The sequence below is a fragment of the Coenobita brevimanus genome, chromosome 82 (assembly GCF_032717465.1).
Source record: "Coenobita brevimanus isolate Jiangsu-jjx chromosome 82, ASM3271746v2, whole genome shotgun sequence".
Taxonomy (NCBI): domain Eukaryota; kingdom Metazoa; phylum Arthropoda; class Malacostraca; order Decapoda; family Coenobitidae; genus Coenobita; species Coenobita brevimanus.
The window spans coordinates 16020517-16142412 of record NC_137035.1 but is presented as its reverse complement, the minus strand read 5'-3'; the positions used below and the strand labels follow the sequence as shown (position 1 = coordinate 16142412).

At 42.7% G+C, this 121896-nt stretch overlaps 2 protein-coding genes across 2 annotated transcripts in view; one reads left to right on the top strand and one right to left on the bottom strand.

The window, feature by feature from the left end:
* The first annotated feature begins 361 nt into the window (after positions 1 to 361).
* LOC145409650 (uncharacterized) lies at positions 362 to 66476 on the top strand. Its single transcript, XM_080280002.1, has 12 exons — positions 362 to 468; positions 9304 to 9418; positions 17318 to 17453; positions 19672 to 19865; positions 20519 to 20614; positions 22541 to 22692; positions 29270 to 29468; positions 29888 to 30088; positions 36025 to 36281; positions 60581 to 60846; positions 63095 to 63227; positions 66425 to 66476. Exons 1-12 carry the CDS (start codon positions 362 to 364, stop codon positions 66474 to 66476), a joined length of 1908 nt encoding a protein of 635 aa, XP_080136128.1.
* A 10470-nt stretch (positions 66477 to 76946) lies between these two features.
* Positions 76947 to 121896, bottom strand: part of LOC145409630 (recombining binding protein suppressor of hairless-like) — a 140295-nt gene continuing 95345 nt past the window's right edge. Inside the window, exons 9-15 of the mRNA XM_080279982.1 lie at positions 113495 to 113632; positions 110990 to 111243; positions 107884 to 108039; positions 106535 to 106720; positions 105269 to 105597; positions 80311 to 80335; positions 76947 to 77114 (exon numbers count right to left, since the gene is read on the bottom strand). Coding sequence (XP_080136108.1) covers positions 76947 to 77114; positions 80311 to 80335; positions 105269 to 105597; positions 106535 to 106720; positions 107884 to 108039; positions 110990 to 111243; positions 113495 to 113632 — 1256 coding nt within the window. The remainder of the gene's footprint in view (positions 77115 to 80310; positions 80336 to 105268; positions 105598 to 106534; positions 106721 to 107883; positions 108040 to 110989; positions 111244 to 113494; positions 113633 to 121896) is intronic.

The window sequence follows — 121896 nt, the reverse complement described above, 5'->3', positions numbered from 1 at the left end:
CGCTGCGGCTACTATAAGAGGGTGTATGTAGGTGAGGTGGAGGGAGGGAGAGGGAGAGGTAGACTGAGGATGAGGTGGAAGGATGGAGTTGAGAGGTATATGAGGGAGGGGGGGGTGAGTTGCGGGAAGGGTAGTCAAATGGTGAGTGACAGAGTGACTTGGAGGCGTGTTGTCTGCGGCCACCCTTTGTGGGATTAGGGCGTCGGGCTATAGATAGATAGATAGAAATGTGCCAATTTGGCAAATCTGATTCAGTACTTCGTTGCACCACTATATGTTGCTTATTTTTTCCAGGAGATACTGACTTTGTTTGCTGTACATTTTGGAAGACTTCTGGTACTGTGGTCTCTGAAAGTACAGTATGTGCACATCAGCATTATCCAGCATCCACAACTGGGCTACCACCTTGACACGCCATCACAAGATTCATGCACATGATCAGCCCCTAACTCCTCATCACTTCACTGCGTAAGTATTGTACAGGTAGTCCTCATTAATTTAATTCCTTGATTCCAGTAACTGGCAGTACATGGGGGTACCCATCATCTCACTTGATGAAATGCTACACACCTTTCAGATGGCTCAGCCTTGGTCAAATGGATGCCCATCACCCAGGAAATCAGTTACTACAGATGGTGGTAACCTATCCCTGGTGTAGGAGTGAGAGAATATGTCCCTTTCCCCATCACTTGTGGCCTGAGGGCATACAAGGAAGGGAGGATTGGAGTTCCCCCTTGGGAGGGAGTAAAGAATACTTCCCCATACCCTGTCGTAAGAGGCGACTACAAGAGGCCATTTTGTCTCCAGGCCTTCTCTCGTAACTTGTCTCTTCTGCTCTTCTATCCTGCCTGTTCTTGATATTTCTGTGTTTCTTCCAGCCTTTATTTTCCTTTTATTCCTATAGTGCCAAATAGCCATACTATGGCTTGGTGCTAATTCTTCATTATTCCATTATTCCTTCCCTAGGAAAAAAAAAAAAATGTGTGTGGGGGGGTGGAGATTGGAGTTCCCTCACCCTCTATTCTTTATCCCTGACAAATGTTTAGGAAGCAGCAGATCTGGGTTCTGTACAGTTTGTGCTTAGAGCCCAGGAAACATAGGTGTGTGTTTTGTGGACTGTGAGAAGAATGAATGAGAATATAAAGACAGTCGAAGTACTGAATGTGTTCAAGACTGAAAGGTATGCTGTGATGTGTGTGAAACAGACTTAGGGAGTGGAGTGGGAGAGTGTGATGTGTTTACAGTCAGGTGTGAGTACACAGGGAGGGAGTTGTTTTGTTGATGACTAATGAATGGCAGGGAGAAATAACTCCATCCATCCATCCATCATCCAATCCTATGTTGCCCCATAAGGAGTGAAGGAACCCGGGGCTAAGCAAGTTGGTCCTAACATTTAAGATGAGAGTGACCAGCCTCACTCATCCCTGAGTGGAATTACGTGAGCAATAAACCCCAACCATCCCTTGGATATAAACCTACACAGGCTCAATCTGACTGGAGTGCCTTAATTAACCACTAAACCACCATGCGCCATAATTTGGTTATATGGTTACCATCCAGTGTAATAAATGGTTTCCTGGTGTACAGGGAACCATTTGGCTTGTCACTCAGTGTAGAGTCACCCATAGACAGAAAGAGGAGGAAAGAATGAGGGAAAGAAAGACAGAAGGGGGAGTGTAAAGTCACCTGTAGGCAGAAGAAAGAGGAAAGGGTGAAGGAAAGAAAGACAGAAGTGGAAGGATGGAAGAGAGGAAAGTGCAGACACCCAAAGCAGCACTACTTTGAGAGTAAAAATAAGAATATATCAACTTGATATGTATGCATGCCAAATTCAATTGTAAAATAGTGAATGTGGTGCTAATTCTTGCTTGTGCACCTTCTTATGACAGAGGTGAAGAAGAGAAAGACACGTTTGGGGACTATGTCCAGCAGGGGTGGAGTATTGAGACAGATGCCATGAAGTACAGAATGTTTGATGGGAGACCTGAATGGGAAGTTGAGGCTGGTCTTGTAGATGATGCAATGGGTCATTATGGAGTGGCAAGGGAGAATGATAAAGGATAATGACTGAAGGACATGAGACAGAAAAAGAGGTTATGCATTAGTAAGTCATGTATTAATCACAAAGAGGTACATAAATATGTTTAAGACTGGAGAGAGTGTTAAAAGGATCCTGACTGATTATACTGTACAGTAGCACTTGTAGAGAGAAAGATGTTTGTAAGTACTGCAGATACTAGGATGACAGAGGATGATGCACTTGATCCAGAGGTTCATTGATATGATGTGTGGTGTTGCAAGGGTAGCAGGCAAAGAAATGTACATCTAGAAGGCATGTAGAAGTTGAAAGAAAGAGCAGTGGAGGAAAAAGAAAGAAGTGGTAAGTTGGATACAAGAAAGAGGTTCATCTGAGTGAAGATGGGAATATCTAAGATGTAAGATGTACACGAAGAATGACCTTGAAAGAAAAATAAATGGATACTGCAGAATATAGAAAACCTTTTCAGAAAGTGGTGGAAAAAAATAAATGAGGGTAGGAAAAAGTATGAAAGTGGAAGAATACTAGCAAATGGATGTGAGGTAAGGAGCAAATTGAAAGAATATTTGAAAGGCTGATGGATGACTGGGAGAGATGAGAGCAGAGCAGTAGTGAACGTGATTGGTTTTTGTGGTGTATAGAGAAGGAATGTGGTGCTAGAACATGTAAAAGTTGGAAAGTGAAGAATGCTGTAAAGAGGCTGCTGCATACCATCAACGTATGGGTACATCACAACTTTTTTTCACGCTGAGACCCAACGACGTACCAATATGTTCTGCAATTGCGAGGTCTGTCATTTGCACATTTTTCAATTTTCATGGGTGATTTTTGGTAGCCATATGTTGGAGACCTACCTCTCGCCAGGCGGTGACATTGCCTGACCCTGCGTGCCCCCCACCCTCCCCTGCATGCCATTGTTTTGGCAACTCACCTGTTAGCAGTGACCTGGCCAGTAAAGACATGTCATGCCATGGTCTCTCTAACAACAAAATTCAAGGCGAGAGTGATTCCCCAATCGATGATAATGTGGAGGACAAAGATTACGTGGAGCCAGTGGCAGAAACAAGCAGAAGTGATGAGGAGGCAATGTTGCTGAGGAAGGTGCAGTAAGTTGATGTGTTCTGTGAGTGAAACATCACTTATGTTGCCTATATTGTGTGAAAACCAATATATTCTTGTACTACATATAAATTCGTACCAAATGAACAAATATCTACATATTCTGAGTGGTTTGCAATAGTTACCGCAACCATAGAAAACGTGACAGCAGAAGCGCGAGTGCAGAGAAGGCGGTATCAGGTGTTTGAAAGGACACCTGTATAACTCACTTATGAGCTCAGGTGAGCACCTTTTTCGGTATTTTCTAATGTTTCTCATAAAAAGTGGAAGTTTGAGGGGAAAAAAAAAAAATCTGCCGGAATTTGGGGTGGTCACTGGTGAAAAATTGGCCGGGAGGCGACAGGTTAAAGAATGGGAAGGGATCAGATGTTGATGAGGTGCATGCACAGATGATTAAGTGTAGGGGAGAGAGTGGAATGAAAGGTTTATTGGAAATATGTAAGAAAAGTTTGATGAGTGGAACTAAGTGGAAAAAGGCTGTGATTATGATTTTATACGGGAACAATGGTGATCAAATTAATTTCAAAAATTATTTTGGTATAAGTCAGATGAGAGCTGCATGAAAGGTATAGGGAAGAATAATCACAGAGAAGATAAGGAATATATCAGAATGCCTGTTGAGTGATGGACAATGTGGTTTTAGATGAGTTAGGGGATGTGTGGATCATATTACACTCTCTGTCTATCTATCTATTGCCAGACACCATAATCCTGCAAAGGGTGGCCATTTGACACTGAGTTAGTTGTTTTACAGGGAGGGGCACCAACCCTCCACCAACCCACTTGTTGACATGTAGGAAGCACGTATGGTTTGGTTATATGGTTACCACCCAGTGTTGTAGATGGTTTCTTGGCTTACAGGAAACCACATTACAGTACACTCAATCCTCGTAAATCGCGGTAATTTGGGTCTGGACCAGTGCCGCGATTTACAAATTCCGTGGTTTATAAATATTAAATCTTATGTGAAAAATGAATTTGGTTCTGGACTTTGGCCAACCACCCCCCACAGCATCCTACCTTCACCTAACTAGGCACCATCAAACACAAACATACAAATTTAGGGATATTCAATGCATGTATTTAATAGAAATAAGCAATGTTAAGGGATCTCACCTTAATCCTATGACGAAATTGCTTAAGTGAATGGAGTGGGGTGGTGTTGGGAAGAACTTAGAACCTCTCAGCACTTGTTCTTCCCAAACTCTTTCGCCAGCTTTGAAAACTTCTCTCCCCTCTCAACACAACGAATTAGCTCCAAACGTTGACTGTACAACAACTGTGGCAGCTTCTTGACGCCATACTGCTTAGAGCGCTTCATTGGAGGGTCGACTGGGAGGGGCCATGGCAGGTAGGAGGCAGGGGGAAGTTGCACAAAAAAGGCAGTTAGCTCTCGTACTCCACAGGGACGGTCTGTAGTGTGCAGACTGGCGGGACAAGAACAACAACAACATGGGGGCATTAGTATGCACATAAGCAACCAGGGACGCGCGGTGATTGGTTGTTGGGTCGTGATTTTCAATTTGAATGCCGCAGTTTACGATTCTCCTCGGAAAAGGCCCACTTCGGTGCCTAGGTCCGCGATTTTTGTGACTTAACAGTGAATTAAGGGTGCCGGCAGTCTGACAGCCACCTAGCCATGATTTACGAATCCATGATTAATAAACACGCGATTTATGAGGACTGAGTGTACTGTACTGCAGTTAAATAGATGGTGGAGAAAACGTGAAAAGGACTGTAAGGTATGTTTGGCATTTAAACGTCTGAAAAAAGGCATGTAAGGTGAACAGAGAAGGATGGAAGTTTGATGTATAATAGTATACTGAATATCCCCTAAAAGGAGGATGGTAGGCTGCAGGAAAATGGTGATTTCAAGCAGTGGTCTGCTAGGCTCTTGTTTTTATATGAGCTTTGGGGCCACAACAACAACAGCTAGCTATAGCCAGATACTTGCATTTTGCTTAGGAGGAACTTCTGGCAGTGATGATGAACTATTTCATCAGGAGTGATATCTATCTATCTATTGCCAGACGCCTCAATCCCGTTTGTGGTGGCCACAAACAAATCGCCTTCAGGTCGCCCTGTCCCCCGCCATTTCACTCCCCTGTTCCCAACTCACACCCCCCTCTCTCATATACCTCTCCACCCCATCCTTCCATCTCATCCTTGGCCTCCCCCTCCCTCTTCCCCCCTCCACCTCACTCACATACACTCTCTTTGTCAGTCTTTCACCCTCCATCCTCTCCACATGGCCAAACCACCTCAGTGTGTTCCTCATAACGCTTCCTATCACATCCACATCCACATCACAACGCTCCTTTATATCCTCATTCGTCAGCCTGTCTCTCCATGTGACTCCACAGGCTCCTCTTAAATAACTCATTTCCACTGCTCTCACTCTTGACTTGTGTCCTTCCAACAACGTCCAAGCTTCACTTCCATACGTTAGAGTTGGTATCACAATACTGTCATGTAGTAACTTTTTCACTTCCATGCTCACTTCCCTGTTTCTTATCACTGCTTTCAAAGAACCAGCAACCTTTCTTCCCTGCTGTAACCTTTCAAGCACTTCACCCTCCAAACCTCCATCCTTACTCATCACACTACCTAAGTACTTAGACGTACAGTACTCACATTTTCCAATTCCTCACCATCCAACCTCACTGTACATTCACTGACTTCACCTCTCTCAAAGACCATCACTTTACTCTTCCCTACATTCACCTTTAGATTCCGTTTATTACACACTCTCCCAAACTCATCCTCGGCTTAAAAAAAAAAAAAAAATGGTGTTACTAAGAACTTAGCAGAAGCACAGAAGCTTATGCCATAGTTTGAGCAAGAATGGCTCTCCATTAACCCCTGTCATGCAGTTTCTATATAAGATAGTTTACCTCCCCTAAGTCACTGTTTTATAATTAGTGTAAACTGTACCTCATCTGAAGTTTGCAGCTTGGCTTATGCTAACTCACTGTGCCTCATATGAGGTCTGCAGCTTGCCAAGAGTTAACCCCTTCACTCCAGTGGTGTATTTTATCAAGTTATTCATGTTACCTCCGTAGGATTTTATTCATGTTTTGGGGAGACCTTGAAATGAATGAAGGCTGTATCTGACCTTGCTGTCCTAAAAAATCTCTCCAAAGTAGAATACGCAGTTAATCTGGAGATAGCAAAAATGTATTAAAAAACATGGACTGAAGATGTTAACTTCTCGAGTGCTTCAGTTGTAATACAAAAGTAAGAGTACTGTATGAAGATTCCCAATATTTTGTTTTATTTATTTTATTTATGTATGATAGGGTGTGGAAGTACATACTGATGATACTGTTCAGTTAGGTGAAGATCAGTGGGGGTTGCAAGGCTTGGTCAATGGGTTTGTATGTGTTTATAAGAATGAAACCTGAGAGTGCATGTAGCTTATAAAGTAAATTACTGTAAAGAGGAGAATGAATTGATGGTGTGCAGGGAGGCTGAATGGTCAGAAATAAGAAGAATATGAGTGCCTTCACACACTTACAGTATAGTTCTGTAAATGGTTTGATGAGCAATGATGGGAATTTAGAGGTGAATTGGGAGAAAGGGAACAGCAGTGAAGGAAACTTTCAGGTACACTTTGGGCAGTGGTAAGGAATGGGGAAGTGAAATGGAAGTACAGTAAAGAAGTCATTGGAAATAGTACACTGCATTATGACTGGCACTCTAACATAAATGTTGTAGTATGTGAGTGAAGCTTTGACTGCTGGAATGATACAAGTTAAATAGGGGGTATCAAAGAGGAGCATGTGGAATAATGGGAAGAGACAGACAGACTGACAGACATGTGAGGGAGTACCGGAGCATTGGGGTGTTAATATGAATGTGATGGAATGTGTTAGGAACTTTATCCTGAGATGATTTGGCCATGTGATGTGAATGGAGAGTGAGCAGTTTACCAGGAGACTATGTGAATAAGGTGAATTACAGTGCTCGTCAGAAGTATGGAGCGCCCTGCGTTCCTCCTGAGAAACAAACCTTTCAACATTGAAAAAACATATAAATAATGCATTTTATTTACCTTTAGTGCTTCGTAGGGTAGCCTTTACGTTTCTTCACGGACCTGAGACGTCTTGGAAGTGAAAGGGCGAGGCTCCTGAAGTGCTGGAGGGGTATTTAGTCCCAGGAGTCACGAATGGCGACTTCCAGCTTAGGCAAAGAGCTCACGTCCTTCCCCTGGAGACTCTTCTTTACGAGGTACCAGAGGTTTTCAATCGGGTTGAGGTCTGGGCTATTTCCTGGCCAGTCTGTCATGAATGATACCTCGCAGTCACGAAGCCAATTGGTGACCGATTTGGCCATGTGAGCAGGTGCACCGTCCTGCTGAAACACTCGTGCACCTGTTAGCTCGAAGGAGTCTGGTAAATGATCACACAGAAGCTCCAGGTAAACATCCTGATTCACTCTGAGGTTCTTAGGAAGTACAACAAGATTCCCCAAACCCTTCCCTGAGAAACAACCCCATACCATGAGTGAATCAGGATGTTTAACTGTGCTTTCTACATACCGTGGGTCAAGTGGGTCACTACCTTTGCGTGCTCCTCTGTTATAGGTAACACTAAACGTTGCCTCATCAGACCACAACACTGACAACCATTGCTCCTCACCCCAATTTAGATATTTATTAGCAAAGGCAAGCCTACGAATTCTCTGGCTGCTAGAGAGAAGAGGCTTTTTCACAGGCCTGTGACTTGTGTAACCAAGCTCATGCACCCTACGAGACACTGTTCTCACTGACACCTCACCAAACACTTCCAGGTTGCTCTCCTTAATTTTCCTTGCACTCACACGAGGATTAAACTCCACTGCACGTTTTAAAACATTAACAGACCTTGGGGAAGTTTTCCTAGACCTACCAGACCTCAGTTTCTTTGTGGGAACTTCACCACTGTTTTCCTCCCGAAACCGAGCACACCAACGATGCACTGTCGATCCTGCCACACCAACCAATTCACTAATTTCCTTTGTCTGGTGGCCTGCCTCCTTTAGAGCAATGATCTGGGATATGATTTCACTCGATAGTTCACAGGTAGGTGCCATAACAAAGTTCTGAAGGCCAAAACACTGCGGGACACTCGGTAAAAAATGGCGCAATTTGAGAGGGACACTCGGCAGAGTTCCTCTCTCTCAGGCAGCCCGTGGGCGACTGAGGCGGGAACCAACCAGTGCATCGGAAGGCCTCAGGCTACCGTGACGTCATGCTCGGAGCTCAAACTTGTGGCTCAATTCTTACCCCCAAAATGGGTGATTCTTTTTGGGCCATAAGTATTGCGCGCCCGGCGGACAACGCTGAATACTTTTGACGAGTACTGTAAGAGAGTGGGAGAGGAAGACTGAGGATGAGGTGAAGTACCATATATGAACGAAAGTGATATGCGATTGAAGGAGAACGGAATAATAGAAGACAGGGCGCAGGGTGATGTGGAGGCAATTTGGTTGTGGCCATCCCCTTCAGCTATAGATACATTTATTGTAGACACCTGGTAGTCTAGTTGTTAGAATGCCTGAATCAGAGTAACAGTCTTGCCATGTGCATGAGTTTGAACCCCATGAGGTGACAGGAGCTTTTTTCAGTTACGTATTGACACCGTGAACAATAGGCTCATCATCTCACCCTAATGTACCTGACTATGGTAGCCAGAGCTCAGTACCCTACACCTTGAAGTGGGTTTTAAGGGGTTGATTGTTTTGTTGCTGCTTTTATTTATAGTTATATGTTCATTTAAGTACTTCAGATTCATTCTTCTCTTTATTTAGGTACTTCAAATTCTTTCTTCTCTTTCTTTTTCCCAACCTCAAACTCATCATTGTGACCATCATCATAATTAGCTTATGTGGTGTGGGAGGGTCTGAGGAATCCAGAAACAGGAACTTGAAAGTACAACAGTATGCGTGCTATCAGCAATGTGCCTAGTAAAAATGTGCCTAACTTCCATCCACTCATCTTTCAGAAGCCCTCAGAATCCTCGGCTCCACCTTTCAGGCCAAACAGTTCACACAAACTGTTCTTCATAATTAATGTACGATAGAACCATTTCATTTTATGCTAGGTTTAAAATGGGTGTAACTTCTGCCAAGTGTCGTATGATACACACTTCATCTTTTCATTTCAGATTGGCTCGAGACAAACATTTTTCTGGGATTCTGACGTATTTGGTGCGCCACGTTCACCCACCAGAAGAACAGCGTATCATTAAGTTAAACCTGAAGCATGCAGCATTCAGAAAGGTTGGTGCTATTTATGTCTGCTTATCAAATCATCTCATCCTTTATTGCCTCATCAGAAGTACTGGAGCCTAAGCAAGGCTACTCACTTGTTACATATAGATGAGAGTGACAAGTTGCTCACACCTTAAGGGCATTATGTGACAGCAGACCTCAACCATTCCATGGATTTAAACCCTCATCGACCACATCTGGTTGCAGTGCCATAACCCACTATACTATACAGCTGTCTTTTGAATAACCATTGGGACATAACACACTCTTATCCCACATCATTATAGATGCTGAATCACTCTGACAACTGTCTGCTCTAACATGTGCTTTATCATCATAAAAATGACAGCATTGAGTAGTTTGCATTCTGCACCATACATATGTATAGTGTTCATTTGTTGTACACTTTTGTCATGTTGGACTGGAACAGGGGTGTGTCATGTCTCCATGGTTGTGCAGTATCTATATGGATGGTATTTTAAAAAGAAATATTGCTGTAGTTAAGGCAGTGGATGTTGCCATGTCCTTATTAGTAGTTATAGTACTGTTAGAAGGAGAATAACCCCAGTCTATCTTGCTGAGAAAACCCATGAACCTCAGGCCAGCAAACACCCCTGCAGGGCTGTCCCATGCAGGGAACGGATGTTCCCTTGCAGTAGACAGTACCTAGCCACTACGAGGTGCAAGGAAGAATGTGGAATGTGGAGATTTGGTTCTTGGATGGATCCTGAATTTGCATCTCTTCTTCCAGCTAACTGGGGCACCTTAGTAGGCTCCAAATCACCGCATTGTTTGGTTATCACCCAGTGATGTAAATGGTTTCTCGGGTTACAGGAAATCATTAGGTTTCCTACTCGGTGTAGTCACCAAAAGGCAACACTACATTGAGTGTGTGGGTGATGGGTTCTTCTGCCTACCATATGGAGTGTCCCTAGTGAAAGAGAATAGGATTTGTTGATGATACTGTCAGTTATGTGAAAATGAATGGGAATTGGAAGGCTTGATGAATGAATCTGGTAGTGTATATATGGGTACAGTATATGGTAGGTGGGGGTGCCCATCATCCACTCACTCAATGTAGGGATGTCTTAAGGTCTCTACACTGAATGACAATGCAAATGGTTTCCTGTAACCAAGAAACCATTTACTACGCTGGGTGATAACCATATAATCCGGGTTTTTGGCCGGGTTAAGTGTCCCTCGGATTCCCCTATCTAAAATCACTTAATCATGGCATACGTTTTGGAGAGCCTCGGAGGGCCCAATACCTGCCCAGGACCACAACCAAATGGGCAGATTCGCATGGCCATGTTGAATGTGAGAGGTGTGAATGAGGAGAGCAAGAGCAAGAGGGTGGAAGTAGTGAATGTGTTCAAAGAGGATGAGATATGCCATGATGGCATTGTGTGAAACAAAGATGAAAGGGTGTGAAATGGAGGAGTGAGAGGGTGTGAAATGTGTAAAATCGGGCATGAATTGGCGAGGAAGATGCAAGGAAGGAGTTGCTTTGTTGATGAATGAGGTGAGGCAGACTGGAATGAGAGATTACAAATGTGTCAGCTCGAGATGTATGTACTGTATGTCAAGTTCAAGTTTGAGAAGGTGAAAGTGGCAATGATTGTAGTGTATGCACCGTGTGATGCTAGGAGTGAGAGAGAGAAAAAGACAGGCTTTGGGATGAGCTGGATGAAACAGTGGGAAAAATGCCCAGGAGCTATAAAGTGATCATAATGGGAGCTATGAATGGAAGAGTACACACTGGTCCTGAGGATGATATAATGGGTTGTACTGGAGTACCAGGAGAAAATGATAATGGGAAGCGACTGAAGAATATGTGTTAGGAAAGGAGGGTGTGCATTTGTAACTCGTATTTCAAACACAAAGATGCTCATAAATATACATGGTAAAGAGGGAACGGGGATAGTTTTGATAGGAGCCTGATTGATTACATGTTTGTAGAGAGATCGGTGCTGGGAATGGTTGCTGATACAAAGGCCGTGAGAGGACAGTGTGGAAGTTTGTCAGATCATATGATTGTGGTATTGTTGGCATATGTCATGACAGAATGCTATATGTAACTACAGTATATAGCTATAGGTAACAATATGTTAAACAAGTAGTTATGTCTGAAGTTCTCCAGGAAGAGACGACTACACATCCCCTAGCCTAGACTAATCAAGAATGCCAAACACCTCTGATCATGTGCTGGAAACATGACTGACACACACACACACACACACACACACACACACACACACACACACACACACACACACACACACACACACACTTTAGGTGGAAGCTAGAGGGGGATATAAGTCCGATATCACACGTAGGAAGGTTAGAGAACCAGAGACGGCCAGGAGAGGAGGAAAGAACCAGGGAGAGACAGCCAGGAGAGGAGAGAGATTCCCAAAGAACAATAGGGAGGACGCGAGTGAGAGTAAAGTAGGAGGACCGCGGCTAGCACAAACTGCTACTAACAATACATGGGTCACGCCAGGCTCTTAACTTTTATTGAAGTAACTGTCTCACAATAAACTCCATCGACCCCAATCTGCCTATTTCATCACCACACTTAAAATACGAAAAGGATAACGGAATAGAGAAGGACTACATTGACATCTCCTACAGTGTCTCACCATTACACTCTCTCCTTGTGCCACTCCCATTGACAGTACAACCAGATAACCTTCTTTACTTAATTAAATCCCTCGACTGTGTCTATTGATAGAGTGTAAGATCAAGCTGACAGGAGTGAGGTGAACCACGTGAGAGAGGAGCATTCAGGGAGAAAGACTGAAAGTTGAGATGCAGAGGATCAAAGAAATGGCAAATGAATACAGGACCAAAGAAGGGGAGGAGTTGAAATCAGTGAATTAGAATGAAACAGATCGGGACAGTCTGTGGAATGCATACAGGGATTGCTTAGTTAGGAATGCTGAAACGGTGTGTGGTGTGGTAAGAGTAACGACAAAGAAGAAAGGTACGGCGTGGTGGGATGAAGAGTTTACAAGAGCAGTGGAGGAAAAAAGGATGAAGTGGCTCGAGTAGTTACAGGACAAGGGCTCCATTGAAATAAGAACTGAATATACTGAGAGAAAGAAGCACGTAAAGAGACTAGTGAAGAGGAAAAAGATGGAGGTAAATGATGATCTAGGAAGAAAAATGAATGTAAATTACTCTGAAAATACCCTAGGAAGTTATTCTGGAGAGAGGTGCAGAAATGCAGAAGTGAAAGCAGAAAGAAATGTGAAAGTGTGAAGGATGTAAGTGGTAGATTATTAACCCATGGGGATGAAGTAGGGACCAGATGGAAAGAATATTCTGAAAGCTTGATGAATGGGAATAGAGCCACTGTAAACATGACTGGTTTTGGGGGTGTGCAGAGAAGAAATGCATTGCCAGGAAATGTGACACTCACACAGGTGAAGAACACTGTGAAATGTCTGAAAAATCGGAAAGCAGCTGGGGTTGATGAGGTGTATGCAGAGATGATTAAGTGTAGTGGAGAAAACGGAGTGAAGTGCTTGTTGGAGATACCGGTATGTAAGAGGGCATAGATGAGTGGAACTGCCAGCAGAGTGGAAAAAGGCTGTGATTGTACCCCTGTACAAATATAAAGGTGAACAAAGTGAGTGTAAGAATTATTGTGGCATAAGTTATTGAGTGTTGTAGGAAGGTATATGGAATTATTATAGAGGTAATAAAAGTCCTGGTGAATGATGAACAGAGTGGCTTTAGGAGTGGTAGAGGATATGTGGATCAAATATTTGCAATAAGACAGATAGTGGAGAAGGCTTGTGAGAAGGACTATGAGGTGTTTATGGCATTTATGGATCTGGAAAAAGAATATGGCAAAGCAGCCAGAGAAGGTTTTGCACATGTACGGTGTAGATGATAAGCTGCTAGGTGCCGTCAAGAAGTTTTAAGATGGTAGTGAGGCATGTGTAAGGGCAAATGGGCATCTAAGTGAATGGTTCACGATCAGTATGGGCATGTGACAAGGTTGTGTGATGTTCCCATGGTTGTTCAGTATATATATGGATGGGAAGGAAAGTAGCTGGTGGAAAGCCTTGATAAAAAACAGAGGCTTTAGTGTTGAACCTGTGCAAGGCTTACATGAAGGAGTGTTAGTGCCAACTTTAACATACGGATGTGAGACTGTGGTGTGGCATGAAAATGAAAGTCAAGAGTGAGAGCAGTGGAGATGGGACTGCTAAGGAATGTAAGCCGAGTACAGAGAGTGGATAGGATATGAAATAATGTGATTCATGAAAGATGCAAAGTGAGGAAGTATGTGGACACCAGAATCAAAGACAGTGTACTGAGATGGTATGATCATGTGGAGAGAATGGATAATATTACAGTGAGGGATAATATTACAGTGAGCGAATTTGAAGGACGAAGGAGGTGAGGTAGGCAAAGGAGAAGGTGGAGGGATATGGTGGATGAGTGTGTGAGGAAGAGAAGTATGGTGAGGCTAGGGGAGTGATCTGAGATTTAGCTGGCTGGGTGAATGTTGTGAGAAGAGGTACATGATCAAGGATTTGGCACCCCTTTTTAATGTGACAGCGTCTGGATTGACTCTGTCGGATATCTTTATGTGAAACTACAGAATGGTTCCCCCCCCCCCCCCCCCGACTGGGCAAAAGCTTCAGGGCCTATTCCCAAGTGTCAGTAGTCCTCCTTGAGGCCCAGTAGTCCTCCAACATCTCCACATGTCACCAGTTCAGTGCTAACACCCACCATCTGTATTGAATACATGCTAGGGCTGTCTCATACAGGACTGGTGTACTGGTATTAACAGGGATACTTTTATGACATGTTGGCGGGTCATCTGGTAGATCAAAAAAGTCTGCTTTTTAAGAAATTCAAATCTTTACACTGTTCCCTGCCCCAGCCCAGATTTGAACCTGGGTCCATGAGGACTGCATGCCGCCTCTGTACTAATTCTGCCACCGCCTCCCCCATAAGGTAAAGCCAGGATTCCAGTGACTTGAATGATGAGTGAATGGAAGCATGGCCCTTTGGATTGGACAAACTTGGGCTGTCTGGACATTACTACTCCTCACCCTGCCCTAGGGTGGAAAAGGAGGTCTCGATGATGATGATGATGATGATGATGATACTGTGGGTAAAGTGGGTCACTACCTTTGCGTCGATACACATGTGCTCCTCTGTTCCAGGTGACACTAAACGTTGCCTCATCAGACCACAACGCTGACAACCATTGCTCCTCACCCCAGTTTAGATATTTATTAGCAAAGGCAAGCCTATGAATTATCTGGCTCTTGGTGAGAAGAGGCTTCTTCACAGGCCTATGACTTGTGTAACCACGTTCATGCACCCTACGAGACACTGTTCTCACAGACACCTCACCAAACACTTCAGGGTTGCTCTCCTTTATTTTCCTTGCTCTCACACGAGGATTAAACTCCACTGCACGTTTTAAAACATTAACAGACCTTGGGGAAGTTTTCCTAGGCCTACCAGACCGCGGTTTCTTTGTGGGAACTTCACCACCGTTTTCCAACCGAAACCTCGCACACCAACGACACACCGTCGATCATGCCACACCAACCAATTCACTAATTTCCTTTGTCTGGTGGCCTGCCTCCATTAGAGCAATGATCTGGGATATGATTTCATTCGATAGTTCACGGGTAGGTGCCATAACAACTTGGCGAAGGCCAAAACACTGAGGGACACTCGGTAAAAAATGGCGCAATTTCAGAGGGAGACGCGGTGGAGCTCCTCTCTCTCAGACAGCCCGTGGGCAACTGAGGCGGGAACCAACCAGTGCGTCGGAAGGCCTCAGGCTACCGTGATGTCATTCTCGCGGTGCAAACTTGTGATGCAATTTTTACCCCCCAAAATGGGTGATTCTTTTTTGGCCATAAGTATTGCGCGCCCGGCGGAAGGCGCTGAGTAATTTTGGCGAGTACTGTAGATCAGATAATGAAGGTAATGGAGAGACTTTTAGAAGGTATGATTAGAGAAAGAGTGAATATTGATGAGATGCAGTTTGGGTTTATGTCAGGTAGGGGGACCACTGATGCCATATTCATTGTTCGACAGCTTCAGGAAAAATATATTGGTAGGAGAAGGGATCTGTATTTTGTTTTTGTTGATTTGGAAAAGGCCTTTGACAGAGTTCCTAGAGAGGTGATGAAGTGAGCAATGAGAAAGCTTGGCTTGGAGGAGTGGCTGGTTAGGGTGGTCATGGCTATGTATGTGGGTGCTTGCACCCAGGTAAGAGTAGATGGAGATTTGAGTGATGAGTTTTCCATGAATGTTGGTGTGCATCAGCAGTCAGTTTTGAGTCCCATGTTGTTTATCATGGTACTTGAAGCCCTCTCACATGACTTTAGAAACGGACTCCAGTGGGAGATGTATGCTGATGATTTGGTGTTGATTGCAGAGAACGAAAGGGAGGCGGAGGAAAGGTTTAGGAAGTGGAGAGATGGTATGGGGCAGATAAAACAAAATGCAGATAAAACAAAAGTGATGATATCTAGGGTTGGTGGCGGTACTGTCAAAGACGAGGGAGAGTGGCCATGTGCAGCTTGCCACAAGGGCATGAGAAGTAATTCCATCTTGTGCGGTGTTTGTGATAAATGGGTGCACAAGAGATGTAGTGGTATCAGATGTAGACTGCGAGATAATGCTGATTTTATGTGTACGGCGTGTCAGGGAGAGCAGGTGGAGATTGTCAGGCGTGAAAGGATTGAAATTGCTGGTGAATGTCTTGAGTGTGTGGAAGATTTTTGTTATTTGGGAGACATGTGTGCTGGAGGTGGGGCTGGAGTTAGCTCTGTGGCTAGGGTCAGAAGTGGTTGGAAGAAGTTCAGGGAGCTCTTGCCTCTTCTGACATTGAGAGGACTCTTCGTATGTGCTAAGGGGTCTTTGTATGCAGCATGTGTTAGGAGTGTAATGCTGTATGGTAGTGAGACCTGGGCAGTAAAGGAGGAGGATATTCGCTGACTCAGACGTACAGAAATGACAATGATTAGGTGGATGTGTAGTGCATCCCTGCGTGCAAGGTCTGGGGGGGCTGGGTTTATGATGCAAGAGTTGAGAGGTTGGATGAGACTGGAGTGTAGTTGAGAGGTAGGATGAGACTGGAGTGTAGTTGAGAGGTAGGATGAGACTGGAGTGTATTGGTGTTGTGATGAGGAGAGGTAGATTGAGATGGTTTGGACATGTGAAGAGGATGGGGGATGATAATTGGGTGAGGAAGGTGAGAAGTGTTAATATTGGGGGTGGGGTTATGAGGGGTAGACCGAGAAAGACATGGGACAAGGTCATTAAGTGTGATTTCAGGGTTAAGGGACTGAACAGGGAGGCTGCAATGGATCGTGCAGCATGGAGAGCCGCCATTAGGTGACCAAAGCCGACGCATGCAAGCATGTTGGAGCCTTTAAAAATGAAACAAATTGAATAATCCTAGGGCTATTTTTAAATCTTAAAATAGTAGAAGTGCTGTACAGTATCTAATTTGTGTGTCAGATATGTTTGAGTTGGTCAAATAAGGGGTGAGTCGGTCAAATAAGGGATGAGTTGATCATATATGCGGCGAATTGGCCACTACTAAGGTTAGCTCCCCCCCCCCCACCCCCACCCCAAATCACAGACTTCTTGGGCCATCCCTGGTCCAGCTGTGTAGTGCTGATTAAAAGTTGAAAGGACGCCCTGTTTCATTAGGTCATATTCTGGGCAAGGCATTTCTAACTTTTATGTACAGTATGTCTGACAGTTAGTAATGGCTTGTCTGGAACATGGCACGGTTTTGAAATATCAATTTAGGTGATTGAACACCTAGTGTCAGAATACTTTCAGTTCCAACGTCAGTGTTAAGAGGCCATTAATTCTTATCAGTTATTCTGATTCTTTTGCATACTGCAGCACCTTAGAGGAAGAAAGAAAGTGGAAGAAGAGGAGGAGGAAGGGCCAGATTCTGAAAACCAGCTGAGGCTGAGGGCGGCCCTTCTAGATGCTAGCATGGCCATCTCGGCAGAAGTGAAGGAGATACAACTCATCAGTGAGTTTACACCATAGCTTTCAAGTTTGGGAACATTTTACCTTTTGTGTCTTGTCTGTCTAATGGCATATGCCCTAATCTCAGAGGGGGTAGCCACAAACAAATCACTTCCATATCACCCTGTCCTTTACCAAAGGGCTGCTATCCCACAGTCTCACACCATTCACTAATATACTGCACTTTATCCGCAGTTTCTCATTCCCCTCTTCCCATCCGTCTCTGCCACATACTCTCCTAGTTAATCTCTAACTTCATGCACTTCACATGACCAAATCATTTCAGGATACTCCTCTCAGCACATTCTAGAACATCCCCATCAGCAACACAGAACTCCCAGACTTCAACATTTATCTGTCAGTTTCCATATAACATGTTTTTCAGAAATCAACTCATTTGCACTCTTCTCATTCTTGACTTGTGTCCTTCCAGCAAAGCCTGGGGTTCACTTCCACATGTTATTATGGGGGGTACAATATTTTCATGCAGTACTTCCATGTACTGCCCTCAGGGTACCTGCAACTCTTCCTTTGATTGCTAGGATATCTCTTGACTGAGCTCCTCTGAGGGTTGGTGGGTGGCAACACTGTCAAAGCAGAGGAAGAGTATCCATGTGCATTTGCCATAAAGGCATGGGAGGTAACTCCATCTTGTGCAGTGTTCAAGTGGGTGCATAAGAGATGTAGTGGTATGAGAGATAGACTGCAAGATAATGCTGATTTTGTATATGCTATGTGTAGAGGAGAGCATGTGGAGATTGTCAGGCATGATAGGATTGATCTTGTTGGTGAGTCTCTTGAGTATGTAGAACTTTGTTACTTAGGAGACATGCTATGTGATGGAGGTGGGGTTGGAGCTAGCTCTGTAGCTAGAATGAGGAGTGGCTGGAAGTAGTTCAGGGAACTGTTGCCTCTCCTGACATTGAGAGGACTCTCCCTCTTTGCTAGGGATCTTTGTATGCAGCATGTTTTAGGAGTGTAATGCTGTATAATAGCATGACCTGGGCAATAAAGGAAGAGTATATTCACAGGCTTAAATGTACACTTCAGTCCCATCCTTCCTTTCAATTCTTCAGTCGTACTCCTAGTCTCCCCAGACCTCGCATTCAGGGATGCACTGCACATCCATCTAATCATTATCATTTCTGTACACTTGAGCTTATGAATATCCTCATCTTTTTCTGCCCAAGTCTCATTATCATACAGTACCACACTCCTAACATGCCACATACAAAGATCCATTAGAAAAACTTCACCATGCTCTATAGAAGTACCACATCACTCAGCAATCTTCATCCAGGACCCAGTATCATACTAACACACTTAAGATCAGCTCCCAGTCATAACAGATTTTGATTTGCAGGAAGAACAGCAGTGATACTTTCTGCTTTCTCCTTTCCCTGGCCTCCCTGTAAAAGAAAAAAATCATCCATTCATTCATCCAACATCCAATCCAGTAGTGTCCCATCAAGAGTGTAGGGGCCCAGGGGCTAGGGTGCTCAGTCAAGACATTTTAGGTGAGTGACCAGTCCCTCACCAGTTATACCTGATTGGAGCTCCTTCAATCACTATATCACTAGAAATCTAAAAAATGTTAGGACAACAGCACAAAACATCAGCATAATACAGTATGAGTACAAAGGCTCAACATGTAGTGTAGGACTTTCCCATAGAGGGGAGAGTACTATTCCCAAGTATTATATAAATTCTTCTCTTGTAACTAATATATGTTTTTGCAGAAAGAACAAGCTACACTGGAGGATTCTACATTATCCATGTCCTTCCTTGCAAAAGAAAATCAGAATTATGAGGAACTGATCACAGGTGTAATTTTGTTCTTTTGTAGTTTGCTTTTACCTGATGAAGCTGGGCCACTCTCACAACTTGTATTCTGTGTTGTTGTTGTATGAAACTTGGTGAACCATAGTTATGAAGCAGGAGTGAGTCTGCATGGTTAGTACTCAAACGGAGCCTTCAAGCAGATTACATTTGTCCATCAGCTGAGTTGAAAGGAGTTAGGATATTTGTAAGGTTTTAAGAAATACGATAGTTGTAGTGACTCTCTGCATGGATATTTATTCTTGGTGGGACTACCTGTACACCAGGAAGTTCAAAGTACTCACAGTTCACAAAAAACCCTTTATGTAGTCAAACTTGTCATATTCAATCATGGAATATACTGTATCTGAAAATTTTGCACCTGTGACAATTTGATATTTCAGATCAGAGAATGGAAGAGGGTCATCAGAGTGAATGTGAGGCCAGACGTCAGGCGGCAACACTAGCAGTGGCTCGGCAGCAGGGAGAGGAAACTTCACGACGCTATCAGCGCCAGAGTCAGCTGCTGGATGACCTTAAGCAACATGGGGTGCAGCGTGGTGGAGATGGCAAGGGGCCAACCAGTGTTACAGTGCAGGTACTGGATGGGTCATAGCTGGCAGACAGAAAAAGTTACCGATATACATTACAGTACAGGAATCCCTCACTTTGCAGTATTCTTCATAACAGTACTGTATTTGGTTTAATTTTTTTTTTCTTCTTTTTTTTCTTTTTTGACACCTTTTTCCTGTTAAGGACACCCAATTTTTTCTTTAATGCTAGCTCAATGTAAAGTGAAAATATGTGACAGAAAGCAAGATGTATGTGCATAAAATAGCAGCATTATTTGAAAAAGGAGAGTACAGCTTGGACAGGTAAATCTGTATTGTCACATTACCTAAACTGCTGTATACTGTGTGAATGGTGTTTTTTCCAGTGTGTTTGTTTTATAATTAATATTGATCTGAAGTTGTTTACAGTGGCAGCATGTTCTGTTTGAGGTGGTTATGAAATATACTGTATTTAGGTTGGTTTTGGGCTTTACTTAAATTATCTTGTACAGGGCCAACCCTGGGAACTGAGAGGTGTTTGTATAAGAAGCCCTACTGCCTGGTTGTATCATTGCTAGTGTGTGAAGTCAGCTGCAAGGAGCACCAAGGGATGCCTGTAATATGTTGGTATTGTGCACTTCTCTAACACATAGTATGTATGGTGATCCTGTTCATTAATATAAAGTATGTCTGCCAACAGAGGCAGCTGAAGGCCAACTTGGTGGACATAAAGAAGTTCCACCATGCCTCCATCTCCAGCCAACTTCATTCGCCAGAGGACATCCATCAACAAAAGGTACAAATGAGTGGGAGAAGCCTTAATATGAGCATACCTGTATAGTAAGTCCTTGTTGTATGCCTGTGGTATGGTCCAAAATAACAAAACTTTTTCATGCAGGTGATACTGTAAATTGGGGGACACTGGCAAATCACCTTTATAGGTAGTAGGGGGGGGGGGAATGCCAGTCCCTTAGTATTCTCCCTTTTGAAGTTTAGGGGCTTGTGGCTAGACTCCAGTACATTTAATAGCTGATGACAAATCCACTTACATGAACGAAAAAACTCCAGTCAGTACTTGGGGTTGAACATCTCTTCAGTACAAGAAAGAGCTTCAATTCATGTGGAGGTAGCAGGAATGTATAAAAGATGCCAGCTTAGTGATGGGGTTAATGGAGGCTATATTTACACCACCCATCCATCTATCATCCAATCCTACATTGCCCCATGGGGAACGTAAGAGCCCGGGGCTAGGCATTTGGTCCCGACATTTGAGAGTGAATATATTTAAACCATCCAGTAAAAAAAATTTGTTAGTTGAATAAAATTGACAGGAGATGCTAAGACTATACGGTAATGTCATTATAGTTGTCATTATCACTCTTGCTCTACCTGAATGTGAACCTACTGGACTTCAGGCTGAAGTTACCTTCCTCCTGCAGCCTACCATTCTCTTTTTGGGAGACAGGGAAGGAGCTGAGTAATATTTTTACAGTATAAAACGGTCAGTGCCATCATATGGAGGCGTCGTCCCTCTGTTTCAATCCCGCATCTGAAAATTTTCCCCAGAGCAGAATAGAATTGTTTGCACTTGCGAAGATAATTAAAAAGAGCATAGTGAAGAGGTTACTGGAATTGGTACATTGTATAGGTGCATTTGTGGGAAGCAGTAGGAGCCATCCTGAATAAGTGTGAACCACAGGTATTGCTAGAGATGCTGGCCACTGCAATGTTTGTTATAAATTCCTTTATTACCCTGTTTCACATGTAGGGGCCCAGGACTAGGTTACTCAGTCCTGACATTTAAGAATGACCATTAACTCCTCCCTGAGTGGGAGTATGTGAGTAGTAAACCCAGTCTTTTCTTGGATTTAAACCCTTATAGGCCACATCCAGCTGGAGTGCATTAACCCATTAGACTGTCAGGAGTCCATTCATTGGTTATATACAGTAGTTATTTTTCAGTGCACTGAATGATTTATTGGGTTACAGGATGCTTTCACATAGTGACAACAATATACCAGCAACTTGACTACCCAGCTATACAAATATCCCTTAGCTACTGCCCTATCCTCTGAGAGGAGGATGGTGGACAGCAGGAGGTCAGCTTCAGTCTGCAGTCTACTGGGTTGATATGGAGATGAGCCTAAGGCCAAAGGAAAAACGGCAACAACACTTGGGTTTATATCGTATCTTCAATGTATAATTTATAAAGGCTCCAACATGCTTGCATGCATTGACCTTGGTCACCTAATGGAGGAGAGTCTCCATGCTGTTCCATCTGTGGCAGCCTCTCTTTTCAGTCCCTTATCCCTGAGGCCACACTATGACCTTATTCCCTCCCTCCCCTTTTTTTTTGGGGGGAGGGGGGGGAGGTCTGCCTCCTGCAGCCCAAGCCTCATTATTCACACATCTCATCATCCACGCCCAACTGTCGTCTTCCACACTCTCACCATGCCCAACTATCTCAGTCTACCCCTGTCATCACAACACCAATACATTTAAGTCCCATCTTTCCTCTCAGTTCATCACTTGCAGTCCTAGCCCCCCCAGGTGTTTCATTCAAGGACACACTACACACCCATCTAATCATTGTTCTTTGTATATGTTTGAGCCTACAAGATATTATTTGGCATGTCACTGAGAGCAGTCACCTAAAAGATAGCTTTAGGCTTAGTAAGTGGATGAGGGATGCCCCACCTATTCTTTTGTTATACTTGTACAGGTACATCTGTGGGAGGGTGTAGGAGCCAGCCTGTATGAATATGGGCCTCAGGCATTGCTGGGTGCTCTGGTGGGTGAGACACGTGGGGCTGTGAGAGCTCTGCATTCTCTTCTTCAAGATGTTGACCTGGCCAGGGATGCCAGAGAACTCAGGTAAGATTTTATTGTCATCAGTATTGTACAGCTGAAAGAAGTTCCTGGTACAGTGGATTGCAGATTGTGTAGAATAAGACAGCAGTTATGTGTTAGTAGACTGTGTTCTCATCACCCTAGGAGACTTTCTAGCACCTCTTCCTTACCAATTTATTTTACTTCTTACACACCAGCACTGTCAGCTATGTAATTTATGTAATTTTCACAAATTACAGGTCTCCCATCGCCATGCCGTTCTTCAGCACGGACAGAATTACAGCTCATAAATAGTCCACTATGCTCTCACTATAATGGTACCTCCCTTCACACCACAGCATACATACCTCATGCACCACACTATCACAACCCAGACAATCCTTTAACATGACTCAAGAAAGATCCATGGGAGCTCACAGTTGAAGTGGTGGATTTTGTGGGGTTCATTGATGTCATGTCCAGATGAGCCTGGGATTTTTGCAAGAGTAATAACATTATTATAGTCTGCGTAAACATCATAGACTTGATATTCCAATTTAGAAAGAAATTAGTAAGGATGAGGTGCCAGGAAGCCAGGCCTCTTTAACAGACAAGGATATAGTTTCATTTTGTTTTTGAAAGCTCCAGCATGCATCAGCCTTGGTCACCTGATGGCGGCTGTCCTTGCTGCTTGATCTTTGGCAGCTTCCATATTTTGTCCCTTATCCCTGAAGTCACACTCAGTGACCACGTCCCAGGTCTTTTTCGGTCTGCCTCTCACTACCTTGCCCCCAGTTTTAACACTTCTCACCTTCTGCACCCAATTATCATCACACAACCTTTCCATATACCCAGACCATCTTAGTCTACCTCTCCTCATCACGACACCAGTACACTCCAGTCCCATCCTACCTCTCAACTCTTCCATCATAAACCTAGCTCCCCCAGGCCTTGCACTCAGGGATATACTTCACATCCACCTAATCATTGCCATTTCTTTACTTTTGAGCCTGTGAATATCCTCTTCCTTTACTGCCCAGGTCTCACAACCATACAGCATTACACTCCTAACATGCTGCATACAAAGATCTCTTAGCTTGGAAGGAGAGCCCTCGCATTGTCAGGAGAGGCAACAGCTCACTGAACTTCTTCCAACCACTCATTTTAGCCACAGAGCTAGCTCCAGCCCCATCTCCAGCACATGCCTCCCATATAACAAAACTCTTCCACACACTCAAGAGACTCACCAACAAGTTCAATCCTTTCACGCCTAACAATCTCCACATGCTCTCCCTGACACACCGCACGCATGAAATCAGCATCATCTTGCAGTCTGCCTGTAATACCACTATATCTCTTATCATCATCATCTAATCCTGCGCAGCCCCATGAGGAGTGTACAAGCCCGGGGCTAGGTAAGTTAGTCCTGACGTTTAAGATGAGCGTGACGAGCCTCATTCATCCCTGAGTGGCATTATGTGAGCAATAAATCCCAACCACCCCTTGGATATAAACTTGCACAGGCTCAATCCAATTGGAGCGCCTTAATTACCGACTAAACCACCAAGTGCCATAATTTGGTTATATGGTTACCGCCCAGCGTAGTAAATGGTTTTGTGGTGTACAGGAAACCATTTGGCTTGTCACTCAGTGTAGAGTCACCCATAGGCAGAAGGAAAAGGAAAGAATGAAGGAAAAAAAGACAGGAGAGGGAATGTAGAGTCACCTGTAGGCATAAGGGAGAGGAAAGAATGAAAGAAAGAAAGACAGAAGAGGACGGAAGGAAAACAGGAAGGGCAGTCTCCCAAGACCAGCACTATATTGACTGAGTGGATGGTGTGTGCCCCCACCTACCACCTCGTATGCACCCACTTAACACAAACACCGCACAAGATGGAATTACTTCCCATGCCCTTGTGGCAGATTGCACATGGCCATTCCCCCTCTTCTCTGACAGTACCACCCCCAGCCCTAGATACCATCACTTTTGTTTCTGCTGCATTTACTTAAGCCCTTGTGCCCTATACCATCTCTCCACTTACTAAATCTTTCCTCTGCCTCCCTTTCATTCTCTGCAGTCAACCCCAAATCGTCAGCATACAACATCTCCCACAGGAATCCACATCTGAAGTAATGTGAGAGGGCTTCAGGTACCATGATAAACAATAAGGGGCTCAAGACTGATCCCTGATGCACATGAACATTCATGGAAGACTCCTCACTCAAATATCCATTCATCCATAGCTGAGTGTGAGCACCCACATCCATGGCCATAACCACCCTAACCAGCCACTCTTTGATCCCAAGCATTCTCACTGGGTATGAGAGTTAGAGCACATTTAACTGAATGACCTCAAGCAGTGTCTTCACAGCAGTTTGACTGCAGTGTTACTTTTGCATTCAGTACGTACATGTAAAGATCGATACTTCTAATCTCTGTACAAGGAACTTCTAAATTCATCTGTACCTTTTTAGTTTTTACCACTTGAATTCAGCAACATCCACCCATGCTTGCCAAGTGAAAGCAGTTGTTATGTTGTGGACAGTGTGCATGCATATTTGTGTGCATTCGTGTGTGTGTGTGTGTGTGTGTGTGTGTGTGTGTGTGTGTGTGAACAAAACAACTTCGAAGTTTTTATCCAGTTTTCACTAAACTTGGTGGAAAGGTTGAAGGAGTCAGTAACTTTTTTTTTTTTTTTCTTATGATAGGTCTTAGAGTTAGGTCAAAGTGTGTTCTCGGGAAATCAGCTTAAATGGATTTTATATGGTGTGGACCAAACTTGGGGGAAGGGTTGAAGATAAGGCAAGAATTTATTATATATAAAAAAATGTCAGTCAGAGGTCAAAGGTCACAGGACAGGGTCAAAGTTCAACCCATGGATATGTTTGTTAACAATTCACAGTTTTTATCCAATTTTAACCAAACTTGGTGAAAGGATTGAGGGTTAGCCAAGGAGAAAGCCCCCTCCCCCCCCCCTTTTTTTTTTTTAACACTAGATCATAGGGCAAGGTCAAATTAAGCTTTTTTATTTTCTGATTTTGACCAAACTTGGGAAGGGTTGAGGATCAGGTAAAAATTTTTTTTTGAATTTGAGAACAATCAAAGGTCAAGGTCACAGGGAAAGATCAGAGACTAAAGTCACAAGGCAAGGTCAGCTCAGTTTTTATTTGATTTGAATCAAACTTGGTGGAAGGGTCAAGAGTTAGGCATGTAGTAGTAGTAGTAGTTGTAACCCAAAGCTCAAGTTTCCCTCCTCCTGCAGTCTATCATTCTCCTTTCAGGGGATAGGGAGGGAGTTGAGGAGCTTCATCTAACTTCCATCTGTTCCCCAAGCTGAAAAAAAGAACTTGACTGGCACTCACATTACTGCTGAGAATGAGATAATCACAGCATTTTTTTTTTTTTTTCCCCTCAGAAGGAAACGTTTTCCACCAGGGTTATAGATCTGCAGCACCGATAGCAGAATTGTGAGTGAAACTCAAGTGAGACCTAATTGAAAAATAGTGTTTCATTGCTTCATTATATCAAATTATTATTGGTGTGACTGTGAACTTTTCAGTCGACCTTCATAGGTAGTATGGTTGTTTGGAGATGATAGTTATAAATATTGTGGTGAAATGGGGATGCAGTATATGAGTGCGACTGAAGTTTGGAGGTGTAGGAGGCCAAGAAGGTGTATGGATAAGGTTGATGTTGTTGAGTATGGTAACCCTCGTCCATCTGGTCAATCAGATCCATCGACCACAGACAAGCAACATTCCCTGCAGGGCCGTCCCGTGCAGTGACCCAATATTCCCATGTAGTAGACAAAGCCTTGCTACAGTGACGTGCAGGGAAGAGTATGGAGGTTTGGTTTCTCGATGGATGCTGGATTACATCTCTCCACCCATTTAACAGTGGCACTGCTTTTTTCCAGTCATACTCAACATTTTGTGGAAAATTAAAGCAAGCTAGTTAGGTATCACTCATGTTGTCTGAACCTATGCTGGGAGTCCATAAGCAGGTTGTGATTTTCCAGGTGTTTCACTATCCTGTCTACACAGTTATTCCTTCAGACAGCTTACTGTGGTAGAGGCCAGGCTAACTGGACAGTAATTTTCTGGACATTTTTGATCTCCTTGCTTAAAGTTTGGGTCACATCTGTTATTTTTCAATTTTCTGGCATATCCCTAGTCACCAGTGACTTGTTGAAGGTTTCTGCAAGTAAAGGAGTTACCTGGTTATGTATCTCTTTAACCCCTCCATGCCAGGGTATTTACAGTACCGTTGTTCACTCACTACGGGAATTTTCCCGAAAATAGCCCGTTTTCAAACCTTAATAACGTGAAAACTATAGCAGGTAGGGAAACAAATTAAAGACCATATTACTCAACAACTCTTCTTGCTAATGAAAGTATCCCCAGGTCTGTAGATTGTTGCGCTGATGAGCAGTGACGTTAGGAAAAGGACTAATTTTTGCCATGAGAACAGGATGTGTTCATGTGTTTGCCGGCAGCCCCGACTATGGCTTTGCTCTCAGTGTGATAACTTTTCCATTACTAGATAAACTAGACATAGTGGTGTCCAAGGCACACCCCATGGCACTATCAGTAAGTCTTTTCCTAATATCCTTGGAAAGAGGCTTGGTAGGGGTGGATGAGGCAAAAGTCCACATGAGGTGGGGATGGAATCGGATGAGAAGGGTTAAGAAAAGATTATCGTAGACCTGGCAAAGTCACAGAGACGACTAAGATATGGTTGGCTCGGCTGGTGGGAGTCCCTCCCTAGCTTCTGATGACGAGATAAAGTGGCGGCCATCTCAATCTGTGGCACGAAAACAGGTGTGGTTCCAACTAACACCTGGCGCCGCCCGGCCACTATTTTCTTGACAGTTCAGACTGACACCTGGCAGTTGGAGGTTAAGAACTTTTGTAAGAACTTTATCTGGACCAAGTGACTTGTAAATATTTAGCTTGTCAATTCTTCTTGCCACTTCCTCAGCTGTACATTTGAGGATGACAGAATCTTCACCCTCATGGGTCAGTACTGGTCTTGCCATGTTATGAGTATCTTCTAACATAAAGCAAAAGACTTGTTTAGAGTGCTGGCCATATCCAAGTCTGAGATATGCATTATACCTGATTGATCCTTAAGTGGTTCAGTACTACCTTTGAAAGGTTTCTTACTGCATACATGGCTGAAGAATTTTGGGAGGTTCTCTTTGTATTGCGATGCCACCTTGATTTCTTCATTTCTTGTAGCCAACTTTATCAGGGATTTCACTCTTCTGCATACAGTCCTGAAGGAATCCAAATCATTTTGGTCCTGGCTGCTTTTGACTTGTATGCACTCTCTCTTTTACTCCTGTAGGTGTTTCATAACCAAACCATTTGGTTGAACTGAGTTTGCCTTTGTAGACATAGAGAGTATGAAGGCAGTAGGCTGTTTTGAGAATTACACGTTAAATGGGTAATACATTGCATTAACATTACTGCTGTCTCTCTATAACCTGCTGAGTCTGTCGATAGAAGTCTAGGTTTCTTTTATGAGGTAGAGATGATCTGTCATAGCAAATACATAGAGAGAACCTAGTGATGTGGTCACTACCTCCCAGTGATTCACCAACAAAGCTGGTAACATTCTTATCTTCTGTAATGAACACAAGATCTAGGATGCTACTTCCTCTAGTTGGTTCATTTACCCACTGAGAGAGAGAGAAAGAGAAAGAGAATGAATCATCTGCAGATAGCATATATATAAATTTAAAAAGATGGGCACCCACCGATCACTCACTCGGTATAGTGCTGCTCTCGGGGACTGCCCATTCCTCTCTTCCTTCTTTCTTTCCTCCCTTCCCCTTCCATCTTTCCTTCATTCTTTTCCTTTCCTTCAGTCTGGAGGTGACTTTACACTGAGTGACAAATCAAATGGTTTTCTGTACACAAGAAAACCATTTACTACACTGGATGGTAACCATATAACCAGATTATGGCGCCTGGTGGTTTAGTGGGTAATTAAGTTGTTCCAGTCAGATTGAACTGGTGCAGGTTTATATCCAAGGGGTGGTTGGGGTTTACTGTTCTTGTGATGCCACTTAGGGATGAGTTAGGTTGGTCATGCTCATCGTAAATGTCAGGATCAACTTGCTTAGGTCTGGGCTCCTATGTTTCTCATAGGACAACGCAGGATTAGGTATGATGATGATGATAATTGCCATTACAAGTCAGGAATGTTTTTTTGAAATATCACAACTTCCTCCAGACAACTGATGCTGTAAATTGGAGGAAACTGATACATCAACTTTATAGGTAATACTAAAGCTTTAATTAGCAGTTCTTCTGTGATTTATTGTGGAGTTAAATAGCAAGGAAGACTGCCAAAAAAGTGACTAAAATGGTTAAGCCTTTCATCCAGATACTGTTTGGTGTTTTGTATATTACTCTTCTCTGTTTCCTGATTATTTCATTCACCTGCAAATGGGTTTTCTGAATTTGAGAGGTTAGTTATAGTATTCATTAACACCTTAAGGATAACAGACATCCTTCAGACTGAATAAATTCAACTGGAGGTAACAAATACTGTATAAAGCATAAAATACATCATCAGATTGAAGGCATTAACTGTAGTCATATCCTTTTTCAGGCTTAAATGTGAGAAGGATGGAACATTTATTGATGAAAGAAATCCTGAAGGTGTGATGAAGGGAGTGAGGGAATTGCTTCACCTCATGTGTGCCTCACATATCCAGCTATACCTTCATGCACGCAGGGTCAATGCACAAGCTGCCTCACTCACTCGTGCGTTAGCCACTCTGACAAACAACATCACTACAGCAGCTAAGGTATGTATTTGATGGCATGTCTTATATGCCAAGGGCATTTTTGTTATAGATATCATCTAATTTACATTATTATGAACCGTAAGGTTTACCCTGGAATCCATGAGCTTGAATGATGTGTGAATAAGTATCTCACCCATTTCACCAGTATACTGTCAGTAGTTCTCCCTCTGTTTTATTTTATTTTTTATTATTATTATTTTTTGTAGACTCTATTGCTCCCCATTCTCAGATGGGAAAGGTCAGGATTATTATTCAGTATCAGAAGTATTTCATTCTTCATTCCTCTGTGTGTTGCCTTTCTTATGCTCCTTTTTGTTGTTAAATCTATTTTGAAACACACCTGATTTACAATGACTTCATATATGTTCAGTATGGTATTTGGTGGTGTCAAATTGATATATACAATAATCCATGTTCAGAGGAGCTACAGTGATGAAGCAGTATCAGGAAAGGTGATAGAAGTGATCCAGGGCAATATAGCACTGGCAGGAGAACAAGCAGCCCTCTCCACCACCTTGGCACTGATCTCAGATCTACAACAACGAGCTGATCAAGCCACCAGAGCAAGAGAAGCCATCAGGGCCAAACATGAAAGGATCCTCTCTTTTGACCGGAAAGTGGTGAGTCCCCACCTGAAATTGCCATTTCATTTTATACATTAAGGTTTTGAATCTGGCTGATGTCCTTTACAGTTTGTTATTGTTACTACGACACTTTTATTTCTCTTAGAAAAGGCCTCTGCATTGAAGGGGTTCATTATGGCAATATCTAACCTTTCCAGTTCCCCTAAATTGAGTAAAACTATCTGTAGATTGCAAGAAATAATAATAATAATAATAAAAAAGATACATCACTAGATAAGTGGTTTATATAAATATGCTGTTGATAATTCTTCTTTCATGCTTTGTCTTTCATTGTTTTTAGGACCCTGCCTCACTAAACCCTTACTAGGAAAAACGAGGTCAGAATGATGATGATGATAGTTTGTCAGGAAGTCTGGATGAATGGAGTTCTAGGTTTTCTTGGTCTTCATATCAGAGGCTGATTAACACTTTCAATCTGATGACTTGTTTCCTGCTTATTTTGTTGTATCTAGATTACTTTACTCAGGTTAGGACTGACTTTGTACTAAAGGGGTTAAATATAGCCTTTGTTAACCCATTCATTGCTAGACACCATTCTAAAGTTAAATGGAATCATCAGGAGGCAGTGAGAATAAAATAATACACCTCTAGTGAAGGGGTTACTGGGTAATATCTCAGTGAGTCTGGATGGGTGGAGTTCTGGGTACATCTGTGCTGGTATTCTTGTTTCATATACTGGTACCAGGAGTTGATTAACTCCATTAATTTGACAACATCTTTTTCATGTTATCAAATCTTCACTAGATGATGTGATTCACTATAAGGAAATATCTGTCTGTAGTCGTGGTGCACGACTCTGAGGTTGTCATTATTGTACCCTGACGACCTACCAGTCAAAAGAGCATCTGATTTCGTATCATATCATACATGAATCATACTATTATGCATGAATGTATTATATATACACGAACATATTGTACACAAATCACATGCGTCTCATATACACAAAATTGGATGCACTGTTGAGGGGTAGGTTACCAGGGCACGATAATAACAACCTCAGAGTCGCGTGCCGTGACTACAGTAAATAAAGAGTTTATTAAGACTGTATATAACTCCTCCAGCTCACAGTCTCTCGTATACAAAATAAAATTGTCAGGTCACAAGAATAAAATGAAAAATTTGTCATCTTCAAGAAAGGGTTAATAACCAGATGCAATAAACTCATTACAGGTAACCCCCATTATCTAAAGGGGTTGGCCAAGTAAATTTAGTTTTTTTTGAATAATGAGGTAATTATAACAAGGGTTCTATGGTATTATGTCAAGTGGCCATGGTGGTTTACTCTTTTGACTGTAGTCACCCCCCCCCCCAAAAAAAAAAAAAAAAAAAAAAAAACATCCAGGTATAATATACTAATTATACTCTTCCAGCAGCACAATACTTAAAATAGAATTTGGATAACACTCGGGACCATGTAGGATATATGGGGTTATGTCAGGGTGGCCATAGAGGGTTGGTTACTTGTGTGTGACTTTAGTCACCCCCTTCCAAGTACATATCCAGTCATAATTACACACATACAGAAGCACAACACCTGCAACAAAATTTGATAATACTTGTAGCACAAATGTTATATAGGGTTATGTCAGATGGCCACACTGTACAGGATTATTTTATGTGACTTTAGTCATCCCCAAGTACATACTGTATCTAGTTGTCATTACACACTTACAGCAGCGCAATATTTGCATCAAAATTTGGGTAAAACTCAGTATCACAAAGATTAAATGGGGGTTATGCATGGGGCTTAGAGGGTCATTTCCAGATATGCAAGAATATTGGTTTGGTTAAGAGATTGGTGCAAAAAATACAGTACTGTATAGTACAGGCACACTTTCCAGGGGACTGACTGGACATTTCTTTGTGTCTACTGGTTTGTATACTTAAAAATCTTATAAAGGAATATATTATTTTGTACTGGTAATTTGAATAAACATGAATGCTGATTCAGGTACTGTAATGGATTTTGGTATAAAAAGGGGACAATTTGGATTAGCAAAAATTCAAGATACTGATTATTCGGATACCAGGAGTCGCCTATACTTATATATGTGGTGGCAATGAAATATGATGCAATTATGTGTGCATTCCTCTTGTCATTTTATGAAAAATATATAGGCAATCCTCAATATATACTGCCTTCTTTTCTGTTCTTTTTGCAATTAAGTTCACAGTAAATTACAAAAAGACCCACAGTTAAAAACTGTATTGCAACCTGTAAATCTGATTTACCAGTATCCCCCAGTTTACAGTACTAGTTGTTTTGGTATTTGTTGAAGACATCTGTGACATTCTGGTATTACAAGAAATTGTTTAATGTTATTTTCCCCTGTGTGTTAGGAGGGCCGGTGGGAGGTTAGTGAGGGATGTTAAAGTTATAGGAAGTGAGGAGTGTGTGCAGCAGCACAAACTGTTGATTTGTGATATGGTGCTTAAAGAACAAGTGATGAAAAAGAGGACTTATGGACCTAGGAGGAAAATATGGAAGCTGAAAAACCAAGTAGTAAGGGATGCCTTCTATAGCGAGTTGAGGAGAGTGGTGGCTGAACAGGGAGCCGTAGACAGAGGCGTTGATGAACAGTACAGAGCCCTCAAGAACAATTTCTTGAGAGTTACTGATGTAACATGCGGCTGGACAAGAGGACCACCAAGACATAAAGTAACTTGGTGGTGGGATGAGGGTGTAGAAGCTGCAATTAAGGAGAAAAGAAGGCTTTTCCGGGAATGGAAGAAGGGTGGTAGCAAAGAGGAATATTTGGCTGCCAAGCGTAGGGCTAGAAGAGAGGTATACAGGGCAAAGTCTGAGTCACAGAGACAATTACTTGATAACCTAAATCATGGGGAAGGGAAAAATATATTTAGGGTGGCAGGTCAGGTGAAGAGGGATAATCGGGATATCATAGGTGAGCAGTGTGTGAAAAATGATGAAGGAAGGGTAGTGGTGAACAGTGAGGATATTAAAGATGCATGGAGAGAGCATTATAACCGGTTGTTGAATGAGGAGTTTGACTGGGACAGGGAAGGTTTGGAGCCAGCAGATCCAGTGTCTGGCCCTTGGCCTTTGATTGATACTGCTACTGTGAGTGTGGCAATAGGCAGGATGAGGGTGGGGAAGGCAGCAGGTGTGTCTGGGTTGACTGCCGAAATGTTGAAGGCCTCAGGCGATATAGGGGTGAGTTTAGTCACTGACCTGATAAATAGGATTATTTATGAGTGTGTTGTCCCAGATGATTGGCTGAAGAGTGTAATTGTAAATGTGTATAAAGGGAAGGGTGATGCCCTGGAAAGAGGAAATTATAGAGGTATAAAGCTTTTAGATCAGATAATGAAGGTAATGGAGAGAGTTTTAGAAGGTATGATTAGAGAAAGAGTGAATATTGATGAGATGCAGTTCGGGTTCATGCCAGGTAGGGGGACCACTGATGCCATATTCATTGTTCGACAGCTTCAGGAAAAATATATTGGTAGGAGAAGGGATCTTTATTTTGTTTTTGTTGATTTGGAAAAGGCCTTTGACAGAGTCCCTAGAGAGGTGGTGAAGGGGGCAATGAGAAAGCTTGGCTTGGAGGAGTGGCTGGTTAGGGTGGTTATGGCCATGTATGTGGGTGCTCACACCCAGGTGAGAGTGAATGGAGATCTGAGTGATGAGTTTTCCGTGAATGTTGGTGTGCATCAGGGGTCAGTCTTGAGTCCCATGTTGTTTATCATGGTCACTTTCACGTGACTTTAGAAACGGACTCCCGTGAGAGTTGTTGTATGCTGATGATTTGGTGTTGATTGCAGAGAATGAAAGGGAGGCGGAAGAAAGGTTTAGGAAGTGGAGAGATGGTATGGGGCAAAAGGGTTTAAGGGTAAATGCAGATAAAACAAAAGTGATGATATCTAGGGTTGGTGGCGGTACTGTCAAAGACGAGGGAGAGTGGCCATGTGCAGTTTGCCACAAGGGCGTGGGAAGTAATTCCATCTTGTGCGGTGTGTGTGATACATGGGTGCATAAGAGATGTAGTGGTATCAGAGGTAGACTGCGAGATAATGCTGATTTTATGTGTACGGCGTGCCAGGGTGAGCAGGTGGAGATTGTCAGATGTGAAAGGATTGAACTTGCTGGTGAATCTCTTGAGTGCGTGGAAGAGTTTTGTTATTTGGGAGACATGTTGTGTGCTGAAGGTGGGGCTGGAGCTAGCTCTGTGGCTAGGGGTGAGAAGTGGTTGGAAGAAGTTCAGGGAGCTCTTGCCTCTCCTGACATTGAGAGGGCTCTCCCTACGTGCTAAGGGGTCTTTGTATGCAGCATGTGTTAGGAGTGTAATGCTGTATGGCAGTGAGACCTGGGCAGTGAAGGAGGAAGATATTCGCCGGCTCAGACATACAGAAATGACAATGATTAGGTGGATGTGCAGTGCGTCCCTGCGTCCAAGGCCTGGAGGGGCTGGGTTTACAATGGAAGAGCTGAGAGGTAGGATGGGACTGGAGTGTATTGGTGTTGTGATGAGGAGAGGTAGATTGAGGTGGTTTGGACATGTGGAGAGGATGGGGGATGATAATTGGGTGAGGAAGGTAAGAAGTGTTAATATTGAGGGTGGGGTTATGAGGGGTAGACCGAGAAAGACATGGGACGAGGTCATTAAGTGTGACCTTAGGGTTAAGGGACTGAACAGGGAGGCTGCAATGGATCGCGCAGCGTGGAGAGCCGCCATTAGGTGACCAAGGCCGACACATGCAAGCATGTTGGAGCCTTTAAAAACGAAAACGAAACGAAACGTGTGTGTGTGTGTGTGATGTTCCCTTTTATGCTGTATATTAATACCTGTCATCTGTCATTATCTTTCTTCACATCATCATAGTACTATTTAGTAATGCACGAGAAGAGGTTGCCTAGAATGAAGTAGGATATAAGCTAAGGCAGCTGACTGATTGACACCTTGACTTCAGTGATGCCTAGTTTATTCCTACTATCTCTGGATATTATTATTTATCATAGAAGAGACTTATATAACTCAAGAGATTAAAGGTGGCCATCATTTACCCCAGTATTACTAGGGACCTCTGGCAGATTTGCATTTTTGACAGTCAGGATTAATCTAATGGCTTTTTCTAATTAACCTAGTCTACCTGAAGTAACCTAAGTAATCTAATTAACAAATATAACCTAACCTAACCAATCTGCAATAATATCCCTCTTTTTAACTCACACAAATTATTTGGCTCCATGAACATGATGATTTACTTTTTTAAATTATTCTTCTTACCTATTTATTTTTATTTATTTATTTTATTTTTTTATTTTTTTTTTTTTAAAGGAAGGATGTGTTGAAGGTAAGGAGTTAATTAAGGCTATGTCTAATGGTTCCAGTTTGAAAAGTCTTTCCTAAGCTTAATACAACTGTCTAGTGGCAGCCCAGTTGAAAAGGACATCATTAGACTGAAGAGGTTAGGAAGAAAAAAAAAAAATAAAATCATATATATGTTGTGAATGTATTAACAGAGAAGTAAAGGTGTGTTCCATCTCATGCAAATATATTTGAATGTCACAGATAGCATGAAGACTGCCTCTGTGGTAGGTAATTTGAAGTGTGTAGAAAGAAGAGTACTCCTCAAAATATGTGCAGATTATTAGGCCTGTGAGATGATGCCAGGGTTCTGGGGGCTTCAATGCGTTGTGAATGAGTGTGTGGCCCATTTCACTGGGCATGCTACTGATAGTTGTCACAGTTTTATGCTTTCTGTGTGTTATCTGGATCATATTTCACCCCATACTTTGATATGAAAAAGAGGTCAGGATAATGGTGATCTTGAAATAACCTGATTAGGCCTATAGGTAGTATTCTTGTAGGGGAGAGGGAAGAAGTCTGGATAATGATGATAATGACAGCTCTTACTAAAAAGGTATTTTTTTCTTTACATTACATTAGGGTGATGATGATGATCTTAACGAGCTAAAAATACCTCCCCAGCAAGAAGCCATGGCCATGATGCACAGCCTGGCATGGTGTGTGCAGGAGAGCTGGCCAGAGATAGAGTCAGCTTTGGCACAGCTAAGGGCATCCATATCTGCCTCCCTGGCCCACATCACCACCCCCACACCAGCACCAGCACACCCACTGAGTGCAGAGGCAGATGCATATACTTCTCTGCCTTTAGCTTACCTCCTTACTGCAGATTGTGATGGGTTAGTAGTACAAACAGGTTGGTTCACATTATGAGGTCTGTTCAGAAAGTATCTGACCTTAGGCTCTAAAAAAAATAAGTGGCTAACCTGTTGAGCTAGGACATTAATCCCCCTCAAAGTAGGCCCCTTCTTACTTGACACATATAGCCCAGCATTCTTTCCACTGCCTGAAACATTTTTCAGTGTCAGTTTTCAGTATTTCCTGCAGGTGCTCTGTTGCATTCGTCGTGATCGTTTCTCTTGGATGAACATTGCTCAAGACATGCTGAAAAATGCTAATCGCAATCCACACTTTCTGAAGACTTATCACTGGATATAAGACGGGTGTACTGGTACAACACAGAAACCAAAGCACAGTTGTCCCAGTGGAAGCATGCAAGGTCACCTCAGCCAAAAAAAGGCACGACAGGTCTGCAGCAAAGAGAAACGTACTCACATGTTTACTTCTTCTTCTTCTTCTTCTTCTTCTTCTTCTTTTTTTTTTTTTTTTTTTTTTTTTTTTTTTTTTTAAATAGAAAGTCAGACTCAACAAACATTACTACCTCGACATTATTCGTCATCTTTGTGATGCAGTTCAGTGGAAGAGACCAGACCTTTGGAAAGCAGCAAGTTGAAAGCTGCACTATGGCAATGCCCCTGCCCAGTCATCTCAGTTGGTTCTGGAATTTTTAGCCAAACACAACTTCCTTCCAGCAGGCTCCCTGCTCACCAGACATGGCTCTGTGTGACTTTTGGTTATTCCCCAAGCTCAAAACTCCGCTGCAGGGTTCCCAATTTGAGATGAGAGAAGAGATCATGATGAATGCAACGAAGCACATGCAGGATATACCAAAAACCGACTTTGAAATGTTTCAGGCAGTGGCAAGAACACTGAGCTACATGTGTTAAGTCCACAAGCGGTCTACTTTGAGGGGGATTAGTGTCCTAGCTCAACAGGTTAGCTATTCACTTCTTTCGGGCCTAAGGTCAGATGCTTCTTTAACAGACCTATATTATTACAGTGATACCTCGATCATCCAACATAACAGAGCCAAAGGAATGTCCAGATACTGGCAAAATTTGGATACGGAGCAATTCCTCAACTACCCATATGCTACCTACACCCAACCCATATGTACAGTACTCCTAATTTTGGCAGTGTTCTCTGGTCTTTCAGCTGTATTTAGACATCAAAACACACATAGGAAGATCCAGTGTAATGCTGGACACTAAGAAAACAATGCATAAACAACAAAAATCCACAAATACCCTACCTACAGTATATGTACAGTACCCCTCCTAATTGTGGCAATCTTCTTCAGTCTTTCTGCTATGTAGACATCAAAACACACATGGGAATATTCAATACAGTGCAAGACACTAAGAAAACAAAGCATAAACAACAAAAAAAATCCACAAAAAAATCACTGAAGACAAAGTTTGAAAAACAATTTTAACCCCTAGGGTATTGTAAGTTTTCAATAAGTTTCTGGGACACCAAGAGAGTGGAGAACCCAGTTATGGCTGCTTCCTTGGCAGAAAGAAAAACATTTCCACAGCCACATTAGTCCCCGGAAAATGTTTATATTGGTATAAATTGTCCACCATCATCTTTGCTGGTATTTGAAATATATGACAAGCTAATAAAAACACAAAAAACTGATGAGTAAAAGTAAAGAAATGCAGTGAGAATAAACTTGTTCAGGAGTAAAAATCACTTCAAATAAATTCCCAACATCCTAGTGCAAAATTTTGCCTGCACTGTGCAAGAGCTAAGCATATGTCTAGGTGCAGAATTTCATGAGCTTTCTCATGGTGTTTTCAAAATTTTGATACGACCAGTAGTTTTCGATTAAACTACCAAACGCTAGAACACTCACTGGTGGCGATGCAGGGATGGTAAGAAAGGCAGCGCGCTAAGCAGGGGTAGGGGAGGGCAGGGGGACTGAGAGAGAGACACATCTGGCAGCACTGAGTGTGCAGGGGGATGGAAGAGGAACAGAAGGGTGAGACGCAAGGGCAGTCAGGGGTCTCTGACCATTCAGTAGGAAGTGGGACTGATTTTGCTCAGCTTGCGGGCTACGGGCCTGTATTACTCGAGTGCCGGCGGAACTTTCCAAGCAGTCTGGGCGGTTGAGGGACTTTGACCATTTGGTAGGGAGCCGGACAGCAACTTTGCTCTGCTTGTGGGTTACGAGCCTGTATTACTCGCGCGCTGGCAGAACTTTCTGAGTGATAGAAGCAGTGGGGGGACTGACCATTTGCTAGGTAACCAGACAACTATTTTTGCTGAGCTTATGGGTTCAATCTATTAAGGCTGGCCAGCCACCCCACTGATTTTTTGAATTTGTATGGCACCAGCCGCTGATGTCAGAACTTTTATGTTCGGATATGGACAAAGAAATCCGGATACGGAAATAATAGAGCCAAGGCCTTACATCCGGATACGGAGCATCCAGATAATTAGGGGATTTTACTACTACTACTGTGCATAAGTTGTTGGCTTATCAGGTGGAGCCAGGACCTCAGGAGCTTGAATGGTGATTGAATGGGAGTGTGGCCCATTCATTTGGGCAAACTTTGGTTATTGTCTCATTCAGGTTCTTTCTGGCTCTGTGGACCCTAGGGTGGGAAAGGTCTGGATGATGATAGTGATAATGGAAGGTAACTGTGGTACGCTGGTGAAGAGAGAGAGACTTGAATTGGTGATGGAGGTTAAGTACCTCGGTGCAGTAGTGAAAATGAATCATGATCACCTGGACCTCCTTTCCCACCCAAGGGCAAGGTGAGAAGTAGCAACATCCAGACAGCCCAAGTTTGTCCAATCCAATGGGCCATGCTTCCATTCACTCATCATTCAAACCCCTGGAATTCTGGCTCTATCTGATATGCCCAAAACATTCACCACATTCTGTAGCTTCACATAAATGTATCTGATACAGTCAATCTGGAAGCCGTCACATTAAAAGGGAGTGCCAAATCCCTGATCGTGCACTTCTTCTCACAACATTCATCCAGCCAGCTCAATCTCTTGTCAGTCTCCTAGCCTCACCAACTTCCATACCTCTCTTCCTCACACATTCATCCACCATATCCCTCCACCTTCTCCTTGACCTACCTTGCCTCCTCCCTCCTTCAGATTCACTCAGATATACCTTTTCCACCACTCTATTGTTATCCATTCTTTCCACATGACCATACCATCAGTACACTCTCTTTGATTCTGGTGTCCATAGACTTCCTCGCTCCACATCTTTCACGAATCACATTATTTCGTATCCTATCCACCCTCTGTACTCCACATACATTCCTCAGCAGTCACATCTCCTCTGCTCTCACTTATGACTACATTTTCATGCCACATCATAGTCTCACACCCATATGTTAAAGTTGGCACTAACACTCCTTCATGTAAGCCTCATGCACCTGCAACACTCAAGCCTCTATTTCTTATCAAGGCCTTCATAGCACCAGCTACTTTCCTTCCTTGAGTCACTCTTCTTGCCACTTCTTTTGCACATTTTCCTCTCTTTTCTATCACTGTACTCAGGTATTTGAAATCTCTTACCAGTTCCAGTCTCTCTCCATTCACTGTAACATCACACTGGGAGCCACCTTCTCTCTCAGTAACCATCACTTCACTCTTTTCTACATTTACTCTCAAGGCATGACCCTCACAGACATCAGCAAAACTCTGCAAGTAGTACTGCATCATCAGCATACAACAAAACTGAGATATTCCATCCATCCCAATTCATTACCAACACCATCCCTCACTCATTATTCATGTTTTTAGGTCTCTCATCACCCCATTCATATATATATTGAACAACCATGGGGAAAACCCCGTAGCACGCCTACACCGATCGTGAACCATTCACTTAGATGCCCATTTACCCTTACACATGCTTCACTACCATCATAAAAACTCTGACGGCACCTTGCAGCTTACCATCTATACCGTACATGCGCAAAACCTTCCACAATTCTTCTCTGTCTACTTTTTTGTATGCTTTTTCTAAATCCATGAATGCCATAAACTCCTTATCGTCCTTCTCACAAGCCTTCTCCACTATCTGTCTTATTGCAAATTTTTGATCCACACTTCCTCTGCCACTCCTAAAGCCACCCTGTTTGTCACTCACTAGGACTTATGAAATCTCTTACTTCATCATCATAAACCGGTAACTGGACCTCCTTTCCCACCCTAGGGCAAGGTTGATTTCTCTGTACAGTAATAATTCTTTCATATACCTTCCCTACCACACTCAATAAACTTACGCCACGATAATTCTTCCACTCACGTTGCTCAGCTTTACTTTTGTACAATGGTACAATCACAGCCTTTTTCCACTCTGCTGGAACAGTTTCACTCATCCATACCTTCTTACATATCCAACAAGTACAGTAATCACTCTAATATCCGGACGCCCAATAACCGAACATCCCCACTACCCGGACATAATCGTCCTTGGGGGGGGGGGGGGATTTTTCCCATCCGTAATTTGAACTTACCGCGCGCGCCGCGGGAGAGCATTGTTTTGGTGCGTCATTCCTCCGACGTCCGATAGAGCGCCGCTGCATCCTCCCCACTTCCCGCCTGTCTCTCACCGCGAGTGCACACTCGTCGTAATGGCTGCCCACGTGATCGCTTTTGTGGTGGTGCCCTACCTGCTGCAGGGCCTCCTGCTGCTCTCGGGCCTCCTCTTAGTGTGTGTGATGATGGCCCCGCCACCTGAGAAAAGGAAGAGAGTGGTGTTCACTCTGGAGAAGAAGAGGGAGATATTGGAGAAAGTGGATGCGGGTTGGACTTCTTCCCGCATTCTTCGTGAGTTCAACCTGGCCCGGTCTACTTTGTTCGATATCAAGAGGTCCCGAGACAAACTCATGCAGTACACGGCTGACTTCTCGTCGAGAAGGAAACGCAATGTGGAAAGGAAGGTTATGTTTACCCCCAAGTCTGCAGAAATCGACCGATCCACGTTGATTTGGTATCAACAACAACGTGCTGCTGGTGTGATGGTACGTGGAACGGAGCTGAAGGCTGCTGCTGAGAAGTTCGCCAGGCTTCACGAAGCCCTAGACTTCAAGGCATCCGAGGGTTGGCTCTTCGCGTTCAAGTTGCGACATGGCCTTACCAACCGTAAAGCACATGGCGAAGAATGGACGCTAACGAGGATGGAGTTGACGAGTTTCGGCACAAGGTGAAAGGCTTGATCGTCAGGGAGGGCCTAACTCTCGATCAAGTCTACAACGCTGACGAAACTGGCCTAACTCGCAGCCAACGAACACTCTAGCCGAGGAGACGGAGAAGCGTGTACCTGGCCGCAAGCTTTCCAAGGAACGGATATCTGCTTTGTGTTGTGCCAGTGCTAACGGCATGCACCGGCTTAAGCCCGTTGTTGTTGGCCGTGCAAAGCAGCCTCGGTGCCTTCGTGGGGTGATGGATGTCCCTGTCGTCTGGTACCATTCTTTGAAGGCATGGTTCACAGCTGTGATCTTCAAAGACTGGTTTCACCGTCACTTCGTCAAGGAGGTCATCCATTACCAGACGAAGACACTGGGGATCCCACGGGACCAGGTAAAGGCTCTCCTTCTACTCGACAATGCACCTGCCCACCCATGCGACAAGGACTTGGTTGCTGAAAATGGCCGTATTAGGTGCATGTTTCTGCCACCTAATACGACTGCTCTCATTCAACCAATGGACCAAGGAGTGATCGTGGCAACAAAGCGCCTATACCGTCGGAAGTTCCTGGATGAGGTGATGGTTGTTCTCGAGGACGAGGACGAGTGCAGGGAGGGACGGGACACACGAGGCAAGCAGACTTTGGAAAACCTTCACCGCTACAACATCAAGTCTGCGCTGTACAACTGGGCTAGTGCATGGAAGGAAGTCCCTGTGAAAATTCTTGAAAATGGTTGGTCTCGTCTGCTTCTCGGAACGGACATGGAGTACGATTTTCAAGGGTTTGACGTGGATGACTTCCATGCACGGCTACATACGCACGGCGACGATGTAGATGTGGACGATGTTCGTGAGTGGTTGGATGACAACGAGGGCGATCCTGGGTATCAGACGTTGTCTGATATCGAGATCGCGTCTTCGGTTGCAGGTGTCAGTACCGAACTTGAAGATTCTGATGCTGAAGGCGACGATGATGCGGACTCCTCTCAGCAGGACACTACTCCAGCCATCCCCAAGCTGAGCGCACTCCGGGAACATCTAGAGTTCGTCCTAGACTACCTGGAACACCCGGACTGCGACAGGGAGATGGGGCCCTTGAGACTTGTGGAGGAAGTGCGTGCTTTCAGGCAGCGCATCATCAATCGTCAGAATCGTCGGTCATTGCGTCAATCAACCATTGACAGTTTTTTCAGGCCCGTGACCCCCACTGTGCCCAGCCCTGGCTCCACTCCGTTGCCTCCCCAAGACAGGCCCTTATGCTCCGAGCCACAGCCCAGCACATCAGCCACAGTGGAGTCACCACTCGACGTGAGTTTGCGGCTGTCTTCAGAGTCCTCTGCAGTGGGTACGCCATCACCACGACCCAGCGATGCACCCCTAGGTCGCCTGCCAGTGATACTCTCGGACTCTGACAGTGAATAAACATCAAGAACTCCACGAGACCACACGGGAATTTTGAGTGTTGTGCAGTGAAAAAAACAGTGTGTTGTGTTAAGGATTTAAAGTTGTGAGAGAAAAGACTAGAAAAAAAATGTAACGTAAATAGACTTGTTTGTTTTGCCTTTGGAAAATTTAAAAAAAAATGGGAAAAGTTAAAGTGCAACACTAAGTTACAATGGAGCATTATTTAGACAAAAGTGCACACTGTGAAGAGAACGGACTTCTGTGTGTTATTGACTAAGTTCAGTGCAAGACTTCAGGAACAGTGTACTGCAAGTGCTTCAGGAAATCGTTTTTACTGTCAGAGTCCAAGAGGAGGCGGTTATTCATCGAGGTGGCCAGGGACTTGCTGTAAGTAGCCAGAATGTTTCATACTGTACTTTTTTCCCTACTATACTTACCTCATTTCACTCTTTAATGTCCTTTATTGGTGTGACTAGGGTGTTAGTAGCTATGCATGTGCAGTAGGAATGTGTTTTTCTGAGTTAGGCTAGGTTAGGGTCCATAAGTACCAGAATGTTTATTAATGTATGAACATACTTCTAAACCCTCATTTTATGTTTCTTTTGCATTTATTTCAGTCATTTATGTGCCTTATTGGTGTGATTTGGGTCTTAAATAGGTGCTATGCATGTCCAGAGGGAGTTGTATAGGTGTTTCTCTGAGTTAGGGTCCATAAGTACAAGTCCATAAGCGGGGCCCAATATCCGGACAAAACCAATAACCGGACCTGCCTATGGCTCTATTATGTCGGATATTGGAGTGATTACTACTTCATTCCACTCTCTCCACTACACTTAACCCGTTCAGTGCCAAGTCCATACCTGGTATGGACAACCTAATGTTGGCATAGTACAGACAACCTAATGTTGCCTGCTATGCCAGGTCCATACCTGGTATGGACTCGGTTTTGGGGACATTTACACGAAATTTATGCAGTCCGCCCTAATTTCTTGACAGAAAATGGGAGCAGACACCTTCCTCCACCCTGCCTATGAGCAGGAGGGGGATGGGTTGTGGAGGGGGGGTGGTCCCTCCTGTTTGACACGTCAGTCTCCGAGTGAATTCAGGAGGATCACTATGTAACGCTGCTCTCTCAAGGATACAGTGGGTACCCCTGAGTTTTAGGTAAAGCTGGATGCAATAGATACTGACGAACTAACTGAAAGTGATGCCTCAGTGTTTGATGTTAGTGATCTTGACTGGGATTATGTGGCATCAGAGGAAAGTTCCACTAGTGGTGATGATTCAAGTGTTCCCACACCACAAAAACCAACCCATGGTTATATTTCAGTGCAAGAGGCAGTGCATCCGGCTAGTGTTCATCTATCATCAGGTGCTCGCCATCACCTGTATGAAAGTAGAGATGGGGAGGAGGAAGTGAGAGGTAAGAAAAGTGTGAGAGGTTGGTTGGCCAGGCAAAGGCAAGAGATTTAGAGTCAGTGAGGATGTAAGTGGTGGCAGTGACCTCAGTCTCACTGGACCCTCAGGGTATGGCCAGCCAACCCCCACTCCCCCCTCACACCTCCTACACCTCACCACACTCAACCCAAGATTCCACCACTTCCCAGACACCACCCACTCACCATGCACCACCCGCTCCCAGCATTGCAGAAACACAGGTTGCCACATCGCTCCCTGCTATACCTGGCCCCAGCACACCTGTAACTCCTAGTGGCGTCCCTGCTTCATTGGTCCAAGGCCCTGCATTGTCTGATGATGACAGTGAGAATGAAATATGGAAGTGAAAGGATGGGAGTTCCTTCACTCCCAAACTCAATTAGTTTTCTGTTGGTGCTAATGCAGGTTGCTTAGTGCCTTCACTGACAAGCACTTCCGAGGAAGGAGTAGGGAGGTTTTTTTAATAACTTCATGCCAGTGAGTCTTGTCACAGATATTGTGACTCTTATTAATGATTACCAAGGGTTCCATGTCATGGGTAAGGTAGCTATCAAACACTCGTATTTTCACTTGGTTTCCCCTTGCTGTTAGTGAATCTTTGGTGTTCTGATGCTGGTGGTGTTCATGGGGATTGTCAGAAATACAGACCTATGGATGTATTGGTCCATAGATTCCCTCCTGTTCACCCTAATATTTGGGATAGTCATGGTACGGAACAGGTTCCAGGCAATACTGAGCAACCTACATTTTCTAGACCCCTTAGTGCCAGCCAGAACACCAGGGAAGGATGCAATGAGGTGCATTTGTTTGGTGTTTGATAGCATCAGGTGCAGCTTCTCTACCTCCTGTAGTCTTTACAGGAACCTGGTAATTGATGAGAGTTTGTCTCTATGGCAAGGAAAAATCAGTTTCAGACAATACATCAGAACAAAATGTCACTGTTTCGAGTTCAAGATGTTTGTGATGTGTGACTGCAAGACAGAGTACTTCCAAAACATCTTTTTGTACACTGGCAAGCATGCTGAAATCATACCTGAATGAACGCTTGGTGTGTCTGGAGCTGTTGTCCTCACCATGATGGAGAAATACCTGATTCGTGGGCTTGTGTTGTACACTGTCAGTTGGTACGCTTCTCCCTTGCTTGCCTACCTGCTGGCAGAGTACAAAACTGGACTGACTGGAACAGTATAGAAAATGAGAAAGCTTATGCCACACATCAGGCTGCTTGAAAAAAAAAAAGGAGGCCTGGTTTTATGAGGCTAATAACATTCTTGTTACTGCCTGCCAAGACAGGCAGGAGGTTCTCCTGTTGTCAACAGTGAGCAAGCCACTTGTCCACCTTTGTAAAAGCACAGACTTCCGTGATGAATGGAGGAGAAAAATATGGAGGAGGATCACAACCTCAACATGCATTAGGTAGATTACGTCCAACCCCGGCACTGGGAAGAGAAAAACGCGAAATGAAGATGATGATGATGATACATCAGGTAGAGCAATCAGATGGTATGATCTCCACCTCTGAGTGTGGGAGGAAGACAGTGAAGTGGTTTATAAAGTAATTTTTCCATCTCCTTGATCTTGTTGTCTTCAACTCCTACGCACTCTACCAACATGTCACGTGGACAAGAGAAGGCCTACAAACTTTTGCAACAGAGGTCATCCGTGAAATATTGAATGACCATGTGGTAGAAGGACCAGATGTTGCAGTACCTCGCATGCCCACGGAGCTGGCACTCGCTCATCTTCATGAAAGGCATTTCTGTTCAGTTGTCAGTAATACAGAAACAAGGAGAAACTCACCAGCGATGTAAGGCGTGTGCAACTACGACAAAGCGGCCACAGAATAATAAAAAAAGACAAGATATAGTGTGCAACTATGACAAAGTGCCCCCCCCCCCAAAAAAAAAAAAAGAGAGAGAGAGAGAGAGAGAAGCTTTTAGTGTGTGAAGTGTGATGTTGGGCTGTGCTTACCTCAGTGCTTCACAGACTACCACACAATGGAGGAGTACTGAAAAAATGTGTGTGATAGTGTAAATAATGTATATAATGAACATAATATAGGTAAATGTAATTTAACAGAATACAGGTATAGGTAAATGTAAATCATGAATCATGATATCAAGTAATGTAAAATTTATAGCCCAATTCATGATGACTTAATGTAAGTAATGTGATTGTGTACACGAATAGTGTATATAGTGCCTTAACATATGTATATGGTGCCTTAGAGCAGTATAATAGTTTATGGTGCCTTGGAACAATATAATATACGAAACAAGTAAATGTGAAAATACGTCGAACTAGCACGAAACCCCAACTTCACATCGTAATATTTCCAGCTGTGGCCGTTTTAAATCAAATAGGTTGCACTTGCAAACACCATTTGAGGCACTGAGTTCATTACCGGGCTAAGCGCCAAAATGGCCGCCAAGCACCTACACGCACCAACAAGTAGCTAAACCATCCCTCTATAAGTTGGAAGTAAAAAAGTGCTAAGAAACAACCTAGAAAGAGGTAAAAATCCTGGTTAAGTAGACATGTGTGTTGCGCTGTCATGCCACGCCGCAAAAAAAAAACAGTCTGGTTCTGCACTAGTGCTCAAGGCGGGCAACTGGGTCCAGAATTCTGCCAGCTGTATGGTCGCTTTTCCTATGAATTCAGCCTTTCCTATGTTCCTTATGTCGACTCCCTGTGGTGTTGAAGCGAATGTGAGAGCGTTACCAGGCTATAACCCAGCCCCTTTCCTTACCCCCCTTGAAGCTGGCCAATCAGATAGTTGGGTTGCACTGCAGCTAGCCAATAAGCTGACACCTGACACTACTCCCACCAGCAGCTGTAGTGCATAGTAACTTGCTGCTTTCTCATTATTATTATTATAATATTTTTTAACCATTATTACCATTATTATTATTGCCATTGTGTTTGTGAAGTTACTGGTACTCGTGGCAGTTTTTTTTTTTTTTTTTTTTTTTGTTTTTTTTTTAAGGTTACGGGTTCATTTTTTTATCATTCAGGTTACAGGGGTTTTCTAATAATGTCCTCATACATTGAATACTGTCTTAATTTTATATTATTATCAGCAATATAATAATTTATTATGTTTTTCTTGATGTCTGTGATGTGGTTTGTGTTTATTGGTGGTTAAAAACTCCAAGAAAAACACGCACAAAGTTTCCGACCTTTCAGCTGCTATTATTGTGAAAATAATAATACTTATGTCATAGAACTTTGATTTTATCCACATTTTATGATGTATTTCTGTAGTTATTAGTAGGATAAAAATACAGTATTTCCTTGGCTGATCGGTCCAGCAGTGTGGGCCAAATTTTACTTCTCCACACGATATCATCATGATTAATGACAGATAGGGCAAAACAGAGGTTATTGCAATAAAGAAAATACCATAAGCTACATTTAAAAATAACACACATCAAAATACCACAAGCGATTACCGAGATATCAAAGTTTTGAAGTCGCCAGACTTTAAACACATTTTCTGGCGTTTTGTACTTTTGGCGCTTAGCCCGGTAATGAACTCAGCGCCTCATTTAATCCATGTATCCACCCAGTCCACACCATAATGGACTACTGATCCACACCAGTCGCTGACTGTTCCTAAAAGTAGTCATCTGATGCAATTGGGCTGCACCTGGGCCAATGAACTCTACACGAACAATGCGCCAATCGCTGGCATAGGGGGTCACTTAGCCTCCCAGACCCTTGGCACAGGGGGGTAAACAGCCAGCAAAGGGTCTGGCATGGAACAGGTTAATCATCTTTGCATACACCTCATCAACCCCAGCTGCTTTCCCAATTTTCAGCTGCTTCACAGCATTCTTCACCTGTGCCTGTATCAAGTTTCCTGGCACTGCATTCCTTCTCTGTACACCTCCAAAACCAATCATGTTTACAGTGGCTCTGCTATCATTATTCCCATTCATCAGGTTTTCAAAATATTCTTTCCATCTGGTCCTTACTTCATCCCTATGGGTTAATAATCTACAGTATTATGTACATCCTTCACACTTTCACATTTCTTTCCACTGTCACTTCTACATTTCCTCACCTCTTTCAAGAATAACTTCCTATTTTCTGAGTAATTTGCATTCATTTTTCTTCCTAGATCATCATTTACCTCCTCCTTTTTCCTCTTCATTAGGTAAATGTGTAAAGGAATAGGAGAGCAGAGTGACTTAGGGTCGAAAGGTGGATGGTGCTATGAAAATCTTGATATGAAATGAAGGTGTGAGTATGGAGGCTGTAAGACCCTTGCGTGGTGTGTTAATGCCAACATTAATGTATAGGTATTGGCGTTTATGGCATGAGTTTGAAAAGTCACGATCAGTGGACATGAGGATGTTGAGAAGTGGCCAATCATTGTCTTCCTTTCAGTATTATTATTTTTTTTATTATTGTTATTATTTTTTTTTGCTACCCCCAGATGATTTGATCCAAGTTTGGAAAGACCTCTTGCACTGATGGGGTTAATGAAAGCTGTATTAAACTATGCTTGTATCATATGTACAGTATATCCTGAAGTACAAAACCTGGAGATAGCAAGAATAAAATGTCAGTAGATTATAGGGACAAAACTGCACATATTGCACTTCCAGTCAGTATCACAGTTGGCACACATGAAGAATATACGCTCAACCCCCTGCTATCGTGCCTAATTGGTCACAGCAAACGCGTGTGATAGCTGAATAAGCGATAGCTGAACTCAACAATCAATGGGAAAATTTCTAATTGGTTTTTCGGTAGCCCATTTTTCTAACTTTTAACCACTTTATGCATGCGATTTCCTGCCAATCTCTCCTCCAACATGAAATAAAGCATTATTATATTAATAAAAACATTATAATGAATAAATAAACAACATAAAAGGCCATCAAACTTTTATAAGGATTAAGGCCTGGGTGGTTTGATGGGTTCCGAGGCTTGGGAGTGGCTTAATTGCCGCCAGATCTCTTTAGCTGTCTCCATGATTTCTTAGTGTCCACAGCTAAAGGGGGTATCACACGGTACATCGTATCAGGAACGGCCGAGGAAGATTTACGTGGAACAAAACTTGCACGCCATCACACACATTCCTCATACTGTTGCCAGAGCCCCGTCTCAGTTGTAAACATGTGATTACTTTATCGACATCACAGTTTTCTCGGCAGAGGAAATATTAACTCTTTATAAGGGTTTCAAAACGATTGATATTTATTCTACACTGCAGTATTAATAAGTATTCAGTGTTAGGCTAAATTTCAATGCTGTGGTACAAAATATTCTTTCGAGTCGAATGGGTTTTGTTCACACTGTTTTGCCCGTCGTATCCTCGGCAGGAATCCGTTCACATGCATTCCAAATGCCAGTGGTATCGTCGGCAATTTTACCACGTTACCATTCTGATTAACCATCGTATCCTCGGCAAACCTTGTATGAAGTGTCGTGTGAATAAGTTTCGTTTAGCCTATCTTAAAACTCAACGTGTGATAGCGGTCTTGGGGTGCGTGATAGCATGTATGGTTGTGCATTTGATGTGTGCGCGATAGCTGAATGCGTGATACCAGGGGGTTGGGTGTACAGTTAATCTTAATTTTAAATTGTTTCATTATGAAGCTGATGATAAATTAACATCATTTCTTCCCATAAATTAGCATATGATTCTCGTATAGGCTGTTTTGATGTCAGATTTGCATGGATGCATGTGTGCACTTTAAGCCTTTCAGTCATGACCCCAAATCATGTCATTTTAGGTATAGCCTTTTGCCTGTATACATCATACACTTTAACTCCAAACCGCCGGGTGTCTGTTCGAACTGACGACAAAGAGGCACCAGATTCCTGCCAGGTGGCAGCAGGAACCAACACTGAGTTTGCACCAGAGTTTGAAGTGGCCGCCACTTTATCTCGTCACCAAAAGCTAAGGAGAGAGTCCAGCCAGCCGAGCAAACCACACGTCAGTCGCCTCTCTGACTCTGCCAGGTGTAAGACAATGTTTTCTTAGTCTTCTAGTCCGATTCCGTTCTTGCCTCACGTGGACTTTTGTCTCATCCACCCATGCCAAGCTTCTTTCCAAGGATACTAGGAAAGAGCTCAGTGATAGTGCCAAAGGGTGTGCCTTGGATGCCACTGTATCTAGTTTATCTAGTGATGGAGAAGTTATCACACTGAGAGCAAAGCACACACACTAACACATCCTACCACCTCCGCTACAAATTAGTCCTCTTCCGCTCGTCTTTACTCATAGATGCGATGACCTACAGACCTGGGGACACTTTCATTCGCAAGAAGAAGAGTTAATTTGTTTCCTGACTGCTATAGATTCCAAGATACTAAGGTCCGAAAACAGGCTACTTTCGGAACAATTCCCATGCAGGGAGAAAGCACGCTGTGGTGTGCGGTATAAATAGCCTGGTGTTTGCAGGTTAACCCGCCCCCGTCCCACTGACATACAGTTGTCGCCAGGTTTTCCTTCCCACCCTGGTACCTCTAACCTGTAACTATGGCACCGTCACACACAATCTTGGAACATAATGCCGACATAATATGACTGCATGGCATTTGCTAGCAGCCAGTACTGCATACATTTACGGCCTGTGGACCCTCCAATGCAACGTTGTCTGTGGCACTTTGAAGCTGCGAACTGGGAGGCCCTCAGGCATTACTTCTTTGATTTTCCCTGGAATATTGCTTCCATGGCCAGGAGCCATCTGGGTGTGCCTTGCACATTACGGAGGTTATTCTCTCAGGCATGGAAGCATACATTCCTTTCTCATATCCTTTGACTAATGCAAGAAAGCCTTGGTATAATCACGCTTGTTTTAATGCTGTCCGCAACAAGGAGAGGGCCTATAAATGGTACCAGAGCCAACCCATCCCTGAATCACATCTTTTATATGTTTCTGCCTGGAATCGTGCTAAGTCTGTTCTTCGCTCTGCTAAAAATAATTTCATCCGTACAATATGCTCTCAACTCTCCAACTCGAATTCTTCCCGCTCCTTCTGGCACCTTGCCAAAAACCTTTCTAACAACTTTGCCTCATCATCCTTCCCTCCTTTTTTTTTTTTTACTCTGATGGCTCTGTAGCTATTTCTTCTACTGATAAAGCAGATCTCTTCGCTTAGATTTTCTCCTCCAATTCCACCTTAGACAATTCTGGTGCTGTTCCTCCATCACTTCCCCCCTCTGACTTCCTCATGGCTGACATTAAAATTTCTTCAGCTGATGTATTTTCTGCCATCACAGGCCTCAGTACTAACAAGGCATATGGGCCTGATGGAGTCCCTCCTGTTGTTCTCAAGAACTGTGCTTCTGTGCTTGCACCCTGCCTAGGCAAACTCTTTCGCCTTTGTCTATCAACTTTTACCTTTCCTTCTGGCTGGAAGTTTGCTCTCATTCAGCCAGTCCCAAAGAAGGGTGACCATTCCCAACCCTCTATCGTCCAATTGCTTTAACATCTTGTATCTCAAAAGTTTTCGAGTCAATTCTTAATAGAAAAATTTTAAAGCATCTTTCCTATCACAACCTTCTTTCTGAGCGTCAGTATGGGTTCCGTCAGGGATGCTTCACTGGCGATCTTCTCACCTACCTTTTAGACTCCTGGTCATCCTCCTTTCGGGACTTTGGCAAAAGTTTTGCCATTGCACTTGACATCTCAAAGGCTTTCAGTCGAGTCTGGCATAAATCTTTAATTTCCAAACTGCCCTCTTACGGCTTCTATCCTTCTATCTGTGCCTTCATCTCTAGCTTCCTTTCTGGTTGTTCTATAGCCACTGTTGTAGATGGCCATCGTTCTTCTCCTAGATATCAACAGTGGTGTTCCTCAGGGCTCTGTCCTATCACCAACTCTCTTCCTTTTATTCATCAATGACCTTCTAAGCTGTACATCTAACCCTATCCACTCATATGCTGATGACTCCACCCTTCACCTTTCCATTCAGTTCCCGCAACGTCCATCTCAGCAGTTACTTAACAAACAAGGGATGAGGCTATGGCACACCTAATGTCTGACTTGGCTCATATCTCTGACTGGGGTAAAAATAATCTCGTTGTTTTTAATGCATCAAAGACTCATTTCTTACACCTATCAACTCGGCAAAATCTTCCACAGGTGTACCCACTGTTTAATAATATTTGGCTTAATCCTGCATCATCCTTGAACATGCATGGGGTTTCATTTACTTGGGACTTGTCTTGGAAAGATCATATTACATCTCTTGTAAAATCTGCTTCTAAGAGATTTGTGTGCTAAGCCGACTCCATTCCTTCTTTACCCCTGCATAATTGTTGACACTATATACAGGTTTTATCCGCCCCTCCCCACATACAGCTCTTCTCAATAGGGTGGAGTCCAATGCTTTTCATCTCATTAACTCTCCTCCTCTTACTGACTCCCTTCAACCTCTGTCTCTTCGCCGCACTGTTGCATCTTTATCTCTTTTCTATCGCCACTTCAATGGTCACTGCTCCTCTGAACTGTCTGCATGTATTCCTCCACCTCTGGGACGGGTGCTACGCACACGTCTAGCAGCAAACTCTCATCCCTTTTCTGTCCAGCTCTCTAATGCAAGGTTAACCATTACTCCTAGTCCTTCATTTATGCAACAGGTCAACTGTGGAACTGTCTCCCTCTCTCTGTATTTCCTGCTTCCTATGATCTCCAGTCTTTCAAACGCGGTGTGTCCAGGCATCTCGAAATGATCGGATCTTGAATTTGGCTCTCTCTTGTATTTTGTTTTTCTCTTGGAGGGAACAGTTTTGCAGGCTCGTGGCCTTTGGTTCCTTCCTCAAAAAAAAAAAAAAAAAAAAAAAAAAAAAAAAAAAAAGTGTACAACAATGTCATACCTACAGGCTTGATATAGCAGAGTGGGAAGGAATACCTGGCCGTAACAGTACATATGCAACAGAACGTTTTGTCACTGTAACTCCCGTTGACACTTATAATCACCCTGAAATTGCAGGGGCCATCATTTGCACATTTTTAAAATTTTGCTCGTGATTTTTGGTACATATACACAGGACAGCTTCCTCTACCCGAGGCCAGGTGGGGGACAATGCCTTACCCCGTGTGATCCCCCCCCCCCACACCATTGTCTCAGCAACTCACCTGTTACCAGTGACCTGGCCAGTAAAGACATATCATGCCGCGGTACGAAATTCAAGGCGAGAGTAATTCCCCAACCAATGACAATGTGGAGGACAATGTTTACGTGGTGCCAGAGGAAGAAACGATCAGAAGTGATGATGAGGTAACGTCGCCAAGGAAGGTGCGGTATGTTGATGTGTTTGGCAAGTGAAACAACGCATATATTGCCTATATTACTGTGCGAAAACCAATATACTCTCGTACTACATATAAATTCGTACCAAGTAAACAAATATCTACACATTCTGAGTGGTTTGGAATAGTTACCCTCCCATAGAAAACATCTTCTCTGGGGCCTGGCTCGAGAGAACACAGTACCAGATGAGGGTAGAGTCACCCGTGCCGGGCATTTCTAAGCTCAGGTGAGCACTTTCTCTCTGAATTTTTTATGTTTCTCACAAGAAGCAGAGGTTTTAGCCGCCCCCCCCAAAAAAAAAAAAAAAATCGAAAATCTGCCAGGATTGGGGGTGGGTGGGGGGGAGTCATTGGTGAAAAATCTGCCAGGACACGGCAGGTTAGGCGAGGACTGACCAGTTTCCCTGTCACATATAAAAAGTATCCCTTCATTGCCAGATGGGCCAACAACTCTTAACCTTCAACCATCTGCTACTGGCTCATGGTTGAGCTAGCTTTTGCACCAACCTAAGTATAGGCATTCCTCATAAGTACCAGTAGCATTTTTCATATGCCTTTTTTGTTCATAAATCCTCAATATATTCAAGAATTGCCTATTTAAGTTTCATTTTTACGTGTAAGGTTGACTTCCAAGTTTTCCAACAACTTCTTTAACAGTTTAATACAAAAAGTTATAATAATTTAAAATCATCCCTTACTTTTAACAAGGACTGCCTGTCAGCAAAGTTTAGAGTAGAGCCACATCTCTGTCACCTATCTCCCCCAGCCTTGGCTACACCACTTGATATCCTTATGGTACACTTAGTGCTGGTTATACCCTGCATGCCTTCACAGAGCAACATCTTGTAGGTGTCTACATTTCCACCAGACACCATACAACTGAATTTACATCCACCCCTCACTTAGTGTCTAGGATTTGTTTAGATGCAGTGGCGGGGGGGACACAACCTGGCCGCACTATGGGGTGGTACTACTACTCTGCGGCCAGGTTGTGTTAGGAAGAATACTGCCACCGTATTCCCTGCGTGTCGTAAAAGGTGACTAAAAGGGGCGGGGTGAGGGGACTAGGGACCCCCTCCTCTGTTTTGTAGTTCCTAAAAAGAGACAGGCCAGAGAAAGGGATGGGGGATGGAGTTATCCCTGTACCCTGAAGATTGGGTCTATGAATGTGCGTGGATGTAGTACGATTGAGGCTAAAAGGGAGGAGATTGGGAGAATGTTTGTGAGAAGAAAGTTGGATGTGTTAGCTTTGAGTGAAACGAAGATGAAAGGGAAGGGGGAATCTATGTTTGGAAGTGTGAATGGAAGATTGTCAGGTGTTGATAGAGGAAGGGCAAGAGAAGGTGTGGCCTTCTTAGTGAGTCCGGAAGTTCAGCAATGTGTGATTGAATGGAAGGAGGTGTCATCGAGACTGATGTGGGTGAAAGCGAAATTTGAACGTGAGTTGTGGGTGTTTGTGAGTGCATATGGGCCTGGTAGTGAAAGAGATGAACAAGAGAGGGAGTCTTTCTGGAATGATGTTGATGAGTGTCTGCAGAGTTTTGAAGCGAATGTGAATGTGGTAATGATGGGAGATCTGAATGCTAGAGTGGGAAATGTAGCAGTTGAAGGTGTAGTTGGTATGCATGGTGTGCCTGGAAGAAATGAAAATGGGGAACGAATGATAGCGATGTGTGTTGAACGAGAGATGGTGATTGGGAATACGCTGTTTGAGAAGAAAGATATTTATAAGTATACATGGGTGAGACAGGAGGGTGGAAGGGTTGTTGATAGAGCCTTGATGGACAATGTGGTTGTGTCTAGGAATGTAATAGGAAGATTGTTGGATGTGAGAGTTCTGAGAGGGGAAGGTGGAGGTATGTCTGACCACTACCTGGTGGAGGGAAAGTTAAGAGTAGGTAAGAGATGGATGAGAGCTAGGAGGGTTAGGTGTGGCAGGGAGGTTTTGAAAGTGAGTGAGTTGGATAAAAGAGAGAAAAAGATAGAGTATCAGGAGAAATTGAAAGATGAGTGGAACGCAGTGAAAGATCGGGAAAATGGCAGCGTGGAGGAGGAATGGCAGTTGTTTAAGAGTGCTGTGGTGGGGCATGCAGAAGAGGTGTGTGGTGTGAGACGTGTGGGTGGTGGTGTAAGAAAAGGAAGTGAATGGTGGTGCGAGGAAGTAAGTATGGCTGTGGCTGAGAAGAGACGTGCATATGAAGTGTGGCTGCAGAGGAAGGATGAGATGTCATATGAAAGGTATAAGGAGAAGAGGAATAGAGCGAGAAGGGCTGTGCGTGATGCTAAAGTGGCAGCAGATGAGAGGTGGGGTAGGCGGCTGACAGAGAATTTTCAGCAGAATAAGAAAATGTTTTGGAAGGAGGTGAAAAGGGTGCGAAAGGGAGAGTCTGGGAAGGAAGAACGAGTAAAAGCAGAGGATGGAAGGATGTTAATTGAGATGGATGCAGTAAGGAAGAGATGGGCAGAGTATTTTGAAAGATTGTTAAATGTAGAGGAGGAAAGGGTGGCTGAGATTGTGGCGGATGGAAGGGTGCAAGGAATAAATGTGTTGGAAGAGTTGAATGATTCTTTGATCACGAAGGAAGAAGTGGAGAAGGCAGTAAAGGAGATGAAAACAGGGAAAGCTGCAGGTATGGATGGGTGTGCTGTGGAATGCCTGAAGGGTGGTGGAGTGACTATTGTTGACTGGTTAGTAAGATTGTTGAATGTGTGCTTTGAGAAAGGTATGGTGCCAATTGACTGGGCAAGTGCTTGTGTGGTCCCGTTGTATAAAGGCAAGGGTGATAAGTATGAATGTACTAGCTTTAGGGGTATAAGTCTGTTGAGTGTTGTAGGTAAGGTGTATGGTAGAGTGTTAATTATGAGAGTTAGAGAGGGTACAGAGGGAGTGATTAGTGATGAGCAGTGTGGCTTTAGGAGAGGGAGGGGATGCGTTGATCAGGTGTTTGCTGTGAGACAAGTGTGTGAAAAGTATTTAGCGAAAGGCAAGGATGTGTTTTGGGCATTTATGGATTTAGAGAAAGCGTATGATAGAATTGATAGGGAGGCTTTGTGGACTGTTTTAAGATTGTATGGACTTGATGGTAGGTTACTAAATGGGGTGAAAAGTTTTTATGTAAATAGTATAGCGTGTGTAAGAGTGGGAAATGCTGTGAGTGATTGGTTTCCCGTGAGAGTGGGGCTGCGACAGGGATGTGTGATGTCGCCTTGGTTGTTTAATATTTACATGGATGGTGTTGTAAGGGAGGTGAATGCAAGAGTTTTAGGTGGTCTGAGTCTGGTAAATGTTGATGGAGGAGAGTGGAATCTGAAGCAGCTGCTGTTTGCAGATGATACTGCACTGGTGACTGATTCAGAGGAGAGATTGAGACAGTTGGTAGAGGAGTTTGGAAGGGTGTGTGAAAGGAGGAAATTGAAAGTAAATGAGAATAAGAGTAAAGTGATGAAGTGTACGAGGTTGATAGATGGTAGGGGGATGAATATAGTTTTGAATGGTGAGTTGCTTGAGGAGGTAGATTGTTTTAAATATCTAGGGTCACATGTTGCTGTGGATGGAAGAATAGATGCAGAAGTGAAGTTTAGAATAAATGAAGTAGGAAAGGTGCTGGGAGGAATGAAAAAAGTGTTTAAATGTCGTTCGCTTAGAATGGATGTAAAGAGAAGGCTGTATGAGGGTGTTGTGGTACTGACTGCATTATATGGGGCTGAAACATGGAATATGGGTGTAGCAGAGAGGAAAAGTTTGAATGTAATGGAGATGAGATGTCTGAGGAGTATGTGTGGAGTGACGCGTATGGATCGGGTGCGAAATGATGAAGTGCGAAGGAGAACTGGAGTTGTTCGGGAGATGGCTGGTAGAGTTGAGCAGAGGGTGTTGCAATGGTTTGGACATATGGAGAGAATGGATAATGAGCGATTGGTGAAAAAGATAACTAGATCTGATGTGAGAGGTGTAAGGCTGAGAGGAAGACCACGAATAGGATGGATGGACAGTGTGAAGAGAGCGCTGGATGCGAGAGGGATGTCTGTTGAGCAAGGAAGAGTGGCTGTGCGTGACAGAAATAAATGGAGAGAAATTGTGAATGAATAAGTGATGACGCAGCCCTGAGGGGATATTCTCCCGCATTTGGTCTGATCAGCTAGTCAGGTCAGGTGCGGGTAAGGGGATGGGTCTGTTATGATGTGGCAGGGGTAAACCAGTTCTGCTGTCGGGCCCTGCTGCGGATGTCACTGATTGCATTGCCCAGTTGACCCTTGTGCGGTGTGGTGCGGTGAGGATCTGTCCGTTCTCCCCTTTGGGGCTAAGAGGCAAATGAATGTGTTTGAATGGATGAGTAAATGGAGAGTGAGTCGTCCTGTCTCGGCTACCTCCCTTTCCTTGGGGGAAGCAGCCTAGGTATATAGATAGATAGATAGGTACTGTTAAGTGAAGCAGCTTTAAATGAATTGTCCTTTTAATTCTTGATTTAGAAAAAAAAAAAACAGCATTTTTATGAATCACAAGCAACTTTATAATGAATTATGAGCAGTTTTGAGCAGGGAAAAAATTAATCATTAATCTTAATAATGAAGGCAGCTTTAATTAAAGGAAGGTACTTTGGGTTTGGGTTTATGCCAGGTAGGGGGACCACTGATGCCATATTCATTGTTCGACAACTTCAGGAAAAATATATTGGTAGGAGAAGGGATCTTTATTTTGTTTTTGTTGATTTGGAAAAGGCCTTTGACAGAGTCCCTAGAGAGGTGGTGATGTGGGCAATGAGAAAGCTTGGCTTGGAGGAGTGGCTGGTTAGGGTGGTTATGGCCATGTATGTGGGTGCTCACACCCAGGTGAGAGTGAATGGAGATTTGAGTGATGAGTTTTCCGTGAATGTTGGTGTGCATGAGGGGTCAGTCTTGAGTCCCATGTTGTTTATCATGGTACTTGAAGCCCTTTCACGTGACTTTAGAAACGGACTCCCGTGGGAGTTGTTGTATGCTGATTGCAGAGAATGAAAGGGAGGCGGAGGAAAGGTTTAGGAAGTGGAGAGATGGTATGGGGCAAAAGGGTTTAAGGGTAAATGCAGATAAAACAAAAGTGATGATATCTAGGGTTGGTGGCGGTACTGTCAAAGACGAGGGAGAGTGGCCATGTGCAGTTTGCCACAAGGGCGTGGGAAGTAATTCCATCTTGTGCGGTGTGTGTGATAAATGGGTGCATAAGAGATGTAGTGGTATCAGAGGTAGACTGCGAGATAATGCTGATTTTATGTGTACGGCGTGCCGGGGTGAGCAGGTGGAGATCGTCAGACGTGAAAGGATTGAACTTGCTGGTGAATCTCTTGAGTGTGTGGAAGAGTTTTTTTATTTGGGAGACATGTTGTGTGCTGGAGGTGGGGCTGGAGCTAGCTCTGTGGCTAGGGTGAGAAGTGGTTGGAAGAAGTTCAGGGAGCTCTTGCCTCTCCTGACATTGAGAGGGCTCTCCCTACGTGCTAAGGGGTCTTTGTATGCAGCATGTGTTAGGAGTGTAATGCTGTATGGCAGTGAGACCTGGGCAGAGAAGGAGGAGGATATTCGCCGGCTCAGACGTACAGAAATGACAATGATTAGGTGGATGTGCAGTGCGTCCCTGCGTCCAAGGCCTGGAGGGGCTGGGTTTACAATGGAAGAGTTGAGAGGTAGGATGGGACTGGAGTGTATTGGTGTTGTGATGAGGAGAGGTAGATTGAGGTGGTTTGGACATGTGGAGAGGATGGGGGATGATAATTGGGTGAGGAAGGTGAGAAGTGTTAATATTGGGGGTGGGGTTATGAGGGGTAGACCGAGAAAGACATGGGACGAGGTCATTAAGTGTGACCTTAGGGTTAAGGGACTGAACAGGGAGGCTGCAATGGATCGTGCGGCGTGGAGAGCTGCCATTAGGTGACCAAGGCCGACACATGCAAGCATGTTGGAGCCTTTAAAAACGAAACGAAACGAAATGAAAACGAAACGAACTTTAAATGGTGACTAACTTCATGAGCCTTCTTCCTTTATTCAAAACAATCAGTGACAGCAAGCCTTAGCTCACCACAAACCATAACATTTGTTATCCCCACATCCACTCTTAAACTTTTATACAACAGGAGCCACTCACTTGATGTAGTGCTGCCTACTTCTTCCTTAGCCTTTATCATTCTTTTTCTGTGCTTGACCTCCTCTCTTCCTATTTCTCCCATCTTTCCTGTCACTACTTATTACTTTTCTTTCCATTACAGGTGGCTTTACATTGAATGACAAACCAAATGGTTTCCTGTAAGCCAGGAAACCATTTACAGTGCTGGGTGGTAACCATGTAGCCAAACCATACGTGCTCCCTATGTGTCAAGTGGATTGGTGGAGGGTTAGTGCCCCTCCCTGTAAAACAAATAACTCAGAGGCAAATGGCCACCCCATACGGGATTATGGCGTCTGGCAATAGATAGTTAGATAGATAGATATATAGAGCAACAGAACACGAGACTCATATTGGTGTAGAGTAGAAAAATTGGATGGAGAAGCTGAATGTTAGATAACTTAGCATTATTACTGCTTCCCCCCCCTCCCCCCAATAACTAGCAATAGTTACAGTTTAATTCATGTTTTCTGCTCAATATATTTATGCATGTAGTAAGCAGTGTACAGTATGTACTTTAATTCTCCCTGAGTAGCCAAAGTATTCCTAGTTTCATGATAACAAATAGACTTGGAGCTTCATTTTTTTTTTTTATACAGTTGATGAAGAAACTCATCTGGAGGTAATGTGAAGTGCATCAGTGAAGAAAAAACTGTATGCCGATGGTTAGAACTATGAGGCAGAACCAGGATTTCAGGGACTTGAATAATATGTGGATGAGTGCTTAATGGTCTTCTTTTTTTCTTTTTTCTTTTCCCTTTTTTTTTTTTTTTTAAATGGGCCCTACCTCCCCCATCCTTGCGTGGAAACAAGGTCAGGATGATGAAGCGATGAAACAACCCAAATATAGCTACTTTCACTGATATTGCCTTGTGTACTTCAGGTTGGGGTTGAGACAGAAGCTGAATCTGTCTACAGCCTCCCTGCTGTGGCATCCTCATTGCAGTTGCAGCGATGGCTGGGATGTTGTGAATCAGCTGAGACCAGGAGTGACCTGTTGGGAGGCTCTGTACCAGAGTGTGTGTGAAAAACTTGCCCATGCACACTCCCTTCAGGTCCAGCTCAATCGTCTATCATTCTTAAGGGCCGCAACACACAAGACTGAGAAAGGGGAGATCTCCACAGTCCTCTCTACTCAAGAAATGAAAAGTAGGTTGTGAGGCACAGGCAGTCTTTGTCATAATGCTATGTGTGTGTTCTTTTTTGCTTGGTGAAATTAACAACACGCTCACTGTAAGACATCATGGGCTTATTGCCTCACTGTTACATTTTAAATGTCAGGATGAACTTGCCTAGACCTGGACTCCTACACTCCTTGTGGGGCAACGTAAGGTTGGATGATGGATGGGTGGATGGTTACATTATTTATGATATGGCCTCTGGTGGTCTGATGGTTTGATCCCCAAGAAGTTACTGGTTTTCAGTCATATAATACCACCACAGGAAGTATGCTGATCATCTGCTCTTGACTCTTGCATGTATTGGTCAATGGTAAACTTTCTTCAGGTCCCTTCTCCTTGCACGGGTTAAAACGAAACGAGATTGATATTTAAGGAAGTAATTTTCATCCCTCCACCTGAAAAATCAGTCATACATATGAAAGGAGTTAAGACAATGGGGTAAAAGTTCCACTTTTTGTCAACAGTCTGTAAAAGTTGATGTGCTGTCCAGTCATGTATACTATTTTTGTCACATAATTTTGGATGCAGGGTATTTAAATAAAGACTGGCCACCCCAAACGGGATTGAGGCGTCTGGCAATAGATAGAGATAGATAGATTGTTCCACCCATGTGCTTAGCTTACTTATGTGAACAAACACAGTCATAAGTCCATTTGCAGATTTTCTTTTATTTTACTTCTGTGTGATGTAAATTGGACCGAATTATTGTTTAAACAGGTTTTACAGTAGTCCTCTGCTATATGGCAAAATTCATACAGAACTCTTTGAAATTTGTGACCATCACCCTATGGGGTCCAAGTTGCATCCTTAATAATGAATTGGGAGGCCATGAGAGATGTTTGTGTGTTATGGAGTCACAGCCGTTAAAGGATGGGAAACTTCCGCTGATATCCAGAGACTGCTGTATTGCTTCTTTGTATCTTAATGCCATTTAATTTTCCTACTGCTTTGTAGTTGCTCATTTTATCTGATTAAGACAGACATGGTGGTTACTCAGCAACAACTGCTGTAAATGGTTCAAGGTGGTCAAGTAAAGTGAGTAAATACAAAGGAGAACTAGTTATTATTTTGGTTGGTAACCATATAACCAACAAATGGATGCCTGATGGTGTGGGTGCTCCTTGAACTGGATATAACACTTATAGATTTACATCCAAAGGATAGTTAGAGTTTATTGCTCATATAGTGCTATTTGGAGGTAGGGGTCTTGTTACTTGCATTAACCCTTTGAGTTTCTGATAGCGCGTTTTTGCGTCATTTCAAGTCCAACCTCAGAGATTTCAATGACGTGTTTATGTGTCATTGTAAGACACTTTTGCAAAATATTCACCATAAACCGTGTTTAAGCATAAAAACAGAGACTTGAGCGTGAGGTCATGGAATGCCTGCTCTATGCGTGGCAGGTACTGCGCAGCTGGTATGACTCATGGCTTTCTCTTTTTATAACTATTCTTGGCAAATATTTTTCTACGGCAAGGTATAAACTTTTTGGTGTTCGCCTAACTTCAGCTCATCATTTTGACTTTTTATTTTCATTGTTTTCCTTTTTTGAAACTACTACGATAAAGTACAACCATTCAGCTTTAAAATGATACCAAAATCAGAAGTCATGAAAAAAGTATTTACACAGATTGATAGAAGAAAACTATTGCAGCGTGAAGATGCGGCATGAGAGTAGCTGACTCTACAGCAGACATAATCTGACTGGGGCTGAAACCTGATGGTGTTCAGCATATTGACTGAGTACCCAACATCAGGCCCCAACACTCAGGATGATCAGTAAAAGACAAAGCAATAGGCTGCCATGTGTAGGTCATCATTTTACTAGATCACCTTACAGTATTGTGTTTGGTTTTCTTTATTGTAGGAATAAACAAAGAGGTGGAAGAGCTTGACAGACAGGGAACAGGAGTAATGAATCTGATTATTTTTGAGAGGGATGAATGTGGATATAATCCTTCCATCTCCTGTGTTTTTGTTTTCTTCTAATTTTAAGACTTATGAAGGAGATAGGGGACATGACTGAAGACAGGAAGCCATTGGTGTACATTAAGTCTTCTATCCATGCTGTGTTTTGTTTTCATTTATTTAATACTAAAGAAAGTGAAAGAGCACGAGGAAAGACATGAGTCAGAGTCATTGCTTTTGGCAGACATGTTTTTACAGGGAATTGTCTATAATTATTCTGTCTGTATTGTTTATTTTCTGTGACCTAGGACTGAAAGAGGAGGTGGAAGAGCATGACAGAAGACAGGAGGCAGAGGTGTTACGTTTGACTGAAGGCTTCGAGAAGGAGTTATCCCGGGGAACAGAACTTGTTGCTGCAGTCACCAGGCTCTTGAAAGACTGGTAAGCATTATATTTGCTCCATTTAGCCTGGACTTGTTTTATAGCAAAACATAGACCTTTTGAACAGTTACATCATCTTTCTTTAGCTCTTGCAGTACTGGGATACTTGATGCTAATTGTCAGTACAAAAGGTTTCACAAGCTGACCACAGGTGGGTTTGTTGTACTGCATTGTATTCTTTATAAAGGCTCCAACATACTTGTATGCGTCAGCTTTGGTCACCTAATGGTAACTCGCCACACTGTTTGATATCTGGCAACCTCCCTATTCAGTCTCTTATCCCTGAGGTCACACTTTATGACCTTGTTGCTGATCTTTTTTGGTCTGCCTGACACAACCCTACCCCTGATATTCACACCTCTCACCTTCTGCACCCACTTGTCATCCTCCATCCTCTCAACATGCCCAAGCCATCTCAGTCTACCCCTTCTCATCACAACATCAATACATTCAAGTCCCATCCTTCCTCTCAACTCTTCATTCACAATCTTAGCCCCCCCCCCCCCAGGCCTTGCACTCTAGGAAACACTGCACATCCATCTGATCATTGTACAGTACAGTAATTTCTGTACATCCGATCCTAAGAATATCCTCATCCTTTGCTTCCCAGGTCTTACTACCATACTGTATTACATTCTTAACACTTGCCACATGCAAAGATCCATTAGCATGGAGAGAGAGCCCTGTCAATGTTAGTAGAGGCACCAGCTCCCTGAACTTCCTCCAACCACTCCATACCCTGGCCATAGAGCTAGCTCCAGCCCCACCTCCATCACAAACATGTCCACCAAGTAACAGAACTTCTTCACACACTCAGGAAACTCCAGCAAGATTAATCTTTTCACACCTGATATTCTCTACAATGCTCCCCCCAACACACAGTGCAAACAAAATCAGCATTAATTAGCAGCTTACCTCTAATAATTCTACCACTGATACCATTAGTAATTGTCAAAAAAAATTGAATGACCATGATGTTTCGCTTGACTTTCTTTTGGTGTGTGCAGTGTGACATCTATTTTACTGATAATCATAAATTCTGTAGCAAGTCCTTCTTTTAAGTCACTTCTGTTGATGTTCTTTTGGTATTAATACGTATTAAATTTAAAAAAAATTGCCTGTTAAAGTTTCATTGCTATACTTTTTTTTAACACTAACTTTGCCTAAGATGAACACATCTCCATCTTGAATACTGTGTTTTAATGAGATAACATTAGATTATAGTAGTTGTCATGAAGTCCCATGGAAAGAATATTGAGAAATTGTATTGGAAAATAAGCTGCAAATGGAGAAGTTAAGGTGAAAAGAGTGTACCTATAAAGCCAATTTGCCAGTTCCCCAAATTCACAGTACTGTACTACTTATATGGAGCAAGTTGTAGTACAGAACACATCTTGTATTTTATTTGGTACTGAAGCATACTGGAGTTTGATTTAGAAGTTTAGAGCACATCATGTCATACGTGTTACATTTATTCTTAATCCTTTCATTACAGTCTGGGTTTATGCCAGGCAGAGGGACCATTGATGCCATATTCACTGTTCAACAGATTCAGGAAAAATATATAGGAAAGAAAAGGGAATTGTACTTTGTTTTTGATGCTTTGGAGAAGGCCTTTGAGACACTCCTAGAGAGGTGGTGAATAGGGCAATGAGAAAGCTTGGGATCGAGGAGTGGATGGTTAGAGTGGTTATGGCCACGTATGTGAGTGCTCACACCCAGGTAAGGGCGAATTGAGATTTGAGTAATGAGTTTTCCATAAACGTTGGTGAGCACCAGGAGTCAATTTTGAGCCCCTTGTTGTTTATCATAGTACATGAAGCCCTCTCACGTGAGTTCTGGACTCCTGTGGGAGTATCGTAGTACATGAAGCCCTCTCACGTGACTTCTGGACTCCTGTGGGAGATGTTGCATGCTGATGATCTGGTGTTGATTGCAGAGAATGAAAGGGAGGCGGAGGAAAGATTTAGGAAGTGGAGAGATGGTATGGAGAACAAGGGTGTAAGAGTCGTGTAGATAAAAGAAATGTGATGGTATCTAGGGCTCATGGCAGTACTGTCAAAGAAGAGGGAAAATGGCCATGTGTGATTTGCCACAAGGGTGTGGGAAGCAATACCATCTTGTACAGTGTCTGTGATAAGTGGGAGCATAAGAGATGTAGTGGTCCAGTATTAGAGGTAGACCGCGAGATAATGCTGACTGAATGTGTTCGGTGTGTCGGGGAGAGCAGGTGGAGATTGTCCGGTGTGAAAGGATTGAACTTAGCGGTAAGTCTCTTGAGTGTGTGGAGGAGTAAGTTATTTGGGTGACATGTTAAGTGCTGGAGGTGGGACTGGAGTTAGCCCTGTGGCTAGAGTTTGGAGTTGTTGGAAGATGTTCAGGGAGCTGTTGCCTCTCCTGACAAAGAGAGGGCTCTCCCTTTGTGCTAAGATCTCTGTATGCAGCATGGGTCATGAGTGTAATGCTGTATGGTAGTATGACGGGCAGTAAAGGAAGATGATATTTGCAGGCTCAAATGTACAGAAATGACAATGATTAGGAGGATGTGCAGGGCATCCCTGAGTGTGAGGCCTGGGAGGCTAGGTTTAAGACGGACGAGTTGAGAGGTAGGATGGGACTGGAGTGTATTAATGTTGTGATGAAGAGAGGTAGATTGGTGATTTGGGCATGTGGAGAGGCTGGGGAATGATAACTGGGTGCAGAAAGTGAGAAGTGTTAGTGTTAGGGGTAGGGCTGCCGCGCAGCGAGAGGTAGACTGAAAGATGTGGGACAAGGTCATTGTGACCTCAGGGATAAGGGACTGAATAGGAAAGCTGCCAGAGATTGAGCAGCATGGACAGCTGCCATTAGATGACCACGGCCAACACAAGCAAGTATGTTGGAACCTTCAAAAACAAATGAACAGTGATATACTTTATTTTATTCTAGCTTTCTCCATGTGATTTACTCAGGTTGGGAAAGACTTTGAACTGAAACATTAAATATTGTAACCACTTCTTTGGTCACTATTATAAGTGGCCTTTCCTAGTTGAATAAATTGGCCTGAATGTGGCAAGGCAGAAAAATGTCACCAGAATGAAGGGCATAATTGTGCACCACCGTACTTTACATGCTGTTAGTTCCATGTTAATAGGTGAGGTATAATTATGACCATTATACTGTATTATATTAATTATAGTGTATTATTGTATTTTCAGGTGGGAACAGCCAGCAAAAGATATTCCTGTGAAGAAGTTACAGGCTGTGTGATGATAAACAAACCAATGCTTCTAAGTCTCCACATGCTTATTAGATATCTAATTTGTAGATGCTTTCATTTTGTGCAATTGCTATAATTTTCTTAGCCCCATAAATCTAGTAACGTCATTCTTAGTTTGTTCTCACTAGCTTGGGATGATTATATTCAACTCTTCAGAAAGATATTTTTAAGAGGTTAGAGTTAGGTAAATGATGGTATAGGAAGAAAAATGACCGCAAATTACACTGAAAATAGGAAGTTATTCTGGAAAGAGGTGCAGAAATGTAGAAATGACAGTGAAAAGAAGTATGAAAGTGTGGAAGGATGTAAGTGGTAGAGTATTAACCCATAGGGATGAAGTAAGGACCAGATGGAAAGAATATTTTGAAAGTATGATGAATGGGAATGGAGAGAGCAAGGCGACTTAATGTGATTGGTTTTGGAGGTGTACAGAGAAGGAATGCAGTGGTAGGAACGTGACACTCACACAGGTAAAGAATGTTGTGAGGTGGCTGAAATATGGAAAAGCATCTGGGGATGATGAGGTGTATGCAGAGATGATTACGTGTAGTAAAGAGAGAGGAATGAAGTGCTTGGAGATATGTAAGAAGGCATGGATGAGTGAAAATGTGCCAGTAGAGTGGAAATAGGCAGTAACTGTACCCCTGCATAATAATACAGGTGAGCGAAATGAGAGCAAGAATGATTGTGGCATAACTCTATTGGGTGTTGTAGGGAAGATATATGGAAGAATTATTATTGAGAAAGTAAGAGAGATATGAAAAGTCCAAGTGAGTGATGTACAGGGTGACATCAGGAGTGGCAGAGGATGTGTGGATCAAATATTTGCTGTGAGACAGATAGTGAAGAAGGCTTGTGAGAAGGACTATAAGGTATTTATGGCATGTATGTTCTGTTAAAAAAAAAAAAAAAAAAAAAAAAGGGAAGGTTTTGTGCATGTACAGTAGTGGTGGTAGTAGTAGTAGTAGTAGATCCCTAGGCAGTCTGGCCAAACAGCCCCTAGTCCCTAAGGAAGGCAATGGCTGAGACTGGGCTTTCCCACAGAGCTATCAAGGAGTGTATGTTGTGTTGTTAGTGCGAACACGAGAGGTCGGACTAAAAACACCCAGCATGACAGGTATTTTAGGTTACAAAAATGTGGTGTTGGGAAGACACCTTCATGTGGTGGCACTGATATAACTTGGCAATGTACAGTGAAAAAGACCAGATGCTCACTCACTGAGCACTTAACCACAAGGCTGCAGTGAGCATCGTTGTGCCCTGGTGCGGCTACTTTGGGCAAAAGTCGGTAATTTTCATCTCATGTTTGTTTATAGTTAGAGACAAAAAATAAAAGAAGCACGTAGATCAGAAGTTGACGTTTTTCTACTTACCTACGAGTGTGTTTGTGAAGAGGTAGAGCATTTTACGGCATTGTGGGAACAGGTTGATGAGAGGTCATTTTTGGCTGTTTTTTCGGGTCACTGAGTCCGTGGCTGCCTTGCAACGCACCCCGAGTACTCGCCACCAGCCCGGCGATGCTGGGTTACTCAGAAAACCACCGGGTGGCAACTCTGTGCTTGGGAGGGTTGATACATACTGCATTCCCCCCGAAATCAATGGCGCAAAATTTGATATCAATGGGTGCCTTCTGAGGGGTCTGTAGCAGGCTATCACTGGTCCGCCTCAGAGGCTCTTGGCAGCCTCAGGTCTAACTGTCTGCACACATTTTTCTCTACTTCATAATTATCTACTCCATGACCTTCCCACTCCAGACCAACATCAATGCAATAACAGCTGTTTCTAAATGCATAAGATCCCCTGTGACTAAACACACATACACAGGACAACTAAGGGACTCTCAATCAAGTACAAGAACACGTAAACATAAACAACCATCCCACCCCAACCAGACCTCAACACTGACTTGTGAGGCTGCCTCCTGTCCCCAGCCGCACTATGTACAATTGCCCAAAGAAGTGATGACTCACTTTCTCTGTTTCTGACAAAACTCTCTGGGTCTGGCGACGTTCATGTAATATGGAGTTACAAGACGGCAACTCTTTGCCTGTCCTGCAAACATAATTCATGGTGTAATGAAAACTAATCTTGTGAAAATATTAGGTTTAGCATTTAACAAATCATAGAGTAATTAAATAAAATGCAACATCTGGCATGTTTTCACGACTCACGCCAGGCACCCTCACCTTGTCAGTCATTATCACGCCGAGGGTGGAAGTGTAAGTGTTTTGGCCTCAGTCACAATTTCTCCCCACCCCGTCCTTTTTTTTTTTTTTTTTTTACTACAATCCTTTTTGCCCTTAGTTCTTTTCACTGTCACTCTTCCTTTTGGCTTTCACCCTCTCCCACTTTTGTTCTTTCATGAGACTGCCCTACATATTTTATCAGAAGTTGGAATTTCATTGTGTGAATAAAAATAACCAATTTTCCTCCAATAACTGCACTGGTTTCACTTCCTGACCGGCAGATTAATTTGCTTCTTGACAGCAGCACAGGTGGTTAGGGGATGTTCTTGGGCACATGCAATAAATTGTCTCTCTTGGTCGTGTGTTGTTCAACGAGGGGCTCCACTTCTTGGCAAATTTTCTATGTTCTGCCTCCCTCTGTAAATCTTTATCCATCTGTTAACACTTTTGCAGTCGCTGGGCACAGATCCGCATCCAATGTCTAAGTGTCCAACCAACTCTTTCGACTCGAATCCACGTCCAAAGAATTATTCACCATAAATCGGGAATTGTGTCTAGCATTCTTAAATTTGGTCTGGTATTTGCCTGATTGAATTTCCAGTTCAGTGATACTATTTTCATTCATGGGAAATAAATGACAACACCCAGCAGCGGCACGACACCCCCAGGAGGCGACAACGGTGGGTTAGTTGGAGCGAGCGGGACATCTGTGCTATATGGGCAAGTCCCTAGTAGCTGCGCGCTCCTACTCCCCGGAACTGGCCCGACCCGAACACCACAGCCCGGGCACATTACTCTCATCAGCCCGGCCTGCGTCAAAATCGGGGTGGAGCTGAACCTTACGTTTCATACAGTGCCCCAGAGACGGTCTCCAGCCGCTTCCCCCTAGAGATGGCCTCCAGCCACTCCATCTGGACCACACACTCCACCTGAAAGGCCTGTGATGGCCTCTAGCCGCACACAGGGGAAGAGGGGTATGTCCCCTTTAAACCTGCAGGAGACACGGAGGGCACAAAACAGGCGGCGGCCTCCTGCCGTGCTGGCAGACAGCCTCCAGCTGCTCCACGCCCGCATGTTGCCCTTCACACGGGACTCAGGCGACGGCCTCCAGCCGCGCCCTGTCTGTGGTCCCATCAGGAAGTTGGGCCCCGGCAACAGCCTCCTGCCATGCCGACAGGGTTGGGATGGCCTCCAGCCGCCCTCCTCCTGTTGCCCAAGCGACCTTGGCGACAGCCTCCTGCCGCGCCAGGGAGGGTAGCTACCAAAGCCCCTCGCCCCCTGTGACTTCACAACGTCTCTCCCCCTACAGCTGTAGCAGTTGAGTGTGGCAGTCCCTTGACAGAGAATAACCCAAACATGGACTGGTGGCAAGGCCCCGTATTATCCCCGGGGCTGTTCTCCCTGCAACTGGTGCCTGAAGACGACCTGCCCCTTACGGTCCCCTCCCTGGGACAATGCCGCAGCCCTGCCCTGACGGTGGGATGCCAGGAAGGGGACCACAGTCTCCGGGATCCCAACGGTGCCCCTAGCACCCCAGGGCAAGGCCTCCCCAGTTCCCGCCCCAAACGACGTTGCTGTCCCACCAGGCGTATACGGGAATGCCTGGAGAAGCTGTTTGGCCTGTGTCCTGTGGGCCAGACCTCTGTCCACCATCCCCAACACGAGGGGCCCCTCACCACGCCCAACCCGAAGGAGACGACCCTCACCCTTGCCCAGGACTAGGTAACTCAGGTGTGTGTATGTGAATAAGTGACTTACAGTGCCGTACAGAGCCAAGTGGAAAGACATGAGAACTCCCTTTCAGTGCAGTGGTGACAAGCCATCTGTGATCTCTCCCCCCCCCCTTGTGACTGTGCCAAACTATCGTACAACTTAGCTCTCCCACCCCCATCCCCCCCAGTGACCAGACACACACTCAATAAGACTCTTAGAACGAGTGTTTAACAGTGAATCAAGGATCTCCCACAGAACTGGGCATCACCAGAGCAAGAGATTGTGTGCGGGGGAATATCTACTGTAGATCTAACCCCCACCCTCAGCATACGGCACTGAGTTAGAGACAGTGAACTATCCCCACACACATTCACCCTGATATAACAATACTGATTGTGTCTCTCGTATCCTGCGCGATATGCTTAACCTCTAAACCGTGGGGTTGCTTTTGCTTGACTTGCGTGTCTCACAGGCATATTCGAGCTCCGACAGACTCTAAAAATATTTGCCAAAAATCAGTTATTAGTCCTAGAATATTAAAATTAAACATGCATATGACACATACCTTCAGCTTTCTCCTGGGATGTTTGTTGACCCTTCGTCAAGTACCATAGGACTTGTGGAGACCTCTGAATTTGGGTAACAAAGTCTCCACTTTACACTTCCCGACAACCTGTAATATGATTACCACAGCCTGACATTATCACTAGATACACTATTCTATGATTCTCAAATAGTTTGGAATCCATACTTCAAGAAAAAACAGTGAAAGCAATGAAAATTACGAGCGCATATGACCTTCCCACTTGCATTTGTTTGCCGCTAGTGTTCTATCACTTATTATTCATAAAAACACTCACACTTTATATTTCTATTACTATATAACACATATATATCTACAGTCTTTATCCATAAGTTTCCTTCAGTAATAGTAGTTTATTGTCACTGTAGGCATTCAATTTCTCTTTCAGTAAAATACGTAGCATTCACTTTCTCGTCCTGTATACTAGCGTTGAGAGTGAATCTGTCACTTTCACTTCCACTTTCATACTGCATAGTATTCATACATGTTAGAGTGAAACTTTCACTTTCATTACTCCTAGTATATATACTCGTATTCTTATATTACTACTCATTTACATTTTTATTTACATTCTCTATTTTATTTACATTATTTACATTTCTATTTTATTTGCACTGTTATGCACTGTCACTTGCAGTAACTTATAAAGCTATTTTCCACTGTTGACTTATATTTACATTCACTGTACATTCATTGCTTTCACTTGCTGTTTACAAATTATTAACACATTATTTATATTTCCACTTGCACTGTTTTACTCACCAGAAAGATCGAAGTCACTGTCTATCATTTTCATTTACAAATTAGCCAGTTGACGTTCCACAGCAGTCACTTAGCCCTTTACCCCTTTCCACACGAGGTTTAGTAAGGGGTAGAGGTCACAGGGCCCTTTGCATGGGGCTAAAAAGCGGCGGAATTGGAGAGGCGCGAATCCAATGTGGTTTCACCTTGAAAAACGACAGTAAACTGAATACAGTGTGGTGGCCTAGCCGCCCAGGGGGAGTGCAATGCTGCCAGTGTCAGCATGGTGACAGCTGCTAATATATACGCTATGAAATGATTGGCAGGAAATCTAGAATATACATAATAAATTAGGTAGTTCCAGGAGAATGTAAATATCACTTAGGCTTCTCTCTTCCTTTCTTATATATATTTTTATTACGAGAATAGATTATACGGCATATTTCAAGGGGAAGTAAATAGTGAAAATTAGCGTATAAGTGCACGTGAGGCGTTGTCAGGTAATAATTAGCCAATTCCAGGTGTATGGCACTATCACTTACCTTATTTCTTTTTTGTATATATTATTTGGTATAAGAATAGGGCATAGGGCTTATTTCAATGGATGAAATCAGTGGAAAATTCCAGGGAAGATTTACTTAGCGTAGCACGGCCGTGCAGGCAAGAGGAGAGGGTAATGGAGGGGAGGTAAGGCGGGGAGTCAAGAACGGGGAGAAATGGCTAAATTGTCAACAATGGATGGGAGTACAGATGAGATTAGGAGTGCTGACTAATGTTGGACACTGGCAATACTGATTGATGATACAAGTCACCACTTGAAAGCCCAGGCGAATTCAAAATAACACAGAATCACAAAAGTGATGCCTCGCGGTATGATCCCTTGCTCCCAAGCGTCACGAAAGTGATGCCCCGCGGTTAAGGGGTTAAACTGATCAGCAGTCCAAGGATTGTCTATCTCTATCTATCTATCTATTGCCAGATGCCATAATCCCATAAGGGGTGGCCATTGACTCTGAGTTATTTGTTTTATGGGGAGGGGCACTAACCCTCCACAAACCCACTTGTTGACACGTAGGATTTGGTCATATGGTTACCACCCAGCATTGTACCTGTAAATGGTTTCTTGGCTTATGGGAAACCATTTGGCTTGTCACTCAATGTCAAGCCACCTGTAAATGAAAGAAAAGCAATAAGAAGTGATAGGAAAGATGAGAAAAATAGGAAGAGAGGAGGGCAGGCACAGAAAAAAAATGATCAAGGCTAAGGAAGAAGTAGGCAGCACTAAATCAAGTGAGTGGATGATGGTCGCCACCACCGAGGATTGATGTAATATAAATATTGTGAGATTGTCTGCCGTTCCTGTAATTCAGAATTGGTGAATACACATGTTGGTGTTGCCCGGAGTTTTTATGCCTTGTTCCTCTTATGTTTGTGTTCTAGCCCCGGTCTAGAAAAGGACCCAACTACATGCCAAGTGTTTTTAGGACGGGAAGCCGACCTAAAAACACCCAGCATAACAGGAAAATTAGAAAAAGTGACCAAAAAACGCTTAGAAAAAAAGAGGGGGGTGTAAACAGTCTTATCCGCTCTTCCAGCTTATACTCGTCATAACTATATTACTTTAAGCAATATGACTTCTTATTTTCTTTCATCTTATTCTACAGTCTCAGCTTTGTCACAGCATAAAAACAAATCCGCTATGTGGCCAATTCAAACATTTCAGGGTGAAAAAATTATCAGAATAGAAAAAAACTCAAGTGCGCGGATTTGGTATAAACATTATGCACTAAACTTATTCTCATCATAACTCTTTTACTTTACTTTGTGGGGAGGCGGTGGCTCAATTGGTAGAAAGGTGGCCTGCAGTCCTACTGGACCCAGGTTCAAATCCCGGCTGGGGCAGGGAACGGTTTAAGGATTTGAATTTCTTAAAATCAGACTTTACTGATCTACCACAAGACCCGCCGACATGTCGTAAAAATACCCCCGCTAATACCAATACACCAGTCCTATATGAGCCAGCCCTAGCATGTATTCAATATGGACGGTAGGTGTTAGCGCCGAAGTGGTGACATGTAGAGGTGTATGGTATGTAGAAGTGAGAGCAGGCTGTGAAGCCTATGCCCAGAGTCGGTCACATAAAAAAAAAAAGAAAAAAACTTTAAGCAATATCATCTTCTTTCATCTTATTCTACAAAATCTCAGCATTCTAATGGTATATATAAAAACAAATCCGTTACTCCAAATATTTCGGTGAAAAAATGATCGAAAAAACAAAACAAAACAATAGTATACGGCAGGAAGGGAGGGAGGGTGGGAGAGAGAGGTGGGGAAGAAAGCCGGAGGGTTCTGCTGGCTACATCGGACCTTGAGTGTATTAACTGTCCTCTTCTTGATGTTAAGCTGCTGGGATATCTGTCTTGTTGGCATATTTGCTAAAGAAACAGCAATAATCTGCTCGCGCTGAGAGGTTGCAGTTTCGGGTTGACGATCCATCTTGCTTACAGTGCTCACAGGTTTGTTTTCCCATGCAAGTATCATCCTGCATAGATTTAAATATGGACAGTAATATACTTTTAGATATTCAATTTTTGTTACGTAATTGTGCTTGTGGCTCGACTTACCTTCATCTGTGGGTTTTCTATTATGGGACATCTTTTCTTCAGTACTGTTGATTTCGGATGTAAAAGAAGTATTACTGTATAAGAGTTTCTCCGCATTTTAACCCTGAAACCATTGAGTGATAGGCTGTGCGTTTCACATTCTTTCGTATGGCTAAGTCTCAACTTCAGTATACAATAATCCCTCGATTACCCATGTAACAGAGCCATCACTATATCCGGATATGGACGAAACCTGGATATGGAGAAATATCCTACCTACCAACACCCTACCCATACCCAACCATTGTACAGCCCCCCACCTAATTGTCCTTTGGTCTTTCAGCTACTGTACAGTACTGTATTTCAACATCATAACACATGAGAATATCCAATATAATGCTAGACACTAAGAAAACAATACATAAACAATTAAAATCCCCCAAAAATTCACAGTAGAGTACTTACCACTCAATGAACAGCAGACAGGTGTTGTAACCTGCTAGCCCCCAGCTGATGTCCAACAAATATCAAACTTTTCTAAAATGCTGGGTTTGGGCTCTGAAAACAACACAACACCCCCAGAAAGAGCCCATGGAGAGGTAGACAGCGCACGGTCCAGTTCTGTGCGAGGGATGTAAGTCCACCCGGGCAGCGTGCCCCTGTGACCCGCCGCCACCATAGCAGGAAACCGCAACTACCTTGCGGGGGACCCGACCCTCAACAACTTCGGGGTGGAGCTGTAACTCCAGCTCCAACCAGCACCCCTGAGACGGCCGGTAGCTGCTCAACCCTCCTACAGGAGACGGTCTGCAGCCGCTCTGGAGGAAAACAGGAGATGGCATGTAGCCGTTCCCGCCTTCATCAGGAGACGGCCTGTAGCCACTCTGAAGGTGCCCCTAATGAGACGGCCTGCAGTCGCTCTGGAGGCAATCAGGAGATGGCCTGTAGCCACTCTGAAAGTGCCCCTTGAGAGACAGCTTGTAGCCGTTTAACCCTCCTGCAGAAGACGGCCTGTAGCCGCTCCAGAGGGAATCAGGAGACGGCCTGTAGCTGCTCCCGCCTTCATCAGGAGACGGCCTGTAGCTGCTCTGAAGGTGCCCGAGTTGGCCTGTAGCCGCTCCTTCACCCAGGCCATGGCCAGTAGCCGGGCCTTAGCGATGGCTGCGCCTCCAGAAGGCCACGGACAGTAGCCGGGCCCTATGGCAGGAGACAGCTGCTAACCGCTCCTTCGTCAAGTGCTGACTCCTGTTCATCAACCTACAACCCAGAGTGAGCCCCCAGCCTGGAGGAATACTGGAGAGGCCCCGTGACTTCCACCAGGCTCTTCTCCCTGCAGCCGGATCCAGAAAGGACTTGCCCGATGGACCTCAATGTAGGCTGATGCCGCAGCACCCTCCTGATGGCATCTCCGAACACTGGGGACCGCAGCCCTCGGGACCTCCAGACCACCCCCAGGACCCCCGGGTGGGACCTCCCTACACCCAGACACCTGAGATCTTTGCCCTCCATCAGGTGCCTGAGTGAGAAGTTCAGGCAGTTATTCGGCCCCAGCCCTGATGGCCATACTCCCTCCCCAAGCCCCGAAAGTGCGGGACCCTTCACCACCCCCAGCCCCGGACGAGAGAGGACGCCCCTACGTGTGTTCCCACGGCCCCTGGGAGAACCCAGCCCCGTCAGTAGGGAGGCTGGGTCACCTCTGTCGCCCTTGTACCTGACCGCCATGACACCCAGACCCGAAAGGAGTGACAGTGAAAGCACAGTGTCTGTGACTTAGTGCCATGAAGGCAGAGCAGTGAAGTAACCATATAAAGGAAGTCAGTGAGGAAAACAAGTGGCAATATAAATGTGGTGGAGTGAATAAAAGTGACAGTGAAACCGTGAACACGGCCAAGCAGTGAAATACGGGTCTATTACAGTGAATACGCTATCTAATAACGCCGCCTCATACTAAAATCATACACAGACCCCAGTGTTAAAGTAATAATTACCAACAGTGAAATAGTACCACCCACACCACAAATATATAACTTGGACTTCCTGCAATAATGGTATATAAACCTCTGGCCTAAGTGCTATTCACCTTACCCGACCTTGACCGGAGTAGTATCCTGCGTGATACTAATAACCCATATCTAGGCCTAGGAATTATAATTGTCCAGTGTATCTGTATTCATGACATCTACCCGTTCCACTGCAGAATTTAGTAAAACACATGTAAGGTTGTTGCCTTGAGTTTTTGTGTCCTGCCTCTCTCTTAGTTGTCTAAGCTCCGGTCTAGAAAGAGAACCCAGCTGCACACTAGGAGTTAGAGGGACGGGAAGCTGACCCTAAAACACCTAGCATTACAATTTCCATCCACTGGAGCTGGGTGATGAGTGGGGACGTGTGGCAAGGTGATGGCGGCCTACCCTCCACACGTGACTCTGAAGACAGCCGCAAGCTCACATCTAACAGCGACTTAACGGCTGTTGATGTGCTCGGGTATGAGTCCGAGAGTGAAGACTGGGGATGAGGTGGTGGTGGCAGGGAGAAAGGGCTCGTACACGTGGGGGTGGCAGGCGTGAGGAAGGAGTCAATCTTGGTCTGACGATACGTGCGATAATTCTGACGGAGAATGACAGCATCTCTGACTGCCTACAGATCCATCACCAGCTTCAGTGGAACAAACTTCCTGTAGCAAAGCGGGTGCTCGGCATATCTGAGCACCTGCTCAATGCCAGCACGTAGCACATCAAGATGAGGGAGTGATGGAGTGGTGGGGTGCTCAGAGTTAGGGTCCTCGTTCTCATCACTGTCCTCTGTCTGTCTTGCACAGACAGCAGTGGTGATCTCATCACACAACGTTTGATGACTTGGATCGCAACCATCATTGTCCAACCACTCCCTCACATCGCTGACGTCAGGGTTGGAAAAAAAACTTTTTTTTTTTTTTTAACTCAACCCACTATTTTTTGGCGGGGCTTTACTGGGCTTTTTTTTTTTTTTTTTTTTGTTGTTGTTGTTATTCCTCATATTTATACGTAAATTAGTTAAAATAATTACAAGGTAATTTTGAACTAAATAAAAAGTTTGGAGTGTTATCTGGAGAACAGATACTTGTTTCAGACATGTTGATACAGGTTGGTCCAGCTGGACCAAGTCTTTGATAACTTATCCTGTACACGTTAATACAGGAAATGGACAGGTGAGGCTGGACTACTGCTGACTCAGTACTCAGTGTCTCAGTCTCAGTTTTTCCATGGTAGTGAAAGGACCATAGCAACAATATGCCTGCTGGCTGTGGGAGAAAAATGGTAACTGAGTGGGATGAAGTTGATGTTTAAAGTGAAGGGAATGTAGGAGAATGTTCTGGAAGGAGGTAAAGAGAATCAGACAGGGTGATAAATAAGTTAGTGGGGGAGTGAAAGATAACAATGGTAGATTGAGAAGGGAGAAAAAATGAGCAACTGGAAAGTACACTTTAAGGAACTGTTAAACATAGAGAATGAAAGTTATGCCAGTATAAGTAGCTAGCTGGGGCAAGACTGGGAGGTGGGAGGTGAGAAGGGAGGAAGAGATCAGTAGGATGGATGTAGTGGAAGCAATAAAGTCAAATTGGGGAAAGACCCAGGAATTGATGGAATGTGTGGTGAAATGATGAAGCATGGGGGAAAGATAGTGGCAGAATGGATATGGAAGATGTGGAGATTGGCCTTGGAGGAAGGTGGAGTCTCAGAGGATTGGAAATCAGGTATATATACTTATTCTCCTGTACAAACGAAAAGGGGAAAAAAGTGTGTGGTAATCATCGGGGCATTTGTCTTCTTAGTGTAACAGGAAAAGTATGTGGTAGGATACTTACTGACAGTGTTAGGGAAATAACAGAGGAATTAATTGAAGAAGAACAGGGACGTTTTAGGAAGGGAAGAGGTTATGTAGATCAGAGATTGGTCCTAAGGTCTTTAGTGGAAAAGTTTCTAGATTGGGGAAAGAAGTTGTAAGTGGCCTTCATGGATTTGGAGAAAGCATACGACAGAGTGGATAGACAAGGATTCTGGAAAATATTAAGAATATAGTTATGGAGTAAATGGGAAGTTGTTGAATGCCGTGAAGAATTAAGTATGCGGGTCCTAAAGCTTCAGTGCGTGTGGATAGTGAACTAAGTGAACTTTTCTGTCCAAATGTAGGACTGAAACAGGAATATGTCACAGCTCCATGGTTATAAAAGAGATACAAGGTAGGGTTGTGGATGCTGGAGTGGACCTAATTAGAGAGGGCAGCATCTGGAAACTTCCTGTACTGTTGTTTGCAGATGACACTGTATCAAGTGAAGATGAAGGGGAACTGCAATGCTTGGTGAATGAGTTCGGGAGAGAGTGTAAGAAATGCAAACTAAAGGTGAACGTAAGAAAGAGTAGTTACCGTCTTCGAGAGAAATAAAGTCACTGAATGTACAGTGAGGTTGGATGATGAAATGGAAAATGTGAGTGCATTTAAGTACAGTACCGGTACTGTACTTGGGTAGTGAAATGAGTAAGGAATGGAAGTTCAGAGGATTAAGTACTTGAAATGGTACAACAAGAAAGAAAGGTTGCTGGTTCTTTGAAAGCAGTGATAAGAAACAGGAAGGGGAGCACGGAAGTAAAAAAGTTGCTGCATGATGGTATTGTGATACTAACTCTAACATATGGAAGTGAAGGTTGGACGTTGTTGGAAGGACACAAGTCAAGAGTGAGAGCAGTGGAAATGGGTTATTTGAGAGGAGCAGGTGAAGTTAACGGAGAGACATACTGACAAATGAAGAAATGAAGGAGCGTTGTGGTGTGGATGTGGATGTGATGGAAAGCATTAGGAGAAAAACAGAGGTGGTTTGGCCATGTGGAGAAGATGGAGAGCGAGAGACTAACGTGACGAGTGTATGTGAATGAGGTGGAGGGGAGAAGAGGGAGGGGGAGGCCAAGGATGAGATGGAGGGCTGAGTGGAGAGGTATATAAGAGAGGGGTGGGTGAGCTGGGGGGGGGGGCAGTAAATGGCAGGAGACAGGGCAACACGGAGGCAATTTGTTTGTGGCCATCCCTTACAGGATTAAGGCGTCTGGCAATAGACAGATATAGACATACAAAAGTTAATGGTGGCTGTCTAACCCCGTCACTATGTAAGGTTTTTCCATAATTTAAAACTGTGTGGAGGTAGCATAAAATATCGGGCTGAACTTGCCTGACATTGCTAAGTACCGTGAGATTTATCTCTATGCTGGTGACACCAAAAAAAAAAAAAAAAAAAAAAAAAAAAAAAGACATATCCATGATGATCGGGATAGTTTACATCCTGTTTCTTAAAAACTGTAAATATGAACTGGCTATTGCCCTGCAAATGTTATGGACATATTTAATAAGCTCAGGTATTGTTCCTACAGCAGTGAAGGTAGGCAAAGTAACACCCATATTCATGAGGGGAAACAAAGGCCAGGCAAAAAATTACAGACCTTGACGTCTCACATATTGCAAGTTTAAAATCATGGAAAGGGTAATAAGGACCAGATTCAAATATCATGGAAAGGGTAATAAGGACCATGATCACTGAACATCTCGAGAAAACTGGTGCCTTCAACGATGGACAACATGGCTTCAAGCTGGGTCGTTCCTGTCTCTCACAGCTGCTTGTATATACTATGAAGGAATATTGAAGGACATTCAGAAAGGCCATAATACATACTAGTTATCTATCTGGATTTTGACAAGGCTTTTGATAAGGCTGACCACGGCACTGTCCTCCATAAACCGAAAGCACTAGGTATTTGTGGAAATCTGGGCTTATGGATTCACTGCTTCCTTACTGACTGGAAACATATTGTGTCAGTCCAAGGAAACCTGTATGAACTAAGCATTATAATCAGTGGGGTCCCTCAAGGCTCAATATTGGGGCCCTTACTTTTCTCTTCAAGACTGCAAACAATGACAAGGACCTGAAATAATCGCATGTCACCTTTGCAGATGATACTCGTATCATGAAACGTACCTGCTCCCAAGAAGATGTGAGTCCTCTGCAAGAGTACGAGTATCTAGACTGAGTATTAGCATGAGCAAAAAGAAAAAATTTGAATTTCTGAGATATGGCCAGCATCAACATTTTAGGGATGACTCAGTACATTTGTTGTGACAAAGTCATCACGGCCAAGGAACATGTGAAAGATCTAGTTCAAATGAGCAACAATGCCACCTTCACCCACCACATAGCCAGACAAAACAGTGGCTTCATCCAGCTGTCTTGCTGGATACTAAGAGCTTTCAAGCCCAGAAGCCCAAGGAGGATGTTCACTAGGAAGTCACTGGTGCTACCAAGATTTGAATACCCCATAAAATGAGTGAAATAATAAAATTAGAAGCACTGCAAAGATCCTTCACCAGCAGAATCCAAAGTATGCAGGATCTAAATTACTGTGTGAGGTTACAGCATTTTAGACTCAATTCACTTCAGAGAAGAGAAGAAAGATATGCCATAATCTATGTTTGGAGGGTTTTAGCACAGCCGGTCCAAACATGGATCTACGTGTCAAGTGCAACCCACGAAAAGGTTGCCTTTGCTATGTGAGGAGACCTGAAGATATGTCCCAGACAGTGCCAACCATAGTCCATGAAAACTTCACCTACAATGGGACATCGCTTTTTTAACTCAGCCTCTGATTCTCCGATGTTTTACTGACACATCCCGTGATGCCTTCAAATACCAGTTAGACAGATGTCTGTCACAAGTTCCCGACCAACCCCCCCCCCCCATACCAAGATACCCCAATCTCGGGTCAAACTCATTTGATGCACTGTCAGGAGCAGTAGATTTGCCTGGTGCCAGTAGAGGCCCACCTCAGCTGCATCTGCGATGGACAGAATACCGGTACTACAACGTCTATTTATATACCTAGGCTGCTTCCCCCAAGGAAAGGGAGGTAGCCGAGACAGGACGACACACTCCCAATTTACTTATCCACTCAACACATTCATTCGCATCTTAGCCTCAAAGGGGAGAAGGGACAGATCCTCACCGCACCACACCGCACGAGGGTGAGCTGTACAGTGCAATCAGTCACATCCGCAGCAGGGCCTGACAGCAGAGCTGGTTTACCCCTGCCACATCATAATAGACCCATCCCCTTACCCACACCTGACCTGATCAGCTGATCAGACAAATGCAGGAGAATATCCCCTCAGGGCTGCGTCATCATTTATTCCTTCACAATTTTTCTCCATTCATTTCAATCATGCACAGCCATTCTTCCTTGCTCAACAGACATCTCTCTCGCATCCAACGATCTCTTCACACTGTCCATCCATCCTATTCGTGGTCTTCCTCTCAGCCTTACACCTCACATCAGATTTAGGTATCTTTTTCACCAATCTTTCATTATCCTTTCTCTTCATATGCCCAAACCATCGCAATACCCTCTGCTCAACTCGATCAGCCATCTCCTGAATAACTCCAGTTCTCCTTTGCATTTCATCATTTCCCACTCGATCCATACGCGTCACTCCACACATACTCCTCATACACCTCATCTCCATTACATTCAAACTTTTCCTCTCTGCTACACCCATATTCCATGTTTCAGCCCCATATAATGCAGTCAGTACCACAACACCCTCATACAGCCTTCTCTTTACATCCATGCTAAGCGAACAACATCTAAACACTTTTTTCATTCCTCCCAGCACCTTTCCTAATTCATTCATTCTAAACTTCACTTCTGCATCTATTCTTCCATCTACAGCAACATGTGACCCTAAATACTTAAAACACTCTACCTCCTCAAGCAACTCACCATTCAAAATTATATTCATCCTCCTACCATCTACCAACCTCGTACACTTCATCACTTTACTCTTGTTCTCATTTACTTTCAATTTCCTCCATTCACACACCCTTCCAAACTCCTCTACCAACTGTCTCAATCTCTCCTCTGAATCAGCCACCAGTGCAGTATATCTGCAAACAGCAGCTGCTTCAGATTCCACTCTCCACCATCAACATTCACCAGACTCAGACCTCCACCTAGCACTCTTGCATTCACCTCCCTTACAACACCATCCATATAAATATTAAACAACCTAGGCGACATCACACATCCCCGCTGCAGCCCCACTTTCACGGGAAACCAATCACTCACATTATTTCCTACTCTTACACACGCCCTACTATTTACATAAAAACCTTTCACTGCTTTTAGCAACCTACCATCAAGTCCATACAATCCTAAAACAGTCCACAAAGCCTCCCTATCAATTCTATCATACGCTTTCTCTAAATCCATGAACGCCCAAAACACATCCTTACCTTTCACTAAATACTCTTCACACACCTGTCTCACAGCAAACACCTGATCCACGCATCCCCTCCCTCTCCCAAAGCCAAACTGCTTATCACCAATCACTCCCTCTGTACCCTCTCGAACTCTCTTAATTAACACTTTACCATACACCCTACCTACAACACTCAACAGACTTATACCCTTAAAGCTAGTACATTCATACTTATCACCCTTACCTTTATACAACGGGACCACAAAAGCACTTGCCCAGTCAACTGGCACCATACCTTTCACAAAGCACACATTAAATAATCTTACTAACCAGTCAACAACAGTCGCTCCATCACCTTTCAGGCATTCCACAACACACCCATCCACACCTGCAGCTTTCCCTGTTTTCATCTTCTTTACTGCCTCCTGCACTTAATCCTTTGTGATCAAAGAATCATTCAACTCTCCCAACACATTTATTCCTTGCACCCTTCCATCCGCCACAATCTCAGCCTCCCTTTTCTCCTCTACATTTAACAATCTTTCAAAATACTCCACCCATCTCTTCCGTACTGCATCCATCTCAATTAACATCCTTCAATCCTCTGCTTTTACTCACTCTTCCTTCCCAGACTCTTCCTTTTGCACCCTTTTCACCTCCTTCCAAAACATTTTCTTATTCTGTTGAAAAATTTCGGTCAACAGCCTACTCCACCTCTCATCTGCTGTCACTTTAGCATCACACACAGCCCTTCTCGCCCTATTCCTCTTTTCCTTATACCTCTCATATGACACCTCATCCTTCCTCTGCAGCCACAGCCATACTTCCTCGCACCACCATTCACTTCCTTTTCTTACACCACCACTCACTCGTCTCACACCACACACCTCTTCCGCATGCCCCACAACAGCACTCTTAAACAACTGCCATTCCTCCTCCACACTGCCATTTTCCTGACCTTTCACTGTGTTCCACTCATCTTTCAATTTCTCCTGATACTCTTTCATTTTCTCTCTTTTATCTAACTTACTTTCAAAACCTCCCTGTCACACTTAACTCTCCTAGCTCTCACCCATCTCTTACCTACTCTTAACTTTCCCTCCACCAGGTAGTGGTCAGAGATACAGTACCTCCACCCTCCCCTCTCAGAACTCTCACATCCAACAATTTTCCTATTACATTCCTGGACACAACTTTATAGTCCATCAATGCTCTATCAACAATTCTTCCACCCTCCTGTCTCACCCACGTATACTTATAAATATCTTTCTCCTCAAACAAGGTATTTCCAATCACCATTTCTCGCTCAACGCACATCCCTATCATTCGTTCCCCATTTTTATTTCTTCCAGGCACATCACGCATACCAACTACACCTTCAACTGGAACATTTCCAACTCTAGCATTCAAATCTCCTATCATTACCACATTCACATTCGCTCCAAAACTCAGCAGACACTCATCATTCCAGAAAGACTCCCTCTCTTCTTCATCCCTTTCACTACCAGGCCCATATGCACTCACAAACACCCACAACTCACGTTCAAATTTCGCTTTCACCCACATCAGCCTCGATGACACCTTCCATTCAATTACACACTGCTGTACTTCCGGACTCACTAACAAGGCCACCTCTTGCCCTTCCTCTATCAACACCTGACAATCTTCCATTCACACTTCCAAACTTAGACTCACCTTTCTCTTTCATCTTTCTTTCACTCAAAGCTAACACATCCAGCTTTCTTCTCACAAACATTCTCCCAATCTCCTCCCTTTTAGCCACAATCGTACTACATCCACGCACATTCATAAACCCAATCTTCACGATACGGGGATAACTCGATCCCCCATGCCTTTCTCTGGCCTGACTCTTTTTAGGAACCAAAAAAACAATGGAGGGGGTCCCTAATCCCCTCACCCCGCCCCTTTTAGTCGCCTTTTACGACATGCAGGGAATACCGTGGCAGTATTCTTCCTAATAAAACCTGGCCACAGAGTAGTAGTACCACCCCATAGTGCGGCCAGATGTGTCCCCCCCGCCACAGGATCTTAATGAAACCAAAATGTAGTCCAATGACTGGATGTTAAAATTCCATCCAAATAAATGTAACCACATCAGAATAGGAAGAACAAACACTAGAAGAAAGCAATACATAATGGAAGGAAAGATGAAGGATGGTAATTTTTTGGAAATGCACCCAACTCCCTTCGAAGCTAAAAATTATATTTTCTTTTGTGTGTTTTGTCTGAATCTGATTCGTTTCTGTTGAATATCACTGGTTTTTTAGTTATGCCCATCCCCCATCGATAATGAAGGACTTGTGGGAAACTGCCATCCTCCATCGATAATGGAGGACTTGTGGGAAACTGCCATCCTCCATCGATAATGGAGGACTTGTGGGAAACTGGTGTTTTTGGGTGGGGGAAACAAGCAAAAATGGGCGATTTACAGTTGAAATGAATATCACAATCAAATAAATCACACTGAAAACCTTCAGGGGGGGGGGGGGGGCTTCAGTATTAACCCCTAAAAGTCGGTCCCCACTCTGGAACATGTGTCATGGGGAAGTCGGTCCCTGATCCAAAACGTTTAGACACTCCTACATTCTCAGCCACTGCTCTACAATATCTACTCGTACAACATTGGAACATCACTCATTCTGAAGTTAAAAAGTTGTACTTTGCTGGGTATAAAGATTTTAATGGTAGCTTCAACAGTTTTCATAGGTATTTCTGAAAAATCACCTATTTTTTTCGAAAAATACCCGCTCCTGACAGTCGATTTTATGAACAATTCCTGACTCCACGGGGTTAAACTAACCAAAAATCCGACCTAACTTACCAGTGACCTATCTCTGCCTATCCAAAACAGACCTACCGTATCCAGCCTAGACCTGAGTACAGTACAGGTATACCTCGATATAAGATACCCCAGCTTAACAATGGGGGTAGAAATACCACCATACCCCGCCTAATGATGGCCAAACCCCGGTTTAATGATGGGTTTTTATTTTTTTACCGATTTTGATTATATTTTAGACTAAAATTGTGTGTTTAGGTTGATTTATAAACATTTTTTGAACTCAGATTAATGTATTTTGGCCGTAGATGGGGTGAACATTGTCATTTTGGGGTACAGTTTACAAAGCTTGATTTTCTACAGATTTATATCTGACGATTTTCAGATTTTATTTGTTGGTTTTAGTTATTTACATGTGTTAGGGTTACGTTAGCTTCTTTTACAGCTGTTAGGCCATTATGATTGACTATAAACTTGTTTTGGGGCTAATTTGAGTGGGTTCTGGACCAGGTTGGGGGGGAAACCCACGGCTGAAAAACGCATCCCATTACTTTACATGCTAAATCTACCCTGATACACAATACCCCGCCTAACGATGGGTTTTTTACCTTACCAGTTGCACTGTTAATGGGGGTATACCTGTAAGAACCTCGATTATCTGTACAGTCCGTATTCATTTATTATGCCTTCACTATATTATAACCATAACTGGACTTATTTGTCCATAACCATTCATAAAAGCTCCGGCTTCAGCAGCCGGCAAAGCAAAAAAATTTGTTCAGTGGTTCACCAGCTTCTCTGTCCACTCGCGGATAACAGATCCTAACCCACATGGTGAGCGAGAATGGCTGTACGGATCCCTAACATATGGTCGAAATCACCCAGCCACCCTCATCTACAGAAACATACCGGCTGTGCACAAGGAAAATAGACATAAACGACAAGGTGAGTAAGAAAGGCTGTATGGGTCCTTACCAAATGGTGAAAGTTCCCGGCTGGCTGGATCAATGGGAATATACCACCCTCGGAGAAGTAACACAGAGTCTAACCCACCAGCAAAGCAAAAGCGCCTCTCCACCGCCTCATCGAATAAAGTCCATTGGCATCTTTTGCTTCTCCCCTCCCCCCACAGTCCGTCTCCATCCTTACCCATGCTCACAGCATGCCGGCTTTCCTCCATCCCTCCCCATGGTCACAGCTTGCCGGCTTTCCTCCCTCCCTCTCCCTCAGTCCTCCCCAACCCTTGTGTCACGTATCATCTCTGTGTTTTTCTTTTTAGTTTTTTGCAATTCATTTACGTATTACTGGTCGTACTGAAATTTCGAAATGAACGTGAGAAAGCTCATGAAATTCTGCATCTAGACACGAGCTTAGCTCCTGCACGGTGTGGGCAAGATTTTGCACTAGGATGTTAGAAAGTTATTTGAAGATATTTTTCACTTTCCAAGTTTAGCCTCAGTGTTTTTTGTACTTTTACTCATCAGTTTTGCGTTTTTATTACCTTATAGTATAAACAGCAACGAAAATGATGGTATACAAGTTATACCAATATAACCAACTTCCGAGAGGCATACTGAAATTGATTTTTTTATTCTTTGCGAACGGAGTCAGCCATTATTCTTACTGTCTGAGAAACTTTTTAAATTCCCGAAAGGGTTAAAAATACTGCAACCACCGTCTTATTATTTTTTTGTGGACTTTTTAGGCATTGCTTTTTAGTGTCTACCATTACACCAGATATGCCCATGTGTGTTTTGATGTTTAAATACAACTGGAAGACCAGAGACCACTGCCAAAATTAGGTGGGGTATACTGTACTTAATAGACAGGATATTTGTGTATTTTTGTTGTCTATGCATTGTTTCCTAGTGTCTAACATTACACTGGATAATCCCGTTGCTGTTTTGATGTCTAAATGCTGCTGAAGGACTGCACAACACTGCCAAAAGTAGGAGCGGTACTGTACATAATCATAGGTTTTGATACGTTTTTGTTTCGTTTTCTTTTTTGTTGTTTATGCATTTTTTCTTAGTGTTTAGGATTATACTGCATATTCCAATGTGTTTTGATGACTAAGAAGAGCCAAAAGACTGAGAACACTGCCAAAATTAGGAGGGGTACTGTACATATACTGTAGGTTGGGTATGGGTACAATACAGGTTATTGCCTGTATCCGGTCATGCCTTTGGGTCTATTATGACACACAGTCGAGGAATTACTGTATTTATTTATTTTTTTTTATATTTTTTTTTTATGCGAGGAAGAAGGAACCAAAGGCCATGAGCCCGCAGTAACAGTTCTCTCCAAGAGAAAAACAAAATACAATAGAGAGCCAAATTCAAGATCCGATCATTTTGAGATGCCTGGACACACTTAGTTTGAAAGACTGGAGATCATAGGAAGCAGGAAATACAGACAGAGGGAGACAGTTCCAGAGCTGACCTGTTACATAAATGAAAGACTGGGAGTAACGGTTAACTCTTGCATTAGAGAGTTGGACAGAAAAGGGATGAGAGTTTGCTGCCAGACGGGTGCTACGCGCCCGTCGTAGAGCTGGAGGAATGCAAGCAGACAGTTCAGAGGAGCAGTGACCATTAAAGTAGCGATAGAAAAGAGATAAAGATGCAACAGAGCAGCGAAGAGACAGAGGTTGAAGGGAGTCAGTAAGAGGAGGAGAGTTAATGAGACGAAAAGCCTTTGACTCCACCCTATTGAGAAGAGCTGTATGTGGGGAGCCTCCCCACACATGAGAGTTGTGCTCCACACAGGGGCGGATAAAACCCCTGTATAGAGTCAACAATTGTGCAGGGGTAAAGAAAGAGTGGAGTCGGCTTAGCACACCCAATCTCTTGGAAGCAGATTTTACAAGAGATGTAATATGATTTTTCCAAGATAAGTCCCGAGTAAATGAAACCCCAAGCATGTTCAAGGATGATGCAGGATTAAGCTGAATATTATTAAACATTAATGGGTATACCTGTGGAAGATTTTGTCGGGTTGATAGGTGTAAGAACTGAGTCTTAGATGCATTAAAGATAACCATATTATTTTTACCCCAGTCAGAGATACGAGCCAAGTCAGACATTAGGTGTGCCATAGCCTCATCCCTTGTTTGTTGAAGTAACTGTTGAGATGGGCGTTGCGGGAACCGAATGGAAAGGTGAAGGGTGGAGTCATCAGCGTATGAGTGGATAGAGTTAGATGTACAGCTTAGAAGATCATTGATGAATAAAAGGAAGAGAGTTGGTGATAGGACAGAGCCCTGAGGAACACCACTGTTGATAGATCTAGGAGAAGAACGATGGCCGTCTACAACAGCGGCTATAGAACGACCAGAAAGGAAACTAGCGATGAAGGCACAGATAGAAGGATAAAAACCGTAGGAGGGCAGTTTGGAAATTGAAGATTTATGCCAGACTCGATCGAAAGCCTTTGAGATGTCAAGTGCAATGGCAAAGCTTTCGCCAAAGACCCGAAAGGAGGATGACCAGGAGTCTGAAAGGTAGGTGAGAAGATCGCCAGTGGAGCGTCCCTGACGGAACCCATACTGACGATCTGAAAGAAGGTTGTGATAGGAAAGATGCCTTAAAATTTTTCTATTAAGAATTGACTCGAAAACTTTTGAAATACAGGACGTTAAAGCAATTGGACGATAGTTGGAGGGTTGGGAGTGGTCACCCTTCTTTGGGACTGGCTGAATGAGAGCAAACTTCCAGCAAGAAGGAAAGGTACAAGTTGACAGACAAAGACGAAAGAGTTTGCCTAGGCAGGGTGTAAGCACAGAAGCACAGTTCTTGAGAACAACAGGAGGGACCCCATCAGGCCCATATGCCTTGTTAGTACTGAGGCCAGTATACCGTGAAGACGGTCCAGGAATTGGTTTCTCGTCTTCATCAGAAGAGTCTTCGTTGCCATGGCTTGAGATGAAATGAAATTCATACCCCACAGGCCCGAGCATGGGAACCAAATTCAAACTGAAATCCGACTGTGTGACTGCCTGACGGAGAGTCTTCGTTGCCATGGCTTGAGACGAAATGAAATTCATACCCCACAGGCCCAAGCGTGGGAACCAAATTCAAACTGAAATCGTACTGTTTGCCTGACGTATATGTACTTGGAATGTTAACAACGATATGTATCCCTGAATTAAATAACAAAACAGGTAAAGTGAAGACAAGACAGTCAAAAAAAAAAAAAAAAAAAAAAAAAAAAAAAAAAAAAAAGCAAACATCTTAGCAAAGTATTTCAGTGAGGTGTACACAGAGGAACCAGAAAGGGGGGTGCCACACCTTCCAACAAAGGAGGTACCAGAACTGTCTTCAATTGAGTTTCCGTTGGCACAGATAATAAATGCCATTAACCCTGTGTTAGTCCCCCTGAGTGTTGGAACACCGATAGTACCCTGGGGTGCTTGAACACCCCACCCCCCAAAATTCATGTCCTGCTGCTAATTTTTCTAATATATTCATACAGCTTCTTGAATATACTCCTCCAGTTACTCACAAACAGGTTAATTTCATTGCAGGTGATATTTATGAATATATGTGTAAAAGGATTGGTCGAACATAAACAAAGTCGAAATTTGGTTCTAACACTCAATTATCAGATAGGGGTATACAGTATTATAAATGATATTGTTTTTATTTCCTCCAAATCATCATAGACAATATACTGTACAAACTCGTAAATAGGTTTAATTTTCCGAGTACTAAAATCATAGCTAGAGAAATACCGGTACCGGTATGTCAATGTTGTGATATAAAACTAATTCTGTTGCTGATTGGCTATGAAAAAAATACGTTGTTTATGCTTCCACAAACACACCACGAAAATAAAAGAAAAATGTATAAATCACCAAAATAAGTGCAAACTGTTCCAATAAACACAAAATTGCAAGAAAAACAATGAAAAAGAAAAATAATTGTAATAATGCCTTGAGAGCCACAATTCATGAAAAACCTTCACAACAGCAAATACTGCATAATAAATTTACATAAATTAATTTTCCATTGAAAAGGAAAAATAGAAACAAAAAACATGAAATGATGAAAACATACCTTGGTTTGTAGCGTGGGGTGACTACACACCCCAAAGGACAATAATGCGTCTATTCTTCACATGACCAGGGGCAGGAATGTGAAACTCTCAGTGGTCCCTCGCCTCACGTATTCAAGAAGGTACTGGAAAGGAGAGGAATGTCAGTGTTGCCAACTCAAAATTGTGAGCATACAATTTTTGAGGGATGTCCAAACACCCTAGGGTACTAATGTAGGGTTAAAAACTTGAAAAGGACTCAATCACCCGGACCAGATGGACTGCACCCAAGCATTATTAAGGACGGTTGTGACTAGCTTGCTAAGCCTCTGACATTATTATCTGAGCATTCATACAATAACAGCCAAGAACCAGAAGACTGGAAAATTGGATATATAACAGCTATTTTCTGACTGGGATATCGCTGTGACCCTGAAAACTAAAGACCAGTGAGTCTGACAAGTGTGGTCTGCAGGTTAATGGAGTCAATAAGTAGAGAAAAGATACCGGTAATAAACCATATGAAGACAAACAAATTATTAAGTAAAAGGCAGTTCGGCTTTTTGCCAGGAAGGTCAACAACTCTTCAGCTTATCTAAATGATGGAACAGTGGATTCAGATACTACAGGGTGATGCAGTGGATGCAGCATATTGTGATTTTATGAAGGCCTTCAATACAGTGTCACACAGAAGATTACTGGGAAAAATAAGAAGTTATAACGTTGGGAAAAAAATGTCTTAATTGGATCGAGGCCTTTTTAAAAAGAAGACAACGAAGTGTCATTGTGGACAGCCATAAATCTTAGAGGTTAAGAGTGGGGTTCCTCAGGGATCAGTTCTCAGACCACTGCTGTTGTCCACTATATTAATGACCTTCCAGAGGTAATTGATAACGATAGTGAGTTATACTCGAATGCTGGCGATACAAAGGTTTACAGGCAGATTAGGAACCGGACAGACACTGTAAAGCTGCAAAAGGAATTACTGTATGTGCTATTAGCTAAGAGATGGTCGGAAAAATGGCTACTTTTGTTTCACCCTAAGAAATGTCATAACATGACAATTGGAATATCAGAGACTGTGAACAAGGGATACAGCATGGTTGCAAAAATGCTAGAAGTGAACTTAGAAAAGGATATAGGGGTTATAATTGATAATAAGCTTATATTTACAGACCATGTGGGAGATAAATAAGGCAAATCGGATTGTCGGATTAATTAAACGAACCTTTGCATCCTTGGATGAGGAAATTTATAAACCACTGTATGTGACTCTAGTACGACCGCATTTATAATATGCCAATCAGGTATGGTGTCCATATTTAATAAAGGATATAGAGGCAGTTGAAAATGTACAGAGAAGAGCAACTAAATTAGTTCCTTCCCTGACGACTGAGAGACTGAAGAAGCTAGGATTACACACACTGGAGTGGCATATAGGAGGACAAGATGTGATATGACTGAAACATATAAGATTTTGTGTGAAGTTTATGACCCACAAGTATGCCAGGATGTTTTTCAACTGAGAGGGGACCAGACCACAAAAGGACATCACAAGAAAATTTACAAGAGAAGAATTAAATTGGATAAGCATATAAACTCATTTTGTATTAGAGTTGTTAATAATTGGAATGTATTACCCTAGTATATAGTGGAATCAAAATCAGTTTTGCATTTTGAAATTAATTCACATAAACTTTGGAAGATCAGACTCTGATATATGACTATAAAGCTAAAATACAATTAGACAAAAATAAATTGACTGCCACCGCATAATTTGCTGATAGTTCAGAGCTGGATACACAGGTCTCTTTCAGGTCAACTGAGAGAAACTGAGAAAGCTGATCCCCACACCGAGACCTGACATACTGTATAGCCTATGAGGCTGAAGAAGCTGGAACTACCTAATCAGGCTTATAAGTCAAGAGGCGACATGACTGAGGTGTTTCTGATCATGGGAAACCCGTACAATAACGGAGTGTGTAGTGGCACGTTTGTACACCAACTCGACGGCTGGAGAGCACAGCAGGAAGCTTAATATATAACTTAGTAGAATCAGAGAAGAGTAACCCAAGGGAGAGGTTAGATGATGATGTAAGGTTATGCACAGAAGTAATCAAGGAGGAAATAAAAGTAAGAGATATTGAAATAGAAGATGCAATAAGGCTAGGCAGTAAAGAAGATGATGGTACAAGGAGACGACCCCTACTGCTCAAACTTAAAGAAAAAAAATGAAATGGGATGTATTAAAAAAGGCCAGGAATCTGAAAAATACACAAAAAGTAGAAGCCACAGGAATCTCAATAGTAATAGATATGACTAGGAAGGAAAGAGAGAAAAACAAACTGCTGTGGGAACAGTTAAAAGAAAAAAAAGAGAAAAAGGAAACAGGCTGGTATATAAACAATGGCCAACTAATAAGAAAAGATGAGAAGGGATCGATACATGAAGGAAAATACAAATAAAATAAAACTACAGTACTAAATATACAGTACAATGATTAACAAATGTAAAAATAACGGAAATAGAAACAATATCAGAAGGAGAGTTAATGTGCCTAACTGAAACTCAACAAAAAAATGATAAAGTTAAAATATGTAATAGTCTTAAATATATAAGCAGCATGAGAAATATAAATGAGAAAAAGGGAGGAGGTTTGATGATTCTCTTAAAAAAAAAAAAAAAAAAAAAAACAGGTACTGAAGTAGAGAAAATAACAACTATAAAATAATGACTTACTCTTTAGCAACTGTAATATGATAAATTTCAAGTATAAACTACTTTTAGTATATTTACCTACAGGAGAGAAGGAAGAAGATAAACAGAGATATGGCAGACTGAAAGAAGAAATAGATAATAGACTAGAAAATAACAGTAAGAAAGAGGAACCGTTTATACTGCTAGGTGACTTCAATGCGCATTTAGGCTTCATAGGATCACAGAAATTAGATAAAAAAGGGAAGGATGTAATAAAATGGATGGAGGAATACAACCTCATATTACTAAACAAGGACCAAAACTGTGAGGGAGAATATACATGGGAGAAACAACAAAAGTGCTATTGATCTTGTATTAGTTAACCAAATGTTTTATGACAAATATAAATACATGAAAATAGATAAGGTACAAAATCAGACCTATCTGACCACAACCTAATTGAAGTTGGATATGAAGGAGGAGGTACAAAAAGTAATTTTAATGAATACAACTGGCAGAGCAAAGAATATTATACGACAGATGAAGAGTCCTTAAGCAGGTCTGAAGGAGAAATGGAGAAAATATGTAAGGAAGAATTGGCAAATAGCATGGAAACGCTGGAAAAGGCAGTGAAGAAAACAGCGAAGTACTGCTGAAAATTTATAAAAGAAGAAATGATAAATAAGAATATAGAACCCCCCTGGATGAATAACATTATCATAAAAGAAGTAAACAAAATGAAAGAAATAAACAGAAATAGAAGAAATGTGAAAGACGAGGAAAAGAAAACCTTATTGAACAGATATGAGGCACAAAAATTTAAAGTACAAGAATGTTTAAAGCAAGAAATAACTATACATGAAAAGAAAAAAAAAACAAAGGAGGTAAAGGAGAGTTCTGATATGAGCAGAAAGATATGGGAATTAATTAATTAATTAATTAAAGGGAATTGAGCCAAAAGAGAATAAAGAGATAGAATTGTACAACACAGAGGGAGATAGGCTAGACCCAGAAGCAACAACAGTGGAACTCATTGGTTATTGGAAGGGTATGTACCAAAAACACCAAAACCAGATAAATAATGTGTGGAATGAAGAAGAGAGACATATAAAAGAGAGAAAGAAGCTGTAAATAGCCATAATTCAGACACCAGCGACCAATATACTGTAATATAACAGACCTAATAATGGAACATATGGACATGGCAATTAGCACAAACACTGGAATTACCCCAATGCTACCACCAGTAATAACATAAGATGAAGAGAAAACACATACTAAATTTACGAAATAAAAAAGCTGCAGGACCAGATGAGGTAAAGCCAGAGTGCTACAAAGCAATGGCAAAGAGTAGCATATGTATAAAAACCATAAAAACTGCTTTAATCAAATAATAGCAAGCGGAAGAATGCGAGAACTGGAAAATCTCAAAAACAAAAATGATACCGAAGAAAACGAAACCAACAGCCAAAGATTTACGACCTATTGCTCTACTAAACATAGCATACAAACTGTTCATGTCTATAGTAAAAGAAAAATTGGAAAATCAGATAAACCAAAACACTAAATAATGACGTGCAAGCAGGCTTCACGACAGGTAGAATAGAGGACAGTTTATTAATTCTTGAATACCGTGTACAGCAGATACAGAAATAGATTACCACTGACAGTAGCAGCAATAGATTTTTCTAAAGTGTATGACTCCATAAAACGGGAAGAAATTATAAAAGCCCTAAAAAATTTGAAAACCCACGAAAGCCTAATTGACATTATATCTGAGATATACTGCGGGGATAAAACCATTATACAATTAAACCAAAATACAGAACCGGAAATAGAAATCTCCAGCGGCATAAAGCAGGGTTGCACATGATCAACCACCCTTTTGAAACTTGAAACATTTAAAATAATCCAAGAACTAGAAAGCACAGGCCTAGACTACAGAAATGACAATATAAATACCCTGTTCAACGCAGATGATGGCCTACAATTTTCAGTCAATGACAGAAGCCAAGGCAAACATAAGAAGGTTAATAAATGAAGGCAGGGAATGAGGGCTTGAAATAAATAAAGCAAAAAGCAAATTTATTATATTCAATATGGATCGGCAGCCAGAAAAAAATGAAGACATAGAAGCAGTTACATCTACAACATACCTGGGAGTAGAAGTAACAAACTCAAATGCCTGTTTTAAAAAACAGAGGCAAAACATGATAAACAAAGCCCAGAAACTATCCAGTACAAGTTACTCAGTGATAGCAGAGTTGCAACAAGCTACTCATAGGTAAGACATTCTGGAAGAGCCTTGAATTACCTAGCATCTTGTATGAAGCGAGCATAATAACATACAGACAAGAAGAAATAAACAAGCTACAAAGAACTGAAAACTCGGTTTATAGATCTATTCTAGAGGCAGCAAAATATCCAGCAGAAACTGGCTTAAGAGGAAAAATAGGAGCATCACTAATGAAAACTAAAATGAAAATGAAACTAAATTACATGCAAAGTATCCTGAAAAGAGAAAACAGTCTGGTTTATGAAATAACAGAAATAATAAAAGGAGGTAAGGAGAATAGGTGGATGAAAGAATGTAAGAAGGGCCTAAAAGAATTGAACATAAATAATGACAAACTAAAAAACATCAGCAAAGATGAAATAACATCAAGACTACATGACTGGGACACAAAAGTGTGAAGAACAGAAATGGGAACAGAAAGTACACTAAGAATATACAGAAAATGGAAAACAGAAATGGGTGGGAAAGATATGAAATATAACACACCAGCCTCTATCACTTCCTTCAAGTGCCGCACCAAAACATTGAAATTAAATAACAGAAAAAGGCACTCGCAAGAAACAAAGTGCATAATGTGTGGACACGAGAATTGAGATATAGAACACTTTATATTAGAATGTCAGGAATACAGGGAAGAAAAACTACCAGAACTACAACAGCCTTACACTGAAAGTAAAGAGGACATTTTAGGACAGCTGTTATTGGAAGTGGAAGACTTTGAAAGAATAAAACAATTCACACACAAGTGCTGGAAAAAGAAAGAGAAAAGAATCAAGCAGCTCAGCAACGAATAAATTGGAAAATCAAGAGATACTACAAGAGGGGCCGTTGCAAAGGCTATCCCTATACCAACCATCGCAATCGCGCTCTACAAACAACAGGGAGCCACGGACATACCTTCTGTGCTAGGACTGTTCAGTGGATTAGTTTGCCTGAATCAGTGGTTAGTGAGAAATCTGTGCTAGAGTTTGGGGGGAAAAAAAAAATACAGAACTTCGGTGAATCAAGAAAGGAAGGTTAGTTGCCGAGTTCTTAAATGTAACCACCACCAGGCAAACCGCAATACAGAAGGAAGCGTATGAGATGAAATTCTTTTCTTGTTTCTCCTTTTTTAATGTCTTGAGAAATATGACCATAAAATATATCATAATTACCGTTCTTGGAGTCAACTGAAGCGATGACACGACTCCGAAAAGGGAAGCAACACAGACATTCTCAGTGCCACCATGCGTTGATGGCGCTGGGCTCCGACTGTCCGTCCGACAAAAATGACAGTAGACATATGCATTGCGCACCTTCTTTTCTCGCTGGACTATAAAGGAAGCCAAGGAGGGATTAGTCGCAGGATGTCAGGAAAAGGATAACGTGAAATAAAAGCTTAGGTAGAATAATGTAAATGAACAAAGATTTTACAGTCCATTCGCCTCCATTATGACTCAATTATGAGAATCTCCTCTCAGGTCCCAAATCTACATGGCACCAACAGAAATGTTTGGGAAGCTTATTACTAATGAAAGGCATTAAATGAACAATGAAAGACAATGGCCTAGCAATGTTGGGGTCTGAAGGAGCCCGGGCCCGTCCAGTCACATCTTTGGGCCCATTTACAACTAACACTTATACGGTGGGCCTAGTGAACGTCCCCCTCCCCCCCAAAAAAAAAATATTGGCCCCATTCCCCCTTCTGATGGAGGATGACTGGGAAAAGAAAATTTTAAGAATAAGTTATGGAGATGCAAGGAAACCATATGATGGCGAAGCAGACCAAACTGGAAACATTTTGAACATTTGAATTAGAAACAAAAGTAACTTTCAAGCAGTTCCAGCGGCTAGACTCAATGTTTCCAGGCACTTACTTCATATCTCTGTTTTCGGATTTTGAAGATAATGAATCCCAAAAAGTCCTCGACACAAAAAAGTGCAATGTATCAAACGGAGGGTGGAGCAGTCTGCAAAATCAACTTCTAGGGATTTTTTTTTTTTTTTTTATCCAGGATGAAATATAAGTTCGAAGCAAATGAATCTGGATCAATGCATCCACATTCTGGTAGACTGCAAACTAGTGACATAGCCAGGTCTTGACAGACTGGGGGAGGGGGGTATGAGGTGAGGTCAAACCTTATTCTTTGGGAGGGAGAGAGGGACTAGTGCAAATTGTCCACATATTAAATAATATGAAATTTCAAACAGGAGGCTGGTGGGGAGTAGCAGGGGACTGACTGGGGGGACACAGGCCCCTCCATAGCCGTACTACAACTATTGGAGACATGGGATGGGGCAGCACGTTAGCTGAGGCTGGTGATGAAGTTCTGCTGGACTGAAATGGACACCCCACAATTACCATAACAAAGAGAGAATTTCCATCACCATTAGAAGACAAAAAAGCTGCATGGGTTTTATGACAGCCTGCCTTCTGCAATGCCTGAAAAGAATTTCCTGGGCTTCCAACAGAAAGCATAGATAAATGCCTCGTAACTACATAAGTCATCCAAACTTGTCGTATTCTAGTTAACTAGCTACACTTGTAAAAGCTGCTATTACAATATTTTAGCCGGGCCCACAGCAGCTATTACAATATTTTATGTTTTGCATTCTTAATAAGACTTAATAAGTGTTACACCCAGGTCTTCATCTATAATGTTGGGTGAACAGGAGCATAGGGAAATAAACTGTCCAACAGCCTGACTTGACCAGTCCAAGAATCAGTCTGGTTCTTCCAGTTATAAGCAAGGCTTAGTAACCCAGACACCATCAGCTCCCCAGGGATCCAATAATGTAGAAGTGATCTACTGTAGTTAGGCACCATTACTACACAAGAGAAAGGTCAGAATAGTGATGAATGTGGGTTTGATCTAACAGATTTCTAACCTCTTTAGGCTCAATTGATAGTCAGTGTAATCAGATGGGAGAGCTGATTTTACCAGTAGCTAACCAGTGAGACATACCTGTGTCATGGCTAATGCTCACTGAATTTCATGCAACCATATTCCAGCAATGGGAGTGGCCCAATTCCGTCAAACAAAACCTGAAACTGAGGAGCACCACCATGAATTCTAAACAATTAATGGTTGTATGCTTCAAATAAAGAGCAAAGGAGAAGGAAAGACTGCAATTAGGTAAGAAAAAAGAAACACTTCCTCTTATAAATTGAATTTTATTGCATGGATGAATATTAAATACTGTACACAAAAAAAGAACTGCTGTACACTATCACAAATTTTTCTCTTGTCTCTCTTGCCAGTGCTGCATGGAGGGAGGTAGGGAAAGGGAGGAGGGGGAAAGTGGGGATGATAAGAGAGACCAGTTTCCAGACATGTTCAATTATGACAAAACTCTCCTACTAAGGTAAATAAAAGAAAGGTGATACAAGTGTGACTGAGTGTGTGAGTTGTGCTTGCGTGACTTTACATTCGTGTGGCCGTCAAAAATTAAGTATTATTACAGCTGAAGAATTGGCCTTGTGGTTACAATATCCCAGTTGGAGTGACGGCCTTGCATAGGTTTGATCCTTGAGAGGTGACTGGACTATGGTAGCCATGCCTTAGGCCCCTACACCTCAAACAGGTAATGTGGGATTGGATGTTAACTTTTTAAATTAATTATTAGTTTAAATAACTGTGCTTTACCAATTTTGGCAAATTATTGCATTATTACTATTATTATTATTATTATTATAGATACTTGTGGAAGAACAGTTTTCATAATCTAGATGCTACAGTAAATACAGGTAATATGAGTACTTTAATAAAAGGGATAAAAAAAAATTCAGTCCTTGAGAATGATCTGAAGGCAATGTTAGCAGGTCACTTTAAATCTGACATATTTCTGAGTAAAATTCCACAATTAATTATGTAGCTTTAAAATACCTTTTCTGTTTTTTTACCAGCTAACATCAAACATTTTTATGATGCTTCATCCATGGAGTGCATGAAAGTGCAAGCCACAGCCCACACTGTACCCTTGAAGTGCACTTTAAACTTTCCTGAGCAGGCCAAAAAAACATGTATCATTTTATGGAAACAGCTCTCCGCTCATCACTGCCATCCAGGACTATCTCAATTTGACTCGCAGTGCCATGGAGGGTGGTAATGTGTCCTGTTACCTGTTGTTGTTGTCTAATGATGTCACACCTACTCACACTGGTACATCCAAATGAAGACTTGTATTAATATTTTTTCTTTGCTGACATATTCTCTAAGTTTTTTATTTTTTTATTTTTTTTGTGTCCGACTCTGGCCATAGGCTTCACAGCCTGCTCCCAAGGCCCAGTAGTCCTCCTACATGCCGTACACCTCCATATGTCACCACTTCGGCGCTAACACCCATGGACCATATTGAATACATGCTAGGGCTGTCTCATACAGGACTGGTGTATATCTATCACTGCAATGATAAAAAACTACAACAATGAAGCAGTTTTTGTTTGTTCTTTGTGCTCAAGGTTTGTTTTTTGTGCAAGGGTTCTAGGGCAGGTGGTTAGGCACTCCATGGGTTAAGAGAAACCTAGGGCACCAGTCATGTTAAAATTTTCATTAATGATTTGGCCGATAATAATGAGTCTCAAATATTATTCCAGCATACAACAGATGGTTTTCTTCAACAAACAGAAAAACACTGCTGACAAAAAGTTAAATCACAATGGACACAAAAAAGATAGTACAGTCATACACAGCAGTTAAATTCAACAACAGCTATTTGATTTCTGTGTGTACATGATATTCTTATCACATACAGTCTTATAATATTAACCAATCCTACAAAATAACAAAACTTTTACTATATATATACATTATATTTATGTACAGTTATTGTACTTCTACCTAGGTTTATACTGTGCATAGATATACACAAGAATGTGTATGGGTACTGTAACTTAACATTTCAAAACCAGGTGTACCATACTTGTACTCTCTGCTGTGTACTGTACTGTACTCTCATGCCCAGCTGTACACTACTGTATCTAATGGCCTTACAGTTTTGTAATAGAAGCTGTGGACCTTAGGATAAGATTAACCCCTTCAGATAGAGGATGTAATTTTCGACTGTTTACTTGCTGCTGCCGATGCAGTACTGCTTGCAAATACCGGACAAGAGCTTGTTAAATTAGTGCAGAGTTTTGTAGATGTCTGTGAGTGTTGTGCCTTGAGAGTAAATGTAGAAAAGAGTAAAGTGATTGTTACTGAGAGAGCAGGTGACTCCCAGTGTGATGTTACAGTGAATGGAGACTGGAATTGGTGAGGGAGTTCAAATACCTGGGCACAGTGATAGAAAGGAGAGGAAAATGTGCAAAGGGGGTGGAAAGTACATTGACACAAGGAAGGAAAGTAGCTGGTGCTATGAAGGCCTCGATAAGAAACAGAGGCTCGAGTGTAGCAGCAACGCGAGGCTTACATGAAGGAGTGTTAGTGCCAACTTTAGTATACGGGTTTGAGACTACAGTGTTGCATGAAAATGAAAAGTCAAGAGCAAGCGCAGTGGAGACGGGACTGTTGAGGAATGTATGTGGGGTACAGAAAGTGAACAGGATACAGAATAATGTGATTCGTAAAAGATGCAGAGTGAGGAAGTCTGTGGACATCAGAATCAAAGAGAGTGTACTGAGATGGTATGGCCATGTGGAAATAATGGATGACAATAGTGGTGAAAAAGGTATATTTGAGCAAATCTGAAGGAAGAAGGAGGCGAGTTCGGCCAAGAAGAAGGTGGAGAGATATTGTGGATGAGTGTGTGAGGAAAAGAGGTATGGAAGTTGTTAAGGCGAAGGGACTGACAAGAGATCGAACTGGCTGGATGGATTTTGTGCGGAGAAGTGCATGACCAGGGATTTGTCACCCCTTTTTAACGTGATGGGTGTTCGGATTGACTCTATCGGATAGGTATATATGTAGCTACAGTATGTGGTGAAACCTTTTGGCCTATCAGATGGAGCCAGGATTTCATGGGCTTGAATGATGAGTGAATGGAAGTGTGACCCATCGAACAGGACAAACTTTGGCTGTCTGGACGCTAATACTTCTCATCCAGCCCTAGGGTGGGAAAGGAGATCTGGATGATGATGATGATGACGATGAAGGATTTCTTGTATTAAAGGTGTTAGCACTTTTAGCCTCATGAACATATGTGGATTGTTCTCCCACATTTAGGGCAATATTTGCAGTGTTTGCAGCACTGCAACTCAAATTCTGAGTTGTTTTGAGGTTTGCCTGTGATAACATTGTTAAGGTTAGGCAACTGTGAAATCAGAATGTATGCTATGAGTGCAAATTCAAATCCCTTCACTTCCCTGGTAAAATCTGTTGTGGAATTTACATCCTTATGGAAGTACACATGGTACTGCTGGTAGTGACTGTGTTAATTTGTGCTACATCTTACTCCTTTAATTTTAAAAACATCTATCCTAATCTGAGAAATCAAATCTGGTGGCGTAAAGAATAAAACAAAATTTTTGTCACTGGATGGTAAGGGTTAATAACAGCTCCTCATTTAGTAACATCAGGTCCTGCAAAGAAGCCTGGTGAGCTAGTGATTATAACACTTCAGCTGAAATGATAGCCTTTCATAAGTCTGTTCCCCAAGAGGGGATTGGAGCCTTTTCAATCATATACTGTAATACCACCATGGGAAGTAAGCTGGTATCTACCCTTCATGTCCATCCATTCATCATCCAATCCTACATACAGTAGTAAATTGTGGCCTAGCCTCTGATCTCTACATCTTAGGAGGGGTGAAATGAGATTGGTTGTTACCACATTTTACAATCCTGAAGACAATTTGGAAATCTGCAACGATGTAAACAAAACGAAATAATCTCTCAGTTGTAGCTATGATTTGTTTTTTACAGGAAAGACATGGAAAGTGTGAAGTCTTCTCATGACTCTTTATTCATATTGTCAAAAATGATCATAATAATAAATAGACACTTATCATGAAATTTTTTTATTTTATCAGAAAGGACAAGGAAAGGCAATTGCTGAAACTTCCCATGTCTCCTGTTCTTCCTATAAATCAAAATCAAATATATAACAGGGAATCGACTGCATGTCTGCAAATCCCTCCCCTTAACTGGGTGATGCTCAAGAGCAAAGCAACAGAATTAAGGGCTATGTTATTAAAACCAACTGCACAAAAGTGAAAGTAAGTCACTGAATTTTGACAGTCATCCTTTTGTTGTTTTGCTGTTACAAATACACATCAGTTAGCCCATACAGATGAAGGGCTTTTTTGTTATATTTTAGCTATCTCCTAATACAGTAATTTTATTCAGCTTAGAACTGTACAGACTTTTTTAACAATCATTATAGCCTATAATATACTGGAGTGTATTGGTGTTTGATGAGGCGGGATAGACTGAGATGGTTTGGGCATGGTGAAAGAATGGAGGATGACAAGAGGGTTCAGAAGGTGAGAAGTGTGAACAACGTGGGTAAGGTTATGAAAGGAAGACCAAAAAAGACCTGGGACGAAGTTATAGAATGTGACTTCAGGGAGGGATAAGGAACTGAATAGCAAGGCTGCCAAAGATCGAGCAGCGTGGAAAGCCGCCATTAGGTGACCATGGCTGACACACGCAAGCATGTTGTGGCCTTTATACACGATATGATATGAATATACCTTCTAGAATATCTGTACAAGAGGCCTTTCCTGAAGTTGAATAAACTCACCTGGTTGCAGCAAAGCATAAATTAAAAAGTACATCACTCAGATTCAAGTGCCTGACTAAATTAAAGTGCTTTACTAATAGAGGTGACCAACAACTTTAAGAGGGATGTGGTCATCAAAGCGCCTATATTTGTGTTAAAATTTGCTAAGATAAAAGGAAGTACATGAAAAAAAAAAAAAAAATCATAGGCAGTCCTACTTGTGTCATGTCAGGGACGTGTTTCAAATATCTTCTGTACAATTGGTGATGCAGGTGGGGAAAAATTGGCAGATAAGCCTAACAGGTAACAATGGAACTATGATAGGCAATTTTCCTGTGGTTACTGTACACTTCAGTGCAAAAATGAATGTAAAAAAAGACAAGTAATGAGGCACTGCTACATATTTAGGCAGGTACACAGTTATATAATTATTGTGAAATCAGAGTATTCTCAGTAAGTAGGTAGTGTACAGAATATGCTTTATAAAGTATCACCATACAAAGGCTAAAAAAATATAGTGGGAGCTGAATGAGCATAATGGTCTAGTGGTCAGATGAATGCCCCTGACAGAGTTCCACACGTTTGATCCCTAAGAGGTAACTGGAGGCTTTTGAATTATGTAATGCTACAAAGGGAAACAGGCTGACCATCCACACTTAACAGTACTGGATTATGGTAGCCTAGTCTCAGGCCCCTTTACCTCGCAGGGTATAATTTGGGACAGTTTGTTTTTCAATTAATTTTCCTGTTGATGCGGAGAAAACAGTACAAGTCAGCCACACGCAGCCACGCAAGCCTCAATCTACACTAAAAATATAACTGTGGCTCTCTGGGTGAAAGCCCTACACGTGTCAAGTATCCCTGGCTCTTCATGTGTATAACTATAATGACAACCAGCCTCTTCAATCCAATGACTAATTCTTTAACATCTTATTCTTACTAACTCCAGACAATTTTATTCAGCTTAGTCTTCGAGGGAGGGGTAAATGAGGGGTTTATATAACCTCTCCAATTTGAAGTCTCTCCTAAGCTGAGTAAGTCCATCTGGTGGATGCAAGAATACAATGCAACATACATCATCAGAGTGAAGGGGTTACAAACAAAGTACAAATCTACCTGAATATGTACAAAAATAAAATAAGAAAAAAACTCCATTCATGGAGTTTGATCTGAACACCTACAAAAATTTGAGATCTAAATATACTTTTCAATCAGACAAGTACAAAAATATCACAAAAGTTGAAGGAACCTCTAGAGAAGTGTATCAATTGCCTCAAAAACCTCTACTCTCATTTTTTTTTTTTTTTAATAATTTTTCTGGTCAATGATCCACATTTGCACACATTTTTTGTATTTTGTTGTAAACAAATAACTTCTTGCAAGTTCTGTCCTCTATGCTACATACTAATCAACTTTTGTACATTGAGTTGTGGTCATAGCAAAATGGAATGTCATGTTGCAGACGTGATGAAAACAGAGTTAACCCACTGAGCCTCAAGATGCCTTTTTCATTTTATTTTTGTCTCCTGATGATTTAGTTCACCTTAGGAGAGACCTTTTGAAGTGGAAGGGTCTCATATAGCCTTAATAAACTCCTTCAATACAAAAGGCCTTTCTTAATGGATAAAATCATCTGGTGGCAGCAAGAATAAATTAAAAAGGAAATTATCACGGTTCATTAGGTTAACTATGGGAGAGGAAAGCTGTATTGTACGCAAATCACATCACAATGAGCAACAGCTTTAATTAATTCACTGACACCCCTTTCTCAAGTGTCTGTCGCTTGATACACCATGAAACATTTCACTGTTCCCCACAACCACTGATGTGTCCATTGTCTGTCATCTCACTGCAGTATTGGTACAAACTGCAGGACTGGAGCATTTTCATTACACAAAACATATGAACTTGGGTTTTTATAGTTTGTCACTGTTCACTTCAGTCAGTGATGCATTCAACCCAATATTCCAGAATACTCGCACTATCATCATCAGCAACAGTATCGTATTCCTGCATCATCAAAGCCAACACCCATCACTGCACAGCAATAATCCTCAGTTTCAAATACAATCACTCTGCTTCACTGACATTCCAATGGAATTTTCACCACCCAGTATTGTAGTGTAAATCAATGTTCCGTCTCATACACATCAAAACGGCATCACTTTGAAGGGTAAAATATGTTTTGTGATTGCTTGGGAAGACACAAGGTGCTTACAAATGCTGCTGCTGCTGCTGCTGCTGTTGCTGTTGCTGTTGCTGCTGCAGAGGTTGTGTTGGCTCAAACTGAAGGGGTACCAATGGATTTGTGGGGGGTGATGCATGGTGCTGGTGGTGGGGATGTGGGTGGTGAGGGTGTGAAGTCGTGGTGGTGGGAGGTGCGGTGTTGTCCTGCAGTTGTGCGGAGGGTGGAAGGCGGTGGGGTGGTGGACGCATGATGTCGTCAGCTTGGGGGCAATGCTGGCGGGGACCGGGTTCAGGAGTATATGTGAATGTCAGGTTGGTGGCGTAGATTATTCCGTCATGGCGCACCAGAGACACCGGAACCTAACCACAGCACACGCAAAGATTAGTTACTGAAGATACAAGAGGCACAGCGCTTGTTATAATTCAGTGGTGTGTTCCAAAATACTGTATAACTTTTCCCATACAATTTGTACTGTTAAATTGAGAAATCAGCTATAGAGGCAGCTATGAAACTTTTTTTTTTTTTTTTTATTTAATGGAAACTTAACAGCAAAAATGAATAACACATACAGAAACTATTAATGAGGATTTAATGTATTGGAGTGTTTGTATGAAACCTTTTAAACATGAACAGTAGAACAAGAAAATATAACAAGACGTAGAATGGACAACATCCTTATATTCAGGCCTTTTGACATTCTCTTTTTATGCTGAAACATAATATGAAAACAAACACACTGTTTCCAGTAAGTTTCCTTGTATTATTCCTGCTTTAGATGTCATTATACAGTTTTCCCACTTTATGTGTAGCAAATACTGTATAGTATTAGACTGTGCATACAGAAAACTATCTTCTTGAATCAGGGGATATAGTCTACTGGTATATTCTTACTACCTCTAGATGATTTAATCTATCTTACAGGAGACCTTCTGCAGTGAGGGAGTCAGTAAAAGACATATCTAGCCCCACAGTTGAAAAACTCTCCAAAATTGAATAAAATCGTCAGGAAGTACCCTGATGAGGTACCACGAAAGAAATAATGAATACATCATCAGACTGAAAAGGTTAACAGTACATTAACTGCTTTGTTGCCCTCTCAGTTTGTCTCAATGCGATATACATACAACAAAACTACATGACTGGTATAGAATACAGTACCCAAGAACTATCATCAAAATCATCACCCTGACCTTTTCTTCCAGCCAAAGAAAGGGTTAGGTAGGGTTTAGCAAGCATAGAAAGACAAAGTACGAAAGAGGAAGAACCATTTCTTCCACAGAAAAGTTATCCACATACCTGTGTTGGCTGGCGGACCCACTGCCATCCACGGCGGAAAGCAGAAATGTCCGGCACAACGCAAAGCATTGACTCCTGGCAGCGGTACATGGTCTCTGCCTCAACATCTCCAAACCACACCCTCAGGTTCGGGCTAAAGTTTTCACCTGTCAGTTCCAGCATTGCCACATCTCCTCCACCATTCAGCTGTGGGTGGGAGTTGTTCATTATACAGTATACAGTATTAGCTTACAGTATGGGATATGGATACAGTTACTCCGCATTGAAGTCTAAGATGTGTTCAAACAAAATACTATTTTAGATGCAACCACTTTTAATAGGTTTTGGTTCTTGACGGAGTAGTTAAAAGCACAAATAAGCACTATTGGAAACTGCTTAATTCAAAACAGCTTCATACAGAATCACAAGTAACTTCATTAGAAAAGGCATTTCATTCATCAGCAAGTAAATACAGAAAAAATTTTATCTGTAATTAAAATAGCTTTAATTCTTTTCCTCTGGCTGGTGCACTTGCATATATTATTCAGGCTAACATTACAAGATTTCGCATAACAGAGAATCCCAGAAGTCAAATCTTGAAAAACTACCAGTATTTTTTCTGTATTAGTACAGCTAGGAGCTTTATTTTGGGAACACTAAATGATTCTGTTAACAGAAATCTAAGAAACCAAATGGTTAAGCTATGGCTGTGCTCAAATATACTGCCATAAAAGTGAAAAGAGTAACATGGAGATACAGATATATGACACGCTGGGGTTTGGGAGGGCTGATGCCCCCTTGAACTGGGAAAACATGTCTTTTTCATGGCAGAACCTGATGGGATACTGGCAACCTCACACGGAATTATGGTTAAAGATATCTAAGTTCTTGCATTATTAGAAAGATATTTTTAATACATCAAATAAGTTGATTTTGGTTTGTTCTGATATACATTCATTGCTCACTATCAGTTTTCATGTAAATACAAACCTGGACATGAGATTTTAAGCATATAAATTACTTACAAAAAAAAGATGGTATTATATATACACTGTACTGTACTCACATAATCCAGTATTAAGCACATTTACTTGCATAGTAATTATTTCGAGATCAGGACAAGTTTTGAGCATTTTCTAGGGAGTCTGCTTCTGCCCTCCCAGTGAAATGCCTTCCCATGTGCTTATGCACTGAGAGAACTGACAAAGAGTACTGGAGTGATGGGTGCTCAAACAAGCTCCATCCCTTTGTAGAACTGGTACTTTTATCAGCAACTTAAAGTTGAACTAACCCTAGGTGAAAAAGCTTTACATGAATACTACCTGTGTCGTCATTATAGTAGATACTGATAAAAAGGCTAAAAGACTTACGTGGAGAGAGTTGACAATGGGTACGGGAGTGACAGGAGCTCTGACAGGTCCCATCCCTTCGTAGAACTGGTACTCGGCCTTGTCTGTACTGATGATAGTCCACGAGGCACCATCATTGATCATCTCTTTATTGGCTTCCTTAGGACATGGCGTTGCCTGTAACATGGTCAGATTTAGAATACAAACAATAGTGCTTGTGAAAATTTTTTTTTACAAGATCAAATATACAATCACTCCTTATTTAACCTCTTCCATAATGATAATCTGTTTTTTTTTTTTAATATATTCTTGCTAACTCCAGATAATTTTATTCAACTCGAGAATGGCCTCTCAGTGAAGAGATATATGAAGTCTCCACCTAATTCCTCCAGGTAGAAATGTCTCTTCTAAGATGAACTAAACTGTCTGGAGACCGCAAGAATCTATCTTTCTATCTATGGCCAGACACCATAATCCCATTAAGGGTGGTCGGCTGTCTCTGAGTTAGTTGTTTTACAGGGAGGGGGTACTAATCCTCCGCCCAATCCACTTGCTGACACATAGGGAACATGTACAGGTTGGTCATATGGTTACCACCCAGTGTTGTAAATGGTTTCCTGGCTTACAGGAAACCATTAGGACTCTCACGAAATGTAAAGCTGCCTGAAAAGGAAAGAAGAGCAATATAGTGACAGGAAAGATGGAAGAAATAGGAAGAGAGGGCAGACACTAAAAAAAAAAAAAAAAAAAAGTAATGGTGGAGTGGATGATGACTGCCACCACCTACCACCATGGCTGAAATGGAAAATACATTATTCGACTGCAGGTTTAAGTGTAGGGTGAATACTAGTGCAATGCTACATTAACTCAAACAATTTTAAATAATAAATGCTCTTTCTTCAAGACTGTGGTTAAATACACAAAAATAACTCATCCCTCACTTCTATCTATCTATCTATCTATTGCCAGACGCCTCAATCCCGTTTGGGGTGGCCACAAACAAATCGACTCCAAGTCGCCCTGTCCCCCGCCATTTCACTGCCCTGCTCCCAATTCACACCCCCCTCTCTCATATACCTCTCCACCCCATCCCTCCATCTCATCCTCGGCCTCCCCCTCCCTCTTCCCCCCTCCACCTCACTCACATACACTCTCTTCGTCAGTCTTTCACCCTCCATCCTCTCCACATGGCCAAACCACCTCAGTGTGTTCCTCATAACGCTCCCTATCACATCCACATCAACACCACAACGCTCCTTTATATCCTCATTCGTCAGCCTCTCTCTCCATGTGACACCACAGGCTCCTCTTAAATAACTCATTTCCACTGCTCTCACTCTTGACTTGTGTCCTTCCAACAACGTCCAAGCTTCACTTCCGTATGTTAGAGTTGGTATCACAATACTGTCATGTAGTAACTTTTTCACTTCCATGTTCACTTCCCTGTTTCTTATCACTGCTTTCAAAGAACCAGCAACCTTTCTTGCCTGCTGTACCCTTTCAAGCACTTCACCCTCCAAACCTCCATCCTTACTCATCACACTACCCAAGTACTTAAACGTACTCACTTCAACAACTAAATAATGCATCCTGAGCAGCTTTAAGCAATGAAGAAGTGTTAATTCATCAGCAACTTAACAACTGAAACACATTTATGTGCTACAACTTTAAACTACCTACAGCATACAGGCAGCCCCTGTTATATGTCAATAGTCTCTTCTAAATATATCAACTTTTTCCATACAAACAGTACTGTAGGTTGTGGAAACCGACAACAGATTTAAGGACAGGAACATAGCTTCAATCACTTCAGTTTAGTGACATTTTATTCATTTTATTTTTGCCGTTTCCAAATTATTTTATTCAGCCAGAAATATATTTAAACTCAGCCAGAGATATTTTTAAACTGGAGGGATTAGATAAAGTTTTCATTAGCTTTTTCATTGCCAAATGTCCATCCATAGCTGAATAAACCTGCTGAAAGTTGGAATAAAATGAGAAAATTATGTCCCCGGGCTGAAAGGGTCAATAACAAATTTTTCCGTAGGATATTGTAGAGTTCATAATAAAAAAGGATGAAAAAGAGCATAAATAAGGTAACATTACGGTAGGGATTACTATTACGTACAATCATGTTAATCATCCGTGACAAAGGAGGGATTTATATTCTTACATGACAGCAATGTGAAGCACACAACACAAGAGTATCAAAAGGAGTGAAAAAACAGAAGGCAGGGCAAAGACAAGGTGGGAAACTGTCAGTGAACTTTTGCTTGTGATAGTATTTTCACATTCACTCATTCATTCAATTATCATGTAAACCAGTGTTGCCCATGAGGAGCATAGGAGCCAAGGGCTTTTTGTGTGTGTGTGTGTGTGTGTGTGTGTGTGTGTGTGTGTGTGTGTGTGTGTGTGTGTGTGTGTGTGTGTGTGTGTGTGTGTGTGTGTGTGTGTGTGTGTGTGTGTGTGTGTGTGTGTGTGTGTGTGTCCGACTCTGGTCATAGGCTTCACAGCCTGCTTTCAAGCCCCAGTAGTCCTCCTACATACCATACACCTCTACATGTCACCACTTCGGCGCTAACACCCACCGTCCATATTGAATACATGCTAGGGCTGTCTCATACAGGACTGGTGTATTGGTATTAGCGGGGGTATTTTTATGACACGTCGGCGGGTCTTCTGGTAGATCAGGAAAGTCTGCTTTTACGGAATTCAAATCCTTAAACTGTTCCCTGCCCCAGCCGGGATTCGATCCAGGGTCCACAAGGACTGCAGGCCGCCTGCTTGGCAAGTTGGTCCTAACATTTGAGATGAGAGTGACCAGCATCGCTCATCCGTGAGTGGCATTACGTGAGCTGTAAGTCCCAACCACTCCTTGGATAAAAATCTGCACCGGCTCAATCCGATTGGAGCGCCTGTATCCACTAAACCACCAGGCGCCATAATTTGGTTATATTTGGTTTCCTGGTGTACAGGAAACCATTTGGCTTGTTACTCAGTGTAGGGTCACACACAGACAGAAGGAAGAGGAAAGAATGAAGGAAAGAGACAGAAAAGGAAGAAAGGAAAGAAGAGAGGAAAGAGCGTATACGGTATCGGAGAGCAGGATTACATCACGGACACAAACCTGGAACTGTATGATGCGTTCCTGGCTGAGGCACAGATACATTCGCTCAGTGTCCTTCATGTAGAAAGCACACTTGTGGAGCTGTGAGACTGGATCATCGGCGTCGAGTAATGCCGTCTGCTTGTCCACCTTGCGTATGATGAGCCGCGGTAGCGCCATGCCAGTCACAGCACACACCAGCTTCACCGTTGACCCGTAGTGAATATACCCGTCTCGAACACTGAACTCCTCACTCTCACTTTCATTATCATCCACTGAAAGGGAGAAAAGGAACCAGTAGTAAAAATATCCATCACAAATACTAATCTTCTACTCTCACTTTTATCACCAACTACTGAAAGGGGAAAAATGGACTGAATTATATTCACAACTGTCTACTGATAAGGATGGAATTGGTTGAAATGTGATAAAAATGAACAACACAACGCAGGTACTAATTTCTCACGGAACAGTCTTGCGTGATTATCCAGATTTTCATAAATCTCTTAGCTGTTCTTAGTTCTATCTGCAGCACTTGTATCTGTTTATCTGTCTGCCTGTAACATATAATTCTTACATCTTTCCTGTCACTGTTTATTACTCTTCTTTCCTTTTCAGGAGGCTTTACACTGAATGATGAGCTTAATGGTTTCTTTTAAGCCGGGAAACCATCTACACTGCTGGGTGGTAACCACATAACCAACCCATACATGTTCCCTACAGTACGTGTCAACAAGTGGGTTGGTAGAGGGTTAGTGCCCCTCCCCATAAAACAACTAACTCAAACGGCCATCCCTTCCACGATTGTGGCAATTAGCTACAGACAGACAGATAGCCTATACGTACTTTAGTCCTTTACACCAAACAGGGACCCTGTACCGTAGTAGCAAACGACTATCACATTACAATGACAACTTTTGATTCACCACACAAGATGAAAACGTCTGTACTCATAAAATTCTAAGATGTAGGCTATACAAACAAAACACCTGTTTACGTGAAACAACTTATGGGAGGCATATTCAAGGCTGAAGGGTTTGTGGTAGGGTTCAAATCCAGATGAAGGCGCTTGGCACCAATGAACTCAAGTATCTACCTACCCTCTGTGGGTTGGCTGGTTAAATGAGCACCTTAGGGAGGTAACTGTGGTAACTGGGATGATGCATTACTCTTATATCTCAGGATAATACGTAAAAACCCATCACAGGTTCAAATGCCTAACTTGTAGAGACAAGCTTTGTGGCTATGTGCCTCATGGCATCTGCCCCCACCTTTACCTTTAGCTTTTATGGTGAACCAAGAGCTCAAGTGGTGTTAATTTATCAGCAACTTGATGACAACTTATATATAAATTAACTGTAACTTGTACAAGAAAGTCTTAAAGAGACGTGCATGTGGGTGGTAAGGAGGAGTGGTAATAATTAAGCAGGGAGAAGCGGGAGAGAAAAGTGCAAGGGTGAATCATGTAGGTTCACCTGTCTTGCCTTCTTTTCATGTCAAGCTGACATACTTAAGCCTTACTCTCACACTCAACCCATTCACTTCCATAACATCTATTTCACTCTTGTAACTACCAGATATTATGAAGAAGCTAAAAGATGTGGTGAATGTTTTTTGGCGTATCAGACAGAGCCAGGATTCCGGGGGCCTGAATGATGAGTGAATGGAAGCGTGGCCCATTGGACTGGACAAACTTCGGTTGTCTGGATATTGCTACTCCTCACCCTGCCCTAGGGTGGGCAAAGAGGCCCGGATGATGATGATGATGAACTACCAGACAATTATTCTCTGCTTAAGAGAGTGCTCTAATACTGGAGAGATTAAGGATGGCTAAGTGCTCCTAAAAAAAAAAAAAAAATCAAACTGAATACCATAACCTGCAGGTATCAATAATGTAACACTAAAAACATCCCCGTATTATATAACGAGGTAAATCAGCTATGAATAGTTCCAACACGAGTGCTTGTTATTTGAAAGGCTATAAGTAAATGCTCTGCTAAAACAATACCATGCACTTACATCCTTTGAAATAACATGCACACTTTTAAGAAATATTTAAAAATCGCAACTGTATGAGCATCTGTAATCACTAAATTCTAAATACACTTTCTTGTAACAGGAAATAATAATAATAATAATAATAATAATAATAATAATAATAATACAGTGACGTCCTTTTAGACGCGGGAGCATTACCAGGAGCTCCCCCGTCCGTCTGTCTCTCACTAACAATTTCTGTAAACGAAGTGCTTCACTCCCGTTCGTCTTCAGCAACTTTAGCGAGGCCACACCACACAATGCAGCACACCTTACCACCCTGTCATATCACACAGTAAAAAATCACCCTCCCACACCACTGCAAACACCATACCACCCTCTCACAACATCACACAAAATCACTTCCCACACCACACCACACCACACCATCCACTTCCACCATGCCACAAAATATCTCCCTCCCACACCACAGCAAGGGCATTTACCAACGGGCCCTGAAGCTCCCACAAGTAACACCAATATACTCACACAGATGTATAGTGAAGGCCCCCCACTGTGTAGAGGAGGCGTGGAAATTGCCGTTCTCGACATGGAGGTAGCGAGTGGACACAGTCTGGGAACGCAGGCGGTTGAACAGAGCCACCTTAGTGCCCGACGCTATGCACACTGTAGGGGGAGGAAAAGGACATGACAGTAGTGACCGGGTAATATTGTTCTATCATGATAAAAAAAAAAAAAAAAAAATCTAGCCAGAAAAAAAAAAAACTCGTTGAAACTCAAGATATTCAGTATTAGTCAAAGACGAGTCAAGGTTGCCTGTTGCTCCCAAAGCATTTTAACTGATTCTGAGTTATCTTGACTTCTCCATACTGAAATAAGTCGGCTTCCCAGGTGGTGTACGCCTGCCATGGGGATGTATGCTACACAGCTCATCACTACTCACATCTTTGGCCAAGCTTGAGTTTGGGAGTCGAAGCATTGTTTAGTCACCTTGGTTGCTGCTCATAAACAATAGTTTGGATCAGACGAACCAAAAATTACAGCCGCCGATCTGACTAACTGAACTTTGTACAAATAATTACACAACTGGTAACACCTTTTCGTCTCATTAACTCTCCTCCTCTTACTGACTCCCTTCAACCTCTGTCTCTTCGCCGCACTGTTGCATCTTTATCTTTTTTCTATCGCTACTTTAATGGTCACTGCTCCTCTGAACTGTCTGCTTGCATTCCTCCACCTCTACGACGGGCGCGTAGCACCCGTCTGGCAGCAAACTCTCATCCCTTTTCTGTCCAACTCTCTAATGCAAGAGTTAACCGTTACTCCCAGTCTTTCATTTATGCAACAGGTCAGCTCTGTCTGTATTTCCTGCTGCCTATGATCTCCAGTCTTTCAAACGCAGTGTGTCCAGGCATCTCAAAATGATCGGATCTTGAATTTGGCTCTCTATTGTATTTTGTTTTTCTCTTGGAGGGAACTGTTACTGCGGGCTCATGGCCTTTGGTTCCTTCTTCCTCGCATTAAAAAAAAAAAAAAAAAATTAACAAGGCATGGTCGCCTTTGACCCCGATCGTTGGTAACGCAATATTATAAGAAAAATAAGTCGGGTCAGGAAGGTAAAAATTAGCTGACCATAACTAAGTATGTTACCACAACTGCCTGCGTGCCATCCAGTAGCGAAGCTACTGGAGAGGGTGTACCCCCACAAATCGCTAACCCCCCACGCCCCCCAACACAGTCATTAGTGATCTTGGCGTACTGAGAACTGAACAAGCAAGAACTAAAAATATGAACATTCGCACAGAAGGACAAGATACATACATCTACTTTATTTCCCGTACAATTTCGGCTGCTCAATTGTAATATTTATATATAACTGTGAAACAAACTCTGTTCAGTGCAGGTTATGATCAAATTGTGTATTATACTAGTGCAGGTTATGATCCAATCGTGTATTTTAAGTCTTTATGGGTTTTGAAAACTTGGAAATTTAATGACTGTTGTAGAACATGATATTTTTATTAATAAAATATGCTTTGCAGTATATCAATCTAATTTTGTATAACAGTATTTACTTAGCTGTGAATTTCAAAGGCTTTCGAACGTATTGTATACAGTAACACCAATAGAAACCATTAATAACATTTCTTGCCTATTGTTGCAATAATTTTGAAAAAATTTCGTGTTTCCTCCCCTCCCCCACATCGGTCTCAAGCCCCCCCCACACCCAAAGTGGCCAGCTGTGCTCTTGGTCCCACACTCCTACTCGTGTGGAACTGGTCGTGTAGCAATAATAATAATAATAATAATAATAATAATAAACTTCATGGCTAAAACGCACTTCCAGAGCAAAGTTAAACAATGTTAACCTAACTGAAAAGCCTTTATTTGCGCTGATCTAGATGGTTTTAGTAATACTTGTCTCCTGTGAAGCACGTTTAGGTACTCAGTGTTACTTCACGAGATTTAAAACTCACATATCCTTGGTGGCCATTTCAAATTTCCCGGGTTTACCTCAAGTATACGGACACGATCTCGGTTTATCTTCAAAAAATAAAAAATACTTCCTCTGCATTCATAAAACTGACCAACAAAATCGGTACGGGAAATCGGCAAGAAAACCGGTACAGGAAATCGGCCAAGATGATCGGTACAGGAAATCAACCAAGAAAATCGGTACAGGAAATCAGCCAAAAAAATCGGTACAGGAAATCGGCCAAGAAAATCGGTACAGGAAATCAGCCAAAAAAATCGGTACAGGAAATCGGCCAACAAAATCGGTACAAAATATCGGTACGAATTAATGTTACCGCAGACAGCCGTGAATCCCATCGTGAATGAAAAAAAAAATTACGGTTTGAAAGTCGTGTTGATGGCGGGGTTAAGTTACGGAGCAGAGGATGAAGCAAGCATGTACCCAGACGAGCTGACTTTTCCCTTGTTTTTTGGCGATAATATTAGGGGGAAAATCGTATGAAGATCGTCTCGACTTTCTCAATTCTCGCCATTACTAGATTTGTGTGTGTGTGTGTGTGTGTGTGTGTGTGTGTGAATATTTCTTTTGCGGCTTATTTCCCGTAGCTCACTTGTAGAGTCTGACAATACCTCGGCCCTGTATCCTTTCCACGGCACTTCTTCGTGACTAGCGGAATATCCATGTGTTACTCTCGCTATAAATGCAGTACTATGGCCCTATATCCTTTGCACAGCACTTCTTCGTGACTAGCGCCATATTTGACTCTCAATCTATTCCTACAACTCACCATTCACGATGAGGTGGCGATTTTAGGCCAAGTTAAAGTGAAAAGAGTAAAGCATCTAATTTTATTTCTGATCTTTGTTATGGCTCTGCATTTACGAAGGAGACGACAATTTTAAAGTTAGATTAAAGAAAAAAGTAAAAACGTCTCTCTCTCTCTCTCTCTCTCTCCAGTATTTTCCTCAACCATCTGCCATTTCCTCCTCCACCTCCCCCCCTCCTCTCTCTCTCTCTCTCTCTCTCCCTCCATATTTTCCTCAACCACCTGCCATTTCCTTCACTGTTGGTATATAGGTAGGAAGGAGAGAGAATGAGGGAGGGGGGAGGGAGGAAGGTAGGTAAGGAGGGGGGTGAGAAAGGAAGAGGAGAAGGTAATAAAGAGGAAGGGAGGGAGGAAAGTGGGGAAATTTGGAGGAAAAGAGAAGATGGGAGGTAAGAAGAGAGATAAACAGAGAGGGGAGTGGGGAGGGGAAGATGAAAGGGAGAAAGAGGAATGGGAGGGAGCTGAGTAGAGGGGGGAGGGAGAAGGTAAGACAGGGGGTAGGTAGGGAGAGAGAGAGAGAGAGAGAGAGAGAGAGAGAGAGAGAGAGAGAGAGAGAGAGAGAGAGAGAGAGGGTGGGAGGAAGTAAGCAGGTAGGCAGATAAATGGGCAGGTGTGAGTGGGGGATGAGGTTAGGTGAGAAAGAGGAGGGAGTAGGGGAGAGAGGGGGAAGGAGAGAGGGGGAAGGTGGGAGGTGAGAGGAGGAGGTGAAAGAGAGAGGTAGGGGGGAGGTGAGAGAGGTAGGGGGGAGGTGAGAGAGGGAGGGGGGGGAGGTGAAAGGGAGAGGGGGAGGTGAGAGGGGGAGTAAGGCAACTGTCCCAGGAAGTGGAGGTAACAGTCTCAGGTGTTCCCACGACCTCCATGCCCTCCCTATCCCTCCCTCCTTTCCTCCCTACCTTCCCTCACTCTCTCCCTCCTTTCCTTCAATCTCTCTCTCTTTCCTCGTTCGCTTTCTCCCTGTTCCATCCTCTCTACCAATTCCCTCCTCCCTCTCTTCTCCCACTCCCTCTCCCTCTTTCACTCTCTCCCTATCCCCTCCTCCCCACTTCCTTCACCCTCTCTCTCTCCCTTCTTCCATTCACTTTACATCTCCCTGGCTCCTTCTCCCTTTCTTCCAGCCCATTCCCTCCCTCCCTTCACTGTAAACTCTTATCTCCCTCACTTCCTCGCCACACACGCAGGCAGTCACTACCATACGAGTATCTCCAATGGCAGTGTGTCCAGCCATCTCAAAATGAATGGATAGTGATTTTGGCTAACCTTGTCCTATTTTGTGGAATGGTAAACCTTTTGTAGGCTTCCTGTTTCTTTTTTCTTTTTTTTTCTTTTTTGCGTGAAAATACACATCTAAAGTGACTGATATCTATAATGCGCTTCAAGTCTGTGTTCCAAGTCACTGTAGGGAAGCAAGGAATACTGAAGAACTAGCACCAAAGCATAATATGGCTACAAGACACTAAGGCACAAGAGGGCGGGGGAAATAGTTATATTACATGTATGATGTGAAGAGCAGTAAAAAAATAAATAAATAAAAAAAATAACACTGGAAAAATGGGAGAATCGCCTAGAAAATCGTCACTGTACGCTGTGGGGGCCGAGGCAGTGGGGAAAGGAAGAGGAAAGCTGAGAGATGGTGTTGGAGTGCACAAGAGCAGACAAGGAAAAGGTGGTGGATAGTCACAGGGCAGTTAATGTGAACAGAGGGGCTGAGGGTCACGGCTCATCAAGTGACCATAAGTGAGGCGGGTATGATCCAAGCAGAGACAAGCAAGAATAGCCTCCCATCAACGACTGGGGTGGGCTGATGTGTGTCAGGGAAGAACACAGGGTTTAACAGTAGGAGATTTGTTTGTCTCATGAGGACTGCCAACGTTCACAGAAGAGACGGGTTAGCAGAGGAAAACAACTGAGGGGTTTAATACCAAGAAATATCTCCATAGAAATATTCGGTGCCTCAACCTGAACAAACTAACGTGAATTGTTCAAACGGAAGAAAATGACGCTACCTAAACACTGCAATTGCGTTTACGGAGAAGATGTAACAGAATCAATAATACCTCTGAATATGATGAAATAAAGACGTGTTTAGTACTTGCACAGGTGGGCCAAGATGACAGATACAGTTTGGGTCATAATGTTGTCTATTATTCTACAGCATCATCTATGAGTATAAAACAGCCTCGAAAGGAATCACGTCTGTTGCTGTTTGCCTTCCTTTGGATTCCTTTGTACACTCTCCGTTTAGGAATAGCTGACAATAGAGAAGGATGAGAGGTACAAGAGGTGGAAGTATTACAGGGAAGAGTGAGAAGTACGAGAGGTGAAAATATTACAGAGAAGAATGAGAAGTACATGAGGTGGAAGTATTACAGAGAAGAATGAGAAGTACAAGAGGTGGAAGTATTACAGAGAAGGGTGTGAAGTACAAGAGGTGAAAATATTACACTGAAGAACGAGAAGTACAAGAGGTGGAAATATTACAATGAAGAACGAGAATTACAAGAGGTGGAAATATTACGTGAACTTCTGTCTTCGTTGTACATACAGTAGAGACAAATGTACAGCCAAATCAGTGAAATAGTTAAAATTAGTTTGTATATAGGGAAGTAAGGGAGGTAGGTAGGTGGCAAGGAAGAAGGTAGGGAGGTGAGAGGTAAGGTAGACACGTAGAGAGGCAGACACGGAGGTAAGGTAGACACGTAGAGAGGCAGACACGGAGGTAAGGTAGACACGTAGAGAGGCAGACACGGAGGTAAGGTAGACACGTAGAGAGGCAGACAGGGAGGTAAGGTAGGAAAAAAAGGGAGGTAGGTAGGTAAGGTAGGTAGGGAGGTAATTAAGGTAGGTAAGAGGCAGGTGTAACGGCAGACCGGAAGTGTTTCTCTGCTTATTACTATGCTTAGTGTTCCTCCCCCCCCTTCTCTCTCTCTCTCTCTCTCTCTCTCTCCCTCTCTCTCTCTCTCTCTTTCTCTCTCTCTCTCTCTCTCTCTTTTCCTCCCCTCTCAGTCCCTTTCGGCTTAACTCCTTTCCTTTTGCGATGACACTACTCTCTCTCTCTCTTTCCTCACAATTCCGTCCTCCCATTTCAGTCCTCTCTTTTGCTACGCTATTTCTCACATTTTCTCCTCTTTCTCTCTCTCTCTCTCTCTCAGTCTACTCCCCTCTCTCCCCTCCCTCCCTCCCTCCCCCATCGCCCCGGGGAGGTGAAAAACAGTGTAACATTTCCTTCTATAAAAATCGTCAGACGGAAGGTTACCCGATTGTGGTAGTTGTGGTTAATGGTGGTGGTTGTGGTTAATGGTGGTGGTTGTGGTTAATGGTGGTGGTTGTGGTTAATGGTGGTAGTTGTGGTTAATGGTGGTGGTTGTGGTTAATGGTGGTAGTTGTGGTTAATGGTGGTGGTGGTGTGGTAAGGATAATGATGATGGTGGTGGTGGTGGTGGTAGTGATAATGATGATGGTGGTGGTGGTGGTAGTGGTAGTGGTGGTAGTTATGGTTGTCACTGATGGTAGGAAGTGTAAATATTGGGTGGGAGGGAGGGAGGTTCGATCCTGAAGTCCATTTTCTCTATCACTACGGCCTCCACAGAACCCCTCCTCAGACGGTTTTTCTTCACCATGGGCTCCGTGTCGCTCGAAAAGGTAGAGAAAGTTAAAGAAAATAAAGGAATCAAGCCCTACCCAGCCTCTCTCTCCCAGCCAACACTTCCACTCGCCAATGCATCACCTATAGAGTTTAAGGCCAAGAGCTCATATTCGTCGCCTACCTCTTGCAACTCATCTGTTCCGCCTTTCATTTTTAAGTCCTTTCCACGCGACTAACAGTATTTTTCCTTCTCATACCATTTTCCTGAGTGCTTCAAATTCCTTTCACATAAAAAAATAAGTGTCCGCCAACCACTTTTGCTTATGACTGTACTGTATGTATTGTAGCGGTCGGTTAGCACACGTCTCAAAATGCCAAGTCGAATATACACAAGTTCAAGCCGTGTTTTGGGGACCTTGATGGGGAAGTGATGCGAAGTCCCCTAACACCTTTTCCTCAGCTATTCATTTTGCTTATTGAACCTTTCTGTGCTTTTCTGTGTTATAAATCTTTCCAATATGGCCACACTCTGAACAGACAGCGCACCGTAGGATGTAAACCAGCCACATCCAAAAATAAATCGCCATGGAAGAGGTGTTAGGGAGTCTCCTTACTATAGTAGGACTCGCGCACGTTTGCGGCTGTGGTGTGGTCCGCACCTGTGTACAGTGTTGCCACGTTTTCTATACCGTTATCTCTCTCTCTCTCTCTCTCTCTCTCTCTCTCCTGGCGGGAAATGTGAGCCACCCTGAGTACTTTTGATTCTTTTATAAGTTATTTATAATTGTGCTTTCATTTGTTAATTTGGTTTTGTTATATTTAGTAGTAGATGGAGTGTCAAAGTTACTGTCTGCTGAGAGGTTTGTTACGTTACTGATTCATACACCCCGACGTAGTGGGGTGTGGGTGTAGGTGTGGGTGGGAGTGTGGATGTGGGTTTGTTGGGGTGGTGGTCCAGGGGGGAGGGGAAGTGTGAAGGGGGATTTGACCTGAGACACCCAGCAGGGATTAAGAAGGGAGGGAAGGGGAAGGGGGGGCTGGATTCACCTACCACATGGCGGGAAATGTGAGCCACCCTGAGTACTTTTGATTCTTTTATAAGTTATTTATAATTGTGCTTTCATTTGTTAATTTGGTTTTGTTATATTTAGTGATGCCGACAATGCATTCAATGCATGCCCCTCTCCTGCCTCTCTCTCTCTCTCTCTCTCTCTCTCTCTCTCTGTAGGGAAGCTATCTGTCAGTGCTGCCACTCACAAGAATTATATGAATTATTTCTTTTACTTTGGATATTGGCATATTTCTTCTTTTTTCAGGCTCATTCTATTATATCCATAACTGTAATATTATTAACCACCCTAAAACTACGCTAAAAAACATTAAAAGTGACTGCTATTTCTTTTAGCAACACTGTACAATATGTATGCCATGTTTCTGTGTTACTGTATAAATATTTTATGCATAATTAGATTACTGTTGATTCATCCATCAAAATACACAAGTGTAAGTTTTATTCATCTGAATTTATCGAATTTGTGATGCCTTGTACATAAATAGCTTCCGTTTCACATCGCAAGTTGAGGAAACGTGGCACCATTGTAAACAGGTGCGAGCCACACCACAGGCGCTTGCGGGCGCAAGGCCGACTATAACACTGGAGAACTGACCTGTCCCCACCCAGCCAGTTCTTCAGGCAAGGGTGTGTGTGTGTGTGTGTGTGTGTGTGTGTGTGTGTGTGTGTAATCATGTAGACATTGTTGTAGTGTGTGTGTGTGTGTGTGTGTGTGTGTGTGTGTGTGTGTGTGTAATCATGTAGACATTGTTGTAGTGTGTGTGTGTGTGTGTGTGTGTGTGTGTGTGTGTGTGTGTGTGTGTGTGTGTGTGTGTGTGTGTGTGTGTGTGTGTGTGTGTGTGTGTGTGATCAAGCGAACGCCTAACACACGAACATATCCTCTTCAGTACCCTCTTAAATGTCCGCCCCAGGGAGGTTTGAACCCGGGTCGGAAGGAGTAGTGGGCACACCCGCTACCTACCCAACCACCGGA

Bases quoted from the DNA above. Each gene is read 5' to 3' on its own strand.
- LOC145409650 (XM_080280002.1), top strand. From the start codon at position 362: ATGTGCACATCAGCATTATCCAGCATCCACAACTGGGCTACCACCTTG. The intron at 19,866-20,518 runs GTACTGGATGGG...GTCTGCCAACAG, and splicing joins CAACCAGTGTTACAGTGCAG to AGGCAGCTGAAGGCCAACTT. The intron at 36,282-60,580 runs GTTAGTAGTACA...TGTGTACTTCAG, and splicing joins CTTACTGCAGATTGTGATGG to GTTGGGGTTGAGACAGAAGC.